Below are 124,041 nucleotides of genomic sequence, written 5' to 3'. Positions count from 1 at the left end.
ATGCAGAACCCCACTATCTGCAGTGAGACTCCAAAGGGTGCAGAGATCTGCAAGTGTGGAGTCATAGGGTGTGGGTGTAAAAGACTTTTGTGCTAGGTTGGAAGGTGAAAGGATGACAGTGTGGTGACAGCACTTCCTTCTTTCACTCTGTTTCCTCTTCACCTGCAATCACGACGTTTTTGTCCCTTCTGCGCAGACAGTAGGCACAATTTGGCCTACATTTTAAAATAGAGGTTGCGCCTCTTGGCTACATCTACACAACGAGGCTCTTGTGGAAGAGCAAATGCAAATGGAGCACTCATTTGTATATGTCGCACTCTCATTTGCATTTCCTTTTTCCCTTTTGCGCAAGAGGTTTTTGTGCAAAAAATCTCCGTGTAGACAGCGCCTTTTTGCGCAAAGCCTCCCTTTTGTGCAAGAGCCGTTCTTCCTACATCGCACTTTTTTTGCACAAAAACCTCTTGCGCAAAAGGGAAGGGAAGAGGAAATGCAAATGAGAGTGTGACATATGCAAATGAGCACTCATTTGCATTTGCTCTTCCACTAGAGGCTTGTAGTGTAGATATAGCCCTCTAGTCTGGCACCCTTGGGACCTAACCGGTGCTGAACCAGAGAATTTGCTGAACCATGGGAGATCAATTTTGTCTAGCAGTATTACCAACACTTCCACTGCTTACTGGGCTCTTAGAAGACATTTACGGGTAAATCAGAGCTAAATAACAGCACAGAATGCTGAGAGCTACAACTCGTTACTGTAAACAAACTTTATGGGACTGCAGGAAACTTGGCAACACCCATGATCAGTGCATACCTGGTTAACTAAAATCATTCCAAACCCAGGATGGTGTGGGACCAGAGAGAAATATTCATGATCCCAACACTGAGGATGATGGCCTGTAAACACACTTGCCTTTTGCCCTGACAGGTTTTTAGTTATCACAATCAAAATATGACCCCCTGCTTGGGAAATTCCCCCAATTCCTGTACACACAGAATGCATCTGTGTTTATATACAAGTAATGTATCCCAACTTTCCATTACCTCTGTGAACTGCCCCCAGGAGGTCAGCTTTTTGTTCTTTGACTATTGTCTTCCATCTCCAGAATAACCCAGAAAAACAGCAGCAGGCAGGCAAGGATGGATGGATAGATGTGTCAGTTCAGCTCCCTGTAAAACGCTGCACAGGAAATGAGCTTGCCACAAGCCCTTTCTGTAAGTTACCAGCACTGACAGGATGGCTGACATTTGACCCAGGCTGCTGCTAAAGGGAAGCCTGAAAATGAAGATACAGTTTGCTCACTCAGCCAGACTGTCTTGATAATGGTTTTGTGGCTGCTGCCTCATTATAGCTCCTAAGCTCACATGTTCAAAAATATTTTGTAGAACGGCAAAACCATAGAATACAGTTTCACCCCGTATTACCACGTGAAGTGGTAACTCTCAATAAAGTCAGTGCTGCTATGGAAACCTAGGGGCTGGCGTCTGCCATAGTTTGTATTGCCTGAATGGCACTGGTTGATTCTGCGGCCCATCTTGCAGTGCTACTGTCTCTGGTGATGGATACATTTCAGCATAAGCATAGGGAGGCCATGCAATTGATATGTGGCCTCACATGCAAGAAGTTTCCTGCTCTAAGTGTGATTCTTCCAAGCATCTCTCCCTAGTGTGTGTTTGTCCTAGCAGGAGTTGCAATGATGGCAATAGTGTATGTGCTGTACCACGGTACCCCAGATTTCCCCTTTTGGCTAACATGTGGGCTCCACAAGTGACTTCGATACCCGAAGGCTGTGTCTCGACTGGCAAGTTTTTCCGCAAAATCATCTGATTTTGCGGAAAAACTTGCCAGCTGTCTACACTGGCTGCTTGAATTTCCGGAAAAGCACTGATGAGCTCTTGTCAAATCATCAGTGCTTTTCTGGAAATACTATGCTGCTCCCGTTCGGGCAAAAGTCTTTTTCCAAAAGACTTTTGCGCAAAAGGGCCAGTGCAGACAGCATAGTACTGTTTTCCGCAAAAAAGCCCCGATGGCGAAAATGGCGAAAAAAGTGCTTTTGCAGAAAAGCATCCTGCCAATCTACACGCGATTCCTGCCAATCTACACTTTTCCGTTAAAAGCATATCCAGAAAATCACGCCAGCGTAGACGTAGCCATAGTTTAATACAGGATCTCATGGCCTCCATGAAAACCATGGGATAAGCCAAGGGTGGGCAAGATATGTCCCACAGGCTGGATGCAGCCCATAGCCACCCTGCTGTGCCCCCTGGCCCATCGAGACCTGGGAAAGCATGCAAAGTCTCCTCCTTCCTCCAGGGGCACACAACACCTGTTCAAAATGTTGGTGGTTCCCCCTAGGTGCTGTGTGCCCCCTGTAGGGCAGGAGTGGGGGGCCAGAGACTTCACATGTTCCCCTAATCCCAGGTCCTGATTAGTCTGCTAACAGGGGAAGCACATGAAAACTCCTTCCCCTTCCAGGGGCACATGGCTCCTAAAAGGGCCCCTTCTGCCCAAGGTCCTGCCTCAGGCCCCACCCTTTCAAAGGGTGGAGCCAGCCCACAACCACTATCCACAATTCGTGACATAGCACCCCTGCAAAAATGTTTGCCCACCCCAAGGTGGTAGTTAGCTCAACACTTACAGATGAGAAGGACCTGGACCCCCTTTCGGTATGAGATTGGAGAGAGCAAGAAATATATCCTTGCCATGGATAATGGCACTCGTTGAGGTCAGGCCTCCCCTACCCTCAAGAACATAGGGGAGCGTGGACTTCTTTTGCGGATAGGTACTCTACCACGGATGGATCCACTTGAGTGTCCAGAGTTCTCCAAGGTCCAGATTTTCAAATGTATTTAGGTAAAAGGAGACTTAGGTGCCTAACCTGCTTATGTGCTTTTCCAAGTCCCACTAAACACCAATCTGCATCTTTCGGTGCATGAACATCTGGCCCCCTTGAAGTTGCTGTGAGTTGGCAGCCAAACACATGGTTTTCTTCTCTCCTTTCAGCTGGAGGAGCTGCATAATCACATACTAGTCCCTATTGCTCTTTCTGCCAGGTTCTGCAGGACTCTGTTCTGTCACCATTCCTACTTAATGTACTCAAGGGACAGTAAGAGGAATAGGATTCTATTGCCATTAATGTGTAAATCATAAAGCTCTGCTAGAGAATGCTTGAAGGTACAACAAATATAGTGGGATAAATTCATCCATAGCACCATACCCAAGAACCCATTCAGTGGTAGAACAAAGCTAACCTATAGTAGCATTCAAAAGAAAAGCAGTTTGTATACTAAATAGCAGAGTGAGAGAAGGTGTAGCAAGAAAAGCTGCAGTCAAAGTAGCAGAATACCTGTTTTTATTTATATAATCCTGAATAGTTCTTTCCCCCATTCCACTTCCTCACGGCTGCATTAATTGTGCTCACTCACTGAATGTTAGATCACCACAAATTACATTACTGTCACTAGTTACCCTAACATCTCAGTTTAAATACAACATAATTGTGTTATTCAAAATTAAAGGCAAATTTATATTCTCTACTCATTCCAACAGTTATGCAAGAACATCTCTCCAGTAATCACCTTTCATGCCATTCTGATTTTCTACCCCCAGGTATGTTCAGAGAAGTTTTATAGTGGTCAGCATTGCTCTCCAACCTTTCACCTGACCTAAAAGGGCTGACTGAATGCCTAGCACACAGTCCAGTTTTAAGGCAAATGTATTAACCATACCCCCCAACAATTCACACATATACATAAAGGGGAGCTTCATCTTCCATGAATTAAAAAACAAAATCACACAAAGTGAAAAAAATCTTTCTTTCTTCCACAGTACGGTGTTAACCCCAGCTGAGAGCATCTCTAATCCCCTATAAAGCTTCCCAGGTGAGGCAAACTCTGGTTTAATGAAAATTAGTTACTAGTGTTCTTCTACCAAGTAAAAGCCAGCTCTTTTCCTTTAGACTATACTGCAACCCACGGAACAAAATTAGGTCAGTGCTATTTTATTATGTATCTTGTACTTTTCCTTTGAATGTTTCTTTTATAATTGTGGTTTTTACAATTACAACAGTTTCTAAGAAATTTTTTAAGAGCTAGTAAGGTTGCAGCTTATTTTTAATGGGCTAATTCCTGAGCAACTTAATTTGTTTTCAGTTCTTAGTCAGATAAACTCAGATGAAGTTCAATGTGAATTTGATTAGGGAAAAGGATCTCCATGTTTGTTTCTTCTGCAGGAAAATCCCCCTGAAGTTCATGTGAGTTTGACTCAGCACAGAAAACAAACTGACTAGGGAGTTTAGGGTTTGGCTTGATATATTTTGTTAAGGAAACTTTCTATATCATGCCCAGGTTTTCATGCTACCTGTTTTTGCCTATGCTGTTGTTAAAAAATCTTTCAACATAAAGATCCTACTGCTATTTGGTTGAGATGATTTTAAACAAAATACCAAAATAATAATGCTGTTGTCTCCTATTTACATATAGCCCTTGTCCCCAGAGGACTTTAAAAGTACCTTATTAATTATTTCAGTCCTATGAAATGGACTGGATTTAGTGCACAGGAGTCTGTGCACATCTGTTTCTGTTTCAAACTTGAGTTTTGGGTATGAAAGTGGCAGTCAAAAAGGCAAATAGGATGCTAGGAATTATTAAGAAAGGGATAGAAAATAAGACCCAGAATATCTTACTGCCACTGTATAAAACTATGTTATGCCCACATCATTGAACACCTCAAAAAAGATATTTTGGCCTTGGAAAGGGTTCAGAAAAGGGCAACTAAAACGTTTAGGGGTTTGGAACAGGTCCCATATGAAGAGCGGTTAAAGCGACTGGGACTTTTCAGTTTAGAAAAGAGGAGACTAAAGGGGGATATGATAGAGGTCTATAAAATCATGAGTGGTGTGGAGAGGGCGGATAAAGAAATATTATTTATTAGTTCCCATAATAGAAGAACTAGAGAACACCAAATGAAATTAATGGGGAGCAGGTTTAAAACTAATAAAATAAAGTTCTTCTTCACACAGCGTGTAGTCAACCTGTGGAACTCCTTGCCAGAGGAGGCTGTGAAGACTAGGACTATAATAGAGTTTAATGAGAAGCTAGATAATTTCATGGAGGTTAGGTCCATAAAAGGCTATTAGCCAGGGGATAAAATGGTGTCCTTGGCCTCTGTTTGTCAGAGGCTGGAGAGGGATGGCAGGAGACAAATCGCTCGATCATTGTCTTCGGTCCACCCTCTCTGGGGCACCTGGTGCTGGCCACTGTCAGCAGCCAGGATACTGGGCTAGATGGACCTTTGGTCTGACCCAGTACGGCCGTTCTTATGTTCTTATGTAAAGAATCCCAAAGCATGGGTGGAATCTATCCTGATGAACACCCCTTTCCCAAGTTTTATTTGCTATTTTGGCTGGGCACTACTGCATAATGCTTCCCCTGAAATTTCAGAAAAGCAGGTGATCTTTACCAGAGTATTTCCACAGCTTGGAGTTGTTTGGACCTGCCTTCATTTTTGGCACAGGCCTATATATGTGTGTAGATGGAAGTTAGAAAACATACATTGTTAAATAAAGTAATTAATCTCTACCAGGTTTCTTACATGACTTTGGTTCTGTATTTCCTACCTAAAGTATAGAGTGGAGACCCATTATAATGTATTTTATTAGCCAAAATAGCTCTGAATGCAAAAAAAAAAAAAAAATTACAAAAGGTAAAACAAAGGTGGCTAGAGCATAGTGTTCACAATGGCAACAACTGAACTCTTTCTAGGCTGTTTGTGTATTTTAAGAGATCATAGATCAGTTTGCATAATTCAAGATCTTATCACGATCTTGTTACAAATGCCAATTTTTTACCCTAGATCTATACTAGTCTGGACTGGTGATTTTTGGAATCTACATGGAACTATTGATCCTTAAACAGAGATTGTTGTTTATTTCCTGTCAAACTTGTGCCAATGGAATTATGAAAAATCTTATGAGTGTGTCTGGTTCAATAAACCAATTCTACAGTAGAATTAAGAAATGTAGACAAGTTACTGTACTGAGATGAAGTCAATTCAGTTCAAATTACATTATCTAGATAATGCTCATAGTCTGTGCATGTATAAATAGCAAATCTTGGCTATTGCTCATTACATCTAAAACCTAACAAGCAGAAAATTAGCATACAGTCAAAATAAAAATCTGGGGTTTCATCAGTGCTGTGTTCTTAGGCAGCTGCCATGCTAACCAAAGGTTTAAATACAAACGTTGGCTTACAAGCCAATAGAAAGATTCTTTCTCTTTTTGTATAAAGAGTGGTCAGTTCTCCTGACCACAATAATGTGTTTTTTCATATGCTGAACTCTTTGATAGGCTCCAGATCTTTTAACTAGCTTTACCGTGAGGTCCAGCCAGGAAGCATAATTTTCTCTAACAGACTATGCTAGGCCTGGTTAAATAAGTGAGTTTCTCCAGTCTCAACACTCTCAGTTATTTATTGATTTAGCATAATTTCTAGACAACTAGAACTAAGCTTATTGGTGACAGATGTGTACACTTCAGATGTATTGGAGGGTTTTAACTTGGGTATATGCTTTTGAGTAGACAATACATACAAAGTCATTTTTCTATAAGTTGGAATAAGCACAGAAGTGGATTCTCTAACAGTTCCATAGTTACAGTGGCTGGTTTTGTGAAAGAGATTTCACTGAGGTGCTTCACTCAAGGTGTTAGCAGCTGTACTTCCACTTCTAGACTGTGCCGTTGTCTTGAACATAGGACTTTTTAATACTGCTAATAGGGTGCTTGTCAGTGATAAGGTTTCAGTTGTTACCAAGTAGGAGGTGATCTGACTGGACAGGCAACAATGGTCCCACTCCATCTTTCTAATCCTGATAGGAGTCTACATGTTTTGCTGGGTGGTGCAACTTGTTGGTTCTTCTGACGTGGGCCAGTCAGAAAGTGACCTTGTTTTTGGCAAAGATTTGAAATGTCCAACCAGAATAGAAATGGTGTCCCTTTTCGTCATCCAATGACACTGCCTCTTTCTTAGAAATTTCCAGATGAAACTGTATCATCTACTATTTGGACCATACCTTGAACTTAAACTAGCTTACCTCCAGTTAGTAACCCTTTTGTGAATTACTGTCCATGGTTCCCTTTACAACCGTGGCCCCGGGGACTGGATGCAGCCCCCAGCTTGCCTGGATCCAGCCCCTGAGGCTTGGGGCTCCCTCCCGTATTGGGGAGCCCACAATGGTGCTCCAGTACATAAAGTCTACTGGCCTGGTCCCCCTAGGCTTTGGTGTATGAGGGGACTACAGGCAGAGTCTTTCTGCTTCTCAGTCAGGGGTCATGTGTTTTTTTGCTTCTCACTTGTGTGCAGCCCCTGACTGTTTTGGTTTCTTTCCTGTGGGCCAGTGGCCCCAACCCAAATAGGTTCCCCACCGCTGCTTTACAATATGATCCTTTGGCGAGCTTTTTCCCAACGCTGTGCTTTTTTCCTCGTTTTGTGAAGTCTGTTCAAACTTCTGAATAGTTCTCTTTGTTTAGTACAGGCAGTCCCTGGATTACATGGATCCGATGTAAGTCTTACAAATGGGGTGAGGCAACCCCGCACTAGCTGCTTCCCCCCAGCAGACCAGGGAGACGGGAAGCTAGCGCGCCCTCCCCCCCAGCAGACCAGGGAGATGCGGAGCGGCTTTTCTCAGCAGACACCTCAGCTTGAGAATAAAGGACTGAGGAAAGCGAGGTGTGGGAGAATAAAACTGAGCTCTGGAGAAATGTTTGGCTAGAGTTTCCCCTACAATATGTACCAGTTCCGACTTACATACAAATTCAACTTAAGAACAAACCTACAGTTCCTATCTTGTACGTAACCCAGGGACTGCATGTAATTCATCATGCTACAATATCAAGTCATTGACTGATTTTCTTGGTACATGTCCATTAGGATATAACAATTACAGGTGAACCTCTTTAGTTCACCTCCAACCTTGGGATCTGACCAGTGCCAAACCAGAGAATTTGCTGAATTGCAGGAAGCCAGTATTGTCTAGCAACATTACCAACACTTCCACTGCTTACTGGGTTCTTGGGGGTAAATTAGAGCACAATAATAGCACAGAACACAGAGAGCCAGGATGGGTGGCTATAAACAAACTTTTTTGGACCACAGGAAACTTGGCCACACCTATGATAAGTGGACATCTGGCTAACTAAAATCATCCCACACCAGACAGTAGAGAGGTTCAACCTGAAGTGAAATACTACAAAATAGGTGGACACAAGTCTGCACCAGTACTGCATATTCCCTATGCTTCTGTGATAAGCAATCCTGCTACCTAATCTGATACTCTCCCTTCAACTACCAGTCGGAGAACTGGTCAGGCCTGCAAACTTTTTGATTGATTTGCCTTAAAGATGTATACTTCACATTGGCTTCTCAATGTGAACATTTGAAAATATAGCCTCTTATATTTATACTTTTGTTTTATATTAACATACAAAATAACGAAGAATTTTATATTGTATATCCGTATATTTCTTATTGAAATAGCTGGCATGGTCCAAACTGTTTTAATATTTTATGATCGAGTTACCAAGACAGTGGAGTTTCATCAAGTTAAGGGATTTGTTAGAGTGCCTTTGGATATTATGAAAATTTGGTGCATAGTTTATTAAATCTTTTAGATTTGTTTAATAACAATATACTCTATGCTATATAAAACAGTACATCTTGATCTACTGTGTATTTAGTACAGATCTATAGGTGTTAAGCACATACAATAGAAGAAAAAAGATGGAGTTTTTTTTTTAAAGGAAGTGATTTCACAACTTAGCAAGTCACAGCTTAGTAAGTGTTTGTGGTTAAGCTTAGTTGGTTAGCTGTTATAGCTATTTGACCCAGGGGAAACGTTGAAACAGCATCTGCTGTCTAAGTTGATTAAAGACTTAGTCCAGAACCATTAATATTAATTTAGACCTATAGAGTTATTATTAAGTTCATACAATACTTTCTGTTTCATAACAAAGGTCTAACTTTTTAAATAAGTGAACTAAAGACAACATGAGACTGCTTCTGGTTATTGATAGTCCTCAGACTTGTACGAGTACTCTGCTCATTGACAATGGTATCAGAAGGCTGGATGTAATTATTTTGCCACTGCACACAAATATTGGTGTATAAGAAGCTTATGTGCCATGAAATGAAAACCGTATTCTACAGTGTATTAAAGTGCATCTGCTTTGCTTTTTCAAGTAAATATATCACTCATTTTAATACAAACTTAGTTTTTATTTTACCTGGTGTTACATTGAAACTGTGTGCCATTTTAATGCTCTAATGGATTATTTTGGTATAGAAAATGCAAAGTGACACGCTCAGTCAGGAAATAGTAAAATAAGAGCCATCTGGACACCTTTGATATCTCATTGTGTGTATGCTTTACAAATGGTCCTTTATTAGATGATCACATTTTTCCTGCTTCATTCAGTGCACAGGATAGATGGTGCTCAGTGAACACAGCAGCTGTTGAGTGTTTCTCTGTATCCTCTTTTTCAGTGTGGCACTATGCTCTATCTACTGTACATGGTCCAAAGTCTGAGCTGAACAAGGCATTTCTTTCCAGGCTCCTTAGGAGGGTAAATGCTCAGCACAATGCAACCCCTGTCAAGTTTGAGAGTGATTGTCCCAGTTTTACTGAGGTGCAACTGAAGACTAGATATCTGACTATGGAATGTAGTAGAGGCAGAACAGAATCCAGATCTCCGGAGTCCTATCTTGACACCTTAATCACAAGAATATTCCTGCTTTTCCAGGGGATCCTTCCTTGTTCACTACGGGCACGTCTAAACTACATTCCTCTTTCGAAAGAGGAATCAAAAGTACAAATGAAGTGCAGATTTAAATATCCCGTAATTCATTTGCATATTTGCGTCTGAGCGCTTTTTTGAAAAAGGGTTTTTCAAAAGTGAAAGCGCAGTATAGATGCGGTTCTTTCAAAAAACAAACAAAACAAAACAAAAACCTTTTTGAAAGAACCAGTACGCCTCATTTTTTCAGGAGTAAGGCTTCTTTTGAAAAAGGGGTTTTCCCCCCTTAAAGAACCACATCTAGACTGTGTGTTCACTTTTGAAAAACCCTTTTTCAAAAAAGCGCTCAGATGCAAATATGCAAATGAAGTGTGGGATATTTAAATCCATGCTTTATTTGCACTTTTGATTCGCCTAATATATATTCCTCTTTTGAAAGAGGAGTGTAGTCTAGACCTAGCCTACATGCTGTTCTCAGCAGTGAGACCCACTGTGATTTAATCTCAAACACTGTCTTTTTAACTTTATTGCAGGGGTCTCCAACCTTTTTAAGCACGAGATCACTTTTTGAATTTAAATGCAATCCAGGATCCACCTCAAACCTAAACACCATTGCCCTGCCTCCTTCCCACCCCTTCTCCAAGGTCCCACCCCTGCTCACTCCATCCATCCTCCCTCCCTCCCCCAACCTCACTCACTTTTATCAGGCTGAGGGCAGAGGGCTGGGGTTCAGTCTCTGATCTTGAGCTAAAGGACTTGGAGTGTGGGAGGGGCTCTGTGGCATGGAGTTGAGATGCGGGAGGGGATTTAGGGTGCAGGCTCTGGGAAGGAGTTTTGGTGCAGGGGGACTCAGGGCTAGAGAAGGGGTTTGGGATGCATGAGGGGTTCAGGACTGCGGCCAGGATTTGGAATGCAGGCTCCAGCTGGGTATCACTTACCACAGGTGGCTTCTGGGTGGTGGTGTAGGGAGCTAAGGTGGGCTTAGCCCTACTCTGCCCCTGCACCACTCCCAAAAGCGGCCAGCAAACTCTCTCCATTCTACCGCCACTCTGCTCTGTGGAGATGGGGTACAAGGTGTAGGGAGGCGCATCTTGATATCAGCCCCCCCCCTCTCTTTTTGTACCCTGCACAGCAAACAAGAGGCTCCTGGGGGTGGGAGAAGCAGCTTCAAGGCAGGAGCAACACGGCAGTGCTTAGAAGGGAGGATGAAGTGCCGGCACTTGACAGTCTCCTGGCTAAACCAGTCAGGATCACCTGTCAAAGGCTCCAAGATCTACCAGTAGATCCCAATCTACTGGTTGGTGACCACTGGTTTATTGTATACTTTGGGACAGTGCTATTATCATCTATGAATTACATATACATGCAAAAACAGATAAGAAAAGTAAATGTTCCAATTACCTTCTTTCAGAAGAGGATGGCTCTTAAAAATGTGGTCTCTGATATGTATGTATGTTCTATTTTCTTCTCGTCGATTATCTAGTTTAATTTGTCTTTATATTTCATTTTAAACTCCCTAATTAAAGCAATAGCATGCATAATTCACAATAATTTACCTAATTGAATATATTTTTGCTCAGCCTGCTAAAATGTTCATGTGCTTGATTCTCAACACACTTTTTTCTGTTCATTCCCACTAGAGATTCATCTAGTTCTCTCACAGCTATTCTTACTGGTTTGTTTTTGTGGCCATTGATTTGTATTTGTTTTTTGGGGAGTGAACACATAGAGCTGATTGATTACAATTACAAGCTAATTGCTCCCTCTTGGCTTTTGCTTTACCATGATATTTGTATAGGCAACGAATTTTGGAGCAGACGAGCTAGTTTTTTGACTTACAAACAGAACACTTCACGTTTCACTGAGAAAATCATCACAAACAAATACAAAAAGAAAACCCACCTTTTATGTATATGTAATGTTTCTAACATTAGAATACAGATCTGACTGACAATTCATGAAGAAGGCCTGGGTAGCTCAAAATCTTTTGTTTGACTAGCAGAAATTAGTCCAGTAAAAAATATTGCCTTGCCCACCGTCTCTCTAATATCCTGGGACAAATATGGCTACTATGGCACTTCAGATAATGAATTGGCTTTCTAGTACTATATAACTTCTAGAGTGAAGTCCTGATCCACTGCCTATTGAAGTCACTGGGAGTGTTTTCACTGATGTTAGTTACCATTGGAATTTGAAAGAGGAAGTTGTGAACGGTAGCTTAATGACCATGCAACACTTGCAGTGCATAAGTCTGAAATGCTCTGAGCCCCAGGCCAATTTGCCACTTAGTGCTGCTTCATTCTTTTCTCAGACTTGAAAATGAGACAAGATTTCAGAAAATGAAAACTTAAAAAAAAAAATCTTATTTCAAAACTTTTGACTGGTGTACTCTGGGTTTCTGCAGATCTTTTAGAAAATAAATTTTGCTTCGACACTTGGATTTATTTTCTTTCTTTTCTCCTTCCTTTTTTCCGCTGGAAAAAAGAGGAACAGGTGAAAGTGGAGACAAACCCACTTCTTGCACTTTCATACTTCTCTGAAACAACAAAAACAATAAAAATGTGAGAAGTGGCTGCTCCCCCATGTTCACGTATTTCTATTTTCCTTGCACTGCGGGGAAAAAGGGAGGGGCGAAGGTGTGTGTGTGTGTGTGTGTGTGTGTGAGAGTGAGTGTGTGTGTGTGTGTGTGTGTGTGTGTGTGTGGAAGCGGGGGAAAAGGGACACTCAGGAAATCCAGAAACCAAAAATGGAAAATAAAAAAAAGTTAGTATCCAAAAATAAACAAATTTGAGTGTCATTTTTAAAGGTTGATTATAAAAGAACATCATAAAAATGAATTTAATCAGTCAATGCTTTCTTGATTTTAGTTAATCACATTTGTTAATGGGAAAATGTTGAAGGCCAAATAAATTTCAACCAGCTCTATATTTTAAACCATGCTCTCTCTAAATATAAAGAAGAAAATGTGAATTAAATGGTATGCTAAGAATTTATCCATTCATTTCTTTTAAAAATATGGTAAATGAAATTTCCCCATAGTCTATTTCTAGACTGCAGCACTTTGAAGGAGCCCTATGCAAACTTTCCTATACAATATGGAAAAAGAATGGCCTCCAAATCCTTCCACCTAGAGGTGGAGTACCACCTTCCATGTTCAATCTGGCCTACTATTTGGGAAGTAGGGTTTGTTTAGCATCCTGTCTCATTTATTCCCCATGTACATTCACTCATTGTGATGACCTGTATTCCATCTGACAGCCGGTGCCCCATATTCACCACTTTTATGATTAATTTATTGTATACAAAGTATGTCTTGTGAAATATCATTTGAAAACTAATAATCTACTGAACATTATTAGCCTGGTAAAATGTGGCAACTTTGTATGTGGAGTTGAGATTCTGCTGTATAACAATGATTTTACTTTAACATGTAACAAAATAGAGACAATGGCACACCAGCTTGGTGCCAGGAGGCCATTAGCTATTTAATTGGAAATTGATTAACAAGGGAGTTACAAACAAAATATTTATAGTTCACCTGGAAGGCAGCTGGCTGGGTATGCATGCAGTGGAACTTTGATCCCATGACACAGCAAGGACTTTTCTCTAACATTTCTCAGGATCTAAGAAGGGGGAGAAAAAAGGTCTCTGACAATCTGACCTCTTCCCCCATACCTCATGGAAGCGAGTTTGCTTGAAAGATGAGAGGAGCATCATTACGCTGGTGGGAGCGATCCTACTTGGAAGGCTTTCTAGTTTTATCCACTGCTGAAAGTTTTGGGTGAGAATTTCTATTACTTTCGAATCTTATTTAGCTTGGTAAAGTTTAGGAAATACCATGTTAATTGCTTATTCCTTTTTTACTAATTACTTGACTTTTGTGACTTACAATAATCACGTAATCAATCTTAGTTAAAGTAGCAAGTCCAAGTTTATTATCTTAACCACTGTGTTTGGGAAATATCTACTTAGTTCAATGGGGCTAAAGCACATTCATTACCATATGATGGTATGACTAATTTATGAGCATGTATTATTCAGTAGCTTGTTGAACTGAACAAAATGCACATTTCTTGGGGTGCAAGGCTGGGCCTAACAATTTGCGGGTGTTGCCTCTTAGTTAGTTAGTGAGTGGCTGAGAGAGCATTAATTTAACTTTGTTAGGAGTGACTTTGTGCTAGAACTCTGTGCGAGCAGAGGCTGGTGAAGTTGCTTATCAATAGCAAAGCAGTGTAAAAGCCACCCTGGCCTGGAAAGTAAAGGGACAGTGAATTTTAGCAGTCCAGATTGTATCCTGGTAGATGTCACAGTTGTATGAATTTTTCCTAAGGTGCTACACCCAGGCAGAACCAGAGATAACAGAACCCTATGAAATGTAACATGCATGCACTCTAGATATTAGAATAACTAACCATTTTCACCAGAGCACAGACAATCACATATGCAGTGTAGGGACTATCTGAACCTAAAAGAAAAGGTTTTAGCAATTACCGCTAACCTGGAAATATTAAAAATAATCCAAGTCTTATTTTTCAGTTACATAAATCTTCACTTTATTCCCCTGAGAACTAATTTGTCTGTTCTGAGCTCAAATTTTGCAAATAAACAAAAAAAGCTTCCTCTTAGATTGATGAGAACCTGTCAGAATCTTTCAGTCTAAAGTATAATTAGCTCTGATCTTTAATATAACCTTTCTTGCAACTTCCTCTAAATGCATTAATATACCTTCAACACATAATGTAGGCTATTTTAATTAAATTCTAATAGTCTGTATGAATGCGGCATATTAAGTCTGATTTAAAAACTGAAACAGTCAGGAAATGTAAGCATTACACTTCTCACATTAACATTTAAGCTACTAACATTTTGGTCAACCACATTCGATGAAGTGTAGTTTTTTTTATTATTGGGTAGGCTGTTAAATGTGTAACTTTAATATAGTGTTGCAATTACAATAATCATGTACTTTTCCAGACCCAGGCATAAAAGCTACTCACTATTTTAGTTTAATGGAAAAAATTGGTAATACTTTATTCACCTGCTAGAATACAAATACATTCTTCTCAGGCAAATGTGTGAGTAGATTCTTGCACCATATGCAGATTGTGAAATGTAAGTTAAAGCAGTTGTGTGGACTCTATCTTGCCTTTCCGGATTTCTTAAACTTAAACTCAATGTTAATGGCTCAAGATTGTTAAATATAAATCTTGCTTCATCCTCCTTTCCTCCAGTCTCATTCCACTCAGCACGTGTTAACAGTTTGTCACCAAGTAGTTTGGCTCCTAAAAGGAAGCAATAGGGAGAGCAGTATTTTGTTGTCAGTTGCATACATGTCAGAGTTAAAGAATGAAAGGGACTCAAATCAGACATCAGAAATGGTAAGACACATAAACCTGTAAGGGGTCAATTTAACCTCCCTGGCCATTCAGTAATGGATTAAAAGTAGCCATCCTTCTACAAAAGAATTTCAAAACCCGATGACAAAGGGAGACAGCTGAACTACAGTTAATTTGCAAATTCAGTACTATTCACTTAGGGTTAAATAAGGATTTTAACTGGTTAATACATTACCAAGGCAATTTCCCCTCTCTTGATATCCATATTTTCACATCAACTGCTGTGAATGAGCCACTTCCATGCTGACTTGATTAATCTAATTTATACAAGTACCATCTTTCTTTTGTTGTCCATATACACACACACACACACACACACACACCCCCATGCCTCTGTAAATGCCACTCAATTCTGATGAAAAAAAAAAAGCTTATGCTCTAATCTAAAAAGACCGATATCAGCTTTCATGGATACAATTATAGTATCATTAAGTACATGCTACTATATATTTTTGTTAGCCTCTAAGGTGTTAACAGGACTCCTAGTCTACCTGCAAAAATGATTAACACAGCTACTCCTCTGAAACTTTTAACCAAGGCTAAGTATGGGTGGACTTGAGTCAAAGGTATTACATATCTCTAGAAAACTGTACCCATCTGGAGTATTCCAGTATTTGACATGCCAAAAGATGGCACCAAATATCACTGTCTTGTTTTACTGGGAAATTTTCATTGAGATGTGATTATTGAAATTTCAGTGCTACTCTGAGATGCGTGAATGCAATTTCCCTTTAAATTGGATGTAACATTTGGGAGCAGTATTATAACTGCCTTGTGATTTCATGTATTTTAATGCTGAGAGTGGTTCCAAAAGCATACAGTACACCTCCCTTCCCTCCCCCCCGGTCTATATGGGGATATATGCTGAAAGATGTGATTTGTCATGGAGAAGCTTCTTCAGTCTCTTATTCGACCTGAGGTGTGTAATATTCTTTGTACCTTGAAACAGCTTAATTTTAATCAGTGTCAGGGTTGAGGAATCCACATTTGGTATGCAATGGATTAAAAATGCTCCTGACTGAACAGCCCAGTTGGATCTTCTCTTGATCTGAGGAAGTTGTACGGCTGGCCTAGATCCAAGGTAGCGCATAAGATAGCATCCACTGAATCACGACTTCAGTGTAAAATCTATTCCTTTATCTCTTAACAAAACCTTGCTTCTGCTATGTTTCTTTCAGGGAATCTGACTAACACAGAAACTTGCTACTTATTCTCATATCCCTAATGTCATGTACTTGTCACTTCTATGTACTGTTCCTCTGTGGCAAGTAGAACCCAATGACTTCAGACTTTATTTTTCTGTGATGCAGAATACACCCCATACTAGCAGCTCCACCTTTGGAAATGACTGCTAAGATAGAGGAGTCATTGGTAGAGGCCCACCACACATCAGCTTGAAATGTGGAAATTAGGGCAAAGACTTTGATACATTCATCAGATATTCACCACCCTCTTAGCAGCAATATGTGACACTTCTCAGAGGATAGGAAACTCAGTGACTTCATGCTGTGTATGTGAGAGAGCTTATTTTCCCTGCCATCTTCAGAAAGAGAGGGGAAGAAGTCCTCCCCATGCTCCCCCAGGTAGACCCTTCCCTAGAGTAGGTGAGAAGGGAAGATAGTGGAGGGGTGGTGGGATGTGTTTTCTGGGGCAGCTGCTGAGGGGTGGTAGGCTGAATGATTGATTGTGAGAGATCTAGGGAAGTTAGGTGGTGAGATCTTTAGAGCGGGTGGGAGAAGATCCTAGGGAAGAAGCATTCAATGAGGAGAGGTATAAGGGTTGCCTAGGAGGTGACGAAAGGTTCCAAGGGAAGCTTGGGGGTGCCTGAGATCATGGCAGTTTGTAAGGCTTATGCTGCCTTGGGAAGGTTGTGTAGCAATGCCTGATGGTGGAGCCATCATCTCTAGGTATCAGAGCTGTTTCTATTGCCACCCCCCTCAACAATTTTGTTTGCTGCTCTTTTGGGTGGAGATGCCAGAAGGCCACTCTCCTGGGTGTGGTTGAGCATGTAGGAAGGTACAGTAGAGCAATCTCAGTGGCTGCAGATACTTCTGATGTTGACAGGGTTGCCAACATCATGAGCCACACCACTGGGAGTGACGAGGAGTCCTGTGGCACCTTATAGACAAACTGAAGTGTAGGAGCATAAGCTGTCATGGGCAAAGATCCACTTCGTCAGATGCATGAGAGATCACTCAGGTCTTTGCAGAATTAAGGCAGCAGAATAAGTGGTTTCAAGGTTCAGCTAATTTCTAAGGGTATATCTACACAGCAGAGTTACTTCAGAATAGCTAAATGGCCGTTATTCTGAAATAACTATGTGAACGTCTAACACAGCCATTCCGTTATTTTTAAATAAATAACGGATGGCTTATTCTAAAATCTGTAAACCTCATTCTACAAAGAATAATGCCTATTCTGAAATAGCTATTTCGAAATAGCCTCTCACCAGGGCCATTCTAAGATATTCCTCCCCAGTGCCTTCTGGGGCTCTAAATCAAGAGAACACATCTACATTTCAGGGAAGCCTCAAAATTAGTCTGAGGCAGGCTTCCCTAATGTAGATGTGCTATTTCAAAATAAGCTATTTTGAAATAACCATTCCAGGATAGATTGCTTCAAAACTAATGTGTAGGGTAGATGTACCCCAGGTTTTCAGATGTCTTCAGAATTTTTATTTAGTAGGATTAATAGTGTTTTGCCTCTTTTCTCCAGTATTTTACTGGAAGTTTATTTAGGAAAAAAAACTTCCCACAGGTAAATCAATTAAAAAAAAAACTTAATAGAAACTGCTGGATGATGAAGGCCAGAACGCTGGAATTACAGCAAAACGAAGCCCTTTATATTTTGAGGCCCAGGAAATGTTTCCATTTTACTCACTATTTTGTGGCATTCCTTGCCTGGTTGATGTCAGTAGCTTGTGTGAGTAACACTGGAGCATAAAGTCAGAGTATCTAAGCAGGGGGAAAGGAAAACCTAGTTCCAATCAATGTTTGTGTGATTTAAATTTTTTAAATATTCATGTGTTACACCACATGGTATGGTGAACACCATTATTGGAAAATGCTAAATATGGTCTAAAACACTTTTCTGAGCATACCCAGTAGTCTGCCGCATTGCTTAAAAGTCATAGCATCTATTACCCGAGCAAAACTTCTCAATGGTGGGTGATTGGGAGCCTAATCTACTATCCACAGAAGTCAGTCACACTGTTTTCTTTGACATTGAGGACATAACATGAGGACCCATCAGGAGGTTCACACCAGAACCAGAGCCCTCATAGGATGTTATGACACTTCTGTTCACCTTCAAATTACTCTCTGCACAAGACATTCATATTCCTCTAGGCAACTAAAGGTATGTTTACACTGCACGCTTATTTAGAAAGAAGCTATTCCGGAATAAATACTCCGAAATAGCTTATTTTGAAATAGCACATCTACACTACAGGAAAGCGTCAAAATTAGTCCAAGGCAGGCTTCCCTAATGGGGATGTGCTACCTCGATTTAGAGTCTCAGGAGGCAGTGGGGAGTAATTAGTTTGAAAGGCCCTGGGGAGGAGCTATTTCGAAATAGCAGCAGTGGAGGGTTCACGCTACAGCTATTTCAAAATAGCTATTTCAGAATAGGCATTATTCCTCATGGAATGAGGTTTACAGAAGTCAGAATAAACCATCTGTTGTTGTGAATTTCTTTCAAAATAATGGAACTGATGTGTAGACGCTCACATTATTTCAAAATAACATCAGTTATTTCAAAACTTGCCAATTAGCCCATCATAAGACGGGATTTTCTGGTCTCTCCTCCACGTTGGTCTTCTCTCCTGAGCCTCCGGTCTCTCGCTCCTCCTCCTCCTCCTGCCTCCTCCCCCCCTCAGCTCTCCTCCACCTCCTCCCCGTCCTGCCTCTCACTCGTGGGACCGTGGAGCCCAAATGGCCATTTGGGCGTCGCACTCCCCGTGCTGCATGGGGGGTGTGTGAAGCCCAAACGGTTGCTTACGCCACTTGCTCCCACGCAGCGGCCAGGCTGAGCAGTGCAGAAGACAGCCGAGCGCCACAGTGGGAGGCGAAAGGGGGTGGGGCGGTGACATTCACGGCCTGGGGACGGGGCCTGGAGCTGCTGTTATGCCGCACGTCACTGCCCTGACCCCCCTTTGCCTCCCGCCGTGGCGCTCTGCTGAATTTTGCGCTGTTCAGCTGGGCCGCCGTGGAGGAGCAAGCAGCCGTTTGGGCCCCACACTCCCCAGGCAGCACGGGCCGCTCAGAGGGAACAGCCAGCATTTCAGGCAACAATGCCACCCAGAGGGAACAGCCAGCATTTCAGTGTTACAGACTCTTAGACACTGGGCTACTATATTTCAAAATAAGTGTGGTGTGTAGATGCACCCTAATTTGGAATCTCCTCCCCACAAACATGAGTTTGAACTAGCCACTCAAACACAAATATCACAAAACATGAAATATATTTAATACCACAAAATTATTTAACTCCAAGGGCCTTTGAATTATGCTGACAATGCTATGGAGTAGCAGATGCAATAAAAATGAATCAAGATACCAAGTTTCTGGTTCTCCAGGAGTCTTTGGTGCAAGGTATAGGAGGGCATAGATTTCCAAAGTTCATGCTTGCGAAAAATATTCATGTTAAATTTTAGAAACTGGACTCTATGCTGCTCTGTTCTATCAAATTAATTATCTTGGTTCTTTAATTTTTACTAATGATAGTGACTGTCTTATGCCCCAGGCAGAAAAATGTCATGTATGTAGAACAGGATTTATAAGATATGTGACATAAATGCAGTAAAAACATACTTTTTAAACTCCAGAAAATGCTAAAACTGTATAATCCCCTAAATCATTGAACAATGTTCTCAGTACTGCAGTCTAATTCTGACCTTTATGCATTTCATAGCTTCATTGCTAACATCCTATATTTCGAAATTTGGCACTGTGTAGACGCACCAAATTTTCAAAATATTCTATTTCGAAATAATCAAAATAAGATGCAATTTGCATAGAGCAAATTGCATACCTTATTTCAAGTTTAGGATGCTGTGTAGATGCACTCTAAGAAGGTAGCACTATTATTTTGGCCATAACTGTACTTCAAGTAGAACTTGATGGGAACGGTCACTGAAGTATTTCATATCCCATGGCTTTGATGTTTGTACTGTACAACCTCCTTCCTTTCTCATCCTTGTGGTGATTCTTCAATCTAGTGGATCCTTCAGTCTCATGGATCTTCTTCAAATGAATTGTGAGTAAAACAAAAATGAAAAACAAAACCGCTTGTAGTCTTTCAATTTTTTTAAAAAAAGTGCATATTGAGAAAATCACTCCAAGACTTAACATGGGTTTAACATTACAGTAGATCTTTAAAAATGATTACATTGTATAGTTTATCTTATTTAGGGTTTTTACAACAAGCTGCTCTGATAAAGTGCAAAACAAAAATCTCCATATTTATACCTTTTTTTTCAGTGACATTTCTACTAGATATTTGCAAGTGTCACTGGTGTAAATGGCTAAATATTTACAGTAGAACAGTCATTTCTGTGCCATTTCTTGCTATTTAAGATTCATGTCTGGTTTCTCATCTCTCCAGTTCTGCTTCCAGTATTTCTCCCCATGTATCAGCATCCATAGGATACATGCTTTTTTCTGGTAAGCCACAGCGTGAATGAATGTTGCTATATTTTCCACTGAGCCATTCATGCTTCACTTTGCTTTTCCAGTAGTTTCTCAGTAGAGTGACCTGATGCAGAATAAAAAATTAAATAGCATTGGAAAAACCTAAATAAACTAAGCAGAAGTCAGAGCAAACATTAGAAGTTGAGAGAACTGAAGTTTTACACCCAAAAAAGCATCTACAGGCAGTCCCCGGGTTACATGGATCCGACTTACATCGGATCCCTACTTACAAATGGGTTGAGGCAACCCCGCACTAGCTGCTTCCCCCCAGCAGACCAGGGAGACGCGAAGCTAGCGCCCCCTCCCCCAGCAGGCCAGGGAGACGCAGAGCGGCTTTTCACAGCAGACACCTCAGCTTGAGAATAAAGGACTGAGGGAAGTGAGGTGTGGGAGAATAAAACTGAGCTCTGGAGAAATGTTTGGCTAGAGTATCCCCTACAATATGTACCAGTTCCGACTTACATACAAATTCAACTTAAGAACAAACCTACAGTCCCTATCTTGTACGTAACCCGGGGACTGCCTGTATATTACAACACACTTGGGTGTCTGGGACCTCAGTGCAGTATACAGGTGTACAAATGCCCTCTAGTGGCCCAGAGCTTCATTTTCACATTTTTCAGTGTGGCCCAGAGCTTCGTTTTCACATTTTTCAGTGTAACATGAGGACTATTCTTACTTCTCAAATCTTCTGCCTCTCATCCCCACTCTCAGGCTAAATACCCACCTTAAAGGAAAACTTTTAAAATCTTGCTATTTTTTTCTTTATCCTGAGAGCACCAAAATAACTGTCAGGTACCCTTGTAACAGGGTGGCTGAGTTCCAGCTCATGTAGGGAGATACTAAGGTGTTGAGTTTTTGACACATGTAGCTTGTGACCTCAACCCTGGATAAACGGAAGTCTACACAGCAGTGTTATTTCGTTAATAACTAACATCAGTTATTCTGAAATAACATAGTCTGTGTCTACACAGCAAGCAGTTATTTCGACATAATGTTGGAATAATGTTGAGCTGGAGGACATCTTACTCCAACTCCTGTAACCTGCATTGTATGAGAAGTAAGGCAAATCAGAGGAAGAGTGCTCTTTCTACTTCCTGCTGTGTTTACAGCGCCAAAAGCCGAAATAAGCTATTTTGACTTAAGCCACGCAATTGACATAGCTCCAATAGTGTAGCTTATTTTGGGTTTAGACCTCTGTGTAGACATGCCCTAAGAGAGGAATCTGGGAAGACTTGGAAATAGCCATATAACTAGAGACTGCCTGGACTAGGATTTGTGATGTTTGCTTAATGAAGTCAGGTGTCACAAAGGTGTGAAATATTTGGATTTCAGTGTGTCCACTCTTCAGACCTCTCCATCTGCTCACATGCCTGCCTGCCTCCTTGTGAGTTCTTGCCTCATAGTGAACTTCTATAACACTCCTTCCTCTGAGAGGAAGTAAATCCGAAATGGCTTGCTTCTGTTTCAGTGATCTATGGAGGTAGACCTACGGCCCCAAATGAGGTGGCTGTAACCTCCTTACTTTCAAACCTGTGCTGGTTCAGGGTTGTACTTGCAATGTCTGAATCATTCTTTCTCTGATCTGCTAAGTATGAAGCTATAGCAGTCATAAGTACTTAAGAATGGTGTCACAGGGCGTCTGCCCTGTACTGGCCCATTAAGGACAAAAACCCAGCCCTTAGTGGGGGCTGAGAGCAAAGTCCAGGCTGAGGCAGTTATTGCTAATTAGGGCCCAGCTGGGGCTATATAAAGGGCTCCTTGAGGGACAGAGGACTTACTATAGCTCTGGCTGCAGAGCAGGAGGGACCTGGCTGCCTGGGAAGCAGAAGGCTTCTTGGAGATATCAGTGCTGGGAAAGGCAGGCAGAGCTGAGGAGCTCTGGCCTGACTTCACTCCCAGGCTGCAGGACCTGAGGCAAGGCCTGAGAGTATGAAAGCGGGGGGGGGGGGGGGGAAGGCAGCCAGGATAGGAAAAGGCAGCAGGTCCACACCCAATGATGAGTGGCCATTACAGACTGCAATTTGCTCCTGAAGCACGGGCTAGAGCAGGGATGTGCAATAACTTTTTGCCAAGGGCCACTTCAAACATTTCTGAAGTGGCCCCTGGCCTCAAGGGGGGGGGGGGGGGAAGGGGGCTGGGATACTTCCAGGTTCTCCACCCACAGACCAAGATTGGTCTGGGGAGGGGGGAGCACCTTTGCTTGCTTGCTTGCCTGCCTGCGTACCTGCCTCCCCCCTTTCCCCTGCACACCCATGCTCCTGGTTGGGAGGAGACTTCCCATGTTCCCCTACCCCCAGGCCAATCAGAACTGGGTGTGTGTGCCAAGTTTCTCTGCTCTGTTCCCACCCTGCACAGGGCTTAAAAGTGTCACATGCTCCTGGGAGGGCAGGAGGAGACTTCGTGTTCTCCCCCAGGCCCTGAAGCCTCCTCCCACCCTACCAGGAATGCATGGCACTTCTAAGTGCTGCGTGTTCCTCACAGGCTCTGATTAGCCTGGGGGCAGGGGAGCACACAAAGCCTCCTTCCATCCTGCCAGGAGCGTGTGGCATGTCAAAGTGCTGTATGCTCCTGGCAGCATGGAGGAAATTTTGCATGGTCCCCAGGCCCTAATTGGCTTGGGGGCGGGACAGTGGCAGGGCCTCCGGGGCCGGATCCAGCCTGCGGAGGCCCTTTGCTCGCCCCTGGGCTAGATGAAAAACAATCAGTTTCACATGTACAGAATGGGAAGTGACTGTCTAGGAAGGAGTACTGCAAAAAGGGATCTAGGGGTCATAGTGGACCATAAGTTAAACATGACAACAGTGTGACATGGTTGCAAAAAAAGCAAATATGATTCTGGGATGCCTTAACAGGAGTGTTGTGAACAAGACATGAGAAGTCATTCTTCCACTCTACTCTGCACTGATTAGGCCCCAACTGGATTACTGTGAATAGAACTGGTCACCAAGTTTCAGGAAAGATGTGGAGAAATTGGAGAAGGTTCAGAGAAGAGCAACAAAAATGATTAAAGGTCTAGAAAACGTGACCTATGAGGGAAGATTGAAAGACTTGGGCTTGTTTAGTTCAGAAATAAGATGGAGGGGGGACATGATAGCAGTTTAAGTATCTAAAAAAGTGTTACAAGGAAGAGGGAGAAATTATTCTCCTTGGCATCTGATGATGGGACAAGAAGCAATGGACTTAAATTGCAGCAAGGGAGGTTTAGGTTAAGGATGGTAAGTATCAGGTGACTAATTGAATAGACAATGCATTTTTGCATCAACTATTAAATTAGTTGATAGTGCACTTCCGCTTTTTAAGAGTAGCAACAACCCTAGGGCTGCTGTTACACTTCAAAGGCAAAAGCGGTATGTGGAGCCCTGGGTTTGCTGACCCCAGGATCCACACAGTGCTGCTGCTTTGAAATGCCATAAGAAACCTGGCACCAGGCTCTTCATAACATTTCAAAGCAGCAGCACCGTACAGAGCCCAGAGTCAGTAGGGGAGTCCCCAGCTGATTCAGGACTCCACGTGGCGCTGCTGCTTTGAAGAACCCCTTTTTCTTCCTCCCCCCTTGCTGCCACTATCAGATAAAGGGGGGGAGAGGGGAGAGAGCGACTAATCGACTATCCTGTTGACTATCCGATAATAGTTGACTAGTCCTTCACATCCTAGTTTAGGTTGGACATTAGGAAAAACATCCTGTCGGGTGGTTAAACACTGGAATAAATTGCCTAGGGAGCTTGTGGAATCTTCATCACTGGAGATATTTAAGAGCAGGTTGGATAGACATCTATCAGGGATGATCTAGACACTGCTTGGTCCTGCTGTGACCAAGGAGACTGGACTCGATGACCTCTTGAGGTACTTTCCAGTTCTAGGATTCTACGATTGAATTAATCTGCCATTTTGTTGTCCAGTCACACAATTTTGTGAGATCCCATTGTTGCTCTCTGCAGTCTGTTTTGGATGTATCTTGAGTAGTTTTGTATTGTCAGCAAATTTGGTCACCCTTTCTCCAGATCATTTATAAATACGTCAAACAGTATTGGACTCAGTTCAGATCCTTTGGGGATATCATTTTCTCTCTCTCCCAGAAGGGCATAAGGATCTTGTGCAAAAAGGTGTATTTGCGCAAAAAGGAAACGTCCACACTGGGGTTTTTTTTGTTTTGTTTTTTTTGCACAAAAACAGCTTGAATAGATTATGCAAATGAAGCACAACAAAAGGCTAATCTGTGCTTCATTTGCATACCCTCTGCCAGCAAAGCTGGCAATGGAGACAAAACCTAGGTTACATAATACAGTAATTCTGTTATTCCATAATTAAGTTCCTTCTGAACTGTTGGCTGAATATCATATGCTCCTGGTGACTTATCAGCTGTGAAGACCTATGCAAAGAATTCATTTAGCTTTTCTGCAATGGCCTTATCATTTTTGAACTCTCCTTTAGCATTTTGAATATCCAGTGGCTCCATTGGTTGTTTAGCAGGCTTCCTGCTTTTGATGTATTTAAATGTTTTTGCTGTTACTCAGAATCTTTGGATAGCTGTGTTTCAATCTTTCAGCTTTTCTATATTTCAGCCTTCCTATATTTAACAGCTCACTTGTGAGAATTTGCTACTGTTTTTCTTGATAGGATTTCACTCAACATATTTAGCAGCGTGGCTGGGGCCAGCCTGTTGCTGTGCTGCAGGGGTTGGCAGTCCAGTTAATCGGTTACTCAGTAAGCCTAATGCTTACCAGGTAACTGGTTAACCTTTTACATCCCTGGCATCCATTTTCCATGGATACAGATACAAACTTGCAGGGTTTTCTAAATACAAAATTTGAATCCACAACAGCATCTGCAAAAATGAGCTGTGGATATCCGCATCCAGATCCATGGTTGCTGATACCTGCATATATAAAGTAGATATTCTCAGATTTGCAAGGCTCTAACCAGGTGTGTAAAACTGCCCTCCTTTCTCAATATGTTCCATCCAAGAACTGGTTGATCTATTATCAGGGAACAGAGGATAATTAATTTTTCTTTATGGTACTGTTTTGCCATCTCTTCAGAGCTTCAGAGACTGCCATTTGTGATGGTTGTTGTGACACTGTCACTAAGGCCTGGTCAATATTACAAGGTTAGGTACTTAGGTTGATGCAAGATGACTTGCATTCACCTAATTATGTCAATGTCTACATTAGAATACTGCTTCTGCCAAAATAAGTCACTTTCTATGCCAACATAACTCTAACTCCACGAGGGGTATAGTTCTTTTGTTAATGCAGTTAAGACACTGATTAACTGACACAGCTGGTTGGCCATCAACCCCAGTGGGAGCTGTTAGTTGTAGTCCTCTTTTCTGGTGATGATAGCTACACTTGTCAGCTGTAGATGCTGGCTTGTAGCTGAGGCCATTGTACCCTGCTGACAGTGGGCCAGCAATGAGTGCCATGCCAGTGTTACCATAGGCTGGTGGGCTTCAGCTGTGTCCTATTATGTACCACTTCAGTTGGTGAAGCACTCCTGGTGGGGATATGCACCACCAACCAAAGGAGCAAGTGTGCATGTGAACCACTGGTGGCTTGTACACTGACTTAAGTCAACTTAATTTTGTAATGTAGACAAGCCCTGAGAGCTCACAAGCTTCAGGTATTAGATAACTTTAATTTTTCTCTTCACTGTGGATGGATCAGAAATACTGATAAGGAGAGAACCTTACATCTTAATACTGATTCCCAAAGCTATCCAGGTTCCCAAAGCTAGACAGTCCATGGCCTTTAATTTACCTTCCATGAATATCCATTTCCTCGATCAAAGTCTATCTCTCGCTGACAGACAGCTCTTACAGTTAAACAGTGATGTTTCCACAAATGGTCACTGTTCTCAATTGTGCGATTCCAGCTCTTGCAAGTCATTGCAGCTTTGCATAAGCTCTGAACGTCCAGTTCATTGAAAATTTTCAAGGTGACTTCTGGAGGCAGCAGCTCCACAAAGTCCTCCTGACTTTCTTCTTTCTTTTTGGATGATGGAAGGATGGTCCGTTCTTTACATGAAGTACCTTCCTGTTTGTTCTTCTTTGAGGTTTTCTGCATAATTTATGGTCTCCACACATCCACCATGAGTAATCCTAGGGGTGAAGAAGTGCAGGGGTCACTTATATTATACATGCAGTTAACTTTTATCAAGATAACTCTAATGCTTAAGGATATATGTTCAAGTGCTGCAAGCATAGGGTGACAATCTGTCCTGTTTTTACTGGGACAGTCCCTTATTTAAGGCCGCCTCCTTCAGTCCTGACTTTGTAGGAAAAAAAAAAAGTGGGCACATTATCCCAAATTTCCCTTGCAGGGGGTGGGAGAAGGAACTGACAGCACTCAGGGCCTGGTATCTTCCCCTTCCTTCCCCATTCTGCATGTTGTGGGGGTGAACTTCATCGCTGCAGTGGGGCAGGGTGGATGGGGAGCCACCAGCAGTCAGAGCTTTGGCTGCTGGAATCCTGAGCACTGGTGGCTTCTGTCCCACCCCTGCAACACTGACGCCTTGAGTGCCAGTGGCTTCCCCCAGCTATGGGGCTGAAGCCCCTAGCGCAAGTGGTTGCTCCTCCCTCCCCCGCCCACTACAAGGCTGAAGCTCTGCATGCTGGTGGTGGTCCTCCCCTCCCCCTCCTACAAGGTTGCAGTTCTGAGTGCCAGCAGCCCCCCTTCCCACTCCGCTGCAGGGCTGAAGCACTGAGTGTTGGTGGCTGCACCCACACAGTGAGGCTGAAACTCTGAGCACTGGCAGCCCCCTCCCCGGTGTCCCATATTCTACATAGGCAGGAGCGGCCTAGGCGAACCTTGCAAATCGGTGCCCCCACCTCCAAACCCCTCAACGATATTGTGTCACCATTTGGTACCCCATTTAACTTGGCGCCCTAGGCGATTTGCCTATATGGATAGGCCGCCCCTGCACATAGGGAAATGTGTGGAGCAAGTACAGAGTGCCTTGTGCACCCTACCTGGCCCTGTGTTGCTGCCCCTAGGTGCGACCCGAATGGGCTTGTTCACAGCCTATTGGGCAGTGGCTTGCTAAAGAAAATAGGCCCCACGCCTGTGGGCACTCTGGGACTTGTAGCTTCCATCTGGCGACACTGAAGCCAGCCGGGGGGGCATGGAGGAGAGCTGGAGACGACCACTGCTGGGATGCTGGGTGAGGTGGGGATTTGAACACTGGTGCCTATGGGCAGCTCCATGGCAATCACTCGAGCCGTGGGCGATGCCCTGTGCCCAGGCTAGGCTGCCCCCGCCCCCATGAGCTGGGCGAGGAGTAGACGCGGGTGGGGAATGGGGGAAGCCCCCCGCCCCCAGGGGCCGAGTGTGATGCGAGGGGCTCGTTTTATTGGCTGCTCACGTGTGGGTGGCCCTGGCGGCTTTTCTGTGGGCCGGTGGCTCCCGCCCGCGTTAGACGGTGCCCTGCGTCCGCTGCCAGCCTGGGCCCTGCTGCGGAACTCCCCAGCCCAGGGCGTGGCTGGAGCCAGCGCTCCCCGCAGCAGCCCCCGGCCCAGGCGCGTGGAGCAGTCCGCCCCCTACCTGGCCCCGCGCCGTTGCCCGCCGTTGCCGGTTTTAACGTCTCCCCCATTCGAACGGGCTTGTTTCCACCCTTCCCAAGGTAAACAGGACCCCGCGCATGCGCCGCAGCGGGGCACGCCGGGACTTGTAGTTTGCCTGCGGGGACGCTGAAGCGCGGCCGGGCGGCGCGGGGGAGAGTTGGGAACTACCGTTTCCGGGCGGGGCGGCGATCTGAACGCACAGGGCGGTAGCCAGACGCGCCCGCTAGCTGGCCGCCCCAGAGGGAAGCGGAAGGGCGAGAAGCCTCCCGACCTGGCTCAAGAAAAGTGCAAAGGGGCAGCGGGGGCCGCGCCCTGTCCCGCCCGCGGGGCCCATGCCGGGCTTCGAGCTCGCGCCCGCGGACGGGGGCTGCCCGCTGGCGCTGCCGCCCGGCCAGACCGTGCTGGGAAGAGGCCCCCTGTTGGGAGTAAGTCTGGCTCCTCGGGGGGGCTCCCTGTCCCCGCCCCCGCTCCCGCTGCAGCTCCCCTCTCCCCCCGTCTCCGGCCGGGGAGCCGCCTCGGGCTGGGCCAGGCGCTGTGATTCTCCCGTGAGGGAGCGATTATCCCCCTCACATTATCCCGGGGGGGCTTCTGGGGCCGGAAGGGACCATTGGGTCCTCGGACTTCACCCCCTGGCGGGGGAAGGCGGAATCACAGCCCCCCTCCTCTTTGCAAGCCTATCCCCGCTGTAACTGAGATTCCCTTTTAACGTGACTCCGGGAGCTGGGCGTTAAGAGACACTCGAAACATGAGGAGACTGATCCCTCGCACGGGTTGGCAGTGCTGTTTTGCATTGCCCCGTTCTGTAGCAACACCTTTGTCTGGATTCTGCTCCAAATGAGATGAAATGTGGGGTCTAACTACTCCTGGAGACATTCTGTGCCAAGAAATTAAATTCTGTGCGCGTGGGGGGGGCGGGGAACATTTCAGAGCAAAATATTTTAAAGTTCTATAAAATTTTGCAAATTGTATTTGTCAAAACACTACATAATCATGCCAGTTTTGATTATTTTTTGTATTTTTTTAATTTCAAAATACTTGTCACCAAGCATAGGAAAGTTGTGGTAACACCCAAGAGGTTCACTGCCCTGCTCCCCATACCTCTGCCAAAATTTTGATGGTTAAATGGGGTGCTTCCTTTCTGCACCCCTTCCCCTCTCAGGCATCAGATGCCTATGCCAGCAAATATGTCTGATTGTAACAATACATACACTATCTTTTCCTTCCCCCAGGTGTCAAGTATTCAATCATGAATTGTTTCATAGGGGTTTCTCTGCCCCCTTTCCCAGTTGTTTCCCAGACACCCACAGCCCCTTCCCAGATATTTACATCCTCCTCCCTGTTCCCCCGTAGTTCGAGGTCAGGGATCCAGAGGGAGAAACAGCCGGATGCCTCAGTCCAGGCTTGTATAGGGTTGCTTGCATGCCACTATCTCTTTCCCTCAGAATGTCCTGGATATTACAGGTGCCAGGAACTAGGGATATAAAGGGGTAACTGGCTGACTGGTGCTTGGCTAGAGCAGCCCCCCACCCCATCCACAGCACACCACGGGAAAGGGGTGCTTAAGCCTGGCAGTGGTGCAACATGGTGGACTGGATAACCAGTTAAACATATAGCTAAATGGATTAACATATTAAATGAGGTTTTATAGCCCTTCCAGGAATCCTCTAGGTGAGGGGTCTGCAAATATCAGTCTACCAGGTTTAGCTCCTGGTGGGCTCCCACCACTATATTTGCCTACATGGCTGCAGATACTGATGATTGCAGCTCTCACTGTTTGGCCAGGATCAGCCATCTGCAATGGGAGTAAAATCATAGGCTGGTGCCATCATCAACTGCCATGCTGTCAGGGCACTGACTACCTGTGGTAGTACCTGATGCTGCCCTGATATTTCATCCTTAATCCCAGCCTAATGCGGAGGGGAGGCCCTGCCCTAGAGGCAGTTAGTGAGCAACCCTGCCTCACATGCATGCTTCCGCAGTGGTTCTAGTTTCACTGGGCAAGGCCCTGCGTGTTGTTGACCTGGCATGCTGGATTCCTGGCTATCTAGCTGTTCTGATGTGTGGGTGAAATTGGGATGCCTCCTGCATGTCAGCTCACAACGCTTGAATGTGGAATCAGGCTCAGCCTGTTGGGGCAGGAGCTGCTTCTGCAAGTGAGAGCAGGATACACTCACTTTTCAAGCCCACCTGTGGCTTCTCAGTATTGGGCCTACAACCCATCATTGAGAAACAGTGCTTTAGAACACATGAGGGCATTCTCCAGAAAAATCACTATTTCTGAAGCATTGAGTGCACATTTAAAGTGAAACAATGTTCTCAATAGTATACTTCGAAGTATACCTGTAACCATGAGCTGGTAATAGTATTTTAGATGCGACTTAATTTGGCATTGTCCCTTCATAGGTATCTTTAAACAATCTTAATTTTGTAATTATTGAAGTAGGGATTTGTAATTTGGAGTAGGGATGTAAAATTCCAGTTAATCAGTTAACAAGTTAAATGTTAAGTTAGGTTGACCTAATGTTTAACTGGTTAATGACTAAGCATGATCTGAGCTGAGGACTGCTACAGCTTGGCTTGAGCAGCCCACATGGCTGCTGGTCCCTGCCCCTCCCTTCCGCGCCCCTCCCCCTGCTGGAAGTAGGGCTGGGCGCCTGAAGGGGTCCCTCCCTCGCGGGGGCTGGGACGAGAGCAGCCCCTGTCCACAGTGGTCACCTGCAGCAGGTGGGAAGCTACTGCAGCCCCCACCGGTTACTAGTAAGTGGAATCGGTAAGCATTACCCATTTAAGCTGATGCTTACTGGTTAACCTTTCACACATTTAGTTTAGAAGTATGGCTGCAGTGGTGCAACTGTACTGCTTTAACACTGTAGTATAGATGTTTCCTTCATCTGTGGAGGGGTGTTTCTATCATTGCAGGTATTCCATCTCACTGGGTGGCAGTAGCTAGGTCAGTAGAAGAATTCTTAAGTTGGAGTTCTTAGTGTTGCCTGAAATATGGAGTTGAAGGAGTGAATTTTACACCCCTGAGTGAGGTAGTTATGTCAGTCTAAATGTAAAGTGTAGACCAGGGCTTCTACTCAGCTTCACTTATCCATATTAGCACTTAGTGCTTAATCACAATGGTATCTTTCTTTAGTTAGCAAATAGTGTTGAATTCACCAAAAGCTTTTATACGTATTTTGTTAACTGGTTTTAGATTTGGAAGAGAGTTCAAGGGTCCTTCAGTTAAATCCACTTGTTTGTGCAGGTTATAAATAGGGGCACAATTTGATCAGCTGCTTTCTATGTCTAATTTACACTTCTGTAGTGCTAGTGTATGAGAACAGTGAAATTGACTAGAAAAAGTTGTGAAACTGATCAGTGTGGATTCCTTATACTTGATGTAGAATGAAAAAAAGGAAAATGTGTGAACAGTGGAAAGTAAATACTATTTCACTGTTCTGTACATTTTAATACACTAAATTACTTAATGTTCCCTCTCTGAGAGGGGTGCACGTCGCCATAATTCCAATTCAGAGGGCTAAACACTATGGCTACGTCTACACTGCAGGCTTTTTGCGGAAGAACAGCTCTTCTTGCGCAGAAACTTGCTGGGTGTCTACACTGCATGCGTGTTCTTGCGCAAGTAAATTTACAGTACAGCGTCAGAAAATAGGGCTTCTTCCGGAAGAGTTATTCCTCTCTCCACGAGGAATAAGTCCTCTTGCACAAGAGCTCTTCCACAAGAAGGCAGTGTAGACAGGCAACATGATTTTCTTGCGCAAGAAACCCCTATGGCTAAAATGGCCATCAGAGCTTTCTTGCACAAGAGAGCATCCATACTGCCATGGACGCTCTTGCGCAAGAGATGTGCATTTGTGCAAGAGCATCCATGGCAGTGTGGATGCACGCTTGTGGACCTTTTGCACAAGAACTCTTGCGCAAAACAGTTCTTGCGCAAGATGCCTGCAGTGTAGATGTAGCCTATATTATTTTTCTGGATGGATATATTCCATTTATTCTGTTTAAATAATCCATCTGCTATTTGTGGTGGTAGGAAAGGTATAGTTAGATGAGGGAGCCAGTACTTTTAAAAGAAATTATTCTGGTTGCATTGAAATTGGGCCTTTCACTTTTAGACTTCCTTAATTGCTTAGAGTTTTTTCACTGAACCATCATTTTGTATTTGTCTCTTTGACTGTGCTTCACATTTTTCCCTTTTGACCAGTCTTCCTCTGAAGAGAACAGGTATACTTTAGCATAGTGTCTTATTCATAGTCAGCATAATTAGCATGTCTCAGAGGTGCAGCCTTTTAACTCTGTATCCGCAAAAAGGAATCCTGTGGCATAATAAAGACGAAGGCTACGTCTACACTGACAGCTTCTTCCACAAGAAAGCTCTGACGGCAATTTTAACCATAGGGGCTTCTTCCGCAATAAATTCATGTTGCGTGTCTACACTGGCCTTTTCTGGAAGAGCTCTTGTGCAAGAGGGCTTCTTCCTGAGAGAGAGTGTCAGAGTTCTTGTGCAAGAAGCCCTGATTTTCTACAGTACAACGTCAGTTTACTTGCGCAAGAACGCACAGTCAGTGTAGACAGATGGCATGTTTTCGTGCAAGAACACGCCAGCACTTACACAGCCTAACAGATTTATTTGGGCGTAAGCTTTTGTGGGTAAAAAAACCACTCTGTCGACTCTATGCATTTAGTCAGAGACCAATAGGAAAGATGAGAAATGATGGGGGAGTTTGAGAAGTTCAACAGCAACATTTTGAAAATTCCAGCCGTCATACCCACTCTTTGTTTGAGGGGCTGACATTGGGATTCTTATCTATGGAATTCTTCACCAATTTTTGTATTGGTTTCTGCCTAGTGGGTTTTGGAAAATAAAATCATACCAGCAGCCTCTGATGAAAAGAAAAACACTCTCAGCTTGTTCCCTCTTCCCATCAGAATCTCCTGATTGTTGCAGACCCATGCTAACTTGTGTGTCTTTGTTGCTGTCTCATGTCTGCAATCGGAGTGGTGCTGGTCAGGATCTATAGATGGAAGTGTATCTCAGTTATTCTCCCTACGCTTCTGTTTTTATCCTTATGCTTCCATCATAGCTTTCTCAAACAGCAGTGAAAATGAAACTTCTGTTAGTGGATATTCTCTGATATCCACTTCTGTTGGCAGGAGAAACAAGATTTCAGGCTTCATAGAGCTGTTAATCTGCAAACAACTAACAGACAGAACTGGAAAGGGAAACTGCCTCACATTTATCCCAAATAACTATGCAAATCCCATGGTCATGTGTCAGTGAGGAAGCTGAACATATACACTGGCACCATGTCACGACATACAACCTCTGGCGATAATGACAATGATGGTACTAGACTACATTATCTTTGTTCGTGTTGGGTCTTGTTTTCTTACCTCATGTGGACATGTAGAATGCATGGCTGTCTGGCAGTATCATGGACACTCAAATGCTACTGCACATCTTCAAAGCAGTGACTTTGAGGTTATTGTGCATACAAAGGGCAATGGCCATTAGCTGTTACATAGGATTCTGTGGTATCATGGGTGCTTGCCACAGTAGCAGCTTGGTGGATTATTTTGCTAATTAGTTATCTTCTGAATTGGACTCTGATTCCTCACAAGGATAGTGAACTATGTTCATGGCCAACAACAATGTTCATTCTTATTGCCATGGGATTTCTATTGCCTTGGACCTCGTCACACAGCAACTTCTTTCTTGCAACTCTGCTATGTATTCTATACACATGTTTACAGTATTTCATCTCAGGGATGTAAGTGACTAGTTGACTAACCAATAAGCAGGAACTTATCAGTTAGTGCTAGTGACTAGTCACATCTCACCTCTTCCCCCACTGTGGCTCTGCAATATTAAGTGACTGGGCAGCCAGCGCGTGCAGATGCTGGCTCAGTCCCTGGTCCCGGGTCTCTCATCAGCCTTCAAAACCTTCCTTGCTGCTGCTCTCTGTTTTAATGGATGGGGGAGCCAGTGCACAAAGATGCTGACTCCGTCTCTGCTCCTGTGGGTTATTAGTCAGCCTACTTAACCCCCCCTGCTGCTGCTGTGGCCCTTCCAATGCTTAGCGGTAGCAGGGGAGGTTATGCAGGCTGACGCGAGACCTGGGATCAGATACTGAACCAGCATCTTTGTATGCTGGCTCCCCTGTCCTTTACAATGCAAAGTGGCAGCAGAGGAGATTATGCTTGGCCCCGGTTCAAGCCAGACTCAGTGGTGTGCCTACCTTTATCAAGTAATTGAGTAGCTGATGATTTTTTTTTGACTAGATTAGGAAAGTAACTATATTTTAACATCTTTATTGAACTCTGGCCTGGAACATTTCACACAACATACCACCTCTTTGTTTATACTGCTTATGCCACGAAGGATGTGATTCAGTGGCTCTGTGCTGTTCCATTTTCCTTTTCAATATGATATATTAGGACTCTTGCCTGAAGAAGTACATGGATGCTTATTCTGTACAAGTTTTGTTTCTTTCCTACCTTTGCTCTTGTAATACTTATTTAATTTTCAGTATGTAATGTTTGTAATTAGTGCCTACAATGAAAGAAACTTTTAATTTTTCGCAATTGAATGTATCCTGGTCAAATGTTGCTTTCAGTAATCTTTTCTTATGTAACAGTCTTATATACAGCAACTGTTTTCTCTTATGAACTTATTTGGTTAGGTGAAGTAACACAGTTCCTCACTAGAGGTCACAACATACACGTGTAATTCTGGTAGTAGTTTGAATTTGAATAAGCATCTTTAAACCCAATAACATTGGGGGAAAATGCATTATAGTTTCCTACAAAGATGTAATTGGATCTTCTTGTCTTTAAATACCAAATTTAAAGGAAATACATGAACAGGAGAAACTTGCAAATAGCAGTTTCTAGTTTAATCCATTAATATTAGTTTTGCTGCATATACAGAAGAGCAAGCTCTCTTGCCGTGATAAATAATACCATTAAAACAAATGACTGTGGCAAAGTTTAATTAGAGCGCCAAATGAAGAAAAAAAACAGAAGAATTAGCACTGGTTACATTAGATTAAAGATTACCTCAATTTTTTACAGTTGTGTGTTCCTCACAAAATGTTCCTGTAATGCAAGTCCTTAGGAACTAAAAACTTGCATAAGATTTTTTTTCTCCCTTAGTTTTTTAAGCCTATGGTTGCTTCTAGACTGGCATGATTTTGCAGAAATACTTTTAACGGAAAAGTTTAATTTTTGTTTGCTGTAATGATTCCAGAGAGATGAGTGCCATAATTTGCTGTTATCTCAAGTGACTTTTCTTTTCTTCAGATTACCGATAAGAGAGTATCCAGAAAACATGCCATATTGGAAGTGGTGGGTGACCAGCTTCGCATCAAACCGGTAATTTAACTTTTTTGTTGCTTCTGCAACTGTCTAGCTACCCCAGAAAAGACTTACTTTGATATTCAATACAAATGGATATTGTTGATTCCTAGTAAAATTTATGTAAAAAGTAGAAATTGGTCAGGAATGTCAGAGAATAAAGCTAACTAATTAAATGTGGTGACCCACAGAATCAACACTTTTTTCTAAAAGATGATTGTGGAATGAAACTGGCATTCTACAAGTATGGGAACATGCTTTACAAACATTTACTTGTTCATTATATCTGTCTGGTGTTATCCCCATTTTTTGGAGACTGAGTTGCTTTAGTTCGCAGGAAGAAAAGGAAAAGATGATAGAGTAATGAATAGGCACCAGTTCTCTGGAATCCACATTCTGTACAGACCATCCATTTTCTCACTGGCATATCTGTTCTGACACCAATGATTTCCTATAACTTCCATTTATTTTTCTGTTACATATTTCCAGTGCTACATTGTTGTAAGAAATATATTGATTAAGAAAGTATTGATTGTGACGCCATAGTTCAGGTTTGCACTTAAAGTGGGAATTCATCCTCTTTTGTATGAAACGGTGTATTCTCCCTAAATGTACAGCACATACTGGCTACGTCTGGACTGCATCCCTTTTTCGTAAAAGGGATGCAAATTAGAAGTATCGCTAATTGCTAATGAAGTGGGGATTTAAATCTCCGCTTCATTAGCATAAAAATGGCTGCCGCTTTTTTTCGGCACGGAGCTTTGCCGGAAAAAAGCACCAGTCTAGACGCTGATCTTGCGGGAAAATAAAGCCTTTTCCGAAAGATCTCTTATCTCATAGAGGGGCCACCCCAGCAGACCAGGGAGATGCGGAGCGGCTTTTCTCGCTGCGGAGGATGCGGGCGGCAGGACCACCTGCATCCTCCGCGGTGAGAAAAGCCTGGTCTGCTGGGGGGGGGGGCGCACACTAGCTGCGCCCCCTTCCCCCAGCAGACCAGGGAGACGCGGAGCAGCTTTTCTCGCCGTGGAGGACGCGGGCGGTGGGACCGTAGCGCATCTGGGTGGTCCCGCCGCCCCCGTCATCCGCAGCGAGAAAAACCCCGTTCGTATGTAGGGATCCTACGTAAGTCGGATCCACGTAACTCGGGGACTGCCTGTATATTAAAGTGACCTTCTCTTTCTGGGTCAGAATAGGGCCAACCCACCTCACTACGTAGTCATTTAAGGAAATATCCTCTGTGAAGTTACCTAATTCTTTTTTTGAATCCAGTTATACTTCTGTTCTTCACTGTATCCCCTGGCAACAGGTTCCACAGGATGGCTCTGTATTGTCATAGGAAATACTTCCTTACATTTGTGTTAAACCTGCTGCCCATTTATTTTATTGGCTGATCCCTGGTTCGTGTGTTATGTGAAGGTTACATTTCAAAGAAAAGTGTATATTATTGAAGTAGTCACTGTAATTCTGCCCTACAATGGGTTGATGGAGAAATTCCATTTTTTTATCTCTTTAAAAATCAGTCTAATCTGAGACCACAAACTAAAATGGTGTCATAATTCTGTTATTGTTACATTGTGTTGTGATAGTGCAGAATTAAGGTTGGTTGAGTACCATAACTATTTCTAACCTTTAATATGTTTGGATTAGTTTAACCTTATTCTAGGTTTTTAATGTGTGGCTTTAGCATAATTACACCATCCTTGTAATGTTTCTACCCTTAAATTAATAATAGTCTTAATCTTAATCTAATGTTTTTTGTTTGTGAGTATAAATGAGACTCCACCTAATTCATCCTAGTTCTTAAAATAAGATGTAATTACTTTTTATCTTCATTACCATTAGCTTGCTGGTTTTACATACACTATTTAATTTTTCTCTGTACAACTGAAACATGCTCTGAATACTTCTATTTAGTTTTGGAATGACAATTTTACTAAATCCCCTTTAAAAATGAAACAGGCATGTGTGTTTTCAGTTAAGTTTCATATAACATAAGTATAGACTTCTTATTGAATTACTATAAATTGTCTCTAATTTACAGAACACTTATTATAGCTATCTTTGTGTGGAAGTTCAATTGGATTTTTTAGTTACTAGGCAGACTTACAGATCTTTTTTTGCTGAGTGGTAATAAGTCAAAATGGAAGAATGAATTGCTGTGCTCATGGTGTTTCCCAAGAGCATCTTTTCATGTCAAAAAGAAAATAAGCGAATGGTAGAGCAAGTTTTAATGAATATTTTTCTGCCTCTGCAATTCTCTGGAGGATGTCTAATACATTACTTACTTGCTACTATTAGCATTATATAATAAAGTGCTCCAGCCACTTTATTTTCAAGAGACTTCTTATGTTACCTATGCTGAAACATAATTTATATTTCAGGTAAAGCTTCAAGCTTCAGTTCTTTCAGGTTGATAAACAGATCACTGGATAAAGTCTTGTAGACCCAAATTATAGCAGAATGGGGACCTTTAGAGGCTGATGGCTATCTCAGGTATTATTCTCCCTTCTTTCCCTTGGTAGCAGCTGCATAGCACTGTTTAAAACTGCCCCATTGATATGACTGGCATCTTATCTCACCTTTTCCAAATACTTCATGAACAGGCAAGCTTAGCTATAAGAATGATGATAGGACATGGGCAGTCTATAGTCCTACGTTCTTCAAGACTTCATATGAGGAGTGAGCAGGAGCAGATGAAGTTTTAAGCAGAAGTTCTTATAGGTTGAACCTCTCTAGTCTGGCACCTTCTGGACTGGTGTCAAACCAAAGAATTTGTCGAATCGTGGGAGGGCAATATTGTCTAGCAACGTTACCAGTGCTTCCACTAGTTACTGAACTCTTAGAAGACATTTAGGGGTAAATTAGAGCAATTAAATTACAGGACTCATGGCTGTAGACAAACTTTATGGGACCACTGAAACTTGGCCACACCCATGTTAAGTGAACACCCGGCTAACTAAAATCATGCAGGACCATGGATGTTGCTGGACCAGAGGACTGGACTAGAGAGGTTCAAGCCTGTAGTAACTACTGTCTCAAATTACTTGGGAGTTTCTTAAACCAAAGCAATGAAACTCAATAATAACAAGCAGCTATGAGCCGCTAACATGTATTGCATGATATCCACACAGCACTGATTGAACTCCAGATATCCTGACCTAGCAATCCATGTACTCAAGGAAGACTCTCAAATGGACTTCAGGGGGCCTTCTCTGAAAGTCTGGGCCAGATTTCTTGACAAATATTAGAATATACTTCATTTTATAAAGTATTTCTACAATACTTTTTAGCAGGGCCCTTTTCTGGGGAATGGAGGTGGATGGGGGGAGAGGGCACAGGGCCTGTGGCAACCCCCTGTTTCTGTTCCACTTCTTTCCCCAAGCCGCATCTCCCCCTCTCCCCGCACAAAGTCCATCCCCTGGGCAAAGTAAGTCAGGACATTACCTGGGGATATGGTGCAGAGCTTCAGCTGGGATCAGCCTCCACTCCCCGCACTCACCGCAGATGCAGGAGCTGGAGTGACTCTGCAACCTGCTCCGCCTTGCCCCCCTTTCCCCGGCGCTCTCTCTGGGGCATCTGGTATTGGCCACTGTCGGTAGACAGGATACTGGGCTAGATGGACCTTTGGTCTGACCCATTATGGCCATTCTTATGTTCTTATGCCTGCTGCACTCTGCTTCACCACGGCAGCAGGAACCAGAGTTCCCTGGCTTGAGGCCACTCCTCTTCCTGACACCACAGTGAAGCAGAACTCAGTGGGCTGGGAGAGGGTGGCAGGGCAAAGTAGAGTGGAGCAGACTATAGTCACTCCAGCCTCCCACCTCCGCAGTGAATGGGGGTGTGTGGTCAACCCCTGCTGCTGCCCTGCACCAGGCCCCAAGGCTAATCCTCTGGGCCCCATCCATAGGACAGTTGAGGCAGCCAGCATGGGGCTTCCAAAACAAGGGGTTGGCAGCAGCTGCACTGAACTATCTTACGGATGGGATGGGTATGCCTTTCAGGGAGCTGTCTTGGTTATACCAATAAATGAGAAGGAAAAAAGAAAAGATATTAACAGAATATTTTCTAAATAGAAGATCTTTGTTTTCCATAAGTCACCTGTGAGAGTGTATGCAGCATTCTTTGTATTCCTATGCATAACAGAGGAGACTCATTAGCAAAATCCATGTACTCTCAAAATCCATGTACTCTCAAAATCCAATATGGCCTCTGTTCATGCAGTGGTAAAGTGTTGGAGACTACTACATTTTTCCATAGTGAGAACAGCTGCTGTCGCACTTAATGCTCATCCTTTTTTAACTAAGGTAATCAGACTTTAAACCTACCATTAAAACTGAAATCTAATGCTAAAAATGATAGAGGTAGATCCTGAATTTGACTCTTAAACTCAAATTTAGGGAGTGAGGGAAACTAAATAACACCTCATAGTTTTCTTTTCAGATGAAGATACTCTATTTAAATGTACCATCTGAACAAGTAGCAAAGGCTTGTCCTGGAAATCTCTGCATTGTACTGTACCGCTAACCAATGCTATTTGTATTGCCATTTTAGGGAAATTTTTCTTCTCTGAGGGTATGTCTACACTGCATTCCTTTTTTGAGAGAGGAATGCAAATGCAGCTGAGCGAAATTGCAAATGAAGTGCGGATTTGAATTTCCCGCACTTCATTTACATAATCACGTCTGGGCGCCGTTTCGAAATACCCTATTTTGAAAAAAGAAATGCTGTTTATACGCAGTTACTTTGAAAGAAAACCCTTCTTTTGAAATTACCCTTAAACCTCATTTTATAAGGAATAAGGGTAATTTTGAAAGAAGGGTTTTCTTTTGAAATAACCGTGTCTAGATAGTTTCTTTTTTCAAAATAGGGTATTTCGAAATAGCGCCCGGACGCGATCATGCAAATGAAGCACTGGAAATTCAAATCCACACTTCATTTGTAATTTCACTCAGCTGTATTTGCATTCCTCTCTCAAAAGAGGAATGCAGTGTAGACATACCCCTAGAGGGCAGCATAACCACTGTCAAGGTAGCCAGTGCATTATTCTAAATGTGATTGACTGAAAGCTTTTTCAAGAAGAACATACTGTGGTGTTGCTATACATGGGATTAAATACTTTTTTTTTTTTTTTCACTGAATGCTGTCGAAACAATTAGGAAGTTTTCAAAGAAACATTTTACGCTTTTGTTGTGTGCTGAAACAGCACAGATTCCACTTAGTTTTAAGTGCCCACCTCTCCACAGCTTTGCATTTAACAATATGAAATAGCTTTTGACCTGAGAGAAAATGTTGTCTCCTTAACTGCATATTATTTTGTTCAGCTAGTATATAATTTCAAAGCAGCATGATACCACGAAACTGTTTTTATTTCTAGCCTGTTTTGCTGATGAGTAACGTAAGTGACTGAAATCTGGTGTGCAGACTTTCTAGCAGTAAACAAACGACTGAGACGTCAGGATATTTTGGTTAATAGCTTTATTTAAAAATTTAAAAGACCAGGATGCATAATAATCTTTCCCAGTTATTCCCAGGAAAGTAATCATATGAAGGTGGACAGGTTAAAGCACTTGTTAAAATGAAAGTAGACTCAGACTGTGAACAGAATGCAAGACTATTTGTTGATGAGTTGTGGTCCCAGGGAAGGTTTGGCGTCTCTTATTCCCTACCATTCATGTGAAGTCATAACCTAGGGTATGTCTAGACTACATGGCTCCGTCGACAGAGCCATGTAGGTTAGCTAACTAGACATAGGAAAATGAAGCGGTGATTTAAATAATCGCCACTTCATTTACATCAAAATGGCTGCCACGTTGCGCCGATCAGTTGTTTGGCGGCACAGCGCGGTAGTCTGGACGCTCCACGGTTGACAAGAGAAGCCCTTGTCGACCATCCCGGTAAACCTCATGCCACAAGGCGTAACGGGGCGGTCGACAAGGGCTTCCCTTGTCAACCCCGGAGCGTCCAGACTACCGCGCTGTGCTGCTAAACAGCTGATCGGCACAGCACGGCAGCCATTTTGATCTAAATGAAGTGGCGATTATTTAAATCACCACTTTATTTCCCTATGTCTAGAAACGCAACCTGCATGGCTCCGTTGATGGAGCCATGTAGACTAGACATACCCCTAGAGACATAACTATCAAATTTTATGCAGCTCCATATGAATGATGTTTTCCAGAATACAGTCTGGATCAATGAACATCTGTATTAGTTCTTCCACTTTGGGAAATGCCTTTTACACTGCTTTGCTGTGAGAGCTACGTCTCCTGTTCTGCTCTCTCAGCCTCTAGTACAGGGGTGGGCAATAAGTTTTACAGAAGGGCCACTTCATGAACTTTGGTGTGTGGTCACAGGCTGACTCCAGGCTCCGTGGAAGGGTGTGGAGGGGGAGGGGGGGGCGGGGGAGCGGAGATGGAGGAGGCTGGGAGCTACAGGGAGAGAAAATGTGAGTGTGAAAGACAGAGAGACTTTCTGACACAGATTGTGTGTGACACAGACCAGGAGAGCATATGGCAGTTTGTGTGTGACATTGACTGTGTTGCTCTTGGGTAGGCTTTTCAGAGAAGCCATGTGCTGCCTCTTTAAGACAGGGAAAGCAGTCCTACTCTGTCGGGTGTGTGCGTGTGTGTGTGTGTGTGTGTGTGTGTGCGCACGTGCGCACATGCTGAAATGTTAGAAACACTGCGCTGTCTCTTAAGCCAGGCACTCCTCTGAGTCATTTACAGTCCATGTTACAGATTGGAGCAGCTCTGCTGTTTGTCTCCCTTTCCCTAACCACTGCTCTGCAGAGATGGAGTACAAGGGCAGGGAGTCACCCTGCTTCTGCTCTCCCATTCACCCCCTCGTCCCTCCATCCCCACACACTGCACAGCTAGCAGGAGAACCCTGAAGCAACTCAGTGGCTAGATGGAGCAAGGTGTGGGGAGGGACAGCTGAACACACGCTGGCAGCTGTAAGTATGCACATTCTGCTTGTCCTCTCCGGAACGGGGAAAAGTGGACGGAGAGAAATGTTTGGTGGGTTGGATCCAGCCCGTGGGCCTAATTTTGCTCACCCCTGCTCAAGCATCCTTGAATTTACACTGAAGAGCAACACCAGCACATCCTTAGTCACAGACTTTCCCTCAGCAATGCCAGCTTTCTCCTGGACAACATAGGAGACCCTCATGATCTGCAGGATCCCTATTCATGAGTCTGCATATTCGTGGGTCTCCTGTGGCTTGGGGGGGCATGTGTCAGGAGCTGCAGTGGGTTCCTGGCAGTTACCTGTTCCCCTTGGGGAACTCAGCTGTAGCTGGGAGCTGTATTTGCAAATGGTGAGGGTTTCCTGTACAAGCTCGTACAAGGTCCATCACTTTGATAGCAAATCCTGTTATCCCAAATGGAGTTTCCCGAGCACAGTAGTTGAGCTAAAACAATAAAATAAGTTTTTATTAACTACAGAAGACAATTTTTTACGTGATTGCAAGTAATGAAACAAAATCAGAACTGTTTCCAAAAATAAGAGGGAATCTCAGCTAATACCTGACTTTAATAAGCTAGAGTGAACGCAAAGCAAAAGTCCCTCTCAGCAGGTTTTTGCATGCTTACTGGTTGAATCTTTCAGTCAGGATCCCTCTCCCCATCCAAAGATGTTTCCTTTCTTCTTCAGGTGTTATGGATGCCTTGGGTAAAAAGAAAGGAGGAATAATTTGGGCTTTTCTCCTTTTATAGATCTTGTTCTTCTTTGAAAATGATCTCCAGCTGAGGTTCAGGAGGTATTAAGATTGTATAAGTAGGAACCACCATCTGTTTTTGTCAAGATATAGATTTTTGCCCACATCCTCTTTCCTGCCAAAGAATAAACAGATGGTAATCCATTTAATTTTATTCACAGCTGGTGTTAGATCACCTTTAGGGAACTGGTTTGTGACTCTTCCCAGACTCAGAATATGCCTTTAGTAATATCATACAGTAAAATCCTATAACTTTATATACAATGTTGTCATATAGTTTACCAGGGCAACAATGATCAGTAAGTTATGAGTTTTCAAATACCTCACCAGGCATACTTTGCCTGAAATTTATCATTGTTGTGTAGAAGGGGTGAACAGAGGGTACAGCGTGTCACACTCTTAATGCAATTTTAATAGGCTGATTTGTATATTTGAAAATAACTAAACTTCAGTTTAGAAAAAAAGTCATTTCAATGCAAGTGAGAGGCAGTGGTGTGACAGCCCTGATGAATGAAGTTTCAAATATTTGGGAAAGTTTGCAGCACTGGGAAACCTTAAGGCTAATCTGGAACAGGGAATGCTAGTTCTTTTTCCTTCTACTATAGAAGTGTTCATGAGGCTTTGGTTAGTGATTAGGATTGTGTGCAGCAATACTAACAGCTGAAGAAATGAGAGGATGATCCATGTTCCTGTCTCTTCATGCAGTGTACCTTTCTTTCTCTGAGCTATGTGGTGGTTAGTGGTGCAGGATCTCCTTCACAATGTGACACTTTGCCTGAGGTATGGGCTGGATTGACAGTGATGCCAAATGTGTTGATATCATACTAAATGCATAGCACTTGGCAGGACAGTAAAGAGTATGGAACCAGAGGAGAGTCATAAGATGGGAGATGTAGAAGAAGATTAGAGGAATACAAGCACCCTTTCCAGTGACTTAAAAAAAAAAAAAAAGTGTCCTGTAGGACATCAGTCAGTGTGGAATGAGATTCTTCAGTTTCATATAGGATTAAGGGAGAAGGAGGTTTCCCCAAATACTATAATGATTTGGAGTTTTATGGCAGGGAATTAGCTTGGTTTATTAGATTGTTTGAACAAAGCATAAATTATGATTAAAAAAAATAAATATAACCACTTGAAAAATAAATGGCATGGACAACAAAAGATGGCAACTTGTGGACAAGCAGGATAAAGAAAATAATGGCCCTGTGGGCTTAGAAAATACATGTAAGCTGTTATTAAGGTTGAGAAACAGGGTTTTTCAGACCTGCAGCAAGAACAAAACAAGCAATTTTGTAGAAACACACATTAAATACTAATTATGTATATACTTCAATTTAATTTGCAATATAGTACATTGTTAAAAGTATTCTACAAATAGACTGAAAATGTAACTTTTTTTATACTTCTGAAGTATTAAGCAGAAAATGTCACAGTCTGTTGCAACAGGAGTTATCACCAAAGGCTTTAATTTGCAAGAAACCCTATTTGGAAATTCAGTAGAAAGCATACATGTAGGTCTAAAATTATTTTAATGAAGAGGTCTTACCATGGTGCTCTTTATTATGTGCAAAGATCTAGGAAACAAATTAATGTGTGGATTGTTTATTTATGCATGAAGAAGTAAGAATTTTATTAACAGTCCTCCTTTCTTGCCGCTTTCACATTCAGTGTCCGCATAACCACAGAGAGAAAACAAAAAATAAGAGCTCATTCAGAAAAAAATGGTGTTGATGAAACATGAGAGTATTACTTCTAACAATATTTAATGATTATTGAATAATCAATAGTAGACAGGTTCTCAGAGGTATCTGTGACTGGTTGAACTCTCCTTTTGGGATGCTGCCAGATGTGCTGGGGTCCCACTAAGCACTCCGACCCTAGCAGGCTGGTATTCCCTTGCACTGGATTGCTGTGTCAGCCCCCTCCCAGAACATACCCAGGCAAGCTCATACCCAGTTATAGACAGATTGAAGTCAGATCTGGGGTTTACTCAGCTCTCTGGTGCACTCACCATTTGAAGTATGAACCTCAAATAATATTGTTTTGCACTGTACAGAAATATCTGTATAGTACCAGCTCATAAAATTCTCCCTCTGTGTGGAAAGAGATAGGGACAGCTTTTTGTTCCTTCACCCCCAAATATTAATTGCACAAACTAGGTTTTGAAATAAACAAGAAATTCATTAACCACAAAAGGTAAAGTTCTTCTTCGAGTGGTCCCTGTGGGTGCTCCACTCAAGGTGTCGGGTCCCGACCCGGCGCCGCTAGTTGGAGATTTACAGAGCTGTAGCCGGGCCAGACCGTGCATGCGCGAGCACAGCGCGCGGCGTTCGCGCCTTTGCAACGGTCCAGTCCCCCCCCCCCCGTCAGTTCCTCTCAACCGCCTGTGGTTGCTGGCGGAGCGCCGTTTATCTCCTCAGAGAAGCCGTTTCTTTAAAAAAAAAAAAAAAAAAATTATAGTTAACTTTGGTTAATATAGTTAGTTAGGTAGTAGTTAAGGTTGAATTCTAAAAAAAAAAAGAAATTCTATAGTTACTAATTTTAGTTTCAGTGGATTACTTGCATAGTTACGCTGAGCGAGCATTATGCCCAGGTCGCCCAGGTTTAAACGGTGTGCTCACTGTAAAGAGGCCATGCCTGCATCTGATGGGCACAAAGCTTGTCAGATGCCTAGGGGAATCGCATGTGCCACAAAAATGCGCCCATTGTGCAAAATTGACACCAAGGGCACGCAGAGAGAGAGACATGCGGTTAAAGCTACTCCTGTGTGATAAGGCTTTACAGCCTTCCGAGGACCAGGTCTCAGAGCCTCCCGCAGGGCAGAAAAGGAGATCACAATCGCCCGCAGTAATGGTGTCAAAGAGGAAGAGAGCCTCTCCTATGCGCTCTCTTCCATCTACTTCACTGTCCCGTGTCAGTCAGGGACACAAGCCTGGTACGTCCGGGACGGCGGGACAACCAGAAAGAACACACCAGGCGCGGCCAGTAATGCCTGCACCTCTGAGCCGCTCGTCATCGGCACCGGCTCTGCACCCCGCTAAGAGCCCGGCTCACCAGGAGCGATCGGCACCGCCACAGGTGCTTGAGCCGCTACCGTCGGCGCAGCCGCAAACTCTAGCGGCACCGCAAGCAGCTCCCATAAGCCAAGACAAGCCGGCGCTGCAGTCGGCACCGGAATCGGCATTGGCTGACGGCACTGGGGAGCAACACGAACGGGCCCGACAACAGAGCACGCCCCACCGTGCCGAGTCGGCACCGGGAAATCACGCTCCTTTGGCAGTCACAGAGGACAGGGAGCTGGCTGCGGTGCCGTGCAGGATCCTAGTACAGCACCATGATAACACTGTACGCATGATGGAGGCTCAACCCCCTCCCCCCTCCACCTGTTCCTTATCAGTAGAAGGGAGGGAGGCTGCTCCTGCCTCTACAGTCCCTACAAAGGCTGCTAGGAAGTCAATGCCGAGACACTCGATTTCACCATCACCTGAACCTTCGTTTTCACCCTGTCATTCAGCGAGGGTCAGAGATTGCTCGGTGTCTCACAGCCAAACAATGCCTTCCCCGCAATGGAGATCAAGGTCTCGTCATTCTGGTCATCGCGACTGGTACCCCTATTATCATCGGGGATCATCATATAGATCTCGCTCACCAAGCTACTCCCTTCCTAGATCTTATCATAGGGGGTATGTTAGCAGATATTCCTCGCGGCGATCGTCCCCTGAGCACTTCGATTATAGGAGTCACCGATCATCCTATGAATATGGGAGACCTCACTCTCGTTCTCATCTGTGCTGCTGCCAGACTCCTCATGAAGCACGACAGTCACCTCCAACTCAAGATTGGCAGAGGGCGACACCTCGTCCGGAGAACCCCTTACCTTCAGCTCACCTATCGGAGCCTGAGGAAGGACAAATCTCGGATACGGACAATCAGCCACAGACTGTATCTCCAAAAGATATTTCGTCTTCCTCCCCAGATGATGCAGTGTTTGAGGGGGATTCCTCTCCTCCGGACGACACAAAAGAATTTCAGGATCTTTTTAGGAGGGTGGCCCAGTCTCAGGACGTCCAGCTATCAGAAATTCTGACGAAACAATTCAAGCTCTGGAGAAATTTACATCCTAAACAACAATCTAAGGTTGCTCTCCCTATGGATGAGGCAATCCTCCAATCAGCAGCAGAAATTTGGCATACCCCGACTTCTACTCCTCCAACTTCGAAACTGGTGGAAAAATGTTATTTTGTGTCATCTAAAGACTCAGAATTCCTTTTTACTCACCCGCAGCCAAACTCCTTGGTCGTTGACGCAACTCTCCAAAGGGCTAAGAACCCACAGCTGAAAAATGTGGGGGCCGATAAGGAGGCAAAAAAATTGGATATATTTGGCCGTAAAGTTTATACATCGGCCACATTGCTCCTTCGCATAGCGAATTTCACAGCCCTATTGGCGAATCATAGTTTCGATAGTATCTCAGAGCTTACAGAGCTGGCCCAAAGATCATCGGACGCTGATAAGGAGCTGTTACGGTCGATCCTCAAGGAAGGCTATGCGTGTTCAAAGGCTAATCTCCAGATAGCGGCTCGAGGAGTGGCAACAGCAGTGTCTGAGACGCTCATCCTGGCTCGCCACAGCAGTGGTGCCCAAGGAGCTACACTCCAAGGTCGAAGACCTTCCATTTGACAGGGTAAAATTATTTGCAGAAAAGACAGATGAGGTACTTCATACCGGCAAAGATTCAAGAACAACACTCCGCACGCTGGGGATGTATGTACCATCATTCCGCCGTCGTCGTTATTTCCCGTACCAAAGACGGTATGATTATCAGCCTCGGAGACAAAAAAATTGCCCGTTCGACCAGTCCCGACCTAGACAACGGCCTCAGCGAAGGCGTCCACCACCGCCTAGAGTATCGGGCACGTCCACCTCAAAACAGCAAGTTTGACTCCCTTGTCGGGGGCAAGCGGATGCTACCAATCGTTGTTGTACACACATCTCATTTTCCACCATCGCTTACGACCTTACTATCACCAATGGGTCAAAATAACATCAGACAAATGGGTACTGGAAGTCATAAATATCGGCTTCACCATTCCTTTCACTTCCATCCCTCCCACCACCCCACCTTCCCCGTCCCTTTTCAGGGATCCATCTCATGAAAACCTCCTGCGACAGGAATCTCATCGTCTCCTTGCTATCGGGGCGATAGAGAGGGTCCCAGATCAGTTCAAGGGAAGAGGGTTTTATTCCAGATACTTCCTAATGGAAAAGAAAACGGGGGGGCTGGAGACCCATTCTCGATCTACGCCGTCTGAATCGTTATCTCCGCAGGCAGCACTTCAAAATGGTGACCCTGAGTTCCATAATCCCATCCCCTCGATCACAACGATTGGTTCGCTGCCCTCGATTTACAAGATGCGTATTTTCACATCGCAATTCATCCCGCTCACAGACGTTTTCTGCGATTTGTGATAGGCCACGATCATTTTCAGTATCGGGTTCTACCATTCGGTCTTGCTTCAGCTCCCAGAGCTTTCTCGAAAACCATGGCTGTCGTAGCAGCTCATCTGTTACAGGTGATAATATACCCATACCTGAACGACTGCTTAATAAAAGGTTTCTTGGAGCGAGAGGCGTCGCAGATGGTGGCGACGGTCGAACAAACATTCGAATCACTCGGTCTCCTCCTGAACAAGCAAAAATCAACACTTATTCCAACGCAATCCATAAAGTTTATAGGGGTAAACCTCGATTCGCGCACGGCAAAAGCTTACTTACCTTAGGAAAGATTCCAAGCGATCAAAGATCTCATTACCGTACATACCGGCAATGTGAGTGTCTCGGTGCACAATTGCCTTCGTCTCCTGGGTCATATGGCGGCGGCCACAGTCTTAGTTCCTCATGTGCGGCTTCACTTGAGGAACCTCCAACACTGGCTGTCCACGGTTTATGTTCCCGTGAGGCACGACATTCACAAGGTAGTATGGCTACCTTCACATGTTCAGAGATCTCTGCGGTGGTGGACGAAGGCGCAAAACCTTCTGCTGGGAGTTCCATTCCACCGACAACAACCATCGGTACAGATAACATCAGATGCCTCACTCATCGGCTGGGGTGCCCACATGGACAACGAACGAATCCAGGGCAAATGGTCTCTCAGCGAGAGGCGTCTGCACATCAATCGGTTGGAACTCCGGGCAATTTTCTATGCATGCAAACATTTTCTCCCGCATATCAAAGGTCTTACAGTAAGGATACTGACGGACAATGTAGCAGCGATGTATTACGTGAACAGACAGGGAGGAGCACGATCACGCTCCCTATGCGCCGAAGCGGTGCGGTGTTGGAATTGGTGCATACAGAACAGCGTAACCATAACAGCATCATACTTACCTGGCACCGCCAATGTAATTGCGGATTCCCTCAGCAGACGTTTTTCCCACGGACCAAGAGTGGGAAATAAGGGCAGATGTACTTCATGCGATATTTTGCAGATGGGGTATTCCCCTCGTAGACCTATTCGAAACGTTCAACAACAGGAAGTGTCACCTATATTGCTCCAGAGCAGGGCTCGGCAAGGGCTCCCTCAGCGATGCGCTTCTGGTCAGATGGAAGAAGGCACTTCTGTATGCGTTTCCTCCAACGGCCCTCATCTCCAGAACACTGGAAAAAATCAGAGCAGAAGCAGCGACTGTCATTTTGCTAGCATCAGCATGGCCCAGGCAAGCCTGGTATCCATTTTTACACAGGATGTCAATTCAACCACCTTACCCTCTTCCTCTCCACCAGGATCTCCTTTCTCAGGAACAAGGCTCGCTGGTACACCCCAGACTTCAGGCATTACATCTGACGGCGTGGCTCCTCAGTGGTTAAAAGTGGACGAAAACCTGTGCTCTGAACAGGTCAAGGTAATACTTCTACACAGTAGGAAAGAATCTACGTGGAACACTTACCTCGCAAAGTGGCAGAGATTTTCTAACTGGTGCCTCCAGAACGACATACAGCTTCTCTCATCTCCTCTACAGCATGTTTTGGATTACATCCTTCATCTACGGAATTCGGGACTTGCACTATCGTACTTAAAGGTGCACTTGGCAGCTATTAGTGCCTTCCACCATCCAGTAGAAGGTTCCTTGCTCTTCTCTCATACAATTACAAAGAGGTTCTTAAAGGGGCTCATGAATTTATACCCACCACGAAGCGCGCTTTCCCCTTCTTGGAATCTCGATTTAGTGTTGGATACCATTATGTACCCCCCCCCTTTGAGCCTTTGGCGTCGGTTTCTTTACATATGCTAACCATGAAAACGGTCTTTCTTCTTGCAATTACATCAGCAAGAAGGGTGAGTGAACTGGGGGCGTTGATGGCAAGCCCTCCTTTTACCGTTTTTTCCAAAGACACAGTAACACTACGATTACATCCGGAGTTTATTCCCAAAGTCTGTTCTTCCTTTCACATTAACGAGCCTATTGTTCTCTCAGCTTTTTACCCCAAGCCTCATTCGTCAAGTAAGGATGCTCTTTTCCACACTCTCGATGTCCGACGTGCGCTTTCTTTCTATATAGACAGAACACGCCAATGGCGGTGCACGGACAGGCTGTTCGTATCTTTGGCACAGAGATCAAAGGGCAAAGCACTTTCCACTCAGCGCATTGCAAAACTAATTACTCTTTGTATTACAAATTGCCATTCTATTCGGAACAAACCTCTTCCTTCTTTACCTCGGGCTCACTCTACACGAGGCTCCACTGCCTTTGCAAGGGGAGTTTCCCTTGCGGATATCTGCCGCACGGCTACCTGGGCCTCTAGTGTAACTTTTGCGCGTCATTATGCCATAACTAGGAGGTGGGCTTCAGATGCCGCGGTGGCCTCTGCGGTTCTATCCACGGTAGAAAATAACTGACCCGGAACGCATTCTGGGTTACTGCTTTGTACTCACCTTGAGTGGAGCATCCACGGGGACCACTCGAAGAAGAAGAGGTTACTTACCCTGTGTAGTAACGATGGTTCTTCGAGATGTGTCCCCATGGGTGCTTCATGCCCCACCCCCTCCCCGCTCCGGATCTTTCTGCTTTATCTTTCAGAGACCGAGCAGTGAGAGGAACTGATGGGGGGGGGGGGGGCGGACCGTTGCAAAGGTGCGAACGCCGCGCGCTGTGCTCGCGCATGCGCGGTCCGGTCTGGCTACGGCTCTGGAAATCTCCGACTAGCGGTGCCGGGTCGGGACCCGACACCTTGAGTGGAGCACCCACGGGGACACATCTCGAAGATCCATCGTTACTACACAGGGTGAGTAACCTCTTCTTTAAGTGATTACAAGGTATAAAAAACAGTACAAAGCAGGTCACTGAGCAAATAGAATAAAACAAAGCTTAATATACTCAGGCTAGTCTACACAGCACCGTTATTTCAGAATCACATCAGTTGTTCCGAAATATCATAGTGTATGTTTACACAGCAAGCCCGTTATTTTGAAATAATTTGAAATAATGGGTTTCTTACTCTGACTTCTGTAAATCTAATTTCATGAGTAAGGGAAGTTGGGGAAGATTTCTCTATTTTGAAATAGCTGCTGTCTAGACAGCGTCAAAAGTCAAAATAAGCTATTTCGACTTAAGCTACACAATTAGCATAGCTCAAGTTGCGTAGCTTATTTTGAGTTTAGCGCTGCTGTGTAGACATCCCTAAGAAACAGGTTACACACGGTAAATTCTCATCCTAAATGATGTTCAGGCAGGTGGCAGAGTTTCTATAGCTTCGAGTTTTTCTCTTTACAGACAGGACAGTGTCTCAGCCTTGACTCAGCCCTTGCCTTTCCTTTGTTCCTTCAGGTGGTCTTAGTAGTCTTCCTTTTTCACTAGATAGGCAATGGAGAAGAGTCTTGTCCTGCTTGCCTGTCTTCGCAGTCTTAAATACGTAAACAGGCTGTACCTCAGACATTCTTTGCAGTGTTCTTTTCCCAAAGCATTACTGGTATGGCCTACTGTTCTTTTCTGCCCCTCTTCATTCATCCTGTTCTTTCCTCTGATTTGGTAGATCAGTGCTGCTGTGCTTGGTATCGTTCAGGGTTTGTCTACACTGCAGTTAAATAGAAAAAATTGAGGTGTTAAATAACTATATTTTTTAAAAATGTCAGATCTTGCAGCAGTTCTTTTCAAGCAGGATAACTGTGAAGCACCAATAATTGAAGGAAGGAGTACAATTTTTTTTTTCCAAATCCCTAGACACATCAAGGAAAAATAATTATTTTAGTTTTTACATTTATCCTAAAGAGCACACTACTTTTTATCTTGACAGAGTTAATAGATATTTTTCAAAAAATGTTTACAGTTGGAGTATAAATTTGTCATGCTTTTGAAATTTAATCTTGTGCTTTTTGTACTGCAGGAATAGAACCTTACTAAGTGTGTATATGCGTAAAAACAGGGAAGTTTTCAGAGATCTTTCACTTATTTTCTTTATCTATCTCTGTTTATCAATCATTAATTATTAAATCAGTTTCCTCACTCCCCTCACTGAATTATTTTTGATTAATTTCTGTGAATAAATAAATGTGAATAAATGCACGTGCCAATCAGTTAGAAATGAAAGTAAGTATTTATTATAGCCTTTGCAAAAACACAGCTTGCAGAATTAAATGGAAAAGCAGGGAAGATGATGTAAGTGACTATGTTCTATAGCTTCAGGGGGTAGCCAAGTTAGTCTGTACAGAAAAAAACAAATAATGGTCTGGTAGCACTTTATAGACTAACAAAACATGTAGATGGTATCATGAGCTTTCGTGGGCACAGCCCACTTCTTCAGATGACTGGAGTTCTGAGTTTAGGATGTGCAGAATAAAATAAAAATGAGAGAAGGGGGGGGAAGGACGGGGGTGGGAGACAGGGAGCAGAGGGTATAGAAAATCAGAAAGGTGTAGAGGGAATCAGTAAGTATCTAAAGATTGGGTAGTTAAAATGAAGCAGATCAGAATCAAAGTAAATTGATAGTATCCTTCCTGACATAGGAATCTACACAAGAGCTGCTTGCACCTTGATTGACTGTTAGGTTGATAGTGTCCCAATCATCCTTCATCACAATTGAGTCCATTAGCATGAGAATTGAATTTGCAGATGAACTCTAATTCCAATGCTTCTCTGTGTATCTGGCTAGTAGAATTGGTTTGTGACAAGACAGCCTCTTGAACTTTTAAACAGTGATTAGGAAGATTAAAGTGTTCCCCAACAGGTTTCTGTATGTTCCCTTTATGTATATCTGATTTGTGTCCATTGAGTCTTTCCCGCAGAGACTGTCCAGTTTGTCCAATATATATATATATCAGTGGGGCATTGCTGGCATTTGATGGCATAGATCAAATTACTGGATGTGCAGTCAAATGACCTTTTGATTTGGTAACTTATGTTGTTGGCTCCAGTGATGAATTCGCTAGTATAGATATGTGGGCAGAGTTGGCATTGTGTTGGTTGCAGGGCTGGGTTCCTGAATGCTTATGATGTGGTTGTGTGGCATAGTTACCAGAAAGAATTAGTTTCAGGTTGGGGGGTTGTCTGTAAGCAGGAATAGGCTTTTCTCCCAAGGCCTCTGAGAGCGAGGGATCATTTTCCAAGATGGGTTGTAGATTGTGTATACAGGCAGTCCCCGGGTTACATGGATCCGACTTACATCGAATCCCTACTTACAAACGGGGTGAGGCAACCCCGCACTAGCTGCTTCCCCCCAGCAGACTAGGGAGACGCGAAGCTAACGCCCTGCCCCCCCCCCTCCCCAGCACACCAGGGAGACGTGGAGCGGCTTTTCTCAGCAGACACCTCAGCTTGAGAATAAAGGACTGAGGGAAGTGAGGTGTGGGAGAATAAAACTGAGCTCTGGAGAAATGTTTGGCTAGAGTTTCCGCTACAATATGTACCAGTTCCGACTTACTTACAAATTCAACTTAAGAACAAACCTACAGTCCCTATCTTGTACATAACCCGGGGACTGCCTGTAATACGCTGGAGCGGTCTGAGTTGTGGACTATAGGTAATAACAAGTGGAATTCAGTTGTTTTCTCTTTTGGGTATGTCTTCATGTAGTTAATGTCTGAGTACTTTTTTGGCTCTGCCAATTTGTTTTTTTTCCCTTCTCTAGGTAGGTATTTCAATGTTAGGAATGCTCTTTAAAGATCCTATAGGTGATTGTCTCTGTCTGTGGGATCAGAGCAAATCCGGTTGTATCTTAGGGCTTGGCTGTATACAATGGACTGAGAAATATGTCTGGGATGGAAGCTGGAGGCATGAAGGTAAGTGTAGCGGTTGGTGGGTTTCCAGTATAGGGTGGTGGAAATTTGTCCATTATTTAACTGTACTGTAGTGTCCAGGAAGTAGATTTCTTGTGTGGACTGGTCTAGGTTGAGGTTGATGGTAGGGTGGAAGTTGTTGAAATCCTTGTGAAATTCTTCAAGAGTCTCTTTTCCATGGGTCCATATGATGAAGATGATATCGATGTAGCGTAAGTAAAGTAGGGGTGTTATGGGGCGAGAGCTGAAGTAACGTTGTTCAAGGTCAGCCATAAAGATGTTGGCATGTTGTGGTGCCATGAGAGGGCCCATGGCCATACCACTGACTTAGAGATAGAAATTGCCTCTGAATTGGAAGTAATTGTGGGTGAGGACAAAGTTGCAGAGCTCTGTAATCAGGCGTGCAGTGTTATCGGGGATGGTGTTCCTGATGGTCTGTAATCTGTCTTCATGTGGAATGTTGGTGTAGAGGGCTTCTGTATCCATGGTGGCCACCATAATATTTTCAGGAAGATGACTGATGTTTTGAAGTTTCCTCAGGAAGTCAGTGGTGTCACGGAGGTAGCTAGGAGTGTTGGTAGCATAGGGTCTGAGGAGGGAGTAGATATATCCAGATAATTCTGTGGTGAGTGTGCCAATGCTTGAGATGATGGGCCGTCTGGGATCACCAGGTCTGTGTATTTTGGGTAGCAGATAGAAAGTTCCTGGTCAGGGATTAGGGGGGGATGTTAGTGTAAATTAATACTATCCATTGACTTTGATTCTTATCTACTTCGTTTTAACTACCCAATCTTCAGATACTTACTGATTCCCTCTACCTTCCTGATTTTCTATGTCCTCTGCTCCCTGTCTCCCACTCGCATCATTTTCTCTCTCCTTCCTTCTGTCCTATTTATTTTGAGTCGGCACATCCTAAACTCAAAACTCCGGTCATCTGAAGAAGTGAGCTATGCCCACGAAAGCTCATGATACCATCTGCATGTTTTGTTCGTCTATAAAGTTCTACCAGACCATTGTTGTTACGTTTTATAGGTAACCTCAGCATTATAACAGTTTCCTATGTGCTTAATTTTTATATACTGGGAGTACAGGTTGAACTTCTCTAGTCTGGTAACATCCATGCGCTGGCATGGTATATTTCCTGCAGTCCCATAAAATTGGTTTAAGCCACCCGTCCTGGCTCTTAATGGTCTGCGCTGGCTGTTGTTTAGCTATATTTTACCCCTAAATGTTTTCTAAGAGCCGAGTAAGCAGTGGAAGTGTTGGTAATTCTACTAGACAATATTGATCTCCTGTGCTTTGACAAATTCTCTGGTTTAGTAGAGGTCAGGTCCCAAGGGTGCTGGATTAGAGCGGTTCAACCTGTACTTCCATTAAGTCCAGTTCGACTGTTTAGTGTATGATGCACAATATTTAGGTAGGGTGTTTTTTGTGGGATACAAGCCTAACTGCAGATGCTGCCAGCTTCTTGAACTTATGTACACAAGCCCATAGCAAATATCAGTTTCTATAAGGTTCTTTATGAAAATCAAAGTTGTTTGGCTAATTCATATACTTTACTAGCACATTTACCTGATGTTGCTCAGATCTTTAACTCAATTAAGTTTTTTCATTTTCCCCTTCCTTTCCTGACTGTGATGAAGGGGAATGGTCAGCCATGTCCCCATACGAATCTAGGGGAAAGGAGCTGCCCCTCCCCCCCGCCTGCTTCCCTAAAGGGTGCCTGGAGGGTGGGAAGCTCGGGTCTGGGGCAGGGAGGGAGGCTTGCTCCCAGCCAGCCCCTTTCACCTGTCTATCTTTTTTCTATATGGTTTTTATGAGAAGCAATCCCGTTTTCCTGGCACAACTAAACTCTTATCTTGCTTTAAGTTATAAGAGGAAGCTGTATACAGGCAGTCCCCAAGTTACGCGGATCCGACTTATGTCGGATCCGCAGTTACGAACAGGGTTTTTCTCGCCCCGGAGGACGGGAGCGGCGGGACACCCAGATGCACTGCCCGCGTCCTCCAGGGCGAGAAAAGCTGCTCCGCGTCTCCCTGATCTGCTGGGGGGAGCCCCCCCCAGCAGACCAGGACCAGGGAGATGCTGAGCAAAGCCGCAGATGCTGAACGTGCCGTGGCTGTCTTTGCTCCCCGTCTCCCTGGTCTGCTGTCTTCAGCAGACCAGGGAGACGGGGAGCAAAGCCTCAGAGGACGCCGGCAGCAGGACAGCCGAGGCGCGTCTCCAGCAGACCAGGGAGACGTGGAGCAAAGCCGCGGAGGACCTGGGCGGCGGGACCACGGTGCATCTTGGTCCGTCGCCCGCGTCTCCCTGGTCTGCTGGTGGGGGCGCAACTATTTCGCCCCCCCCCTCCTCCCCAGCAGACCAGGCTTTTCTCTGGACGCCTGTGGTAGAGCAGCTGGGGCGCTGCCGGTTGGTCCTGCAGCGCTGCTCTGGGTGCTACTGGACCAACCCGGCAGCACCCCAGCTGCTCTGCCCCAGGCGTCCCCAAGTCAGCCGCTGCTGAAACTGACCAGCGCTGACTACAGGAAGCCCGAGGCAGAGTGCTTTGCCCCGGGCTTCCTGGAATCAGCTGCTGATCAGTTTCAGCAGCAGCTGACTTGGGGACGCCTGGGGTTCTTAAGTTGAATCTGTATGTAAGTCAGAACTGGCGTCCAGATTCAGCCTGTTGAAACTGATCAGCGGCTGATTCCAGGAACCCCGGGGCAGAGCAATTCTGCCTCTGGCTTCCTGTAGTCAGCCGCTGGTCAGTTTCAGCAGCGGCTGAATCTGGACGCCAGTTCCAACTTACATACAGATTCAACTTAAGAACAAACCTACAGTCCCTATCTTGTATGTAACCCAGGGACTGCCTGTACTGAATTTGGTGATCCTGGCTCTTACCATTTGAAGAGTTCTTTAACAAATTGATAAACTCTCTCAAATATATAGTAGATCTACTATATCCTGTGCCTGAAATTTATTAAATAGTCACAAAGGTGGGTAGTTTTGAAGATTGAATGTGGAGACTAAAGAGCTCAATTAAAAGTTAGTCTACAAGCAGAACTAGATTAACCCGTCCCTGGGTCCTGGGGAAACCAGCCTTTTTTGGATTCTGCCTTCCAATCTGTGTAACAGTCTCTGGTTCTTCTTTTTAAAAAAAAATCTTTGCTTCTCCCAAAGGAGGCACTGTTAAGTATAATAGTCATAAAACAAGGAGAAATGCAAGCATAGAGATGGAAGGAAGGGTAGAATATACTTCAGTGATGTTCTCATCCTAGCCTGCATACTTATTGTTGGAGTAGGAAGCCACTCTTTACTGCCACCCTTCTTTCTTTGGTTATGTTCAGGATTGAAAAGTGAGTCTCCATTGCATTAAGGATGTTAAGGTCTAGTCGACTGATAAGCAAATGCTTATCAGCTAGGCAGTCGACTAGTCGATTTCCCCCCCCCCCCCCCCGCTGCCTCTATTAGAGGCAGCAAAGGGGATACTGAGTGTGGAGCCCAGGGACAGCTGGGGACTCCCCAGCTGATCCCAGGCTCCAGCGGGCATTTCTACCCCAGCTGACCCTGGCTCCACGTGGCATTTCAAATTGGCAGTGCAGCTTGGAGCCTGGGGTCAGCGGGGGACTCTGAGTACCTTTCTTGTACATTTCAAAGCTGGTACCCCGCATGTAGCCCAGAGTCAGTGGGACTTCCCGCTGGCCCCGGGCTGCACCTAGGGTTCTGCATCCTCATTTGAAATGTACAAGAGCCCCAGCTGGCTCTTCCTCCTTTGAAATGCATTCCTCCTTTGAAATGTACATTGACTAGTTGAATAGTCAATGGACATTCCATCCACTACTTGAGTAGTAAATTAACTGTTACTTAACATCCTTACGTTGTATGGTGGAAGTGTGAGGACTATCTTTTACCAGTCAATCACTGGTGCAGGCTTGTTGGTAAACTGAAAAACTTGAGGTTAATAAATTTTGTCATTAACCTAGCACAAAGGCTCACAATGCCTCTCAAGTAAGTGAAATTCTTTCAGTTCACGCATAATTCTGCATTGGCCAAAACAAAATGTTTGTCATTCTGCCCCGAATTGAAGTCCTGTTAGGCACATGCCTAGTTTGCCTATGTGTTGCTCTGGTCTTGTCTATAAGGTCTAATTTGTCAAACGCGTTACTTAAAAAAGGGTAGAATGCTTATTTGTGGGTTGCTTTTTCAACATTTTCCTCAGAATTAAATCTTACTTAGACCTTTGATGTAAAGTTGTACAGGAATTATTTGAACTTCATGAAACAAACAATGTGGATATACCAACTCAGCCTTATAAATCCTATTTCGCAGCTACCAATACATGCATACTATCAATACAAACAGGTTATCTTTAAATGAGAATTTTTTCTAGTACTGTACTTTATTTGTGTTTAACATAATAACATCTATTCATAGGTTACATCAATATGTGAAATTGTGTTAGTAACTGAGTTAATGCTTCACTGTGGAATGTAAGCCACTGTGATTTCTATAATATAGCATGTGGTGTGTACCAATGTTCTTTTTTTAAATTGACAGATTCACGTAAATCCTTGTTTTTATCAATCACCTGAGAACAACTGTCTATTACCATTGGAAACAGATGAATGGCATTCTTTGAGCCCAGGTGACAGCTTTTCCCTTTTAATAGATAAGTACACTTTCAAGATCATCTCTACTCACTCAGATGTGGAAAACACATTAAGGTAATAACACCAGTTTGGAAAAACATTTTTAATGTTATTTGTAATAACGTGATCCTGACTGGAAAAAATCCAAATAAACATCTGCTTAAAGTCAAGTTTAAATGGTTGTCACTTTTTACTAAGAAGATTGAGAAGAGGGACAGTATGAAGTAACTAGATCAGTGCATTCTGATATACTCTGCACTCCCAATTCTGAAGCCCAGTGAGTGGATTATTGTAGCATCTGGCAGAGAAGGAGAGGGGAATGATAAACTTGTAAGTGCTTTATCATTCTTATCTGTCAGCGTTTTACTAAATAGACTCAAAAGTACTTTTGTATTTCATGGGAGAGATTTTCAAAGGCATGTCTCCCAAATGCCATTGAAAACACATGTTTTAGAAATTGTGGGAAAACTGAACGTTGCTTTCTCCAATAGATTGTGCGACATTTAATGCCTTTTTGTTTAAAAAGGGAAGCTTTAGTTAACAACCAATAAAAGGATTCTACTTCCACACATGCTGATCTATAAGCAAGAATCTTATTTTTAAAACTATTTACATGTAATCCATTAGGTCTAATTTTTTTTTCTGGTGAGTTACCAAAATATTTATTGTTGGAGGAACAGAAAAATGACCATGAACACCATTCTTGGGAGAATTGTTTTGAAAGACTGAAACATTAACATTGCTAATAGATAGAGCCCTGCAAACCTGTGGATATCTACTTGATATCCAAGGGTATCCGTGGTTGTGGATGCCGATATCCACGAATCACTCTTGCAGATGTGGATACTAATTTTGTATTTGTGCAGGGCTCTACCAGTAGGCATTGCAATTCAAATGGTTCCTATACTAACCAAAAATAATGCATACTTTACACTTTTAATTTGTGTATTTTCTTTGATGCTACACATTTTCCAAGTGGTGGAGAGGAGAGAGTTAGTGGATGGGCAAATGTTAAAGTGCAGTTGAAGATCCTTAATCATATTTTTAACTCCTAGAAAAAAAAATTCTGAAGCTTATAAGTGCACTGACTCCTATTTTTCCCAGGGGTACTATGGTTATCCACAAGCCTCACAGGAATAGTCAACAAGATTTGTAATTTAAAAAAAAAAAAAAGCAAAATCCTATGTAAGGTTTGAAAAACATAAATAAACGTGTCAAATTTCAATCCAGCGTAACGTTTATCCATTACCTGCTATTTTGTGGGGGGGGGGAAATCCTTGTACTGTATATTGAATTATACAACTATGGCAGGAGAAGTTAGATCTTTGCTCAAGAACTCTGCTGAACTAGGTTCTAAATAAAGATGTGCATTTCATCTATTTTATTTGTATATGAACTATTTCTAATTTATAAAGCAAGTAGATGATTTTCGCGGCATTGCTTGGGTCCTTAACTCAATTCATTTCTCACTGCAGCAGCTTGGGGCCAGCTGAGAAGTGCCTCTCCATGGCCATTGCAGATTCAGTGGGCACAGCTGGGGGAGGGGTATGTGGGGAAGAGTGGGTTCCAGCTGGGGCAGGTCTAGGTTCATCTTTGACTTGCACTTCCCAGCCAGAGTGAGGGAATTCAGCAAACTGTGCACTTTCCCCTCACTCCTTGATGAAAAACAGCCAGCCCCTTTCACCTACTTGGTGATTCTGTCTCTTCTTGGTATGGTTTTATGAGAAGTAATTCCATCCAGATACATCCCATTTTCCTGGCACAACCAAACCCTTACCTTGCTTTGAGTTACAAGAGGAAGCTGTATACCCAGTTTGGTGGTCCTAGCTCTTACTGTTTAGGAGGAGTCCTTGAACAGACAGATGTGCAGACAGACAAACTCTCTCAAATGTATAGTAAATAACAATCGGTACACTTTACTTGGAAGTAAGCTAGTGTATACCACCGAATGAAAAATGAGCTGCTGCTACAGGAAATGGTAAATAAATGTTTGTTTGAGATATGAGAGCTGGGAATGAAAGCTTGCTTTTCTGCCTGTTCTAAATTAGGATTTCATGCTGCTGATCATTACCATAATATCTGTATCTTACAGAATTTGAATAACACATTTCAAAAACAGTATTCATTTTATAGTAAAGATGATCTTTTTCAATAACACAGTAATAGTATTGTAAGTTTGTAGTTCCTACAGTTAAAGGAAGGCACAAGATACTTTATGGTCAGTAATAATAATCTAATTTGACCTTGTCATTACTAGTGTTTTTTATGTTCGTACCCTTAATCTTTGATTTTTCAGCCATCCTGACTGATGATTTTGGTTACTTTTAGGCAGCCATGTAGTTTGTTCCCTAGATACATCATGGTAAAACAAAAAAATTGCCAACAGATGTAAGAGCTATTCTAGCACCACTAATATGTGTAAGTATATGTACTGCAGAAGGAGGGGTCTTTTTTTCTTTTGGTCTCTTAATATCTTAAACTCTGAGACTTGCTTCTACACTATGGCATTTGCGTGAAAATACACATTTAAAGTGCACATAAACTTGAGTTTAGTTCAAATAGATAAAGAAAGATCTTGAGATTTTTTTTTCTCCACTAAAAGATGCATTTTTAATATACTTTAGGAAAAATAGGAAAATTGTAGATGAAACAGCAAATAAATCCGCTTCAGTGAGCCACCTTACCAAGATGTCTTGTGATCCATCTTCAGTACAATCAACATCATGTTCCAATAATAATGTGAAAGTGCATTCTCTTTTGGAAAGGACAGCAGAAACTCCAAAAAAGACCTCATCCAAAAGTTCGGTGGGTGTTAATATTTGATGAAATATTGCAACATGTCTGTATTTTTTGAAAAGTGGGCTGAAAACTGGGTAAAATAAAAATAGTTTTTGTCTCTACATCTATTTAAAGCTGTTTATGAGGGAGTAGGCTCTGGTAGATCAAGAGCTTGCTTGGGAATATATATCTTTATTTCATTTACTATATATAATATTTCCAAAAAATTAGCTCAAATGCCTTAAGCTTACATGACTGAGCTTTTCTTTATATTTGCAGCACTATAAGTATATGCAATGCTGTAAAAGATTTCTCCAGAACTAAGAATGGCTTTGTTAGTGAGTGAGAGTAGAAATAAAATTTGTATTTTGTGGGAGGAACAAACATGAATTTCTGCTTATGTCCTTTTAGGTTCTGTGGGGTTCCAAAGCAGCAGGGTACACAAAGGGAAAAAACTAAGTTTAGAACAGCAACCTGCCCCTAGGGCAGGGGTTGGTGCCACTTCCAGTAGCTCCCCTTGGCTTGAAATGGCAAACTGTAGTCAATAGGAGCTGCAAGGCTCCGTGGCTGCAGAGCTTGAGAGTAAACAGTGTTGTGGTCCCTCCAGGGGATTTCTCTGGCAGGTCTGTGACCCAAGTTTGAAAACCCTTGCCCTAGGGGAAGGTATGACACAACCCAGTGCTTGTACCTAGCTGAAAAGCCATTGAAGTTCACACCCCTCATGTACTCTGAAGCTAAACTGGACATGCTGTTATGGGGTTAGGCCATGGAGTAAAACCTACATGTACTGTTCACACAGCTTCCTCCATTTGGTTATAACTTTTGAGTTGTGTATTCAGGGTCAGCCAGAATACAGAAAAAAGGCTTATATTACTCTACTTTTGTAACGTTAACTTTTTCTTATGTAGGTATTAGACTTGGATCAGAATTTGCAAACAGAACAGAATTTTCAAAAAGCTGATGTTTTGTCTTACTGAGGTTAAGTAAAATGGCTTTCAGATAGTGTAAATGCTATTGTGAGGCCAATTTTATTGTACTTTGTTTTGCTATTGTTGATCTACCAATGGAAAAACTAATATTATGCAAAGGCAAACATGTATAGTAACTGCTCTTTGAAAACATACTATAGCTAATATTTTTCTTTATAAGTGCAGTTGAAATGTTAGCCTTCGTCATGCTAACAAGAATTCCAAAATATATATTCCAGAGCCAGTTAATGATCATCATGTCCTAATCAGGGTTTGTATTTTTTTTCCTGTTTCTCTAGCCCCATCTGATTCTCTGATTATTTTCTGAGAATAACTTAACAGGGAGTGAGAGGTCCACTTGAAAAATGAACTTTTTTTTCTTTGCATTTCCCATTCTACCTAGTAATTCAGTATTCCTTACTCATTGCCTCCAGCCTTTCTGATGTTTCAGTGGACACAAGCCATGTAGCTTCAATTTTCCGTGAGATTTTTATGAACCTTTTGATCTGTAAATGAACTTTAGCTTTCTTTTGAAAGTTAGAGTTGGTTATAAGTGGGAGTAAAGATAGGTTTCTTTAAATACTGGTTGGCTGGGGGTATGTCTATACTTGCACCCTCTTTCGAGAGAGGGATGCAAATGAAGACATTCGAAATTGCAAATGAAGCGGGGATTTAAATATCCCGTGCTTTATTTGCATATTTGCCTGATGGCGCTACTTCAAAATAGCGCTATTTCAAAATAACAGATGCTGTTAAGACGCAGTTATTTAGAGAGAAAACCCTTCTATCGAAATAACCCTTATTCCTCATACAATGAGGTTTATCAGTTATTTCAAGAGAAGGGTTTTCTCTCGAAATATCACATCTTAACAGCGTTTATTATTTCAAAATAGCGCTATTTTGAAATAGCGCATAATGAGAATATGCAAATGAAGCGCGGGAAATTCAGATGTGTGCTTCATTTGCAATTTTGCTCAGCTGCATTTACATCCCTCTCTCGAAAGAGGGTGCAAGGGTAGACATACCCTGAGAGAGTAGGAGGTGTCAAAATATTCAGCATGATGACTGACTTTTGTTTCAGTTAAGAAAATCCATCCAGGTTATTCTCAGAGCTAAAGTTGCTTATAATGTCTTTTGAACAGACTCTTTAATTTTCTAGTTTCTGTATCCTAATTCTAGAAAAAAGTATTGTGCTACTAATCAATTAATATTATTTCAGCTTTTTTCTGCTAATTATAATGAAAGTGAGGAGAGAGAGCCTGAATGGAGGAAAAGGATACTTCCATCTTGGATGTTGCAAGGAGAACTCATGGTAAAAAGTCTTTCAACTCCAGTCACTAATAAAGGTATGTTACTTTCTTTATGTCAATATACATATTCTCTATTTTGATCTCTTCTGACCATCAGTATTATAAAGTTGGCATATAAACTAATTACTTTTCCGTCCATGAAATCCTCTGTACATCTCCTCTTTATAGTTTGTCAGGTGACTGAACATATTTGCTTCTATTGCCACCTTTGTTTCTCACATTATGGTCTGGAATTTGCAGCATGCATCCAAAGAGAGGCTGTGCTGACAATTACAGGATGTTTTAGCACTTTTATTCTGACCTGCACGCCTGACGAAGACCGCCCGCTTGTCATCCTAAAAACTTGTAGACAGTTTTTCCTTTACATGTTCAGTTTTTTCACTTTTTTCCCCTTGATTATGCCTTGATGAGTTTACTTATGTAACAACACTTGTCAGTTTTCTAGTGCCTTTAATTCCAAGAAAAGTGTCTCTAAGTTTTTATTCCAAATTTCAACAGCATCAGCAATGCTACAGCAATCTTTTTGCAATTTGTTCAAGACTATGGAGTTAGGTTTCAGTGTATTTAGCGCATCTTCTACATTACCCTTTAGTTTAACTACTTTTATCCTTCTCTAGTAAAGAAAGACAAGGTGTGTGAAGTAATCTTTGATTGAACCAATTTCAGGGCTACACACATTGTCTTCCTAATATCCTGGGACCAACATGATTACTACAACTCTGCAATTTACCAGCGTAGTAAAACTAGCATTAGAATGGTACAAAAATGAGTTCACTAATCAGTTCAAGCAGATTGACAAAGGTGGAGCAGTCAAGGACACTGGCGGAGATCGCCTTGATTGAAGATAATGATGCATACATGACTGAACAAACGGTGATGAAGAGAAAGCAGATCATGATTTACGTTGTCTGTGGAAGACTTCTCATTACAATATCACAGAACTGTTACCTTGAAACAGTTACGGCTCCAGTTTACCATCATGAGAGACATAGTCCACCCGCTTGGTGTGGACAACCTTGCACCAGCTCAGTGACAGTACTGGGACATACGGGCAACCTGTAGTCACTAAATCTCAAAGACCTACAGTGTCGCCCAAAAGGATAGAGGACCAAAGTCTACCTTAGCTTAGTTATCTGGATCCTTTGATTCTCAAGAGGAGTTATTTGAGGAACAGGAAGAGAGACTAGACAAGGAGGCTACTCATGATGACCAACAACTCCTCATCCTCTCTTGATGAAGCTGTTATGCCTCCCCCACCAATTCTGGCAGACAGCTTCAGTTTCAAGATCTTATTAACAGTAGAGATGGGAAAGTGTAAGCGTGTAAGCCAGGGCTACTTAAGATGTGGCCCATTTGTTTGCGGCCCATGGTGCGATGTGGGTTTATATGGAACTCAACATGTGGCCCGCTGGTGTGATCCTTTGAACATGGCCTCCACTGGGAACACACTCCACAATGGCGAGGTGTCTCCCAGGCTGAGTGAGCACTGGAAGATGCAAGCGGACAGGCTGGCTGGAGCGGATGGGTACAAGGTGTTGGTGTTTCTAGGCCCCAGGGAGAAGGTGCTGGGAGCACTGGGGCATTCTGGGAAGTGCATTTTATTCACATCAGTATGAAATAAGCTATTTTCATATATATTTGCATGTATATGCAATGTGGCAGGGTCAGTCTCCCTCCTGAGACCCTGACCACTGTTCTGTCCACTTTCCTACACTTTCAGGGCTGCAGCAGAACCTTCACCTGCAGAGTTTTTGTCCCTGGGCCTTCCTGGCCCTTAACATAAAGGATGTTATATTGGGCTGAAGCCCTGGGCCAGTCACGGCTGACCAGAAAGTCCTCTTCTTGCCCCGAAGCGGGGAGGGGGGGAAGGGGCCCTCCAACACCTCCTGCTCAACTCACTTCCCCCTGTAGCCTTTAGCAGGGCTGGTGGTTCCTCCTGCTCCTCCATTCTGAGTCTCCTTAACACTGGGTTGTTTTCCTGTCTCCACGCTCCTCCTCTCTCTCCCTCCTCTCCCTCAGGGAGGGTTTTTAAAGAGGCCTCATGGTAGCCCCAATCAGCTTCACCTGGCCCTTAATTGATTTGCAGCTGTCCTTTCTCAGCTGCCCCTAATTAGCCAGGATTGCTGCTGTTTCCTCTGCTAGAGCAGCCTCTCTCCCCTTCCCCCAAGTCCTTTAACCTGCTCTGTCATAGCAACCACACTTAAGTTGCAGCCCTCTGCATGTGCTGTGAGTATCACTGGCCTCCAGGGCTTCCAGAGTTGAGTAGCCCTGAGTAAACCGTTAACTGATGAGCCTGGGCTTATTGGTTAATGTTCAGGGGTACATGTAGGTTTCCCGTGTGCATTGGCTCCCATGGAGCTGTGTGCTGCCCCATGCTGCTGCCTCTCACTCTGAGGCAACAGTGTGGGAGGCCATGCAGGAGTTGTTACATATCCCTATGTGCACCCACTCCTGGAGAACCAACTCCTGCCCTGCGTGTAACTGCTGAAATTTTTCAGCTGTTACAGTTACTTAATTATGAACATTTTTAACATCTGTAACAAAGAGAGTAGTGGATGTGCTACAAATACTGCTTGAAGTGATGGAGTCAAAACACAAGCTACTAGACATCTTCCATACTTCATCAGATTGCATTGCCTTCCTTGTCAACAAGGCCCTGCTTGACCAAGGAAAGACTATATGGGAGACACCAGCCACAACATCTCCTACATGCAAGAGAGCATATTATGTTCCCTTTAAGGACATTGACTTTTTATTTTCTCACCCATTCCTGAATCCTGTTTTTGTCTACCTTATAAATAAATGTGAAGACAGCACCTTGCTAAATTGACACCATTTGACAAGGGCTGGAAACAACTGCGTTTATTTGGGCAAAAGTCATATTCATCAGTGACACTACAATTTAGGATTGCTAATTACCACGCCCTTATGGCAAAATACAATTACACCGACTACTATAGGTTAAATGCCTTCATCAAACATCTCCCAGCTGATCAGAGAACAGTTTTGAGAAATCCTTGCAAAGGGTCAGTTCCTCATGAATACGTAGTTGAAGGCCTTTCTAGACCCTGCTTATACAGCTGCTTCTTGCTCTATCTCAGCAACAAAGGCTACGCGGAGAGCTGCCTGGCTTCACCTTTCTCTTGTCAAAGCAGGTACAACCCCACAGCAGAAGACCTTCCATTCGAGGGAACCAGAGTATTTGCAGGGAGAACTAACAAATATCACATGTTAAAATTCTGGAAGAATGTTGTGTTCCCTGGGAATTTACTCATCTTCACAAATAAGGAGATGCAATAAGTCTTAGATGGCCAGAGATTCTGCCTGTTCAATTTCCTCCACCCCAAAGACATTATGCACCCCAAAGGCAAAATGATGAAAAATGGCTGTGATGGATAGGAGGAGTGCTGGCCAGCAGATGGTGACTCAAGTGTTAAACTCAGATAGCAAAAGGGGTGTTGGTGGAAAGCCAATGGGAAGACTGTTGAAATTTGAATTGTATATAGATACCTTGCCTGCACTCTTTGTGTGTTGATTCTAAGTTAGCAGCTGTAGGAACAGGATGAAATAATCAATCAGAATTACCATGCCCAAAAAATATTGGCATGATTCTGATCTGGACCTTGAGGTACGGATCAGTATGCATCGTGAGTAGAGGGAAAATGTATATTTTCTTTATTTGCTGTCTAGTTACACTTTTTGTGTGTGAATCTATGCCTTCCCTCCCCCCACCCACATTATTCAAGCTACAGCCAAAGGGCTACGGTTCTTTGTGTTTTGATCTGTTCTTTTCTTAGTTGCTCTGTAACACCTAACAATTAAGTATGCTTTATCAAATATATCTTTTTGTTTTGTTAATAAAATCACGTTTTGAAGGTGATCATTTGATATTTTTTTTTGTGTGTCCTGGGAGGTTACAGGAAGGTCTGTGTGTGTGTGTGTGTGTCTGCCTAGCTTGAGAGGTCAGCTATCACAGACGCAGTTTGTTTTGTGTGTGTTCTTTCTTTTTTCAAGCTCTCTTGTGGTGAAAGAGCTTGGGGTACCCCCAGGGAAGGAATTGAAGGGCATGTCTATGCCCATGGCTTTCGAAAAGATATGCAAATTTGGTGCAAATTTGCATATCTTCCGAAAGCCGCAGGCAATCTAGGCGTGCCCCAAGTGTTCTGTCCTGATATTTCATGGTTCTTTAAAATCACTTGATGGTGGCAGCCTATCTTCCAGAGCCAGTGCATCTCTGACTCTGGGGAGTTTTTTTTTAATAAGCAGAGCCTATAGAGGCAAGGTATTTAAGGTCTTGTGTGGGCCCCACCACCTTCTGCACTCAGTGCTAGAGTGGGAAATAGCCCTGACACTGACAAAAAGGGAAACCAGCTGCTCTACAATCACCATCACAGCCAACAGTATCTAAACTTTGGTGTTGATGTGTCAGCTGAGACGTTGTGTTACCACTCCCACTTTTATTTGCTGCAGCAATCTGAATGTATTTCTCCCAGGCCCAGAGTCCTGTACCCAATGGATTCTCAGCCTGGAGCCTCCTACTGCACCTGAACTCCTTCCCAAACTATTGGAATGCAGGCAGGAGGGAGGGGCGTGGGCTCGGGAAGCGAGATTGGATGCAGGAGGGTGCTCCATGCTGCAGCAAACTCCCTCCCAGAGTTTTCACTCATTCTTCACCCCAATGCTCTGCCACAGTCAGGAACTCTGTCCCACACCCAAACTCCCTCGCAGAGCCTTCCTCCTCATAGAATCATAGAGATGGAAGAGACCACAGGAGGTCATCAAGTTCAGCCTCCTGCCCAAAGCAGCACCAATCCCAACTAAATCAACCCAGCCAGGGCTTTGTGAAGCTGAGACTTAAAATCCTCTAGGGATGGAGATTCCACCACCTCTGTAGGTAACCCATTTCAGTGCTTCACCACCCTCCGAGGGAAATAGTTTTTTCTAATATCCAACCTAGACATCTTCCTCTGTAACTTGAGATGATTGCTCCTTGTTCTGCCATCCATCACTACTGTGAACAGCCTCTCTCCATCCTCTTTGGAACCTCCCTTCAGGAAGTTGAAGGCTGCTGTCAAATCCCCCCTCACTTTTCTCTTCTGCAGACTAAACAAACCCAAATCCCTCAGTCTCTCCTCATAGGTCATGCGCTCCAGCCCCCTAATCATTTTGGTCACCCTCCGCCAGAGCCTCTCCAATGCGTCCACATCCTTTCTATAGTGGGGGACCCAGAATTGGACACAATACTCCAGATGTGGCCTCACCAGAGCCGAATAAAGGGGAATAATCACTTCTCTAGATCTGCTGGCAATGCTCTTCCTAATGCAATCTAATATGCTAATAGCCTTCTTGGCTACAAGGACGCACTGTTGACTCATACCCAGCTTCTCATCCATTGTAATCCCCAAATCCTTTTCTGCAGAACTACTACTTAGCTAGTTGGTCCCCAGCCTGTAACAATGTTTGGGATTCTTCCGTCCCAAGTGCAGGACTCTATATTTGTCCTTGTTGAACCTCATCAGATTTTCTTTTGGCCCAATCTGTCTAGCTCACTCTGGACCTTATCCCTGCCCTCCAGCGTGTCTACCTCTTCCCCCTAGCTTAGTGTCATCTGCATACTTGTTGAGGGTGCAATCCATCCCCTCATCCAGGTCATTAATAAAGATGTTGAACAAAACCGTTCCTAAAATGGATCCTTAGGCACTCCGCTAGAAACTGACCGCCAACCTGACGTCGAGCCGTTGATCACTCCCCATTGGGCGCGACAGTCTAGCCAGCTTGCTGTCCATCTTGCAGTCCATGTATCCAATCCATACTCCCTTAACTTGCTGATGAGAATATTGTGGGAGACTATCAAAAGCTTTGCTAAAGTCAAGCTATATCACATCCACTGACTTTCCCATATCCACAGAGCCAGTTACTTCATCATAGAAGCTAATCAGATTGGTCAGGCACGACTTTCCCTTTGTGAATCAATGTTGACTAATCCTGATCACTTTCCCCTCTTTCAAATGCTTCAAAATGGATTCCTTGAGCATACCCTTCATAATTTTTCCAGAGACTGAGGTAGTATTTCCCTGGATTGTTTCTTTTTTTTTAAAATGGGCGCTACATTTGCCTTTTTTCAATCATCTGGGATCTTCCCCTATCTCCACGAGTTTTCAAAGATAATGGCCAAAGGCTCCGCAATGACATTTTCTAAGTCCCTCAGGACCTTCAGATGCATTAAATCCAGACCCATGGATTTGTGTATGTTTAGCTTTTCTAAATAGTTCCTAACTTGTTCTTTCCCTACCAAGGGCTGTCCGCCTCCTTTCCATACTGTGTTGTGTAGTGCATTCGTCTGGGAGCTGACCTTTGTCCGTGAAGACAGAGGTAAAGAAAACTTTTCCCACATCATCTATCACTAGGTTACCTTCCTCACCCAGTAAGGGCCCCACACCCTCTCTGATCACCCTCTTATTGCTAACATGACTGTAGAAACCTTTCTTGTTATCCTTCACATCCCTTTCTAGCTGCAATTCCAATTGCGCTTTCGCCTTCCTGATAACTCCCCTGCATTCTCGAGCAATATATTTATACTCCTGCGTAGTCATCTGTCCAAGTTTCCACTTCTTGTAAGCTTCCTTTTTGTGTTTAAGCTCACCAAGGATTTCCCTGGTAAGCCAATCTGGTCGCCTACCATGTTTGCTTTTCTTGCTGTGCCTCGGGATGGTTTCTTCCTGCTTCTTTAAAATATTGCCAGCTCTCATGGATTCCTTTCCACTTCATGTAAGCATCCCAGGGAATCCTGCCCATCAGTTCTCTGAGGGAGTCAAAGTCTGCTTTTCTGAAGTCCAGGATGTGTATTTTGCTTCTCTTCTTTTTTCCTTTGGTCAGGATCCTGAAATCTACCATCTCATGATCACTGCTTCCCATGTTGTCACCCACCTCTGCTTCCCCTGCTAGTTCCTCCCTGTTTGTGAGCAGCAGGTCAAGCTGCGTGTGGTCCCTGGTCGGTTCCTTCAGCACTATACCAAGAAGTTATCCCCAACAGTCTCCAAAAACTTCCTGGATTATCAGTGTACTTCTGTATTGGTCTCCCAACAGATGTCAGGGTGATTGAAGTCCCCCATGAGAACCAGGGCCTGCGATCTGGAAGCTTCTCTCAGTTGTCTGAAGAAAGCCTCAGCTACCTCATCCACTTGATCCGGTGGTCTATAGCAGACACCAACTGCAACATCACCCCTATTGCTTCCACCTATAAACTTAACCCATGGACTCTCAACAGGCTTTTCTCCCTCTATATACTGGATCTCTGAAATCATACTGCTCTCTTACATAGAATGAAGAGCCTTTTCTTCCCCAGCCTGTTCTTCCTGAACCGTTTATACCCTTCCAGGACAGTGCTCCAGTCATGCGATTCTTCCCACCAAGTTTCCATTATTCCAATCAAATCATACTTCTTTGACTGTGCCAGGGCTTCTCATTCTTCCTGTTTGTTTCCCAGGCTTCTTGCATTCATGTACAAACACCTTAGATAACCAGTTGTTCGCCCTACCTTCTCTAGTCGAATCAGAGGTCCTCCTTTGTTGCTTGTTCCTCCTTGTGTTTCTTCCTGGTATCCAACTTCCCCACTTACCTCAGGGCTTTGGTCACCGCCCCCAATGAACCTAGTTTAAAGCCGTCCTCACTAGGTTTGCAAGCTTGCCTGCGACGATGCTCTTTCCTCTCTTGGTTAGGTGGATCCCATCTCTTCCTAACAATCCTTGTGCCCAGAAGAGTCTCATGGTTGAAGAAACCAAAGTCCTCTCTCCGACACCACCTGCACAGCCACGCATTTACTTATTCAATTTGACGATCCCTCCCTGGACCTTTTCCTTCAACAGGGAGGGATGGACAAGAACACCACTTGCACTTCAAATTCTTTTATCCTTCTTCCCAATGCTACATAATCAGCTTTGACCCGCTCAAGGTCATTCTCGGCCATATCGTTAGTTCCGACATGGAGAAGCAGGAAGGGGTAGCGATCCGAAGGTTTGATCAGTTTTGGAAGACTCTCAGTCACATCCTGAATGTGAGCTCCTGGTAAGCAGCACACTTCTCGAGATTCCAGGTTTGGATGGCAGATGAATGACTCAGTCCCTCTTAGTAGGGAATCCCAGACCCACCACCACCACCCATCTTCTTCCTTTGTGGGTAGTGGTCGTGGAACCCCCATCCCTAGGACTACATATCCCATGCCTTCTGGTAGATGGTGTTCCCTTCTGATGTCTTCCCTGAGAAGTCCCTGCCAAAGCGTTCTCCACCACAGTGCCTGTGGAGAGAGCCTGAAAGCAGTTACTTACCTCTGCAGGGATGGGGGATACTTGAGTTGGCCGCCGCCTTCTTCTCGAGGTTACATACTGCCAGTTCTCTTCCTTGTCCTGTACTGCTTTCACTGGGTCTTCCTCCTGCTGTGCCTGCAGGATTAAATGCTACTTTCTATCTAAGTCTTCATCCTCTCTGACGGAACGTAGGGTTGATACTTGGGCCTTAAGTCCTCTAATTTTTTCTTCCAAAATGGCAATCAGCTTGCACTTAGTGCAGATGAAATCCTTTCTTCTGGGAGGAAGACAAGCATGGCACATGCTGTGCAGGTAACAACAGCAGTTGTATCACTATCCATACCTGCCTTCCTTCTGAGAGATTCCTCAGATGTTTTTAAATGCCTCCCTGAAGGGCAGGAGAGAGGAAAAAACATTTTTTTGTTAGGGAAAAGAGGGTTCAAAACTATTTCTAGCTCTAATACTGTAAAATTGTTGTTCTGCATGCACTTATAATTGTATTCAAGTTCATGTCACATCTACACTAATCTGAAAAACAGTTTGCAAACCTGTTTTTTATTTTCCTGTTTTTCATATTAAAATTCCGTATTGTGATTTGAATCTTGAATGTTGATAATCTACTGCCAAAAAAATTGGAATTTGCTCGATCTGAAAGACAATGTATACACTTCTTAAGCATTGATTTGCACAAATAGTTGACAGCTCAGTATTTATTTTTATTATTTATCTCCTACCTGTGGTTTATTTTGAGCTTTTCGAGTACAAAAATGTCTATGTTCAAATGAACTATTGAACCCTATGTTTGTACAGTTTTTTTTTAAATGTCTGTTGCAATAAAAGGAATATCTCTGTCTCATGGTAAATATTAGAGCCCCTATCTAGTTCAGTTTATACTAAGCTTTCTTATGCAAGCAGTAGTGAAGATTGTATGCTCTTTAAATAAACAGCAACTCTTTCACAACTAGAAGGTAAAGTGACAATGATAAATGTAGGGGAGTTTTGATGTGTATATGAATAAATATAAAATGACAGGCAGGCATGCATCTAAAATTGCAGAGCTATGCAGTAAACTATAGAGCATTGTTGCAAACACATTTATCAAGCATCTTTGACTGTCCTTCCTCACTAATTCTTCATCATTAGATCTTATTGCAAATGAGAGAAATTTTCAATTTTCTTCTCCAAATATAGAATTCCCCTGCCCATCTCCCCTGCATCACAAAAAACAGCTGCCCTGAAGCACGGCAACCAGCTGGATTCAGTCCTGCATCATTGAGATTCAAATACAAATATTGCACCTGTGAATCCTGATAATCTGGAGCACTACACAAGTTGATGCCACAGTTCTATGCCATTTGTAAGAGATGATCGTAAGCTACTCAAGAGGGGCTAGCTCTTGTTCCTGGATCTCGTGTGTTCCAAAATATTAGACTTTATGATTTTGCGCTAGAACCAGTTGAAAAAAATCCCATTTTATTTCCATGAAATTTTTTGAATACTTTTTTGTTAATTTTTGAAAAAAAATGTAGATTATTTTCAAGGAGCAGATTCAATGTAAAATGAACTTGAAATGTTTCATTTACCTTCCTATTATCCATTTTTCCCTTTCTCCCATTTACTTCCTTCCCCTTCTCTCCCCCCCCCCCCCCCCAATCTTTCTTTGCCTGCTGCTATGTTCCCTCTGTGTGAGCTGGTGAAATAGGAGTGGGACTACAGCCCTGGTTTCCTCCCTTCTTTTAGGACACTGTATGTTTCAGAAGAAGTAAACATGCGGTGGGTGGGACTACAGATTTTGTCAGTTTTGTGCAGGCTGTTTGAGGAGCAGGGAGTCCTCTATTCACTTTCCCACTCACTGCTGCCTGGTGTAATGGCCACTGAGGGCATGTCTGTACAGAAGGGCCAAAATTGAATTAAGCTATGCAACTTCAGATATGTCACTCTTCCTTCAAATTTCCTTACTTCTCTTACTCTTTGTGAAATGAGGGTTACAGGAGTTGGAGTAAGAAGTCCTCCATCTCGTCATTATTTCAAAATAATGGCTTGCCATGTAGATGTGCATTTTGTTGTTTTGAAATAACGTTGGTTATTTCAAAATAATGTTGATGTGTAGACACACTCAAAGTATCTCTCAAATAACTTAAAGCAATATAGCAGAGTCAGTAACTTGGGTAAACTTGAATGTCCTGCAGTGTTTCATGATACTCTTGTAAGACACTACATAAGGCACATTGTACAAGTAATTTACTTGACTATTTTGCCACTATATTGTTGTTAAGCTATAACATCAGCCAAATAAGAGTTCAGTGTGTGTTGCCATACATTTAATCTCTTCCTTAATCATTCTTATGAAATCTCCTATTCAAATAATCTTTTAATAGAAGTTAATTTTGTATATTTTAAATTGAACGGGGAGAACAGCAAGTAAAGACCTACTGTATTCAGCTGAAACTGTAGCAGAGGTATCGATAGTATGTTACTACCTGACTTGGCCAGGATACTCAGCCAAATGTAGCATTCAAGGTTGGATCCCATAAATAATATTCTTTTCTTTAAGGTGGTGGAGTAACAAAAGGCAGAGGGAGAGGAATAAGCAGTATGAAACCATCAAAGTCGAGAGCAGATATGCATGGGAGAAAACGGTTAGCTTCTGAAGAGTGTTTAGGGGATTTCAAAGAGATGGAACAAGATCAGGTAAAGAAGAGCAAAACTACTGAAGAGGAAACCACTGTCCCCGAAGCAAGGGTAATTTTGTTATATGTTGCTGAGCCCCATTATTTCAAGTATTATTGAAGTGTGGTTATCAGCATGAGAGCTTTACAAGTGGTTCAGATAATGTATAACACTCTTCAGCTCTTTATCTCAGGATAAAACATTTATTCCAGATAAAACTTGCCTTACCAGTGTTGTACAATCTTTAGCTCATAACGGAGATCACATCCTGCCTCCTCTATCAAATTTCTCCATTATTGCTCATGCTGAATCCATTGCTGTGCAATTTGAGTAACTTAATATATTAGTAAGCACTAGGGATGTTAGCAGCTAGTTGGCTAACCATTTAACCAATACACAATTGCTTGTCAGTTAACGCTCCTGGTTAACTGCAACACCTACTTTCCTCTCCTCTTCCTCCTCTGCCCCTGCATGCTCTGCGTTTAAAATTTGGTCTTTAACCTCATTTTTAAACTGGCTCCCCTTGTGGACCATCTCCACCTGCCACTCCGTGCTGCTGCCTGATAGTCCCTTGTCCCTGGGGACTATCGAATAGTTGTGTAACTGAGGTTTCATGCAGTTACATGACTATTCAATTACACTGTATCTAACATGCTTCGTTCAAACAAGGAAACGCTAATTACCAGATGAGCCATAAAACTCTGGTGCATCAGCCTGTAAACATTATTCCTCTATTACTATACTTAACTAAGGGGAAGAAATCATTTATTTGGTTTACATATAGAATTTCCTCTGATTCACTCTTAGCTGCCGTCAGCCACCAGAAAGCATGCATCTGACCAGATTGCCACGAGCATAACAAGCAAAAAGTTATGGACAATGGTTTTTAATTGTTCTTTTCTTCGTTGAGACTACTGTGCTTGGGATTAAATGTTTGTGGTTTATTTAGACATAATATAGACACAGGAGTTGCTCAGGCCTGCTGCAGACAGGGGCTGCTCCAGATAGCCTCTGTCTGAGGTGAGCCCTGCGTGGGGCTAGAGCAGCCCCCTGCCTAACCTACGGCAGATGTGGAGCTACCCCAACTCCCATCAGTTAATCTTAACAGGTTAAACATTCATATCTCTATTTCCCACCTGAAACAATTTGTCAATCTACTCAAATCTGATTTAAATTTTTATTATAAATACAGCTTAAAAAAATCATACTTGAATGCATCATCTCCTCTTTAGGAACATATGTCCTGAGTGTTGATGATGACCGAGTCTGAAACCTGCTTACAGTTAGAAGTACAGTAATCCATGAGTGAGCTGTAATACTGTTTGCACAATAAGACACTCTAAAGATCGTTGTGATCTTTTATTTTCTGTTTCACAGGATGCATCTGGAATACCTCTTACCACGGCTATGAGGGAAGTGGAAGAGAATGAAAACAAATCAGCATCACAAGGGATTGAGAGTTCTGTGGAGAAAAGAGATTGTCCGCTCCACAGCAAGAGGTTAGATTCAGAACACAGGCTAGATTCAGAAAACAAGCTCTCTACTGAAGTAAAGGAAGTAGATGAAAAGGATAAGAAAGATGAGATGATCCATTCAGCAAGCCAACAGACTCACCAGGACAAGACATCCCACTCTAATATTTCCTTTGCTGAGACTCAAAAGCGTGATTTAAATCAGGATCCTAAAGCTGACGATTTTAACTCAGCCAGAAGCACAGATGCTCTACAGAGTTCTAAATACGTGAAGCAGAAGAGGACACCCTGTATGTATGGGACAGGTTGTTACAGGTAAAGCAGAATTGTAAATCGGATAGATTTAAATGGCTGCTAGCAAGTGACTGCTTCTCCCAAGTGGGAGATAATTGTAAAATCGTTAGTCTCCTTTTAAAAAAATTGTAAAAGTAAAGGATTAGAAAAGATCAGGTAGAGTTGCAATCTTTTTAGAAGCAGAAAAAGCGATATTCAGGAAATTTTACTGACTGATCAATACAATCTCAGCAGGGGTGAAGTAGTTCAGCAAATTAGAAGCTACAGTTCAATAAGCAATAGAACAGTTTGCACCAGGCAGTTACAAGATCAGTAGGTGAAATTAATTGGATTGGAGAGGAAAAACTCTTGTGTATTTTATTAACAAAGATTTTTTTTAAGTGTAATATTTTGTGTATGCCTTTATAGAAGCAAGTGAATGTTCTGCTTTCCCCTAACAGTTAATTCTTTTGGCAATGTCTTGTGGGAGCTCCACTCTAGGTACACTTGTGCACACTGAACATCTGAGGAGAGATTTCTCATAGCGGTGTCCATTTGGGTAGTCAGCTCAGTGTGCATCTGTGATGAATGGGAGAGATACTCCCTTTTCAAGTGTCTCAGCCATTCAGTTAAGAAAACTGCCTGTAAGGGGTAAACCCAGGTACAGTAGGGTCCCTGAGCATCTCCAGGAAGTGTTGGCAGGGAGCCAGGAGAGCCAATGGGAAGAGAGCTTGACATTTGAATTGCAGCATGCAGCTCACTGCTTCAGTTTTTGTGTGAGCAGAGGAGAGCTGGGAGAGAGACTGAGCCAGGAACAAGGCATAGAATTTCCAGCAACATTCCATGCCTAGGAAAGACCAAACCTTGGAACAGCAGATATGTAAATGAACAGGGGATGTTTAGTTAGATGCGATCAGGTTATTTTATCTATTTAGCTAGTGAACTCCTCTCTGTTGAACCCCTGTACCCCTCACCCATATACTGTAACTTTAAAACTGGATCCCAGGGAACCAATTCTCTGTGCTTTAATCTTTTTTTTCCCAGTTGCTTTGTAACACGTAGCAACCAAGTGTGCTTTACCAAATATGTTGTCTTTGTTTTACTGATAACTTCACCTTTTTAAGACTGAGTTCTGATTCCTATGTCCTTGAAGAAAGGAGGTTCTGTGTGCACATGCTTGAGACTGGTTACTGCAGATTACAAACATGGAAGGCAGCACCATACAAAATAATTGCTCATGATAAAAATCATAAGCGTTTAGGGCTAGCTGGTGGAAAATCTTTTTCCTTAGCCTCCTTTCAATTTAGAGTTGTGAACTACAAGGTGTTAATGGTGAAATATAATATAAATTACACCAAACTGAACTCTCTCTCTTGTTGACCGCTTTCTGGTGGAGCATAGAAAGCAATTCCAGGCAATTATTGGGTAAGGCCAGCTGTTTGAGAGAACATTACAAGCATCTCTGTTGATATTGTCACCTGTTTTGATTTCTACAGTGGCAGTTGTGAAAAGGGCTTCTTGGTTTCAGGTCTCCAGATTTCAGAAAGAAATCCTCAATACAGTAGAAGACCTTCTTTTTGATAGGTCCAAACTGTCTGCAAGCAACACAGATGATTCTCTGTGCATCATAAAGAACTCTAGGTCTACTTTGAATTCTCTTGGGATTTATACAAGAGAATGTTTGGTACGTCCCAGACAGCTGAGAGGTCCCATTCTGTCCAATTCCCAATCTCTCAGACTGAATGAACCACATGAAAAGATACACCCAAGAAGGAAGCCATTTACTGTTTTGTCTCTGGCTTATCACCCTTTCACTTTCAGGTAGTAATTTTGATGGGCTGGTCAAGTGTCTGAATTGCCATCTTCATCCTTTCTAGTTCTATCCTTACTAGCTTCATCCGTGCCCTAGCATAAAAAAAAATGGCCATTGGAGATCCACCACATAGTCTGGCAATGGGACACCTCCCAGAGAGAAAGCAAGAGATGTGCTCTGCTCCAGAAGCAGTCTGGGTCACAGATCCCTGGAATATGTCTTTCACTTTCATTGTATCTATTTGTATGTATTCCTACCCACTTCTCAGCTAGCCAATGTTCTATTTAAAAGGAAAAAGAACAAAACCAGAGTTATCCTAATGGTTCTGACCTGGCTCAAACAGTTTCCTTACCTAATATAGCTGGTCATTTGCTCACTGATTGCTCTCCAGGCCATTTTCATCTCCTCTAATAGGAAGATCTTTCACCTCATTCTGAGTGCTTTGTCTCAAAACATGGTTGGTTGATGGTTCATGGGATTAGACACAACCTAATCAAAAAAGGTAAAAAAGTACTATTACCCAGCAGAAAATAATCTATTCACTACACTTTTTGAAAAAGGGACAAAATTTGTCCATTGCTGTGACCTCAAACATATTCCATTGATGACCTCATTAGAATATAACCCAACACTAAAAAGTTCACTGCTATTGCTAAACTCTGTTTGAGTCCACCTGGCAGCTATCATTGCTTTCCATTCTCAAATAGTGAGTAGTTGTTTTTGCCCACTCAACAGTGAAGTCCTTCAGGGGGTTTAACAATCACTTTCTACCAATGTTGCATTAAGTGACCTATATTTAACATCCCTACCCCTTTCACCGTATTTTTACCTAAAGTCTCTGAGTTCTGTATCAACCAACCCTGTTCACCTGCCATTTTTCCACCCTAAAGTTCATTTAAATAAAATAGAGGCACTTGTGCACCCTTTATGTCAAGAGCGCTCTTCCCTTCTATCTGAATAGGACTAAACCATTGAGCAAGACTCTCTAATTGTTTCTTACTCACAGATCTATCAAAAGGGCTTGCGGTCTCTAATCAAATACTTTCCAGGGGATATCTGACCGGACTAATTCATGCTGTGAGTCTTCTATTCAAGCACCTTCAGACATACAAACTCAATCTATAACATTCATTTCCACCTCTATGGCATTTCTCAAAAACCTGCCCTTTATTGAATTATGTAAAGCTGCTACTTGGACGTATATTCATATGTTCACTGAATACTATACTATAACTTAGTACTGCTTCTGGTACCGTGTTTGCCTTGGCTGTACTTTTTTCCATGTTGTACTCTTCTCTGAAGCCCCATCTACCTCAAGGGAACTGCTCAGTAGATACCTAGTGAAGCACCTATGGGAGGTGGGGGGGAGAGTGAGACACGTTTCAAAGAACCATGGTTACTGCACAGGTCTCTTCATACTTGAACATGCTTTTGTTTTACCATAATATAACTTGGTGTCTATTTGTTAGTAGCTACCTTAATTTAAATTTGAAGGTTTTTTTATATGTTAATTCTTGCTTGGAGAATAAAATGGAGCAATTCAGAAACTCTATACTTCCTCGGGTTCCCCTTATCTCTTTTGCAATACTGATCCAAGGAAGACTTCAAGATCTTTCCAAGACTTGTTCAGTCTTATAGTGTATGATCTGTGCAAAAGTTGGAATGCTTCCTGTTGTTAATGGTCTGAGAAGCTTTTATTAGCTGTACAGAGTGCTTCCTTTAGCCTCCCCTTCTCTCCTTGTCCAGCTGAGATGCAGAGTTCTATGTTTTCCTTCATCTACTGTGCCACCTGCCTCACAGTGCCTTACGAATTGTTCTGTAGTTCCTTTTTCTCCTCTACTTCCCTTTGCCCTCCATAGACTTTTACAATAACAAAAGGCTTGTCAAGCCATGAGTATTGCTAAGCCAGACAATAAGGTTGACTGGTGTAAAGAAGTCTTTTAAAATATTAGTTATAGGTTAGACTTTGGAGAACAATCTGGCCATACTGTCTATAGCCTATAGTAAGGAAAAACTATTGCCAAGGAAGTTGAGACAGGGTTTTACAGAATGGTGGGTGATCACATTGAAAGAACAGTGGAGGAGTATCTTGACTCCACTTGCATGATCAGTAATAACTTATTACTGTACCATGTTTCTGTTTTCCCTGAGGTCATTCATAAGAAAATGAGGGTTAAGATACAAAGTTGTAATATGATTTTTGTTGAATTAACAAATGAGAGAATCATTAATACCATAATCATTAATACCAAGTTTTAAAATCTTTATTGGTAAATCCATTTTGTTGCAATTCCTATTAATTCATATTCTCTTCATTGGAAACTTGTGTATTTTAGTCTTTTCAGTTTGCTGATACTAAAATAAGATTGCTGTTTTTGTCAAGAATTCTGTCAGAAGCCATTAACTCTGTAAGGCAAGGGATACTAATCACAAAGTGACTTCGCTTAGGAAGGACTGATATAGAACATACTGTCTGATCTGGCAGAACAGGACCCATAGGAACAGTTGGTTTCACATACACATCTTTCTAAATATTTTACATTGTATTCCCTTTTGAAAATGAAGTATTTTCAGTTTTCTTTAAAATGAAATTTAGCCCAGCATTTGATGATGTTACATTTCTTGCATGTGTTCTTGGAGCTCTCCCAGTAAACATAATGTTGAGAGATGTTATAATTAACTCTAGTAGATCAGAATTTTAGACTTAAACCATTCAATCAGTATTCTAATAGCTGCAGTAGCAATGGCTTGTGCCCACGTTTTTGTTAATGGGACTTGGTTGGTGGCTATTGTGTAGCAGCAAAGTCACCGTATTTTTTTTTTAAAAAAGCATTCCAAATGAGCTTGTTGCTTGTGCCTTCTAGGAAATAAATTATGATGAATATCCAATCTATTGATGCAAATCCTCTAAATTCAGTTTGTAACTGGTTTGATTAAAGATCCTTTAGCTACACAGGAATTTAAAAATATGTAGTAAATAGCTTATTGTCACAGCAGGAAGACTTTTGTTGGTGGTTAATTCCATTGATCTTTTTTTAAAGTAACTGTCATTTTTTGTTCATGTGTTGGTTTTGTTTAGCAGCAAATGGATCTGTAATAACTAAAGTTTTCTATAAATGATTAAAGCTGCAGGTACTAAGTAACTCATTTATATTAAGTGTAATTTAAAGCTTTTATTTTGCAAAGTGCCATAGCTTGTGAGTCTTTTTAGATGCATAAAATATTCTTGTAAGTAATATATTACACTTGACCAGAACAACATGTTTTTTCTCTTAACTGAACATTAGCGTTCCCCACTGTCCCAGAGTTTATTATAGAATTCAGCCATTTCAACACTGTATTAGATATGGTGTATCTTTACTTTTTTCTGAATTTCCTGTGCTTTCAAAAAGTAGAAACTTAATTGTTGTTAAAAAAAAAAAATGGAGAGAATTAGTATGTTGTTCTTACATTGACAAGGGAAATATTGGCTTATCTGTGGCATAGAATTTGCTTTCACTAGAGCCCTGCATATATACAGAATTTGTATCTACATTTTCATCTGCAAAAGTTACCCATAGATATCCACATCCACACCCAGGGAAAATCTGTGGATATCCACAAATTTGCAGGGTTTTTGATGGAAAATTTATCTTTCTGTGTCAGTAGAAATGAGCCCTGGATATCCACATCCACATCTCTGGACAGCTAGGACTGAGTCAGACTAGGGGAGTAAAGGGTTAACTGGTGGCGTGGCCCAAGCAGCTTCCCCACCTGGGGCAACGTGTGGTAGGCCCAGCGTGGTCGGAGCAGCCCTGCAGCATGCAATCCTGGTTGACTGGTTAAACTCTATGGCTATGTCTAGACTTCAAGCCTCTTTTGAAAGAGGCTTTTTCAAAAGATACTGTTTCGAAAAAGAGTGTCTAGAGAACAAGAAGATTTTTGGAAAAAGCGGCTTGCTTTTTCGAAAGAGTCTAGACGCTCTCTTTCAAAAAAGCCCTGTTTTCATGCAGTAGCGCCTTTTTTTCGAAAGATGACTTTCGAAAAAAGGTGTTATTCCTTGTAGAATGAGGTTTACTGCCATCGGAAAAACCGCCGTGTTCTTTTGATTTACTGTCAACAGAACGTGGCTGTCGTCTAGACAGGTACAGTTTTTTTGAAAAAAGGCTCCTTTTTTCGAAAAAACCTTGTAGTCTAGACACAGACCCTATGTCTCCAACAGATGAATAACTATGCATTGTTGAATATGAATCTGTTTGAATTAGCTGCACAAAATTCCCCATCCCAATATGCACATGAGTGTTGAATGTCATATTTACTTTTACTTACATATATATTCTTTAATTTCACAGGAAGAATCCAGTTCATTTTCAGGAGTTCAGTCACCCTGGTGACAGCGATTATCAGAATATGGAGGTTGTAAGCCAAGATGATGATGACAGACCTGAATGTCCATATGGAACTACTTGTTATAGGTAAGAAACATGATCAAATACAATTATCTGTCTGTATTTGTAAAGCAAGACATACTTTGACTAGGAGCTATTCATGCAAGGTGATATAGCAGTGAGTAGTTCTTGAAGTTAAATCTTGGTTATAGCTTACTGTTGTGGCATTCTTTTGACAGGGTTATGCTTTATTGCCATATGAAGCTTGGCTTGAACAGCCCTATTGGATTTTTGTCACTAATGTTGATTGTTGCAAAGGTACCTCTGATAGTGACCTGATCTAACAGGAATGTCAAAAGGATAAACCTTTCATCCACATTGGGAATGTCACTGAATATGCTTCCAAAGTTATGAAGCTGAAGATCTATTTACCCTTTATATCCCTTTTTTGAATGCCATGTCATTGCAGTCATGTTGGTCTCAGGATATTAGAAAAGTTGGATGAAGTGACATCTTTTATTGGTTTGAGTTCTGTTGGTGAGAGAGTCAAACTTGCAGAGCTCCTCAGATTTCAAGAAAAAAGTACACATTCTTTGTGGGCTGACAATTTTAGTGTCCTGACTTCTTATACACACCTTTTTACATCTACCTAATCGTGACAAATATAAATATTCAGCACTTGGATAGCATTGAATAACATGCACATAAATCACATAAATTCAATTCTGTCAGTGGCATCATCTGGTTATCAAGGACTACTAAACAATTAGCTTTTCATAAAGTTCCAAAGAAGCAGTTGCAATGATGGAAAGGTAGCTGATGACTGAGAAGAGTTCTACACTAGAGACACACATCGCATCGCTATGTCGCTCAAGGTGTGAAATAGGGATATAAGCAACTAGTTGAGTAGTAGAACAGGAGCTGGTGCTGGGGGGAGCCGGCTTAACAGCTGGTTCCCTCCAGCACCGTCTCCGTGGGGGGCAGGGGAGGCAGAAGCGCAGCAGGGGCTCAGGCACGCCCGGTCTCAGATACAGCGTCTCTGACTTTTAAATGTTGTAAGAGCTGGATGGCCCTTACTACATTTAAAAGGCAGAGCTGCAGCAGGGTTAGCTCCCGGAGCCAGGTAGAACAATGGCCATGGGGAGTGGAGTTCAGAGACCTTTATGCTGGTGTAATGCCCAGTACAGTTTGTTTATAATGTTGGTTTCTAGTACCCTTGAACATTATGCAGTCTTACCCTACAATTTTAGGGAACCCTCAATTTTACGGAACCCTCCTCACTGCCTGCTTCCCTTTCCTACTTCATTCCTGTGTCCTTTTGTATTCTCTGCCTAATGCCTTAATTAGCCTTCTAGCTGTCCTCCACACACCAGTGAGGCACAGCTCTTGTTAACAAAGTCTGTTGTGAAGTGTTTAATTAGAGCTGCAGTGACCTGAGTCCTTGCTCAGCTGCTGTAGCCCAGCACTCTCACACTGGTTATGGACAAAATTAATTCCATAAAAAATACATGGTGTTGTAAAAACAACTCTTGTGGGTATTGTTTCATGCATATGCTTTAAGGAACTAGAGTGTTTTTTCTTATTGGAGTGATTGATTTTACAATACATCAGAATGTTTCCTCCTCTTAAGCTTTATATTATATGAGTCTTGGCTACATTAGCTCATTAGTTTACATTTGTAAATAGATATAACTTTGGTAGCTGATTTATTTTTTTTCTTGCAGTGAATTGCTGCTAACCCCAATCCCCTGTCCCAGCCTGGTAAAAGTGAGTGGGGATGGAGGAGAGCAAGCAATGGGGGTGTAGGGGTGTGGGTGGGTGGAATAAGGAGTACGGGGCTTTTGGGAAAGGGTGAGGACTCAGGGAAGGGATAGGGTAGATCTTGGGTTGCCCTTAAATTCAGAAAGTGATCTTGGGCATAAAAAGGTTGAAGATCTCTGCCTTCTCTAATGAAGTATGGATATAAAATGAATTGGAACTCCCAAAATGCTTTCTGCACCCATTTACAGTAGAGATGTTAGTATGTAGCCATTTACATGATTAACCGATAAGTTTGGGCTCATTGATTAATCATAATGGTATCAGAGGCAGCAAGGGGTGGGGGGAGATGGGAGCTGGTGCCCGCAGAGCTGCCTACCTCTTGTGCTGCTGTCTCTTTATCAGGGGTGGGAGCAGGTGGGAGCCAGCTTAAAAGCCAGCTCCCCGTGTGCACCAGCCCCTGCCCCCCCGCCTCCCTCCCCAGGCATGTAAATGTGTAACTGCTAAAAAAAAATCTAGCGGTTACACATTTATACAAATACACATTAGTTAACATCCCTAATTTACATTATACTTATCTAATACAAAATTTGAAGCCTCCACAAAATTGAGCATCCTCGTTGCATTAATGTCTCTTTGTAATGTATTCTTGAATTATCATGTGAGCATTCAACTTGCTATTTATTCCTGGGAGCCTTCACAGCTTTATTCCTGGGAGCCATCCACAGCTGTGGATGCTTGACATCTCTGAAAATCAGGCCCCAGTTCATTATAGGTTGCTCTGAAAAATGTTTTGTATTGGAATGCTGTTTAAATATTTAGTAAAATGGAAAATATTACATGCAACTGGAAATATTCTGATTTTCTGTCTCCTGAGAAATAGTGATATTGTCTGTCTCTGATGCTAAATTGTAGAACAAATCACAAAAAAGATAATTGGCAGAATACATTCTTCAGTATGACACACAAGTGAGACTTTAGTGTTTTAAAAGCAACTGTTTATTATAAAATTGGACTAATGCATGTTTTTCTGCAAATCCGCATGTGTGATTGAAAGCACATTCAAGTGAAAATAGCTAAACTTAAATTTATTTTCATATGCTGCTAAAATGTGGTGTGAAGTTCTGAAATATTTAACTGTATAAACTGTTAGAGATTGAACCTGCCTAGTCTGGCACCCTCAGGAACTAACTGAAGCTGAAGCAGAGAATTTGCTGAATCACTGGAGGTCATTATTGTCTAGCACCATTACCAACACTTCTATTGCTCACTGGGCTCTTAGAAGACGTTTAGGGGTAAATTAGAGCTAAATAACAGCACAGAAAAATGAGGTAGGACGGTGGCTGTAAAGAAACTATGGGACTGTGAGAAACTTGGCCATACCCATGATAAGTGGTCATCAGGCTAATTAAATTCATGCCGGGCCCATATTGTCAGACCAGAGAGTGCTGGACTAGAGAGGTTCAACCTGTATTGTAAACTGCTTCACTGTGAACCCTTGTAAAAACATTGTTAAAAGGAAACTGAAAACAATTAGCTTGCTCCAACAGAACATTAGTCTTTTTGAAATAACACAAGTAAGATTAAACATGGAGTAGCTATTAAAAGGCTGCTGGGGGAGAGGAGGGTAGGCGGAGGATGGAAAACCATGAGAGAACATCTAACAACAAAAGGTAATGTCTTGTATGGAATATTACTTATATCAGTTGGTGGTTCTTCGAATGGTCCCCATGGGTGCTCAATTGTTGTTGTCGGGCTTCTCCCAGCGCCGCAGGTTGGAGATTTTCTATAGCCATAGTCAGCCTGACTGCGTATGCACGATTAGCATCTCTCACTGTTCACGCCCTTCGATTGCGCATAGTCCAGCACCCATCAGTTCCTCTCAACCGTCCTCACTTGCAGTCAGAGCATAGTTAGTCTCAACTGGTTTGCCTTTGTCAGAAATAGTTAGTTAGTTCATAGTCTGTTCATAGTTTTTTTTTTAGTCATTAGTATAGTTATCTGTTTTTCCTTTTAAAAAAAAAAAAACCCAAACCTTTAGAGTTCATAGTTTATTGTTCGGTGTTACTTAGTTGTAATAGGACAATCTAAAAACTAAAGCTATGCCTGGTTCTCCAGGTTTCAAAAAGTGTTCAATGTGCCACAAAGCCGTGCCACAAAGCCATGCCCGCATCCAACGGCCACGCGGGCTGCGTTCACTGTCTGGGCGAGGTGCACGTCCCTCAGAAGTGTGCACAGTCTTGAAGCTTACTGTTCGAGTGTGAAGGGACAGAGATGCGCCTTAAAATGATCCTCTTTGATAAAACCCTTCACCCATGGACCTCACCCTACCAGCCAGCTCAGAGTCCGTTATGGTGCAGAAGCGCAGGGCTTCTTCTGGGGCTACGGCCATGAAGAAAATCAGGGTGTCACCCTCAAGATGACTACCTGCCGTGCCTGTAAGCAGGGTCAGCAAAGGGGACAAGCCCGGCATGAGTGGCATTCCCCAATGACGGCAAAGACCTCTATTGCGTCAAAATCCAAGAGGTCCACCTCGTTGGCACCAAGACCGTCGGCACCGAGACCCTCACTGGTGCTGAGGGAACAACCCGAAGAAACCGCGGTACTGCAATTGTCGGCACCATCTTCACTCTCGCCACCATTAACACCAGGGCACTCACCGTTGCCAGCAGAACCATGCGCCTCGGTGCCGTCTTCGGTGTCTTGTGCTTCGGCACCGACCATAGTGTCACAATCTCCAACCCTGACAGCAGTGCCATACACCTTGGCACCAGCCACTGTGCCGTGCACCTCGGTGCTGGCCACAGTGCCGTGCATATCAGCTTCCATAAGATGTGAACTGCATACTGAGCAGACACCAGAATTGGCTCAGAGACCGGTACCGACAAAAGCGGCACAGAAGTTGCACACTCGATGCATATCCATCTCACCATCCCCGACATTCTCCCCCACTCCCTCTCCATCCCCGCCGGTGCAGCTTTCTCCTACGAGACACAGCTATCACCATTGCACTGCCGAATCCTCTAGGCATGCCACAAGATCTCCACGCAGAGAGGCATTTAGGGAGTACTTGGGGCATTGGGATAGGCGAACATCCTGATCTTCTTCGAGGATGTCCCTACACTTGCCTCATTCTCCAAGGTGGTCTCCTCATCTATCTTATTACCACCGTCATATCAGTGTCATATCTTCGAGGCATTCGTCACCGGCTAGCTCTGACTGTGATTACATGTATTACCACTGGCTGCATTATTTGTCTTGTCACTATTATAGATCATACTCCTACAGACGATCCCCATGCTGTTGTCACATACCAAGGTACCAACATAAGCTTCAGTGCAACCTCAGCCAACTCAGCGACCTCTGACATCTTCTGAACAGAGCCATGCTTCACAGCCCCAACAGTCGGAACCGGAGGAGGGACGATTATCGGAACCTGAAGACCCTGAACCAGAAACATTGCCGACAGACCAAACCTCCTCATCTCCTGACGAGGCGGTGTTCCCAGGAGACATGTCCACCCGGACGACCTGAAGTAATTTCAGGAACTGTTCAGGCACGTGGCAGATTCACAGCAGGTGCAGCTAGCAAAGGTACAGACAGAGCATTACTGTCTGCTCAAAAATTTACATCCCCAGCAGAGGTCACAATTTGTGCTTTCAATCGATGAAACAATCGTGGAGGCTGCAGAGGAAAGCTTGCAAACCCCAGCCTCAGTGGTGCCAACAAGTAAACGGGCGGACAAGAAATATTTTGTCCCTTCCAGAGGCCTTGAATTTCTCTTTAACCATCCCCAACCAAATTCTCTGGCGGTGGACACAGCTCAGCACAGAGCAAAGACACCCAAGTACAGAAACACGGCGGCGGATAAGTACCGCAAGAAGCTGGATATTTTTGTAAGGAAGGTGTACTCATCAGGTACCTTGCTTCAACGTATAGCAAATTACGCGGATTTGCTGTCAAACCACAAATTTGACGACAATTCAAAGTTAACAGAATTCCTTCAACACCTCCCTGATTCAAAAACCACAATACTTAAATCTGTGGTACAAGAGGGTTAAACAGCAGCGAGAGCAGGGTTACAGATTACCCTAGATGTTGCTGATACAGCCTCCCGATCTACAGCGACGGCAATCGCTATGAGACTATCTTTATGGCTCACCTCGGCTGTGGTTCCTAAGGGACTACAGACAAAGGTAGAGGACCTCCGTTTTGAAAAGTGCAAGCTCTTCGCAGACAAAACTGCTCAAGTCTTACATTCGGGCAAGGATTCTCGCACAACATTATGTACCCTGGGTATGTATGCTCCACCATATAAGAGGAGAAGTTACTACCCATATCAAAGGAGGTATGACTTTCAATACCAGAAGCAACAACACCGCCCTTATGACCATTCTAGGCAGAAGTAACGAGTACAGCGCAGACGTCCTGAGCCATCCCGAGCGACCAAGCAACCAGGGCCAAAACAGCAGGTTTGACTCATCGGTCAAGGGCATGCTCACAGAACACGTTGTCAGTGCAAACCTCTGGGCCTATCTCTTACTATGCACTAGTTAGGCCTCAGCTGGAGTACTGTGTCCAGTTCTGGGCGCCACATTTCAAGAAAGATGTGGAGAAATTGGAAAGGGTACAGAGAAGAGCGACAAGAATGATTAAAGGTTTAGAGAACATGACCTATGAAGCCAGGCTTCATGAACTGGGCTTGTTTAGTTTGGAAAAAAGAAGATTAAGGGGGGACATGATAGCGGTTTTCAAATATCTAAAAGGGTGTCACAAGGAGGAAGGCGAAAATTTGTTCCTCTTGGTTTCTGAGGACAGGACAAGGAGTAATGGGCTTAAAGTGCAGCAGGGGAGGTTTAGATTGGACATTAGGAAAAAATTCCTAACTGTCAGGGTGGTCAAATATTGGAATAAATTGCCAAGGGAGGTGGTGGAATCTCCCTCTCTGGAGATATTTAAGAACAGGTTAGATAGACATCTGTCAGGGATGGTGTAGACGGAGCTTGATCCTGCCTTGAGGGCGGGGGGCTGGACTCGATGACCTCTCGAGGTCCCTTCCAGTCCTATTATTCTATGATTCTATGATTCTATTCCGCCATCACCTTCGGCCCTTTTATCAGCACTGAGCCAAGGTAACAACGGACCGATGGGTCCTGGAAGTCGTGAAATTTGGGCTTACGAGATTCCATTCTCTTCTATCCCTTTTCCCTCCGCACCAACCCCGTCCCTCTTCAGGGACCCATCTCATGAGGAACTCTTGAGACAGGAGGTCCATCGTTTATTATTGATAGGGGCAGTGGAGACAGTCCCTCAGCAGTTCAAAGGAAGGGGCTTTTACTCCCATTACTACTTAATGTAGAAGAAAATGGGGGTGGAGGCCCAGTCTAGATCTGTGGAAGCTGAACAGTCACCTTCGAAAACAACGTTTTAAAATGGTGACACTCATGACTATAATACCATCACTCAACAACGGAGGCTGGTTTGCAGCCCTCGACTTACTGGACGCCTACTTCCACATCACCAATCATCGAGCACACCAACGATTCCTTCGTTTCGTAGTTGGCAACACACATTTCCAGTATTGCATACTACCATTTGGCCTCGCATCTGTCCCTGGAGTTCTCCAAAACACTCTCATTGATGGTAGCAGCACATTTATGTCACAGAGATGTCATTATATTTCCTTACCTGGATAACTGTCTCATTAAAGGAAGGTTATTACAGGAGACATCTTGTATGCTCAACCTGGTCAAACAAACCTTCGAATCCCTCAGACTCATAATCAACGAGCAAAAATCCACGGTGGAACCAACTCGGATCATAAACTTTATAGGCACCAGACTCTACTCGATCAATGCATGGGCATACTTACCAACAGAGCAATTTCAGGCCATACAAGATCTTGTAAACATTGTTACAGGCCCCGACAGTATCAGTGCTTACTTGCCTGCAGTTGATGGGTCATATGGCTGCGACCATGTTTGTGATGCAACATGCCCGACTCCATTTCCAATGCCTGCAGCATTGGTTGGCTTTGGTTTACATTCCAACCAAACACGACATTCAAAAGACAGTAGAGCCTCCACCTTACATCTGCACTTCTCTGTTGTGGTGGACCAACCCGCAAAATCTGATGGCAGAGGTACCCTTTCATCGTCCACAACCTACTTTTCAACTAACCACAGATGCATCCTTCATAGGCTGGGGCGAGCACATGAACGGCAGATGGTCACCTGCAGAAAGGGCGTTGCACATAAATCTTCTGAAGCTCAGGGGCAGTGTTCCTTGCATGCAGGCATTTCCGCAATTATATCTCAGGCTCGAATGTCAGGGTGCTAACCAACAGTGTCGCCACAATGTTTTATATCCACCAGCAAGGGGGAGCAAGATCTCAATCCCTCTGTGCCAAGGCGATACGATTGTGGAATTGGTGCATCAGAAACAACATTGACCTAGTAGCATCCTACTTACCAGGCACCAGCAATACGATTGCAGACGACTTGAGCAGACACTTTCCTCATGACCACGAGTGGGAGATGCGTGCAGACATTCTTCAAGGCATTTTCCATCAGTGAGGAACTCCCCGAATAGATTGGTTCGCTACAAAAGACAACACCAAGTGTCGTCATTTCTGTTCCAGAGTGGGCATTGGAGAAAGATCCATAGGGAACATGTTCCTAATCAATTGTAGAGGACCACTGCTTTATGTGTTTCCCCCGGCAGTGCTCATACCTTGAGTACTAGAGAAAATCAACACGGACTCCACACGAGTGATCTTCATAGCCCCAGCATGGGCAAGGCAACCCTGGTACCCATTTCTTTGTCTAATGTCCCTGCAGCCTCCTTATCCCCTCCCCCTCCAACCAGATCTGCTCTTTCAGAACCACAGTCAGCTTCTCCATCCCAGACTAGAGAGATTACATTTAACGACGTGGCTTCTGACTGGTTCAAGGCATCTGAACATCTCTGCTCGCAGCAAGTTAAAGATGTTCTAATGCATAGCAGAAGACAATCTACCCGCACTACCTACCTTGCGAAATGGCATCGATTTACACTATGGTGCTCTGACAATTGAATTGACTCCATCACATCGCTCCTTCACCAAATCCTCGAGTATGTCCTTTACCTCCAGCAGGCGGGACTCTTGCTTTCATCCCTGAAAGTACATTTAGCTTCCATTAGTGCATTCCATCATCCCATAGAGGGTGCATCGATCTTTTCTCACCTGATCACAAAAAGGTTCATGAAAGGGTTAACAAACCTCAATCCCCCGCACAGACCTCCCCCCCCGCCCTTGGAACCTAGACCTTGTACTGGATATCCTCATTTTAAGCCGTTAGCTATGACTTCTTTCAGGATGATCACGATGAAGGTCCTCTTTCTCCTGGCAATCACATCGGCACGTAGAGTTAGCGAGCTGGCTGCTATGTTGGCAACACCACCATTTACATCGTTCACCAGAGACTCAATTGTATTACATCTACACCTGGCCTTTATCCCCTAAAGTTTGTTCGAAATTTCACATCAACGAACCGATAGTACTTCCCTCCTTCTACCTGAAGTCTCAATCTTCCTCACGAGAAGCTCTACTCCACACACTCGATGTGCAGTGAGGACTCTTTCTATATTCATAGAACCCGAGACTGCCGTAAAATGGATGACTGATAATAACAACCTCAGGGTGTTCCAAGGGTGTTCCAGCCAGTGCATCTCACAGCTTATAGTGACATGCATTACCACTTGTCACAACATCCGCAACAGACCTCTCCAATCTCTTCCAAAAGCCCACTCTACGAGAGCAGTGGCTACTTCAGCAGCATTTGTCAGAGGAGTCCTGTTGAGTGATATTTATAGAGCAGCCACCTGGTCATCCAATGCAACATTCATGCAGCATTATGCAATTGCACAATGTTTGGCCACAGATTCTACGGTGGCTTCAGCAGCGCTATCCGTTAGTGTCAAACCTAGCTCCAGAGTGCATCTGAGTACTGCTGTGTAGTCACCAACAGTGGAGCACCCACAGGGACAACTTGAAGAAGTTACTCCATGCAGTAATGATGTTTTTTCGAGATGTGTCCCCGTGGGTGCTCCATGTCCCGCCCTTCTCCCCGCTCCGGAGCTCTGTCTTTTTTTCATTGCAGATATCCAAGCAGTGAAAGGAACTGGCGGGAGCCGGACCGCATATGATCGAAGGGCGCAAACGGCGCGAGACGCTAATCATGCAGGCGCGTTCTGGCTGACTACGACTATGGAAAATCTCCGACCCGCAGCACCAGTACGAGCCCGATACCAACAGTGGAGCACTCACAGGGACACATGTTGAAGAAACATTGTTACTGCACAGTGTGAGTAACTTCTTTTCACACACTGGATCTGCAGCGTTAAGCAGAAAATAAGAAAAGGTGCAGACACCAACAAACGGGAGGGGAGAAAAGCCCCCACACCCAGAGTTTCTTTGTCATGGCACTTTCCATGGTTATCATGCAATCCAGGAGCCCTGCCTCCAAAACCCTCATACGCCTCAGGACTTTGTCTTATCTGGAGAATGTATGCATGTATGTAGTCCAGGCAATGTCGTCTGTAAATAGGTTCACAGACTATCCATAGAAATCCAAGTTGCCAAAACAAGTCAAAATCGACTTATTCTCTTAACAGGTTTCTAGTTAGCAAAATTAACCCTCCTTTCCCATAATTTCACACAAATGGTCTATTGTCCTTAGGCCGTTAGTCTTTTTCCCAAAGGCAGGCTCTGTTAATGACTAGGATCCACTGCATTGGCTGACAGTACAATATAGTTCCTATAAGAGGGTGTTTTGCGGGAGCAGAACAAATGAGTAAAGCTCAAGGAGACCCCAAGATCTCGGGGTTTAGACCTTTTTGCTCTTCCAATCCTCTGGTTCTGGAGGTCCTTGTAATCCCTTCCTCCAGCGGGAAGCATTCCCTGCAAACCCCACATGCTGAATCTCATGAGAGTTCTGAGGTCTCTACCATGGAAGTCAACAGTTTAGCTGTCAGAATTATAGACCTGATCCAAAGGCCATTAAAATCACTGAAAAGTGTCTCTTGCCAATAAATTCAGTGAGGTGGTCAGGGTTACGTTGTTGGTTTAGGGATACTGATGAAAGAACTTTAGAAACTATAATTATAGACTGTAAATCAAATGTACTGTATTAAATAGACTTAATGAAAAGTTGCTGTTTTCAAAAATGTACTTAGAGAATATGCTGTTTTAAACTGTATGCTAGTTGTGTGTGTCTCATTTTTGCTATAGGCTAGATATAATTTATTGCATACTTCGTAGCTTCACACTGTTTTAATTTTGTTATTAAAGGTAAACACTGTTGTCTAAGTACAAGATCCCTTCTGATTTATGGTGCAGGCTTTCAGGATCTGCCTGCTCTTTGCATTTTTTGTGTGCGTGTGTTTGGGTTTTTTTGGTGGCAGAATTTTTATGGGTTATGAAAAAGCTTTGTGGAACTTGTATTAAAAATTCCAGTCAATTGCATGAGATTGCCACTCTTTATTTTTCTTGTTTCTCGGTGTGCATGTGGAGCAAATAATTGGCCTTTGTCACAGCTACTATAAAGACCACTAAGGTTAGCCAAAGATTTAAAATGGAAGGGAAGAAAATTAATCTTCATTTTTTTTTCTTGAAGTGGCAGGTGGTGTTTTTTAACTACGACCATATTTCTACATAGAACTAACGAACCATTTTCTTCCTCCTTTTCATTGATCTCTGTTATTAACTCTCTAAATTATTTCTTATTGATGTTAATGGGATTTGAAAACAACCTCAAGAGAAAGTTGAGAGCACTGCTGTGAAATTAAATTCTGAACAAAATATAATTCTTAGGGTTTGTTAGCCTCATGCAGGAATGATCCTTAATTAGCAAAGTACTCTAGCTCTGATCCAGCATAGTACACAAACATGAGGGGTCCCATTGACTTCAAGAGGTATATTGCTGGTGATTAGAAAAAACAAACATATACAAACCTATCTTGGGTGCTTGCTTGGCTGATTCTTGAGACAAAAATTATTATTACTTGTAAATGGAGCATATTACATAGACATCTGACAGATCATAAACATAAAGCCTGTGATAGTTTTTAGAGTCAGTTTTCAGAGTTCAAATCCACCTTATGGGGGATTTTTGAATGCACTTCCTGAAGGTGCACCAAACTGAGTTACATGACTGATTACCCAGCTGTTCCTGAACCACCAATAGAGGAGAGGCTCCAGTCAATTTTCTGCCAGCTCCAGCCATAAACCCCAGAACTAGGCTGTCTTGTACTGCTCCTTCGGGCAGCGCAAATTCAGTAATTGGTTCACCACTCCCTTGGTGTGGAAATGGACATAATCCTCTTTGTAATCGGAACTGAGATTTCCCAAGAACTTCAACCAAGAACATGATATTTTAGGTAAAATAGATTTCAAATCACTGTAAGTAGCAGGCCCAGAGAGCAGTTTATCTAAGAATTCAGACTGCAAATTTATTTTTGTTTCTAACAAAAGCAGATTAAACAAGATTTGAATCAAGCAGTGTGTCTTAGTTCCTCAATGCAGATTGGACCAATCTTCCCCAGTTCAAAGTCTTTGTCTTCCAGATATTTTTCCAGGTGTTGAGATGGGTGGGAAAGAAGCCTATTGATGTCACTGCCCCTCTTTTATACTTTTTTCCTCCTGCTAGGATGCTTATTGTGACAAGGGCTATTCTGCTCCCATGGCATTCATGCCTTCTCTAAGAAGCCTCTGGGGCAGTGTTTCCCAATTGGTGCTCCGGGGAACCCTGGGGTTCCGTGAAGCAAAATGAGGGGTTCCGCGAGGAGCTGGCACTCCCCCACCCCTTCTGAAAGAGAGAGAGAGAGAGAGAGAGCTGGCTAGCCAGCAGAGGCATGGGCAGCGAGTTATATGGGCTTATGGTGTCCATGCTCCACCAATATTTGGAGCTGGAGCGGGCCCCGGCCCCCCGAGTGTCCTCCCACCCAGGCCCCAGAGCGTGTCTCCCTCATCCCCAAACCCTGTCCTGTCCCATCCCTGCCGTGCACAACCTTCACTGAGCTCCCCCTTGCCAGCTGCTGCTGCCCTGTGTGGCGTGCTCAAACCGGTGGGCGGGGAGACGTCCGGGCGTGACGTAACGTTACGGCTCGGGATTTTAAAACTGCTGGACGCTGCGTTGCACCGCACAGCTGAGTTGCAGGTTCCGAGTCTGGGGATGGAGCACAGACTCCAGCCCCACAAAGTGGAAGGCAGAAGGTAGGGGAAGGGGAAGGGGAAGGAAGAGGAAGCTGGGAGAGGAAGGGGCTTGTGCAGAGGGGGAAGAGAGGAGAAGGCGCCAAAGGGACAGGGTAGAGGAGAGACAAATGCCAGGGGGCCAAATGCAGACAATGAGGAAAAAGACAGGAGGGGAGGTGTCAGTGGGAGGGGGGATAGGGTGATGCTGGGAGGGGGAGAGGGTAAGGGCATTGAGGGCTAGAGGATGGAGGTGCTGGGAGAAGGCTTGAAAGAAGGGGTGGGCATAAGGAAGGCTGGGATGGAGCAAGTCATATGTGAGGGCACAGGGGCATGAGGGGAACGGGTGGTGAGGGGGTGGGCATCAGAGAAAGAGGGCAAAGGAGGTAGGGGCAGTGAGGGAAGGGGGAGGCAACAGGAGGGTGCAGGAGTAAGAGAAGGTGCAAGTGCCAGGGGATTCTGGGGATGAAGCAGAAGGGCAGACACCTGCAGGGGAGGGACCAGCACCAGAGGAGAGAGGCGGGGCAGGTTTATAGATGGTTCCTTGAAATTCTGAAAGACTGAAAAGGGTTCCTAGGCCAAATAAAATTGTGAAACACTGCTCCTGGATAGTGAAATGGGTCTCGATGGATCATACAAGCTGTCTGGCCCCTTTTTCTTTCAAGTTAAAGGTTGTAAAGGTGCCAAATTTAAAAATAGACGATATTGAAATAAGCTACACAATTTGAGTAGCTCAGATTGTATAGTTTATTTTCAGCTAGCACCACTATGTAGATGCGTTCTATGTGCTGTAGATAAATACATACAAGACTAATTTTAGAAAGCTATCATCAGTTATGTTTATTTCAAAAGAAAAGGTTTGGAGGAGCTGTTTCTTTTTATAATTATATTAAAAGAGCAGCAAATAAGTAATTTGAAACTACGTAGTGATGCATTTTGATTTCATTCACATTCCCAGAAGTTTGATGATTACTTCCATTGTGCAATGAATAATTCTTGAATGATGACATGTGGAATGCAAAGGCAGGAAATGATCGTATTGCATTGTTTTTTAATTTTTTGCAGGAAGAATCCACAGCACAAGCTTGAATACAAACACACTGCAACGCCAGGTGAAGTTGTTAAAAACTTTAAAAAATAAAAACTGTGACACACACTTAAAAGGCAATATTAAATGGTTTATGCTTCTGTTGTGCATTACTTGTATGTGTTTGAAACTTACTATATAACTTCGCAATGTTATTACAGTAAACTTCTGATAATCTGGCACCTTTAGTACCCAGGGGGTGCCGGATTATCAGATATGCTGGACTATCAGAAGGGGGGGCTATGAAGGGTCTGGGGTGGGGTGGGGCGGATGCCACTCCAGACCCCTCATAGCCCCCCCCTTCTGATAGTCTGGCTCTGCCTCTGGCGTCCCCAATTCAGCCGCTGCTGAAACTGACCAGCAGCGGCTGAATCGGGGATGCCTGCGGCAGAGCAGCTGGAGTGCTGCCGGGTTGGTCTGGTAGCGCCACCCCTCAGTGCTGTGAGACCCACCCGGCAGCACCCCAGCTGCTCTTGGGGATGCCTGGGACAGAGCAGCTGGGGTGCTGCCGGGTTGGTCCCGCAGTGCCAAGGGGCAGTGTTACAGGACCATCCCAGCTGCTCTGCCCCAGGCATCCCCAAGTCAGCCGCTGCTGAAAAAGATCAGCGGCTTACTCCAGGAAGCCCAGGGCAGAGCTACTCTGCCTTGGGCTTCCCAGAATCAGCCGCTGGTCAGTTTCAGCAGCGGCTGAATCAGGGCACCTGGGGCAGAGCAGCTGGGGTGCTGCCGGGTTGGTCCTGTAGCGCCGCCCCTCGGCGCTGCGGGACCAACCCGGCCGCACTCCAGCTGCTCTGCCCCAGGCGTCCCCAAAAGCCGCTGGGGTACTGCCGGGTTGGTCCCGCAGCCCCGAGGGGCAGCACTGGGGGACCAACCCGGCAGCACCTCAGCTGCTCTGCCCCCAGCTTCCCCGATTCAGCTGCTGGTCAGTTTCAGCAGCGGCTGAATCGAGGAAGCCGGGCACAGAGCAGCTCCAATTGTCCGGCTGCCCCAAGCACTTCCGGGTTCCTGATGGTGCCGGACCACCAGGAGTGCCAGAACATTGGATGCCGGACCAATGGAGTTTTACTGTACTAATGCTTCAGTTCCTTCCCTGCAGTTGTCCACAGTAAAGATGATTGCTTTTCTACTTCACTTAAGATTTCTCTCATTGCTATTTTCAATGTATTTGATCTGAGTAATATCACTAGTTGGCTCAAATGCCAACAATGTGATGTGTACATGATGCAGATGGAAACACCAAAAAGTAATAGATATTTGAATCAGTTGGTGGATTTTGTTCTGAAAACTTAATGTTTCCATAATTCTATAATCTGAGAGACTTGGATTTTTTAAATAGGGCACTGTCAGTAAAAGGAAACAAATTATGTATTATGCTGTTGACCTTATCACCGTATTTATTACACATTCAAATGAATATTATGTATATAAAAGTTCTGACTATATTATAATATTATTGAAGAACTATGTTCCAATTGTATTTTCTTAGTTCCTCTTTAGGTGTTGGACAATTTAATCAGGACTGAATCTAAGCGTTCATTAAAAAGTAACTTTTCTACTATTTCAAGTTGAAATCATTATATTTATTGAAAACTTAACATTGAAAAATATTGCAATTCGTTACTTTTTAAAGAATATCAAATTTTCTTTTTGAATGTTTTTTAAAGAAAAAAACATAAATCCCCCCCATCAATCTCACAAACAATACAAGATTTTAAATTTAATACAATTATGCACATGTAATACCACTGTGCAGAGTTTCCCGAGTTAGGAATTATGGTAGTGTTATCTCTGCAAGAGATATTCCAATAACCCATACTTGAAGAATAGCTCTGCGTAACACAAAAGCTTGTGACCAATAGAAGCTGGACCAATAAAAGATACTACCTCACCTACCCTGTCTGTTTTTGAATAACACAATCACGTAAAAAAGTAATGCAAACATACAAATCTATTGCTATATTTAAAACTTTTAAAAATCTTTTTATATATATATATATAGAGAGAGAGAGAGAGAGAGAGAGAGAGAGATACCATCTCAGAGCTGGAAGGGACCTTGAGAGGTCATCAAGTCCAGTCCCCTGCCCTCACAGTAGGACCAATTACCATCCCTGACAGATTTGCCCCAGATCCCTAAATGTCTTCCTCAAGGATTGAGCTCATAACCCTGGGTTTAGCAGGCCAATGCTCAAACCACTGAGCTATCCTTTCCCCTTCTGTAATAACTTTAGCTATTATATGTTCCTGAACAGTAAACCAGCGTGCCCACAGGGTTGTAGCCCTGGAAAAGAGTGTACTTAAGTAACTGAAGAATTATGGGGAGCTGGCATTAGCCTTGGGAGTCTAGGCAGTTGGATTGCTGGGTGTTAGATCTCAGAATGGCTGACTTTTAGACAGAGGGTCTGTAACCTGAGGATGTGCTCGGAAATCCCCAGCCAGAAGTGGTACATGGCCAATGCCTAGACTCGGGAAGCTTAAAGCTCACATGACTCAGTGAAGTCGGACCCCAAAACAGCAGCCTGGTGAGTGGTCACAGAAAAAGTATGGGATCAAACCTGGAAAAGGTGTTTATGAAAGTGTTGCCATCTAGGGAAGTGACCAGAAATCTGAAAAAGACCTCATATATACATAAATGTACACACTAAATACAGTCACCGCAGCACTCAGTTAAAATATGGGAATGTACTTTTTGCCATCTCTGTTACTGACAAGTTAAAGAGTTCTGCTAGATTGTTGTTTCTGATTATAGCATTTTTTCATTTAGAAACGGAAGCAAGAACCACCAGACAGAAAACTACTAAAAGAGGTTCGAATATTCTAATTTTCTAAATGAACCTGAGTTAATGTTATGATTTTTTTTTAAATCATGCACATGAAAGACAAAGCAGGTTAGATGTGTTAGTTTCACTCAGCAAAGGTGTAATATTGGACCACTTTACCCTGAAGGCTAGGTCTCTAGTTGGGGGGAGTGCATTCTTTTCTTTCATGAACAATAAAAAATGGGATATTCATTGAATCTCTTAAAGTTGGGTGATCTACACAGATATGGTTCAGATAAGCACACCTAGTTTTTCTCTGGAAACTGCAAAGTTTTTTTTAAGCTCTAAAGATGAACATTGAGTGGCTTAAACAATTGGTCCTGTAATATTTCTTCAAGGTAAAAGTCAATAAGATAAAAGGAATCAGTATTTCACTTACAGCTGCTTAGTTTACCCAGCAAAGGCTGATGGTCCCAAACACTGATGTAGTCCTTTTTGCATTAAGCTATGTTCTAAATAACATGAAGGTAATTTGCATTGTGTTCATGTACACGTGTGCCAATGTCCTTGTCTCAAGTTTAATTTTGTATCTGAAATATTGATTAGGGATGTAAGCGACTAGTCCCTTCCGCCCCCCCTTGCTGCCTCTATCAGAAAGAGGCAGTAGAGCGGGGAGAAGAGGAGCAGGTAAAAGCTGGTTCTCCCTCTCCAGCTCCAGCTCTGTGGGAGGGGGCAGGAGCACAGCGATGGCGTTCCACCTTTGAAATGTAGACGAGTCCCTACTGGGACTCGTGTACATTTCCAAGCAGAAGCGCTGCATGAAGCCTGGGGCCAGTAAGGGACTTGGAGTCCCTCACTGCCCCGGGCTCCATGCTATGTTTCAATCTTTTAATTGCACAAGAGCCCCTGCTGGGCTTGTAAGTTTCAAACGCAGAACATCATGTGGCACTTGTGCCTTTGAAATGTAGCAACAGCTGGGCATGCTCTTCCTACATTTCAAAGTGGAAGCGCCCTTATCAACTAATCAAAGATGGAAATTATTCGATTTCAATTTGATTCTTATCTGTATCATTCGCATAAGTGGTAGTTGTTTCTGTGCTTTTGTTGTTCTTAGTGTTTAATTACTGTGTTGGATAAAAAAAGAAAGCTTCAGTTTAGGGTTTCCCCTTTTAGGGGAGGGTAGCTCAGTAGTGTTTAGAAGACATTCTAACTTCTTTGAGTTGAGTTTAAAAATAAAAAGAAAGAGGAAGAAGTGGAAAGAACATCTCTTCCATATTCTTCACTACTAGAGGGTCATACCAACCTTCCTCCATCCCCTCCGCCCTTCCTCCCATGTATGTCCAGTTCTCCTGTGCTTCAAGAGGTTCCTCTCCTGCAAAGAGTCTCTTCCAGTTATTCTCAAACTTTTTGGCCTGTGGCCACTCGGTTCAATGCAGGCCTGTCCGTAGACCACCAGCCAACCATCCATGATGACAAAATTTGAGGGATGGTGCCAGGTGGGTGGTGTCTGGCTGGGAAGGATGTGTGTGAGGGGTATGGAGGTAGGGATCTTGGTATGAGAGGGTTGGGGGAGCCTTTACCTGGCTCTATGTCCCTCGCTGCTCCCAGACACCTCTCCCCACTGCTCCCATTGGTTGTGCTCCAAGGGGAGCAGCAGGGAAAGCCTCCAAGTGAGAGGTTTCCTGTGTTGCCATTCCCCCAGCCAGGGGGAGGGGAATTGGTAGGGCATGCAACCACTTCCTCCCCCAGCAAGCAGGATCTGGCCTGTGAGACTCCCTGCTCCCCACAAAGCAGGAAGCTGGCACTTAAACCTTGTTGCGGGGGAGGCATGGGGCTGGAGGGTCAGTGCAGACTCACAAGTGAGCCCTCAGCCGGAGTCCCAACTGCAAGATAGTCACAGACCACTAGTGGCCCATGGACCGCACTTGGAGAACTACTGGTATATTCAAATAATGCAGTAGTTCCCAATCTTCTTTTATACTGTGGACTGGCAAACCCATTCACAAACTTTTGGCGGACTGGTAACATTTTATTTGCATATTTGCGTATTCATGATTGTAAATCATTTTAAGAGGTCAGGTTTTTTTACATCGCATCTGTACACCCACACAATACATGTTGTAATGGATCAGTGTTTACAAATACCTACAACACTTAAAAAAAATCCCCTCTATCTGCTGGGTGGGGCAGCCCTTCCCTCAGGGGCGATTGGAGCCTGCACAGGGAGGGACATCCACAGAGGAGGCATGTGGGGCACCCTGTTTAGCAACTGAAATTTTGTCAGGGGCATAGGAGCTGGTGCCACGAGTCACCTCTGCCCCATACTCCTTCCCCCTGGGGTGGGGGAAGCTGCCAATGAATCTTCCCCATCTCCTTCTGTACAACCTCTGCCCCTGTCTCCCCCTTTCCCAGCCAGGCTGCTTCCACAGTCTCCCCCCAGCCTTCTCTCCCGCACATCTCCTCTTTCCCTCCACATATTTGGTGCCCTACTGAGCCATAGGTTGCCTGCCCTGATCTAGAATCTGGTGTTTTTCTGGGGTGGGAGCAGTGGAGACTTGAGGAAAGGATTCCTGCCCTAGGGAGAAAACAAGGGATGTAAGGGAGCAAACAAGGATGGTCTTCAGCTGGCTTATGAAACTGCTTCCCTACCCTAAGAGGAGAGACCTGAAAACAAAAAACACTAAGGCTATGTCTACACTAGCGGCTTCTTGCACAAGAACAGCTGTTCTTGCACAAAAACTTACTGGGTGTCTACACTGCACGCCCGTTCTTGCGCAAGTAAATTTACAGTCTAGCATCGGAAAACAGGGCTTCTTCCAGAAGAGTTATTCTCGCCTCATGAGGAATAAGCCCGCGCAAGAGGGCAGTATAGACAGGCAACACGAATTTCTTGTGCAAGAAACCACTATGGCTAAAATGGTCATCAGAGCTTTCTTGTGCAAGAGAGCGTCCACGCTGCTATAGACGCTCTTGCGCAAAAGCACATGTCAGTGTAGACGTGCTCTTGTGGAAGACTTTTTACGCAAGAACTCTTCCACAAAACAATTCTTGCGCAAGAAGCTGCCAGTGTAGACGAAGCCTAACAGTGGGAGAAGCTGTTCCGGGGTTGGGCTGACCCACAGAAAAATCAGTCAAGGGCAGCATAGAAGTTAGAAGCAAAAACCTCCCAAAACAAAACCCTCATTCCCCTCGCACACCAGAGCCGGAGGGGGCCAGGTTAGTAGATTTTTGTGGGGCTCCCTACGCTCCAGGGAGGAGCCAAAAATGAGGGTTGATGTATGGGAGTGTGCTGCCAGGAAGCAGGCTTGGGGTGTAGGGTCTGGGCAGGAGGTAGGGTGCAGAAGTGGATTGGGATTGGTGGTTCTGAGAGAGTTGGAGAGTACAGGAGCGGGCTGGGCAGGAGGTAGGGCGCAGAAGCGGAGGGCAGGTGTGAGGTCTGGGCAGTAACTGCGGGTGATAGGGCTGGAGTGCCAGCTCCGTACTGCGGGAGAAGGAGCCCTGAGCCTCGGGCCAGATCTAGGCAAGCCTCTTGTTCCCCACTCCTGGGTTAGACCCAGGCCAGAGAAAAGATAAGCTCTGACTGGAACGAGGTGTACAGATAGATCGGAATGGCTACATAGTTCGAACTATCTAGCCCGTGCCGCGTGTAGCTGCGCGGCACGGGGTTCGAACAAGCCGGCTTTTAAAAATGGCGGAGCCGGTTTTATGCTAATGAAGCCCGGGAAATTCAAATCCCGGGCTTCATTAGCAAGTTCGGTATGCATACATTCCCCCCCTAGTTCGAACTAGGGGGGTAGTGTAGACATACCCTAGGGGACTTCTGTGGTCCAACCCATCACACACCATCCCAGAGGTCCTGTATGTGCTGCTGTGACAATAGTAAACATGAATTTTGTTTGAAGCATCAGGCAAACAGTTGCTTCCCTGGCCTCTACAAAAATACTAAAATCAGCTCTACTTAGAGCCAAATCTGCCTGGAGGACATGCACATACAATTCCTATTACGATGTTAGCAGGGGTACATATGTGTGTCTGAAGGAATTAGGCCCAACTTTCCCATCTGACTGCAGGTTCTGAGTTGGCTCACAATAAAATGCGAATGAGATGAACTGTATGACACTGAGATGACTCTACAGCATGAAATGCAAAACAAATGCAAGGTTCTTCGACAGCTCAGTTTACAGGCTAGTTAAAGTGGGAGTGTTGGACCTTTTTCAGAATGGATGGAAATCCTAGTTGCCTTAGAGGCCATGAGTAGCTTGGAAAAGCTTTAATTGAAGATGTTTGCATATAGTATCTAGTTCCACAGCAGCTGATTTTTGATGTCATCACACTGTGGCAATGCTGCTTCCCTGTGAACCATTTATTGTGGCATTGTGGGAATTGCAGTATCACAGGTAGCTCATGACATTGTGATCCAGTCCTGTTTGAGTCATTCTGCATAGTGTTATCCTGTTGTGTAATGCCTTAAGTCCCTCTTGCATTAAAAAAAATTGAGGGTTTTTTGATGGCATGGACAGCTACAAAAAAAACAATTCAGTAACTTGTAGCTTGTCCATTGTAGTGGGGTGGGAGAGAGAGAACCCAGGCAGATGGCTAGCTAACCATGAAAAGCTATAAGACAATGTTGGAATAACTCTGATATTTTAGCAATTCTACATCGGGGGGGGGGGGGGGGAGGAGCTGTAGCCTGAGGACCACATGTGGCCCATTGGTGTTTTATGTGTAGTCCATGAGTCTGCTGGTTTCCATCCAGGTAGTTTTTTTTTTTCCTGTGGTGATTACTAAAGTGACACACACTTTAATGAAGGGCACATGAAGTGAGGTGCATGCTGACCACATGCATTGTCAGAGCCACGTGCTCCCTCTGCATCCAATCGAAGTACTGCTATGGTTTAATCGGCTCGCTTTGCAAATTCTAGTACACAAGTGCAGTTACCAAAAATTGCCCTATGGTGGGAGACCCTCTTGGTTCTGACAATCTTGTGGCCCATTGATATGAAGGAGGGTCACTCATGTGGCCCACTCAATAGCTTAGGTTGTCCCTCAGTGTTCTGCATATTAGAGGCAAGGCCTTTCAGTGTTTGTAAACTCACATTCTGTGTCTTTATGCTCATGTCTCCTTCTTCCTGATATTTTGGGTAACTTAATTAAAATGCTGTTAATCATTGCTAGACGTGGGTGAGAATATATTTTATTAGATCAACCTAGTATTGCTGTGAAGCTCAAAAGCTGGTGTCTTGGCCCTGCTCATTAGTTCAATAAAAGATATTCCTTCATGTGTCTTATACCCTGAGACCAACACAGCTGCAATAACTACAAACCCGCAATGGTTCACGTTTGCTAACCTTCTAAAAATGCCCCCTCTCCTGGTTCCGGTGGCTGCTCCCAAAGCTTGTAAAAGGCTAGGATCAGTGAGGTCACATCTGAGACACAGGACACGCAGCTTACTAGGACTATCTGGTAGATAGGGTTCCTTTAACCTTTAATACATGCTGTGTGGCACAGCTGCAATGTTAAGCAGAGTAGCGCTGACATTTCCATATAAACACATTTAAACGCTAGCAAGCAAGAGGAGACGGGTACTGATTAGATGACATTTGACATTTTTAGTTCTCAGTCATTATCCTAATTGCCACCAAAGGGACTGCTAACTGCTTAGAGCCTGGAGCAGGGATGGGCAATAATTTTTGATGGAGACCACTCTAAGAATTTGGTAAGTGGTCGTACTCTTCTATGATATTAATGGAAGAACTGTGGGTTGGGGTAAGGGATTGGGGTACAGGAGAGGGTGTGGGATCTGGGAGAGTGTTTGGGTGAAGAGAGGGGTTGTGACCTGGGGCAGGGAACAGGGGTGCAGGAGGAGATGAAGGGGTTTGGGTTGTAACCTAGGGCAAGATGGGTTTGTGACCTGGGGTAGGGAATTGATGTACAGGGTCTGTGAAGGGGGCAAAGGGTTGGTGGGGGGGGGGGAGAAGGGGCTGGAGTGCCAGAGGCAGGCCCTGGCTGTGAGACGCTTACCTTTGTGACTCCCAGGCAGCAGCCTGACAGGTTCTGCTGCCAGCCTCCCTGTCTTCCGTGACCTGGCACACCTCTCAAATGGGCTGGTTTTGGGACCATGTGTGTCTGAACAACTAGTGGGAGCTGCAAAATTGTGCTTGGGGCAGGAATAACTCACAAAGCCTCTCCCTTCCTCCCCCGGGCTCACAGCTCTTCCGACAAGGCCCCACAGCCGGCTTTTCTGAGGGAGCAGGAGCAGGGAGGACAGGGAGCCTGACAGACTCCTGCAGTGCGCTTGGCAGGCTGGATTTGGCCTTCAGGCTATATTTTGCCTGGCCCTGATCTAGAGACTAAGAGGCCAGGGTTTGAAACCATATCTAAGGGTAGTGCTGCAAGGACAAGAGCAGAAGGGGATCAGTAAGACTAGAAGTAGCCATTGACTCTGTTCTTTTTTTTTTTTTGCAAATTTTTGCCTGTCTATTCTTCCTCTACCCAGATGAGTGATCTGTTCAGGCTGTCAGCTATAGGGAATATTCTTACAAACAACTTTTGCAAATCACCTACCTCCCAAGAATAGTGTTTTATATGCTGCATCCTCTTGCAGTTGCTTTTGTGTAAATACACCTTTAATGAAAAAAGCCTCGAGGTCATCAGGATAAATGTGGTGCCAATACAAGAGGCTGTTGTGTCAGACTGAATGCTTAATGAGCTTCCTTAAAAGCCAGGGGATTGAGTAAACTTCCTAGGGAGGGGGAAACACCTACGCTGTTCTCTGCTGGAGTCTGAAAACCAAGCAAAATGACAAGATGATCTTTTTAAAACCATTTTAACTATTTGTAGGACAGTGGCACATTATCAACAGGCTGCTGAAAGCAGGCAGCGGCTCCTCACAACAGTTCACTTAAAATAAAGGTGCTACAAGTAGTGCTCTGAATGTGAAGGGGATTTTTTTCAAATCTCTAGGTTACTTATATCCAAAAGGATCAATCTGCCATCATTACTCACACTGAGCAGTAAACTACTCTGCAAAGATCCCACCATATCTTTCATTGAAACTACTTGATGAGTATATTCAACAGGTGTAAGAGGTGCAGAGTGTGACCTATAATAGGCTCAGTATCATTCTTGCCAAACACTCTTGAAGCAGGCAGTTTTCTTAACCGGGCAGGGATGGGGGGGGGGGGGGGGGTTAATGGACAATTATGGGAGACTTTTCAGAAAAGCTTGAACACCTGCAGCCCTTATAAAAATCCCTGGAACTGCAAGTGCTTCTGAAAATCACTCTCATATGAGACGACTCAGCCCTTTTAAAGAGAGGGGCACAGTGGAATCAATAGATTTTTTTTTTTCTTTTCCAGTTTTCTGCTGCAGCTCTCTATTTTTCTTCTCCATCCTCCCCTTTGTTCAGTCTGGCATGTCTGCTTATTTCCAGTTTTTCCTTCCTTTGGCAGCTTTACTGTATTTTCATTCCTCTAATTGTTTTGTGTGAAATGGTAGCGATTTTGTTTGTACTGTATTTAAGACACCTTCCACTTCTCTGTGGACCCTAATGAATCAGCTGCTCCGTAAGCCATCAGTGACTTTTGTAACAATCGATTCCATTTTCAGCAGTGAAGTTAGTGGTGTTGGATAGAAATGATTTAGTTGTTCTTTTTTTGAACTGATGCTAGATTGGGATGGGCAATAGTTTTTAAAAAGGGGCCTCTTAATAAATTTCTGAAGTGGCCCTGGGCCCCCTGGAAGAGACAGGACCTTGGGTGGAAGGGATGGGGGAAGAAGACTTCTTTTGCTCCCCGGCCCACAGACCCTGACTGGCTTGGGGGTGGGGGACCATGTGAAGTCTTTGCTCCCACCCCCAGAGAATTGCCAGCTGTTTTAAAACGGCTGGCGGTTCCCTCTAGGTGCCACAGTGGAAGGAGACTTCATGAGCTCCCTCTTCCCCCAGTCCAATCAGGGACTGGGGGCGGGGAGAGTGTGCAAAGTCGCTTGCTCTATGCCCCCACCCTGCCAGGGGTATGCAATAGTTAAAGAGACTGGCTGGCTGTTTTAAAACAGCCGACGGCTCCCTCTGGTGGGGGGGAGACTTCACATGCTCCCCCATCCCCACGTCTCGATTGGCCTGGGGATGGGGAAGCGGCAGGGAAGCTTCAGACTGTGTCCACCAGCTTGGCAGGCTGGATCTGGCCCCCAGAGGCTGTCTTGTCCACTCCTTAGTTAGGATTCTGAGGGCTCAGGACTCGGTTTTCTTAGATTGTGCTCTTGTCTCCTCCACGGATTGCTGTGTGCCTTCCAGCAGTCTTTTGATTTCTCTGTGCCACAGTTCACCTATCAGAAAAATGGAAATAATATTTTATAGTGGCCATTTGACATTCTTCTCAAAGTGCAACCTGAAGTGTTGTGTCCCCGTCTCTCTAGACTGGGATTTCTTTTACACTGCTTGGCTAAAGAACAGCAAGTCCCTTTAGGCTCTGTTCACTACAGCCACCAGCATGTAAAGACACTCCCCGATTACTACATGAATGCTATGCCCAGCTTTCCATGAATAGATACAGGGTGACATCCACGTATCTCTTAATCCAAGCTTCTCCTCCCTCACTCAGAAATGTGTGTGTTGTATCATTCAGTATACTGAACTGCGTACACACTTAAATTAGCCCATCGTTCCAACAAAAGATAACGAATATGCACCAGCCCTCTTGAACAGAGTAGAGATTTTCCAAACATTCAAACATGCTGGTTTAGATAAAACAAGTTTATTAAGGAGAGAGAGATTTTAATAGGTTATAAGTGATAAGGTATGACAGTCAGAAGAGGTAAAGGTATGAGGGTTGCACAAGAAATAAAAAATAAACAAGCAGGTTAATTCCTAAACGTTTACTAATGGCAGTAAATTTAAAAGCAAAAAAGTTGCTCGCCCAAAAGCATTAGTAGATTGTACTGGTTGGAAAAACCTCCCAGGCCAGAACCACTCTCTGCCATTCAGTGATGTGCCTTTGCCTTTCTTTCAAGCAATCTCACTTAGAAAGTGCAAGTAGAGCTGTTGGGAGGAGAGGTATCTAGAGACATTTTTTCCCACTTCTTACAACATAACCCTTTATTCTGGAAAAGTCTTTCCTGGGTCTTGGGATCAGGCAGTTCCATGACCCATGTGAGTTACCAGCTGTCCTTCAGATGAGTTGTAAATTTCTTGTTTGCACCTCCCCTGCATGTGACACTCCAGTTAATCAGGTAACTGTCTTTTTGTACCTAGCGGACCTGACAAACGTGCCTTTGTCTTTGAGATAATGGTCTGAAGGCATTACCCAGAACTACAGCATATTTCAAAAACAATCATATAGCAAGATCTTGTAGGTCCATGTGCGGTGTTGATTTGCATGTTTTAACATGCGAGTTGTGTTCAGTAGAATGTTTCAAATACCTCCTAAGGCATACTTGGTAAAAAATATATCATTGTATAAAAGTGGTGAACATGGGGTACAGGATGTCAGTGAGGCATAATGTGTCATAGTGATGAGAAGCTTACTGAATATTTATAAAGGCTTTGGGATCCTGGGATGAAAAGTGCTATAAACATTACTTAAGTGCAATCTATTATGTTAATAGAACAGCTAAATAATCCCATAGTTTTATAATAGTTGTAATTTCTGGTTTAAAAAAGTAAAATTATTTGTAATTCTTGAGCTAACAACATTATAAGAAGTGCCCCACGAATTTAATTTTTTCCACAGCACTTGACACACATACTTTAAACTCTCTACATTTTGGCCTGTACAGGAAAAAGTATTTTGGAGGAGGACAGTGATAATGATGGCGAACCAAATGAATATGACCTGAATGACAGCTTTCTAGATGACGAGGAGAAAGAGGAGGAGTACGACCCTACGGATGAAGATTCTGATTGGGAGCCAAATCCTGAAGATGTTGAAACACTGTTGAAAGAAGCCCAAAAATTTATTAAAACTAAAAAGTAGTTTTGGCCAAACAATCTTGTAAAGTACTAATGTCATACTTGTTTACAAGATTGGTGGGGATTTGGGGAATGATTTTGAAAGCTACTTTTACCTATGCTTGAGACACTACAAACAGAAATAGTTAATGAAGGGGGAAATGAGCACCAGTTTCCTTTTTCTTTCCATACCCATTGTTTTGCCTTTGATAATTTAGCTGGTGAAGTCAAATAATAAAAGTCTGGGATTATATTGTGGTTTAACCGAAGACTCTTTTCCAAATTCTTCACAGCTCATATTGTCAGAGGGAAGATTAATGTGTTGGAATGTAGCTCTTAGAAAGATATTCATGAGGATTATTATGTCTTGAAAAAAATAAGGATTGAAGACTTACCTTAGAGCGGCTTATAGTTTTACTATATAATTGATTCCCTACTAAATAAAGAAGTAACATTGCACAACTTTTTTTTTTTAATGTGGCAGATCTGCTTATTCTCAGCTCAACAGGGAGTCTTTGCTAAAACAATTATTTTGATTAGTTTGCTATTCAGCTATCCTACACTGTCACATTAAGTTTTACCAGGTTGTTAATTGTGGATGTCTTCACCCTATAATTGCACTTATTTCTCTGATGTTCCTGGTTTAATTTGCTGGTTTTGAAAACGTGCTAAATCACTTGGGGAAAACAAATTTTAAAAAATGCAAGCTGAAATTCAAATTGTCCCAAATCAGTTCTTGACTGTTGTTAAAGCCAAGTGCTTGGTTTACTCTAAGCTGTGCGGCCTCCTAATAAACCCTGCATGCGCACAGAGCTGTCATGGCCTGGGGAGAAGGACCTCTCCCCAGACAGCTGCCTGTCCTTGCTGGAGCCAGAGCTGTTCACCACTCTCTCTGATCCGGCAGCTCCCTTCTGGCATTGCTGGGGCCGGAGGAGCACATCTATTTCTGGCCATGGCACCTCCCTGCTGAGGCTGGATGAGCTTGCCTCTTCCGTAGCCATGGCAGCTCCCTGTTTGGGCTGGAGGAGAGCCATGCTCCTCCGGCCACCGTAGCAGGACCAGATTAAAGAAAGGAGCTTTAGGAGCTGCAGCCCAGGGCCCAGAACTAAGCCCTGCCCATTTGGCCAAGGTCCTGGGCTGTAGACCATAAACACCTGTGTTCTGGGCCAGCCCTCAATGGTAAGTGTGTGTGAGGGGAAGTGGGAGGAGGCTCCATGTGCTGCCATTCCTTCCTCCCCAGCTGAAGCAGTGTCACTGAGCACTGGAAAACTCTCTCTGCAGCTTCCATTGGCCAGGAATTGTGGCCAGTAGGAGCTGTGGGGGGTAGCATCGAGCCACCTGTTTCTCCACCACCATCAAATGGGAGTTGCCCCCATAAGCACCCTATATCCCAAGCCCTTTCTCTCTAGACCCCACACCCTAGCTCTCTCCTAGATCGCGCACCTCATCCCTGAGCCCCATTTTGAACCCTAACTCCTGCCCTGACACCATACCCCCGCTCCAGCCTCCTGCCCTGGGCCTGCTACCACACTCCATACCTCTTGGCCCCAACCTGGAAGCCCCCTCCTATACCCTAAACACTCATCCCTAAGCCTGACCCAGTACCCTCATTCCCCTTAACCCTGAGCCCTCCCCCCATATTCTGAATTCCACAGCCCTATCCCCACCACAGATTGTCCATGTACAGAATGAGATATGTTGTTTGCACCAGTATGGAAGTGATGGGTCTCATATTGGAGCACATAACAAAGTTCATTCTGCACATGGACATACAAATTAGAGGGAACCATTGCATCTTTTTTCAGTCATTGTACATTGTGGATACTGTCACTTTTTGTTGAAACTGATACTTAGTGGCTGGTTATACAGCGAACTGACTTAAAATTATGCTGAACTTATCTAAACATAGCTTATAGTTTGTTAAAGCTTACCTAATGCTTCCTATTAAGGTCCTGTTTTTAATTGACTTGTAACTTTCCTTAACTTTGAACCTTTTCAGTTTGAATGTATCACGCCAAGTGTCTGTCCCAGAGTGAATGTATTTGAAAGTTTTAGCAGAAATGGTTTAGCCATTACTGAGCACGAGGTTTTGCTTGTATTTTTTTAATAAAAGGCTTAAAACCGTTTTATTGAGAAGATCTAGCACAGCCATATTTTGAAGCAGGGATTTGAAATGTAGCAGAGGGATGTGTCTCAGGGATGTGTCTTTTGCTGTTCCCATGAAAATTTGCCCAAATTTGATTAAGAGCCTCCAAACATCAGATTTTGCACATAAAAGCATGTCAGTTTGGCAGCTGTATTCTCAGAGGATTGCGTCTGCACTAGGTATGCTCTATCCTCTTAGCTCCTGCATTTGATCAGGCTGCACAAGACCATCACCACAAAGTGACTGAGTATAGTCCTCTCCCAGGATTCTGTAGGACTCTGCAGTTTCTTCTCCCAAGCTATGTCTATACTATGGAGTTTTTCTGGAATACCAAAACTCTGACACATCCAGGGAATGTGTCTGCTTTTCCGTTTTTTTGAAGAGCAGATGCGCTCTTTCAGAAGCCCTGTAAACCTTGTTTCATGAGGAAGAAGGGCTTTTCCGAAAGAGGAGGCTTTTCTGATATTTGGCCCGGTGTAATGGGCCAAATTTCGGAAAAGCCTCTTCCGAAAAAAACAATCGGAAAAAGCTACGCAAATTGCATATTGCAATTTGCGTACCTTTTTCTGAAAAAGAAGTGTAGTGTAGACATAGTGAGCCATGGCATCTGGGGCTATGGTGCTGGGCACAGGAACTGAGGTCAGAGACCTTTCTGTGTGCCTTGTGAACTTTCTGCCTAGGTGGTGAAGAGGAAGTGACTTGATTGCACTTCTGAGGGATGAGATGCCAAAGGGGCTGTGGGGCAGCCTTGTGGAGGTAAATGTGGTTCCACATGTTGGAGCTGGTTTTTGTTTCCATTTCTGTTTTAAATGGAGTAATCCATATAATTATAGATTGTATTATAGCATGTATGCCCCAGGAGGCTGAATTAAGGTTGTGTGGGCATTCTTTATGCATGCATTTACAAACTTTGGAAGGCTTGACTTTGCAAATGTAACATTGTAACATCAAAGGGTTTTGTATGTAATAGTATCTATGCTGGTTTGTATCTCCATGTCTGTGAACCTACTAAGAGACTCAGAGATGTTCTCTACCATTAAGAGGATTTTTAATTTGACAATTACTTAATTTTTAAAGGCTTCAGAGGAGTTCAGATAACCTACTAATGTATAAATCTATTGATCTGTATTGGGAACAATATAATATTTTTCAAAAATTATGTCTCAGAAATCTGCCTCAAGACTTTTAAAGACTGAGTACGAATGATCATTCATGATCTTCTGCATCTTGAGAGTATTAGAATCATTTGCTTACTGTCTTTTCACTTGAAAATAATTCATCATAGATGAGTTTTCTGAATTATTTGACTTCATGTGTGATCTTAGCAACCTTCAGCAAGCAGAGACATTCTATTCAGTATTGTCACAATGTGAATTCCCATCTGAGCTGCTCCAAAAGGTTAAATTAGATTTTTCTATTAAAATAAAAGTAGCAATTTTCATTAGTGGTGCTTATCAAGGTCATACGTATAATCACAAAAAAAATCTATAAATCACTAGTAGCTTTACACACTATATTAGCTTTTGTTATTAAATATAATCCTTCCAGGACTTAAAAAAAAATTATGGAGAGGATAACTGAACAACTGTCATTAAGAGCCTCCACAGTAATAATAGTACACCCTGATTTTTGTCTTTTAGTCAAGCCTGTGTGCCAGTATTTTTCCTCTTTGTTTCCCCTTGTCAAAAGCAAAGTAGCTTTTTCCATGCTTCTGGTCTGAATCGTGATGGGTTTGTTGACATAAGGATATCAAAAAAAATCAATCAAATACTTCCTTCCCAAATTTCCTGAGGTTTAAATAAGATTCCCCAAAAGTATTTTTATTCTTTTTTCCCCCAAGGTTTATAAAAACTGCCTGCTGGTGAACCAGCTCTGGCCAATCTGGTGACCATCTCACGCTAATACATTTGGTCACTGATAACCAAGACTCCAATAGACTGGCCAGTGAGAGGGTCCAATTACTCTTAATTCATTGCCATCTCATGAGCTCCCTCATTTCACTTTTAAAAACACTAACAGAAATGGAGTGTTTGTGCAGTGGTGGGAGCAGAGCTCAGAGTTTGTATCTAATTTCCTGATGCTTGTCTTAATTGTTTTGAAGGGGAGCCTATGGGAGAGGAAATTGGGAGAATGTTCTAAAAATCTAATACTTGTTGATGACAAATGCACTTGGCGTTAGCCAAATCTGGCAACATATATGTAATTGCATCCCTGATGTCTTCTCCGCACTTACCTGGTGTTTCGGCTTTGCCATGTTAAGACTGCCCATTGAAAGGACAGGTATAAAGGCTATAGAGAAGACTTCTGGTCACATCTTTCATGGCAGCCAAGACTTTGCCAACAAATATGTGGACAAAGGTGATCCAATGGATATAGTGTACTTGGACTTTCAGAAAGCCTTTTACAAGGTTCCTCAGCAAAGGCTCTTAACCAAAGTAAGGAGTCCTAGGAGGGAAGGTCCTCTCATGGATGGGAAACAAAAGGTAGGAATAAATGGTCCGGTTTCAGACAGAGAGGTAAAGTGTGGTGTCCCCCAGGGATCTGTACTGGGACCAATGCTGTCCAACATATTCGTAAACAGTTTGGAGAAACAGGCCAACAGTGAAGTGGCAACATTTGCAGATGTTACAAAATAAGATAGTGAAGTCCAAAGCAGACTGAGAAGAGTTAAAGGGATCTTACAAAACTGGGTGACGACATGGCAGATGAATTTCAGCATTGGTAAGTGCAAAATAATGTACATTTGAAAGGAGTAATAAAGAGGAGCTGTTCACCTTTGAAAAAATATGATTGCAGGGGCAATCTAACAGATGTCTATAAAATCAGAATGGTGTGAAAGAAAAAGAAAAGGTTTTTTTATCCCTTTAGATAACATACAGGAATTGGGGGTCACTCAATGAAATGAATAGGCAGCAGATTTAAAATTAAGGAAGTACTTCACACAACACACTCCCCAGGGTTGTTAAGAGCCAAAAGTATAACTAGGTTAAAAAAATTGGGTAAGTTCATGGAGGATATTTCCATCTGAAGGTGGTCAGCTTTACAACCCATGCTGTATGTATTGCTAAATCTGACTACCAGAAGCTGGGACGGAATGACTACTCAGTTCTTTCTACTCCATCTGAAGCGCCTGGCACCAGCTGCTGTTGGAAGACAGGATACTGGGATTAGTGAACCACTGGTCTGACCCATGATGGTTATTATAGTCACATCAAAATTTACCCTGAAGAATGATTTAGAATACAATATGCAAAGTGCTGACTCTCCATGATTGGGGACATCCTAACTGTGTCAGTATTAGACACTATATCCATGGGCCTGGTTGTCTTCTCAGTAGTGCTTGTGAATTCTATCTTACAGCTGTAGTTTTTTACAGTGGCTGTTGCAGTTCTTTGGCCACAGAGTGTGGCACATCAAAACCAAGGACTGGACTGTTGGATCTGTCAAGAGATAGGCATTGTCTGTGTTTGAAACTTGTTTTGACACTTGGTATGCCATCTGGAAATGATATTGAGGTTCTTTAGAGGAATTGGCCAAATGAGTTGTGTTGAGATCTGTGGATTAGACGCATCTTTAAACAGATTGATGTGACATATTTTGAACCATGAGCAGATTATGCAAGGTAACTTGTTCACTGATGCAGATGGAGCAATATTGGAGAGGACCAGAAGCAGGTGGTGGTGATTGGTCCCATGGCACCAGTTGTTATAAGCATAGAAACAGGAGCAGCAAATGGGATTTTGTGAGGGCATTCTCTAGGTGGAGGAGGAGAGGCTACATGATCCTTGGGGTGAGTTTGTTGGTTTGTTTTATAGCTATGTCTGGGGTTTTGGTACCAAGTACCTTTATGGATTGGGGCCTAAATGAATTGCTGTTGGAGCCACGAATCATTGTGACAGTGAAGATTCAAACATGAGGGTGACTGCCTCCATATCCTATGTATAGAGTGCTAGACCAGGATTCAGAGTTCAAGAAAATAGCTGAATGCTTTCTAATGATTTAATTCCACAACACTCTTCTGGATCCAGGACTCTTCAGAGAAGAGAAACGTGGTGGGGAGTGAGTGTGTGAGTGTGTGTGTGTGTACATGTTTAGAGGGGAGAAATGGGGACATTTAGGAGGAAATAAACAGAAAGATGGAACAAGAATTTGGTGATATGAAAGGATTGGAAGATATGAGCAAATATCTAAAGGAAAAAGGTGGGGGCATAACTATATTCATGGTAAAGACTACATCAGAGATGAAAAGGATGGAGCTTGGTGCATTGAGGAAATTAAAAGCAAAGGCTGGTTGGGTGGAAAAGCTTTTGCATTCTAACATTCTCAAAGTGTCACATTTCAGCTGCAGAAGCTTAAATACTGAAGGGGCGGATACCTGGTAGCTGGAATTTCCACAAGTTCAGTTCAGGACTAGAAAGCAGCTTCTTTCTTTGATGTCTATACAATTACATGGATTCCTCTAGATCAGGGCTACTCAACTTTGGAAGCCCCGGGGGCCACAATGATACTCACAGCACATGCTGAGGGCTGCAACATAAGTGTGGTTGCATATGCATGCAAATATATGCAAATAGCTTCTTTCACACTGACGGTCATGAATACAAAGGCAAGACTACGCAACACGCAGGCCTCATTTAAGTCAGTTCTGCTGATATTAATAAAATGCGATATTTATCTGATTTCTATCCATATGACCGCACTTTCAATGTGCAATGACAGTCCAGGAATTTAATTACCAAAACACATATCAATAGAGGTCCATTATATTGACACGCCATTGTGGAGTGTGTTGTTCCTAGTGGAAGCAATGTTCAAAGGATCCCAGCTGCAGGCTGAATGTTGAACCCCATGTAAAACTGCACCACGGGCTGCAAACAAATGGGCCACAGGCCAGATGTGGGCTGTGTGTTGAGTAGTCCGGCTCTAGATTATATAATTTGCATGCATAAGATTATATCCAGATGGAGCTGGTGTAGCTGAGTTTTTAGGGGTGGGGGACTGTCATTTTTATGCTACCACAATGAGATCCCAGTCCCTGATTAGGGCTCCTAGCACTGTGATCATATGAATACTAACAAACGGCAGACTGGTATGATGGACCTCTCTGACCCCAAAAAAGGTTCATATCACATAAGGGGAGAGTAATTCTGTCAGGTATGTCCAAGGAAGGAGGTCTATTTAGATTTAGATTTTGCTACACTTGGTCAGATTTAATAGATTTTTAAAATGAAAAGAGCTCACTGATCCTCTCACCTGATCTCCTGGACATCATAGGCCACACACAGTCATTCCTATATCTAGTCCATCAACTTGTGGTTAAGCTAGTGCTCACTTTCTAGAAAGATTCCTTTTATCCCATCTTAATGGAAAGATTCTCCTTTATGGAGAATCCAGCATATTCCTTGGGGAGTTATCCTAGTAATTAGTTATCCTTACTATTAAACATGTATTTTCAGTTTAAACTTTGCTGGCACTCATTTCCAGCCATTGGATCTTGTCATGCCATTTGTCTGCTGGATTCAAGAGCCCTCCTGTAACACGTATTTTCTCCTTGTGCAGGTAATTGTAGCCTGCAATTAGGTCAACCAGAAATAACAAGATGCTGCATATTTTAAAATTATTTCCCTTGCCATTGTCTACAACAAAACAACTGTATATGGCATGTATAATTAATGAACTTGAAACTACAAAGGCTTTGCATTTCCAGTATCTTTCCTGTCTACTTATTAAAAAAAATAACTTTCTCCTTCTAGACTTCATTCATCTGATGCATAAATAAGCAAAGCTCATTCTTGAAACACTCATTAATTTTTATATATATTTTTTAATGGGAAAGTTCAACACTTGTGTTTATCTCTTGGTACTGTTAAAGTCATGGGGTAAAACTGGTCTCGGTAGAAGAGATGATACAAAGTATTTGAACCAAACTCTTAGTCAGAGTAAGTCCTTACAAGGACCTAAGTAGTCCATAGGCCTTGTGCACAAGGTGAATTTCACCCAGAACACTCATGCAATATATTTGCTATCAATAATAATTTCTAATCAATGAGATGACTGTAGATCTGAAGCTCTTATTGACCCTGATAAACAAAGTAAATCCTAGTTGCAAAAACTTTTACACGGCAGGATGTCTATTTGGAAATGATTATCATTTTTTCCTTGTAATTACGATCTCCCATGCTGCTGAGTGTTTGTTTTGTGTGAGGAAATCAAATAACCACCATGTAATGGGACTTTAACCAAGCCAGCACTGACAAGAAATAAAATGGCTTAAGTGCTTCGGTAGTTCTACTTACAGAAATGTAATGACAAGGCCAGAAAGCAATATGGACAAAAAGCAATACTGTATTGATTATTCAAATTATTGAGCAGCTAGATAATTGTTCAGCTAGTGCTTGGTATTTTGGAGCCACTAATATGATATAAATAAGTATTGCAATCCATTTTCCTACCATGTAGAGCTGTGAGTCCATTCAGGGTACTGTAAGAATGGCACAAGCAGACAGACTTTTGGTTAGGTTGGCCAGTCAGTTATTCATAGTTAATAGCCCAGGACAAAGCCTCGTCTCCTGGGTTTTCTTAGACTTTTTGACTGCCATAAGATGAGGCTGGACAACGGGATGGATCACCTGACAAATTGCCCAGTTCCGTTCATTCCCTCCAAAGCATCTGGCACTGATTGCTGACAGAAGAGAGAGTGCAGTATCTGGACTACTGACTCAGCATGGCCATTATGTTCTTAACAGCATCTTATGCTCCATCAACAGCACTGAGTGCTGCAGTCACCACAGACAGTATAGACATGTAGAAGATCTGGCAGATAGTAGATTAGAATTGAGGTGCCGGGCTCTGATTTCTGCAGTAAGTTTAGAAAAGATCTATCTGCATTCCCTAATCTAAAAAATTAGATTAAAAAACAAGGACTCTATCACCCATTTTTGAAGAATAGCTGCATCTAAAACGGGATTTGAACTAATGGAGAAAATATCGCATATGGAGCTGAAAAGCAAGGTGTGGGAAATAAATTTGCTTGCATAAAGTTCTTACAGCCTTCACTTGTGATGAGTGATGCTTGAATCGGAAATGCTAATGCATGCACTGACATCCATGTGACTGCTTATGTGTATTACTCAGCAGGGGAAAATACAAGACTTCATTTGCTGAGAGAGTGTGATGTATGGAATACCTTACTGGGCACAATAGAAATAGCTACTTGGAACGCTTCCCAGTAGGCAGCTATTTGGAAAATAGCAGCTAAATCTGAAGGTTTTTTCTTAAGGCAGTGGTTCTCAAACTTTTAGGCCCATGGCTCACCTTTCCGCAATGTAAATCTTTTCACAGACCTCCAGCCAACCACCTATGATGACAAAATTGTGTGCAGAAAGAGGGGCGGTGCAAGGCCTGGGTGGGTGGGAGGGTGCAGGAGTGGTCTGAGGGCGGGGGAGTCTGGTTGGAAGGGAGGATGCAGGAGCATAGTGGTGGGGCAGGCTCTTGGTGGGAGGTTGTGTGTGTGAGGGTGATGAACGTGCGGGGGTCTGACATGAGGGTTGTTAGGGCCCTACCTGGCTCTGCAGCTGCAGGCACCATCCCTGCAGTTTTCATTGGCTGGCGATATGGTCTGGGGTGAGTAATAGCACCAGTGTGGGCTCCCCACAGTGTGTGTGTGGGGGGGTGAGTCCTAAGTCCATGGTCCACCTGCAAGATGGTTGTGGTCCATTAATGGTCCTTGGACCACACTTTGAGAACCACTGTCTTAGGGTCACGGTTCAGTTGGCCACTGCATGTGCATAGATATACGAGTCCCTTCTTGTCCCCTTGTGCAGCTGTCCATCTATATCCCACACTTGCCATCCTTGCCCTTTAAAGAATCATCTCTAGCCTTTTGGAGCAAGATGCCAACAAAGAAGCAAGGGGAGAAAACTCTTGCTAAAGTCAATGGCCAACTTTACCTGAGAGAGAAATGGCTAAGCATGGTCCAGATAGGGGCAGGTACTTTAATTTCAAACTGGTATCACAAACAGAAGGAATATGAGATGCAATCCTAGCTCCAGTGAAGCCAAAGGAAGGTTTACCATTGTAAAGAAGGCCCTAGCTTACCCATGTAAAGAGTAATTGAGGTATCTTCTTGAGGGTATTCAAAAATTAGGAAACCAGCAGCTTAATACATAAATGGCAAGACAGTGCAGAATAGGATTAAATAGATTTCCTGGATTGTCAACTCATGTTGAGTTCATCTTAATTTTGTAACTGGTGAATAAAAAGCTAATTAAAATCAAAATATTTTTTTCCAGCCTAAAACGTTCTATTTTCTCGAGCTTTGATTTGAAGTTTTATATTCCTTCCCCACTGCAAACAAAAAGCAGACCATTTTAATTAGCTTGGCTAGTTACACAGACGTTTTGATAAAGAGACCATGAAAAGGCTAAGCAAAAATCTGAAATGCAGAGATATTACGGTAAATGGAAAGCCATTTACACTAATGGGTTTTGTTATTAACTGACCTCAGAAAGCAATTGTTCATATCTGAAAGACAATCAGTAGCACTTCTTTTTGGGATTTGTTGGCAGTTGCTTTCCTTGAATTTAGGTAGCAATGGAAAATTAATTAGTTTCAATGTTTAAATAAATGGGCCTCCACACATTAGTTTGGTGATCAGGGTTTGTCTATGATTTAGTAAATAACTAACACTAACTCCAATGGCCAATTTTAGCAAGAGGTCCCTTTTTGTTTCTAATGTTACTAGCAGTTGGCAAGAGAAGTACTAACTACTTCCTGGAGTCACCCTACTTTGCAGCAGCAGCTTTTAGCAGCAGGTACACAATTTTCTGATGGAAGGAATTTGCATAACTGGCAGAGATATAGGCATTGGAGAGAGAGCGAGAGGGAGAGTCACCAACTATCATTCAGTTCTGGCTCAACAGAATGATTGGCCAAAGAACACAGAAACAAATCTATGTGCTCCTTGGACCAGAAGAAATTCACTGCCCACTGTCAAAACCATTTGAGACACATATTCTTGAGTGTATTTAGGGCTAAATCTTCAGCCTGGCCATGATGTCGGCCTACTTGTGTAGAGGCACAGTTTTGGGTGGCTTTATTTTAATTGCATAGAAGTCTATATCCCTAATTTGCCTGAAAATCGGGCATTTTGTGCACCGTTCTCTTATGATGTTGGAGTTCCTGAACTGCAGGTGGAGGATACCTTCCCCTGGGGCCAGAACAAAGCACAGTCCATGAATGCTGCCTTTGATGATACTGCTGTAAATGGAGAAGGCTGGAGATCTGTCTCTACTTCACAAAGGAGCAGTTTCTGGCTGGCACCCATATGAAAGCATAGGTTGTATCTCCCTGGTCCAGTCCCCTCATCGGTCCCAAACAAGGCAAATTGCTGGATAAGGGAAAGTCAATCTGTCCCTGTGCTGTCCCTTTGGGCTCCACTCCCATAGCCGGAGAGGAGCTACATTCACCAACCATGGACTGGGGTGTATGTGTGTGTACTGAGGGAGAAGGCAACGTGGATGCAGAGCTCCACAGCCACAGGCAGGAGCACAGCCCCATGGGAGCATGCCAAGACCTGCAGCAGTTGTACTCCTGGCTCCAGGCCACCACAGGGCTTCACAGTGTAGGAGTGGAATTTTATATTTGTATTTCAGGTTTAATAATGTAGTAACATATGACTTAATTTCATCCTGCCATCCCCCCTTTTTTGTGACCCTCTGAGGCATTGGTAGAAACGCATCTGACAGACTGCCAGTGTCTATACTCGTGTTAAGGCAGGAGCAGACCATTAGGCCCTTTAGTTAAATATACATGTCTTTGTTTTAAGGGTTAGTAAGTAAGAGACAGGATCTTGTATTGTGTCTATGTTAATAAGATTAGAGGAATGTTGAAGGCCCGGGCCACAATGTGAACTGTTTTGATTACAAGGTTTAATTTACAATGCTTTTTTATTATAAAACACTGCTGTTTGTATACCTTTGAAGGTCTCTGTAAAAGACTGATTGTGTGAATGAGGAATGTGTGCATCAGAAAAAGATAGGGTGTGAAGGCCATTGTTAAAACCAGGGGGTCAAGAGAGGAAGGGTGAAGAAGTTTAACGAGACTTATTTGCATCCGAGAACCATCAACGCGCATCCATGATTAAGGAAGGGCACATTGACGACCCTAAGGTGGACTTCTAAAGACAATTGATTAACTCAATCCAGGACAGGATGACCCTCTCGGAAGTATTTTGGAATCTTAACATCAAAAGATAACCTCAATTAAGGAGTAACCGGTCACAAACTGGCACAGCAAAATCCATAGACTTCAACAGAGAAAAAGGACATAAGAACAGAGTGCTTTGCCATGGGACTTTGGGTTTGTCTTGCCACCAACTCTAGGAGCATCGGATCGCAACCGACAAAGCCCGGCTCCACTCTGCAATCAATCTGGCTGGCCACTAGATTGATCCAGACTCTGGACTGGTAACTATAACATTGACTGGTGGGATTGTGTGCATGGTGTGTGTATGTATGGGTGACTGAAAAGCATATGTTAACTGTTATATTCTCAATAAATGCGGCATGCTGCCTTCTCCCCTATAAATTATCTTGTGTGGTTTGTATGGGCATAACAGCTACCCTGCCTATTCCCTCCCCCCCCCCCCCCACGATCTCCTGTCCCCACTTCTCCCCTTCTCCCTCCCTGAGCTTGCAGCACACCAGAAACTCTAAGAGGGTGGGGGAGGAGTTTCTGAGCAGAGTACTAGCTTTTCTCCAAGACTGATCCAGCCCAGAAGCATCCACGGGGATGCCAGACCACAGCTGATGCCACCATAAAGGTCAAACCTGTAACGTTTTAGCTGAGCATTCGCGATCTGCCCACAATGCCTACAATATTTATCAGAATCCCCCTTTACTTGTCTGTAATTGCCTGCCTTGCCAGATTCCAGGTTAGGCAGGTGTGCCCCATTTACTCACACTTAACTTGCTGATGTCTGTTCTTCATCTTACTCTGTTAATATAAAAAATTCAACTCTTCACCTTGGAAGAGGGAGCAAAACTACTGATTTCATCCGCCAGGAATGTACAGGTAATAGTCTAGAGTCGTTATTTTCTATACCCCCTCTTTATTAGAAAACATTCTGAGAACCCCTTTTGAGAAGCTGCTTATTCGCTGTCCTCTTTGTTGCAGGGACCAGAATGAGAAGAGAGCTGGCACAGTTAAAACTGACCACAGCAAATGCTAAAGGTGTGTTTCTGTTTTGATTATCTAAATGTCAACTCTAATCAGGCACCATTTGTAGCACCCTCCAGTAGATGCTTTGGTAATATAATTTCCTGGAAATCACTGATGATTCGGTGAAGCTGTCTGCACAGTTCTAGCACTTCCGCTAACAGAACTGGGTTTGCAGCAATGGAAATACTCGTTGAGAGCTAAAATTCTCAGATGTGACTCATGTGGAAGAAAACAAGCTTTCACTCTGCGTTGTGTTTAAGCAACAAGTAGCTAGAGGCAGTTTATTTGAGCAATATTGCAAGGGAAGACATCTATAAGTGGATCTTCAAATACAAAACAATTAAAAGCTAATATATATACCTTTCTATTACATATAACATTAAACAATTACTTCCCTGCCCACTCAGTTCCCATCGGACACTGTCTTATCTCAAGGCTCTCACTGAGGTAAGCATTCCACTCTTATCAATATGAGAGAGACAGAGAGGTGAACACAGTGTCTCTTCTGGCTCTCGCGTTAGCAGGAGTCA

The 124,041-nt window shown here is 43.4% G+C and overlaps 2 protein-coding genes across 4 annotated transcripts; one reads left to right on the top strand and one right to left on the bottom strand.

Moving 5' to 3' along the window:
- Window positions 1–19,629: 19,629 nt before the first annotated feature.
- FBXO48 (F-box protein 48) lies at window positions 19,630–28,563 on the bottom strand. Of its 2 annotated transcripts, none has more exons than XM_006114107.4 (3): window positions 28,416–28,563; window positions 26,634–26,974; window positions 19,630–20,938 (listed from the first exon to the last, which is right to left on the bottom strand). In XM_006114107.4, the coding sequence occupies exons 2-3, from the start codon at window positions 26,937–26,939 to the stop codon at window positions 20,777–20,779; spliced, it is 468 nt and encodes a 155-aa protein (XP_006114169.1). In that variant the 5' UTR covers window positions 26,940–26,974; window positions 28,416–28,563; the 3' UTR covers window positions 19,630–20,776. The 2 variants fall into 2 exon arrangements, with proteins under 2 accessions (XP_006114169.1, XP_006114167.1); XM_006114105.3 differs by lacking the exon at window positions 28,416–28,563 and adding an exon at window positions 28,237–28,409.
- Window positions 28,564–28,620: 57 nt separating this feature from the next.
- On the top strand, window positions 28,621–113,447 carry APLF (aprataxin and PNKP like factor). 2 transcript variants are annotated; one of them, XM_006114108.4, is made up of 11 exons: window positions 28,621–28,860; window positions 35,744–35,815; window positions 59,323–59,489; window positions 62,039–62,219; window positions 64,380–64,506; window positions 75,328–75,515; window positions 76,821–77,230; window positions 83,333–83,455; window positions 97,422–97,468; window positions 100,205–100,246; window positions 109,974–113,447. In XM_006114108.4, exons 1-11 carry the CDS (start codon window positions 28,768–28,770, stop codon window positions 110,168–110,170), a joined length of 1,647 nt encoding a protein of 548 aa, XP_006114170.1. In that variant the 5' UTR covers window positions 28,621–28,767; the 3' UTR covers window positions 110,171–113,447. The 2 variants fall into 2 exon arrangements, with proteins under 2 accessions (XP_006114170.1, XP_075781674.1); XM_075925559.1 differs by lacking the exons at window positions 97,422–97,468; window positions 100,205–100,246 and having other exon boundaries at window positions 109,974–110,142.
- Window positions 113,448–124,041: the final 10,594 nt, after the last annotated feature.

Source organism: Pelodiscus sinensis, chromosome 3 (assembly GCF_049634645.1).
Source record: "Pelodiscus sinensis isolate JC-2024 chromosome 3, ASM4963464v1, whole genome shotgun sequence".
In the NCBI taxonomy this organism is placed as follows: Eukaryota; Metazoa; Chordata; order Testudines; family Trionychidae; genus Pelodiscus; species Pelodiscus sinensis.
Note: the sequence above shows the minus strand (reverse complement) of the source record. Positions and strands in the feature narration are given on the sequence as shown.

Coding starts and splice junctions, on each gene's coding strand:
- FBXO48 (XM_006114107.4), bottom strand. CDS start 26,939: ATGCAGAAAACCTCAAAGAAGAACAAACAGGAAGGTACTTCATGTAAA. Junction 20,939..26,633: donor GAAATGGATATTCATGGAAG/GTAAATTAAAGG, acceptor ATTCTGCATCAG/GTCACTCTACTGAGAAACTA.
- APLF (XM_006114108.4), top strand. CDS start 28,768: ATGCCGGGCTTCGAGCTCGCGCCCGCGGACGGGGGCTGCCCGCTGGCG. Junction 35,816..59,322: donor ACCAGCTTCGCATCAAACCG/GTAATTTAACTT, acceptor TTAAATTGACAG/ATTCACGTAAATCCTTGTTT. Junction 97,469..100,204: donor CAAACACACTGCAACGCCAG/GTGAAGTTGTTA, acceptor TTTTTCATTTAG/AAACGGAAGCAAGAACCACC.